The 144179-nt window shown below is 40.8% G+C and overlaps 1 protein-coding gene and 2 long non-coding RNA genes across 14 annotated transcripts; 1 reads left to right on the top strand and 2 right to left on the bottom strand.

The window, feature by feature from the left end:
• Positions 1-26219: 26219 nt before the first annotated feature.
• On the bottom strand, positions 26220-33405 carry LOC145506069 (uncharacterized). The gene is made up of 3 exons (XR_014053525.1): positions 33270-33405; positions 31144-31232; positions 26220-27951 (listed from the first exon to the last, which is right to left on the bottom strand). It is a non-coding gene; the product is annotated as an uncharacterized LOC145506069 (long non-coding RNA).
• Positions 26292-46109, top strand: LOC145506070 (uncharacterized). Its single transcript, XR_014053526.1, has 3 exons — positions 26292-26400; positions 28060-28202; positions 45900-46109. It is a non-coding gene; the product is annotated as an uncharacterized LOC145506070 (long non-coding RNA).
• Positions 33437-114426, bottom strand: LPGAT1 (lysophosphatidylglycerol acyltransferase 1). Of its 12 annotated transcripts, none has more exons than XM_081489729.1 (9): positions 114282-114426; positions 113834-114018; positions 112631-112895; positions 79530-79648; positions 73827-73922; positions 70816-71089; positions 67358-67484; positions 43381-43487; positions 33437-33778 (listed from the first exon to the last, which is right to left on the bottom strand). In XM_081489729.1, exons 3-9 carry the CDS (start codon positions 112866-112868, stop codon positions 33603-33605), a joined length of 1137 nt encoding a protein of 378 aa, XP_081345855.1. In that variant the 5' UTR covers positions 112869-112895; positions 113834-114018; positions 114282-114426; the 3' UTR covers positions 33437-33602. The 12 variants fall into 12 exon arrangements, with proteins under 12 accessions (XP_081345855.1, XP_081345844.1, XP_081345846.1 ...); XM_081489730.1 differs by lacking the exon at positions 33437-33778 and adding an exon at positions 35434-40220; XM_081489718.1 differs by lacking the exon at positions 113834-114018.
• Between the last annotated feature and the right edge of the window lie 29753 nt (positions 114427-144179).

Here is a 144179-nt window from a genome sequence, read left to right on the forward strand (position 1 = left end):
GACCACCAGGGAAGTCCCACCTGGTCTTACTTTTATACTGCCTCTAGCGTATTTTTCTCATAGACTTAAAAGCTGTGTTAACAGATTACCGCTAGCAACTAAAGAAAAGGACCTACTTTTGGAAATTGTACCTGAAATCACAACTGCTACATAGACCTCTGTGTGGGGTTGAAATACGTCCCACCAGAAAAGTTATGCTGGAGTCCTAACCACCAGTACGTCAGAATGTGACCTTACTTGGATATAGAGTCATTGCAGATATAATCAAAGACAAGGTCATTTCAGGGACTTCCTCAGTGGTCCAGTGATTAAGAACCCACCCTGCAATGCAGAGGACGTGGGTTTGATCCTTGGTCAAGGAACTAAGATCCCACATACTGCAGAGCAACCAAACCATGAGCCACAAGTAGAGAGTCCATGCACCACGGTGGAAGATCCTGAATGCTGCAACTAAGACCTGACACAGACAAATAAATGTTTATAAGAGAGAGATAGCTAAGAGGCAACCCATAGGCTGGGAGAACATTTAAAAAGAAAAAAAGACGAGGTCATTTCAGTGGGCTCTAATCCAATATGCCTGGTGTTCTTATTAAACAGGGAAATTTGGAGACAGGTACACAAGGAGAATGCCCATGTGATGCTGCAGGCAGAGAAAGGTCATGCTTCTACAAGCCAAGTCATATCAGAGATGTCTGCAAACCACCAGAAGCCAGGACAGAGGATGGAACAGGTACTTCTCACGGCCCATAGGAAGCCCTGCCCATACCTGGATCTCAGACTTCTGGCCTCCAGACCTGTGGGATGTCAACTTCTGTTGCTTCCTCCATCCAGTGTGTGACATTTGTAAGGGCAGCCCTAGCAGACGAATACACCTCTGTTCAGATGACTGCATGGGCAGGACACCAGGACCCAGCTCTCACACCTGTTGAAAGTATTTCTAGAAAGAAGGTTCGGGGAGCTGAATGTCCATGAACAGAGTCTTTCTTCTGGTTTCTCTTCTCAGGTTCATATTCCAGCTTCTCACCAAGTCACGCTTGGTGCTCTCCAGGGCCTGTCTGTGATTCTCTGCATTTGGTCTTTCGTGTCTTCATCTGATTGTCCATTGTCCACCTGTCTCTTCTTTCAAGACATCTTTCTTGCCCACATCCTGTGTGTAACTGCTGTTCTAGTTGTTTGGCAACAGTGAGAATGAGGTCGACAGGAGGCCTGCCCTCACAACGCTTTCATACAGTCAGAGGACGGGGCGTTAGTGAAACTGCACTGAAGTCAGGGTCAGCTTTGACCGTGGTCAGAGCTGCAATGACAGAAGCAGCAATTAGCTGGGAGGGTCTTGAAGTCCCAGAACCATGACCCTGACCCCCATCTGTTTCCACTAACTGAGGACAAAGATGACTCAGTTATACGTAAGCATCCTCGTAGAGCTCTGAAGGGGCTTGCCAAGGGAAAAGCTGTGCATCTTGGGTACAGACAGGGACGTGAGTTTGTGTCTGCCCCGCCCTTGCACCTTGTTTTTTGGGAGATGTGCTGTCTAGCAGTGCAGTGGCTGGATTTCCCAGGTAAAGACCATGAGATGACAACACCGGGGGTTGAGAGACTCAGGTGGTCTCTGCAGGAGGTCGGCCGTCCTAAGTGGGGTGCTGGGCAGTGCAACTTGAGGGGTCCCTCCTGGGACCATGAGTGCCACCCACCCGTGAGCTTTCGAGAAGTGCAAGTCCAGGCTCCCCACCAGACTCACCGAATCAGGACCTCTGGGGTGGGGGCCTCAGGAGTTGCTGCTGCTCCTGGAAGGCGAGAAACACTGGTTACGGGTACAGTTATGGTTGTTGGGACACACGGAGTCCATTTTGAGAACTGGCTCTCTGCTCTCTGAGGTTTGGTTCTCCTATCTTATAAGGACATAAAGTGAAAGTGTTATTTGCTCAGTTATGTCCAATCCATGGACTGTAGCCCACCAGGCTCCTCTGTCCATGAAATTCTCCAGGCAAGAATATTGGAGTGGGTTCCCATTCTCTTCTCCAGGGGATCTTCCCAACCCAGCGATTAAACTTATGTCTCCCTCATTGCTGGTAGATTCTTTACCATCTGAGCCACCAAGGAAGCCCATATTGCCACAAGGTAATACCTAACTTCCAGTACTGACTTCTAAAGTTATGCAGAGGATTTTAAATAACACATGTAAATGCCTAGGGCCTGGCACACATACAGTAAACATCAGCTAGTTATTCTCTTATTATGATGCTATTCTCCTGTCTGCTTACGGACAGCAGGGCTACCTATCCAAAGCTTTGGAAGTTGTCAAACACAACAGCGTGAGCCGAGGCGTCCTCTCTTGCTCTGGCTCCCTGGCTCGCGCCAGTGCTGTTTGCCACCCAGCAGAACTGGTGAGGATGGTCAGCTCACCGCCTTGAGGCCCCGAGGGTTTATAAGCCAAGAGTTGTCAGAAATCTGGCCGCAACTTGCTCTAGGAAATATGGCCTCGGATAAGGTTACACGCGCACACTGTCCTCACAAGATCGGACGGTGCAAAATCAGTGCCTTGTGCAGGCTGTGGACACTGGGCTGGACACAGAAGGCAGTGGTGATGTCTAGGTGTGGTATCTAGGTGTGTGTGAGGGTGGTGACGTCTAGGTGTGTGTGAGAGGGAAGGAGCCCCAAGGACCCAGGAGGGTGGGAGCACAGTCTTGGTGTTAGTGTTGCCTCTTTCACTTCTTGATTAGTCTCTTTAAGCACCTCTGTTCATCTCCCCAGGGAGCAGGAGGTTGTTTGAAGCTGTAGTAAAGCTCTGTGCTTGAACCAGCTCTGCTACTGCTGGAGGCAGCCGCCCAGAGCAGTTAGGAAATGCTAGGGAGATGTGTGCAGGCACGGAGCTAATTCCCAGGGTGTGTGTTTCCTGAGCCCTGCCCCCAGCCCTCTGCCTGGAAAGCTTAACTGGGTGATTGATGCTGGAGGGGCCCCTCCACGGCCTGAAGACTCCCAGGGTTGGCCACAGGGTGCAACTGGGCAGAGACCGGCCAGCCTCCTCTGGCAGGGGGCGGAGGCAGGACTCACTCACCTCATCAGAGGATGTCCTCAGCTCCAAGAATTCCCTGGGAGGTGATCCTGTCTCCGGACCAATATGTCAAGGTCACCCAGCCCCAGAGGAGGACCCACAGCCCAGTTTGGAGTCCTTGCCTGCTAGGATGAGGCCCCGGAGAGGCCAGAGTGTGGTAGCCTCACCTGCACGCAGGGTGGGCCCCTCCCGTGGGCCCCTCCCTGCTCTGTTCCTGGGTTCCTCTGCAGGGGCTGGCCACCGTAACCCCATCCCAACCCTTGCACAGACAACCAGCAAGCCTCCGTCTGGCCCATTCCCTGGTGTGCTCTCCCGGCCTTCCCCAATGGGGCTCACGAAATGGGGAGAGAAGGCTAACATCCCAGCAAAATATACACCAGGTCAGGGACAAATCAGAGAGAGAGGAAAAAGGTCATCTATTCCTGTCGCCCTCACGTTTAAGTATGTATTTTCTCCCATGATCCTGATTTTTGTTACATAATTTGTATGTCTTTTTGTTATCTGAATTCTTGAAAAACTACCTAAAATTGTTGATGAAAAGGATATTTTTTAGTGGTCGTCTACTCCTTCTCTCGTGGCTTCCCTCGTGGCTCAGACGGAAAAGCGTCTGCCTGCAATGAGGGAGACGCGGGTTCAATCGCTGGGTCGGGAAGATCCCCTGGAGAAGGAAATGGCAACCCACTCCAGTATTCTTGCCTGGGAAATCCCATGGACAGAGAAGCCTGGTAGGTTACTGTCCACGGGGTCGCAAAGAGTTGGACTCGACTCAGCAACTTCACTTTCTTCCTTTCACTCCTCTCAAAGAGGGTAAAATGTGATTATGGGAAGAAAATGCTCCCCAGGGCAGGGCACTGTCCTGTCTATGACACGTGGAGGGGGCTGGGGTCTGGAGGACCTGGTGAACTTGCCACTGTGCCCATTCGGCCCTGTCCCACTCTCCTGCCACCCTCTTCCCCTAGTCCCTGCCCACAGAAGAGGGTCTGATGCTCCTCTGTTCCTCCAGGAGCCCCTGTGCTTTTCTCTCTGTCTTCCTAAAGCCAGAGCATCCCATCGGATCTGAGACCCCCGTATGGACTGGTCACTCCTGCTGGGAGTAAGCCCCAAGCCTGAATCTGCAGCCGCACACATCTGTGTGATGACCTGGAAGGCCTGGGGGCTTCAGGCTTCCTGTGCATCGCTTCTGTTCCTGGTGGTGGTTAGGCACAGTGCTGGACCCGGCGCCCGCCCATTTGGGTGTGGGTCTGCCGCTGACTGTGCGCCCTTGAGCACATCTCCTCATTTATTGTTGGGTTGGTTTTTTTTTTTTTAATATTTATTTACTTGGTGGTACCGGGTCTTCGTTGCGGCATGTGAACTCTCAGTAGAGGCATGTAGGGTCTAGTTCCCTGATCAGGGATCAAACTGGGGCCCCGTTTACTGGGAGCTGGGAGTCTCAGTCCCTGAAGCACCAGGGAAGTCCCTCCCCACTTGTTTCTGTTGTTGTTATTTTAATTGTGGTAAAATACAAATAACTTAAAATTCACCATTTTCACATGGCATTAAGTACCTTTGCATTGTTGCACAAATCACCACCATGCATCTCCAGAATTCTTGTCATCTTGCAAAACTGAACCTCTGTGAAATTCTGTCACAGACTAAAACACAGATGAACCTTGAGGACATTATGCTAGGTGAAGCAAGCCAGTCACAAAAAGACAAATACTGTATGATTCCATTCATATGGGGGCACCTTAGAGACAGACAGTGGAATGGTGGGTGCCAGGGGCTGGGTGGAGGGGGACGTGGGGAGCTGGTGTTTAATGGGTACAGAGCTTCAGTTTTGCAAAAGGCAAAGAGTTTTACAGTTGGATGAACAGCAATATGAATATATTCAACACTACTGAACTGTACATTTTAAAAAATGGCTAAAATGATGAATTTTATGTTGTGTGTAATTTACTACAAAGAAAAAATTTTAAACTAAAACAACAACAAAAATCCCCAACAAAGCTGGAAACTCTGTACCCTCCTCTCACCTCTTTTTGGCTTGATTTCCTCATTTGCAAGCTAGGAATAATCATGCTACCCCTCTGATAGCATTGTCATGAGGATTTGCTGGGTAATATAAATAGTGGGTTTGGGGACTTGGTCCAGTGGTTAAGAATCCGCCTTGCAATGCAGGAGACTCCAGTTCGATCCCTGGTCGGAAAACTAAGATCCCACATACCTCAGGACGACTAAGCCTTCAAGCCACAACTAGAGAGCCTGTAGCCGCAACAAAGGATACTGCATGATGCAACAAAGATCTGATGCAGCCAACTAAATAAATAAATATTAAAAAAAAATTTTTTTTAAGAAAAAAAGCTTTAAAAAATAATTTAAAAAAAATCATACACTTGTGAATCCGGAAAGTATAGACCCCAATTATATTGAGATCTTATTACAGTGAATCCTCGGTCCTGAGCTCCTGAACTGTCCGCCTGACTGTCCCCGCTCCATCACCCTGACTGCAGGACAGCAACTGGGCAGAGTCCCCCCCACTACCTGAAAGATGCAGTTGCAGACAGGCAGCAAAGACCAATGAAGCAAAGAAAGGAGATTACTCCGAGGGGTTTTCCAGCATCTGTCGGACCAAATGTTTTCTGACATTTGTATCAATTCTCAGGGGCTCTCGCTCCAAGGCCTCTAATGACCTTATTTCCCCTAACGTCCCCCCACCCCTCGGCCAGCCCCAGCCCACAGGCAAGCACGGGGGACTCCTGAGGGAGGGGGTAAGCAGTGGGGACCACAGCCTGCAGCCTTTGCATCCACTGTCCAGGGTGTGAGTGTGGATTGGGTGGGCTTCATGGCTGCCTAGGAGTGAGGGCCATGGGACCCCTCAGGGCCTCGGCCCTTCCTGCCGGCCATCCTTAGGTGAGGGACTGCAGCAGTGGTGCTGGAAGCACTGGAGACATCGGTTTTCCTTCTTTCTTGTTTTACAGCTTTTTGAGGCTTACCTGACACACAATAAACCACATCTATTTAAAGTGTGTACCTTGGTAAGTGTGACGCACGTTCCCCATGAAACCATCACCATGAGCTAATGAATATACCCGCCTTCCCCTCCTATTTCTACTCCCTCCTCCACACCTCCCTAAGCCCCTACTTTGGGCAGCCATTGCTCTGCTTTTTCTCGCTATATATTCAGTTCATTTTATAAAATTTTACATAAATGGGATGGTGCATTATGTACATTTTTTGGTCCAGATTCTTTTCACTCAGCTTAACTATTTTGTGCTTCATTCATTGTTGCATGCGTCACTGGTTCATTCCTTTTTATAGCTGTGTAGAAGGCTGTTGTATAAACACCACAGTTTATCTGTCCATCTAACTGCTGATGGGTATTTGTGTACAGGTCTTTGTGTGAATGTGTGCTTTCATTACTTTTGGGTAAATACCCGGGAGTGGACTAGCTGGATCACATCTAGGTACATGTTTACTTAAGAACCATCTCACTGTCTTCTGAAGTGGTTGTACCATTTTTAGATTCCTGCCAGCAGTGGATGAGAATTCCAGTTGCTCTGCATTCTTGCCAGCATTTGGAACTGAAGGTCTTTAATCATAGACATTCTAATAAGTGTGCAGTAGTACCTTGCGGTTTTGATTTCTATTTCCCTAACTAATGATTTTGAGCATCTTTTTGTATGCTTATTTGCCATCTGTGTATCTTCTGTGGTGGAGCATCTATTTGAATTTTTGTCTACTTTTAACACTGGGTTGTTTGTGTTTTTATTACTGAGTTCTGAGAGTTTAAAAAATATATAATTTAAACCTGAGTCTCTCATCGGATGTACGCACGGCACTCTGTGACTCATCTTTTCATTTTCTTGATGGTATCATATGATGAATACAAGACTTTGATTTTAAGAAGTCCAGTTTATCAGTTTTTAATGGATCATGCTTTGCTGTCATGTCTAAAAACTTGCTTAACAGAAAGTCACAAAGGCTTTTTCTTAAGAGTTTTTCCAGATATTTCATAGACTTGGTTTTCTATGTATGTACCATTTTGAGTTAATTTTTATATATGCTAAAAGGTATCAATCCAAGTTTACATATTTGCATATTCATATCCAATGGTCCCAGCACTGTTTGTGGAAAAGACCTTTTTTGCTCCACTGACTTGCCTTTGCACTTTTGCAGAATATCAGTTATGTATTGTATTCTTTGGAATCTAGGACTGCCTAACAAAATACCACAAACCTGATGGCTGAAAACAACAGAAATGGACTCTCTCCCAATTCTAGAAAAGCCAGAAGTCTGACACCAAGGTGTTGGCAGGCAGTACTGTCTCCGGAGGCTCTCGGCCTCTTCCAGCTCCTGACCGCTCCAAACATTCCTTGGTTTGTGGCAACATAACTCCAACCTGTCTTTACCTGGCCCTCTTCCCAGGTATCTCTGTCTTCCCCTCTTCTTATAAGGATACCTGTCATTGGATTTAGGGCCTATCCTTAATCTGGGATGATCTCATCTTAAGATCCTTAACTTAATTACATCTGCACAGACTCTTTTTCCCGATAAGATCACAATCACAAGTCCCAGGTGGACATGGGTCTATCTGGTTACTGTAGCTTTATAAGTTTTGAAATCAAATAGTTTTGTCCTCCAACTTTGTTCTTTTTTCAAAGTCATTTTGGCTGTTCTAGGTTGTTCGCATTTTTCACGTGAATTTTAGAGTCAGCCTGTCAATTTCTATTTAAAAAAAAAAAAGACTAGTGGGATTTGGGGGAGATTGTGTTGAATCTGTTTGGGGAGACTTGACAGCTTAACAACTTTGAGTCTTCCAAACTATAACCAAAGTATATACACTCTTTCTTTAATTTCTCTAAGCAATGTTTTGTAGTTTTCAACATACAGGTCTTTCTCATTTATTGTCATCCCTATTTCATATTTTTTGATGCTATTGAAAAGGGTATTGCTATTTTAATTTCAATTCTAGTTGTTCATTGCCAGTGTATAGAAATCCAGTTGATTTGTGAGTGTTCACTTGGATCTGACAGTCTTACTAGACTCACTTACTAGTTCGAGTGGCTCTTTCATAGAGTCAGTAAGATTTTCTTCATAGATGATCATATCATCTGAGCATGAGAACAGTTTTATTTCTTCCTCTCCAATATGGATTTCTTTTCCTTGCCTTATTAATCGGCTGGAATCTCAAATACATTGTTGGTAAAAGTAGTGAGTGAGTGTGGACATTCTGCTGTGCACCTGATCTTAGAGAGAAAGTATCCAGTCTTTCACTAAGTACTGATGTTAGTTGTAGTAAGGGTGCCCAATTGTCCCAGATTTTGCTGAACTGAGGAATTTGCTGGGATGTACCACTTTTAGTGCTAAAACTGGGATGTGTGTTTGTGTGTGAGTGGTAAGTTGCTTCAGTCGTGTCTGACTCTGCAACTCTATGGACTGTAGCCCTCTAGGCTCCTCTGTCCATGGGATTCTTAAGGCAAGAACATTGGAGTGGGTTGCCATGCCGTCCTTCAGGGGATCTTCCCGACCTGGGGAGCAAATCTACATCTCCTGCGTTGCAGGCGGATTCTTTATCACTGAGCCACCAGGGAAGCCCCAAACTGGGATATCCCCAGATAAACTAGGACAGTCATTCACCTAGTTGTAGGGCCAGTTTCAACTATTTTTGTTTTCTCCTCATCATGGGTTGTATTTTCCTGTTTTCTTTGCTTGCCTGGTAATTTTTTTATTGGATGCCAGACAGCAGGAATTTTACTTTATTGGGTGCTAGGTATTTTTGTATCCTTATAAATGTCCTTGAACTTCTTCCAGGTTGTGGCAGTTTTATCCTTTCAGATCTTTCAAGATTTGTTAGGTGAGATGAAAGCAGTATTTAGACCAGGGCTACTTTCCACTATTGAAGCAAGATCCTTCTGAGTAATATCCCTATAAATTATGTTTTTTTCCAATCTGACTGGTGGGAGTAGGAAGTATTCTCAGCCCTGTGTGAGCTCTGGGGACTCCTCATTTTTTGGGGTGGTTCTTCCTCCGGCTGTGGGTAGTTGCCTCACACATATATGCTAATCAGTACTTTGCTGAAAACTTCGAGTTTTCCAGGGTTCTCTCTGGGCAGCTCTCTCTTCTTGGGTACTCTTTTGCATGTACTATGTAGGAACTGAGGTCTTGAGTCTCCCCATACTCCCAGCTCCTTCTCCTCACTCACAAATGCTGCTGGGCTCTGCCTCAGTTTCCCTTCCCTGCACTGTGGCTTAGACATTCTCTCAAGGCTGTACGCTGGTGCAACTCTCGGGCATCGCTGACCTTTGTTGCCTGATGTCCAGTGTCTTGGAAGCCATCATTTCATATGTCTCACCATCAGGCTAGGAGCTCCCAGTAGGTTCTGTGCTTGCTCTTATCAGCTGGGGCTGCTTGAGCACGGAGACCTGGGCCCCCTCCTTCCTGTGTACCCTTTCTTCAAAGCATGTTCCAACAGATATTAAGCCCATCCCGTTAACTGCATGGTTATTCTCCCCCAAGTACATATCTGCTTTCATGTGACACAAATTAGCTTCAGTCCCTTCAGATTGCCCTTTCTTCCCTTGATTGTTTCCAAGGCCACACATCCTCCAGGAAGCCTTCCTGGGCGGAGTAAGACAGATGACACATCCCCTTGCCGCACCATCTGCCCGTGAGCTAATGAATTCTTTTTCCCTTGTTTACTCGTGTCACAGTGGCTTCTCAGAACTTCCGTCCCCAATCTTGCACAACTTCAGGGGTGCCCTACACTTGCATTCTCCTGGAGTCATGCAACACCCGGTAGTTGCATGGTTGTTGCAAACCGAGGATGGGTTTGCAAGTAAACACTCTATGGGCTTCCTCATTTCTCATCTCCAATCACACCATTGTTCTGCTTGGAATGCTCTTGGAATGCACATTGTCTTGTTGAAATTCTCCTCAAGTCATAACTAAATGCAACCTCACTGAAGCTACCCCAGTTTCCTCAAAGGGTGGTAGTGACTTCCTTTTTTTGTAGAGTTTAATTTTTTTTAATTGGAGTATAATTGCTTTGCAATATTGTGTTAGTTTCTGTGGTACACAACATGAATCAGCTATAGGTAAACATACATCCCCTCTGTTTTTCATTTTATATATCTATTTTTAATTGGAGAATAATTGCTTTACATTGTTTTATTAGTTTCTGCTGTACAATGACGTGAATCAGCCATAAGTATATATATATCCCCTCCCCTTTGAGCCTTCCTCCCACCCACTCCCATTCCACCCCTCTAGGTCATCACAGAGCACTGGGCTGAGCTCCCTGTGCTATATAGCAGCTTCCCACTAGCTATTTTACACCTGGTAGTGTATATATATCAATGTTACTCTCTCAGTTCAGGTTCCACCCTCTCCTTCTCTCTGTGTCCACAAGTCCATTCTCTATGTCTGCATCTCTGTTCCTACCCTACAAATATGTTCATCAGTAGCATTTTTCTAGATTCCACATATATGAGTGGTAGTGACTTCTTTCTCAGCCATGGTCTCACCAGAGTCTGCCTTTGAACACGGCTGGTTGTGTCCGGGCCTTTCTGCCTGACTGGAGTGTGCCTTTCATGAAGACAGAGGCCTTAAATACTCATCTCAGTATTTCTGGCTTTTAACACAGGGCCTGGCCTGGCAGAAGCTCAGTGATTATTTGAGGAGTAAATGATCAGATGAACTGAGGTCCAGTGGAAGCTGCAAAGAACAGACATCCTCAGGTCTTCAGGGAAAGTCTCGGGTGTAGCAAACCAGAGTCCTTCAGGGACTCAAGGCAGACTGGAGCAGAGGGCTGGTTGCGGGTATTAGGATACATGTGTCAGCTCTGGGCAAAGCCAGGGCAGTGGCAAGACTCAGCTCAACGTCCAGCCCACTGTTGATGTCATGACATTGCTGGACACTAAAACCTGGTAGAGGAACACTCAGGGTGTTTGAGAAAGAGGATCCCCACCAAGTACACCTGCACACACTGGGGTGTGCACAGGGACCACTGAGGCAAACAGGAATGACCACATGAGGTCACACCCACGTGGAGATGTGTGGATGTGCACTTGAATGGCCAGGCGTGCAGAGATGCACGCGAGGCTTCCGTGAAGATGCACACACACACAAGCTCGGCAGTTTCTGAGAGCCCACAAAACACAGTGAGTGTGATCACAGTTGTTAATCAGCAGAGAAATGAGAGTCTGGAGCAGATGCTCAGGCTGTCTCCTGATAACCAAAGTCGAAGGATGCTCAGGGGGTTGAATTCCCCACCTTCCTCTTTTCCAGAAAGGAGTCTGGGACTTTAGCAAAAACTTTTCAGCTTTGCCCCAGGAACCACAGGGTTTGATGCTCAACAGCTAGAAACAGCAAGTGTGCGTGTGTGTGTGTGTGTGTCCTCCATCTGTTCAGGAGCTCCCCAAGGGCAGGCAGTGTGCCTTCCATGGTGAGGCCGAGCCTTTCTTGAGGGAAGACCCTCCCTCACCTGGGCCCCTCCTGAGGGAGCAGACATTACCTCCTCCTCCTCACCTTCCCACATGCCCGGGGCCCCGGGGGGAGTGCTTCTAAGCTGGGTTTCTCAGTGACCTGCTGTGCTCTCTGCCCTACAGATCTTGGGAAATCCTGGCTGCCAAGGTCCCAGAGAGCCACCAAGCTTCAGGGTTCAATCACTGCAGATGCAGAGCTCAGAGGCCTGGGCAGTGATGCTGTCCAATCCCAGTTGCTGGGTGCCCAGGGCCAGTTCGCTCAGGTTTCCAGGCAGATCGGAATGGCTAGGGAGTTGTTGAGAACCTGAGGTTTCCTCAATAATTTACATCTCTGCTTCTCCCTGGATGGGATCGCATGGCCCTGGACAAAGTCGGTGAACACTCTGCTGGGGGAACCTGATCTCCTAGGTTGGGTGACAACAACAAGGGGAACAATGTGAGGATTACATTGAACGCTGGCCAGCGCTCCGGAAGATATGGACCCAGTGGGAGGTGGGTGACCTGATAGGGCTGCTTCAGCTCAGCGGTGGCCTGTCACTGGCGGCGGGTGGAGGGTGATTGGAGAAGAGAAAGCTGAATGCTCTGGGAGCCTTAGGAACAAGATGGAGGCTCTATTTTGCCCAACCTCACTAGCCTGTGGGCTGCTGAATGAGGTCACTCTGGCATGGATGCCCCATTTCCCACTGCCTCTGCCACTGAATTGACCCAACTGGAGTCATCACGCCTGTTCTCTGTTTTCCAACTGGCCTTGGGGCTCATGCCCTCTCCATGTGGCACATTTTGGTTGTCCTGAATCTTCACCCCTTTCTCTACACTGGCTCCATTCCCTCAATATATAAACACACTCGGGACTTTGGAATATTTTTTTAATGTTTATTTATTTATTTATTTTGGCTGCACCAGATATTAGTTGCAACACACAGGATCTTCAGTTTTCATTGTGCCATGTGGGACCTAGTTCCCTGACCAGGGATCAAACCTGGGCCCCCTGCACTGGGAGTGCAGAGTCCCAGCCACAGGACCACCAGGGAAGTACTTTGGAATCTTAAAATAAATCCCCCTGCGTCCCTCCAGTCACCAGCCCACTTCTCTCCTTCCCTTCTTGGAGAGACAGAGGGCACCCCACCCTCTTCACTGCCCACTGCCTGCAGTCCACCGGTCTCCACCTGCTAAACTGACACAGAGACCCCCTCCTATGATTTGTAGACCCACAGCTCTCCTGAGCACCTGAATGCTCCACAGATGGACTTTGAACTTGTTATTCATTCATCAAAGGTTTATAAAACACTTTCTCTGTGCCAGACATTGAGCTGTATGGTGAATACAATGAGGATCAAGGAGCTTATGATTTGATGGTAAACAGAGATGTAAAACAACTCTTACGGATTTGATTAGGAAGGGATGCAATTGAAATCTGCCCAGAATGGTATGCATGAGAACCCAGGGAAGTGCACCAAACAGGGAAGGGAGGAGCAACTGGTCACAGTAGGCTTTTCTGGGAGAATTGGGTTGGAACGGAGTTTTAAAGGATGTGTAGGAAGTGGGCAGAAGAAACTGGAATTTTGGTTGCAGGACTCTTTCAATTTTAAGTGACAGGATTAACTTAAGCACACCAGAACTATATAACTGGAAAGACTGACTGGGGGAAAAGCCTTCATATCTGCTGCTCTCACACTCACCTCTGTTGTCTCTCCCTCTGTGTTAGACCCATTCTCTCCTAACCAGTGAGCTTACTCTGTGTTTCAGTGGGTAAAAGGACCATGGCCACACGAAGTTCCAGGCTTATGTCACTTCATTGTGTTGGCTCTTTAAGAAAGAGAAAACTATCCCAGCACCCATATGTAAAATCCCAGAGAAGGGCTCTGATTGGCCCAGATTGGGTCACGTGCCAATCCTGGACCAATCACTGAGGGTTGGGATACTATGCTTAAAGAGGCTTGGATCTCCTGCCCATCCCTGGGGTCAGAGAGCAGGATACTGTGATATTCCATCAGGATCACATAGAGTGAAACAGAGAAAAGCCAAAGGAAAGGATACTGAAAACACAAAAACAACAGACACCCCTAATAGAGAACTTTCTAAACAGAATCACATGTTCAAAACTATACAACAGCCATGGAATGTGTCTGGGGAATTACTAGTAGTTTCAAATAGCTGGATCTGTGGATGAACTTGGTTGAGTGGCAAGAAATAAACCTGGAGAAGAAGAAAAAAATTGGAGAGCCATATGTGCTGAACAAGAGTTTAAATATTTTCTTAAAAGCTGTGGTGAATTTTTGGAAAATATTTTCAGATATTTATATGATAAAATTCTTATATTTGGGGGAAAAATCCTTTTGGTCATAAACCTGTTCTTTTCTTCCCTGTTTCAGTTAATGGCATTCTTATCTTGCCACTTCTATGAGCTGAAATCGGCGGCAGGGGTGGGGGGAACAGGGTTATCACCCTCAGCCAAGTCCTCCTTGGACCCCCTCCCCATTAGCCATTCCTTCCCATTCTATGGCACAGTCTTAGTTCAGGCTTCAAGCCCGAGTCTGTTCTTGCAAGGACACCTATGTGGACTCTGCTAACTTATACCGAGGCACCCATTCTTCCTGGGAGGTTTCTGTGCTGCAGCCCAGGCTGGGTTAGATGGGTTCTCCCTGCTTCCACCCATAGTATACACCCTCCTCACAGCAGCCATCTCTGCATTGTTAACTGTACCATCTGGCTCTGACCATATGCTCTGTGTACACAGACTCTGTGGATGCCTCGGGAGTATGACCTGGTTTTTCATTTCTCATCCCAGCTGCTCTGATGGTGTCCAATACACTATAGACACTGGGTAAATATCTGTTGATTAATGAAAAGACAAGTGAATAAATGAACCTCACCTCCTGCCACTAAGGCAAATTTAAATGCACCCATAACTGGAAAAAAAAAATGTTATAAAGCCTTAGCGAGGTTCTGAAACAAAGGTGTTTTCCTCATCAACTTCCAAAGCTCATGTTCTTTTTTCTCTATCCTCCCAGGTCCTCTTTTCAATTTCTGTCTGTCTATGGAAGCGTGGACAGGGAGTGTTACCTGCCATTCCAGTAAACAAAGAATGTTGCCCACCATCTCAGTTCTACAAAGATCAAGGCATTAGCCACTGCAGCCACTCACCCACGATGCACCCTGAGGGGAATTCAGGGTGGAGAAAAACAGGATGCTGGCCCTGGGTAGATAAGATACATATCTAAGGAATAATTTCAAGTGATCCCAGGTTCTTGCATCTTCCCTACATAGAAACAGCACTAAAATCATTACTTTGACATGTCTGTTCTTTGCAATTAGCAATAATCTTTAGATCTAGATTATTCTATTTTGTTCAACTATATATATATATATATATATATATATATATATATATATTTTTTTTTTTTTTCCCCCAGCAAAAAACACCTTCAATATATGCTGGCTTCTTCCTTATCATTTCAGGGCAGTTCCTCAGAGCTATCAGAGAGACTAGTTTTCCAGGCTATAGTCCTTAGTGTGTCCCCAAATAAAGCTTAACTTACAACTTCTGGGCTGTGCATTTTTCTTCAGTTGACAGAACTTTCTATCTTGTCTAGCCATGCAAACTGAAGTCTGCAATGTATGTGTATATATGTGTGTGTGTGTTTGCATATGTGTAGAGGAAATGCTTTGTAACAAATTCCCCCAACCATTAGTGGCTTAAAATATCACACAAGACTTATTCTCAGAGTGTCTGTGTATCAGGAGTCTGGGTTCAACTGATCCAGGTCCTCTGTTTTGGGGAGTCTCACCCAGTTGTAACCTGGTTTCAAGTGGGGCCTGATCTACTTCCAAGCTCCCTTACACAGTAGTGGCAGAGTTCAGTCCCTTGCTGGCTGTTGGCTGGAGGCCACCCTGGGATCCTTGCCCTGTGGGCTTCTACATCATGGCAGCTTCTTTCATCAAAATCAGCAAAAGACAGACTCAGCAAGATTATCCTTTATAACCTAATCGCAGAAGTGACACTCCACTACTTTTGCTGTGTTCTATTTGTCAGAAGCAAGTTAGTAGGTTTATCTCCCAGTCAAGTGATAGTCATGGGTACCAGGGGATGGAGTCACTGGGGACCATCTTAGAAGTCTGCCTATCACAGAGTGTAGCCATTAAAATCACGAGGCTATTTGAATATCACTTTTGCTCTTTCCTACTGAATCTAAAAAGAGCTCTGTCAACACTTCTGTGCTAACATGTTTATTAAATAAATTTATTTATTTAAATATGAAATACTTTGCCATCTAACATTAAATTCAAAACCAAATATGATTTCTAAGTTTGTTTACTGACCTCCTTATTGTCAACTGAGCTGACTTGTGTTTGGGGGCTAAGATAATAATCAGACTGCTGTGATTGCAGGTAAGAGGGGTTAATACTTTGACTGTAGTAACCGAGCCATGGCAAGAGCCTGGGGACAGCTACAAGACCTCCACTGTCACCGGGTCTCCCTCTGCACACGTGGAGCCTGCATTGTCCCTTGTGGCCACCCATAGCGCTCCAGGCTCCCTCTCCTGGCTTGACCAGTAGATGTGGTCTGCATGTTTACATTGCTATACAAAGCCCTGAGGTATACATCGCTAAGAAGAGGCTCTGCTTTCCTTTGAATCACATGTCCATCTCTGGACCATCGAGGGCAGTCAGCAGTGATGCCCTGGAACTCATTTTGGGGCAGGTGCTGGGCCCCAGGTGAACTCCTGTGCTGGGCGGGCGGGGAGCGCCTGTCAGAGCGCCGTCGTCTCCATGGCACCACATGCCTGAAAAGGCCAAGCCAACTCGGTAGAAGAGGGAGGAGAGCTGGATAGTCAGGATGAAGCTCCTTCTTGCCCTCCCTGTCTGTCTCTCTCACACACATACACACACAGCACTTGTCTAAAGGGAATAACACTTGGGTGCTAGGGCAGGAATTGAAATCTGAGGATCTGTCCCCACCTACTAATTATATGACCACGGGGGGTTCACTTCTCTCTAGACCCTGGCTTCTCAATACCTAAAAAGGGAATTCGAGTACCTGTATCCAGGGGGTGGCTGTGCAGGAAGGTGCAGAGGATTGAACAGTGTCTACCCAAAATTCATGTTTACATAAATCTCAGAATATGACTTTATTACAAGAGTATTTGCAGATATAATTAACTACGTATCCTGAGATGAAATGATACTGGGGTTGGGGGCGGTACATAAATCTAGTGACAGGCGTCCCTGTCAGAAGAGAAGAGGACAGAAAGAGACACAGAGAAAAAGGTCACGAGGAGAGGGAGGCAGAGACTGGAGAGGTGTGTCTATAAACCAAAGGATGCTGAACATCGAGGGAAGCTGCCAGAAGCCAGGAGAGAGGAACGGGGTGGTCTCTCCCTCACTGCCCTCAGAAGGAACCAACCTGGACAGTACCTTGACTTCAGGTTTCTGGCCTCCTGAAGTGTGAGCAAATAAGCATCTATTGTTTTAAGCCACTCAGCTGGTGGGTAATTTGTTATAGCGACCAGAGGAGACAATGTTGTTTGGTCGCTAAGTCATGTCTGGCTCTTTGTGACCCCATGGACTGCAGCACGCCAGGATTCTCTGTCCTCCACTATCTTCCAGAATTTGCTCAAATTCATGTCCATTGAGTTGGGGATGCTATCTAACATCTCATCCTCACCTCCTTCTCCTTTTATCTTCAATCTTTCCCAGCATCAGGGTCTTTTCCAACGAGTTGGTTCTTCACATCAAGTGGCCAAAGTATTGGAGCTTCCACCTCAGTATCAGTCCTTCTAATGAATGTTCAGGGTTGATTTCCTTCAAGATTGACCAGTTTCATCTCCTTACAGTCCAAGGGCATCTCAAGAATCTTCTTCAGCACCACAGTTTGAAAGCATCAATTCTTCAGTGCTCAGCCTTCTTTGTGGTTCAGCTCTCACATTCATACAGAACTCCTGGAGAAAACCATAGCTTTGACTGTATAGACTTGGTCAGCAAAGTGATGTCTCTCTGCTTTTTTATACGTTGTCTAGGTTTGTCATAGCTTTCCTTCCCAAGAGCAAGTGTCTTTTAATTACATGGCTGCAGTCACTGTCTGCAAGGAGAGCCAACCAGTCCATCCTAAACGAGATCAGTCCTGGGTGTTCATTGGAAAGACTGATGTTGAAGCTGAAACTCCAATACTTTGGCCACCTCATGAGAAGAGCTGACTCATTGGAAAAGACCCTGATGCTGGGAAGGATTGGGGGCGGGAGGAGAAGGGGATGACAGAGGATGAGATGGCTGGATGGCATCACCGACTCAATGGACATGGGTTTGGGTAGACTCCGGGAGTTGGTGATGGACAGAGAGGCCTGGCATGCTGCAATTCATGGGGTCGCAAAGAGTCGGACACGACTGAGAGATTGAACTGAACTGAACTGAACTGAACTTTCACCCTCATCAAGAGGCTCTTTAATTCCTCTTCACTTTCTGTCATTAGAGTACTATCTGCATATCTGAAGTTGTTGATATTTTTCCTGCCAATCTTGATTCCAGCTTGCGATTCATCCAGCCCAGCATTTCACATGATGTACTCTGCATGCATAAAAGTTAAATAAGCAGGCTGACAATATTCAGCCTTGTCGTACTCCTCTCCCAATTTTGAACCAGTCAGTTGTTCCGTGTCTGGTTCTAACTGTTGCTTCCTGTCCCACAAACAGGTTTCTTAGGAGACAGGTAAAGTGGTCTGGTACTCTCATCTCTTTGAGAACTTTCCACAGTTTGTTGTGATCCACACAGTCAAAGGCTTTACTGTAGGCAATGAAGTAGACATAGATTTTTTTTGGAATTCGCTTGCTTTCTCCATGATCCAATGGATGTGGGCAATTTGATCTCTGGCTCCTCTTCACGGATCACAGCCTCGTTGTGGTGAAGGGACTTGCATAACTCAATGAAGCTATGAACCGTGCTGTGCAGGGCCACCCAAGACAGATGAGTCATAGTGAAGAGTTCTGACAAAACATGATCCACTGGAGGAGGGAATGAAAACCCACTCCAGTATTCTTCCTGCAAGAACCCCATAAACAGTATGAAAAGGCAAAAAACCATGACATTGGAAGATGAGCCCCCCACATCAGAAGGTGTCCAATATGCTACTGGAGAATAGCAGAGGGCAGTTACTAATAGCTCCAGAAAGAATTAAGTGGCTGGGCCAACGCAGAAATGACGCTCAGTTATGGATGGGTCTGGTGGTGAAAGTAAAGTCCCGTGCTGTAAAGAACAATATTGCATAGAAACCTGGAATGTTAGGTCCATGAATCAAGGTAAATCGGACATGGTCAGGCAGAAGATGGCAAGAGTGAACATTGACATTTTAGGAATCAGTGAACTAAATTAGATGGAAATGGGCAAATTTAATCCAGATGACCATTATATCTACTACTGCGGGCAAGAATCCCTTGGAAGAAATAGAGTAGCCCTCATAGTCAACAAAAGAGTCCTAAATGCAGTACTTGGGTGCAATCTCAAAAAAGACAGAATGATCTTGGTTTGTTTCCAAGGCAAACCCTTCAACATCACAGTAAGACATGTCTATGCCTGAACCACTGATGCCGAAGAAGCTGAAGTTGACAAGTTCTATGAAGACCTACAAGACCTTCTAGACCTAACACACACACACAAAAAAAGATAGGAAGTCAAGAGATACCCAGAATAGTAGGCAAGTTTGGCCTTGGAGTACAAAATGAAGCAGGGCAAAAGCTAACAGAGTTTTGCCAAGAGAACATGCTGGTCATAGCAAGCACCCTTTCCAACAACACAAAAGACATCTATACACATGGACATCATCAGATGGTCAATACTGAATCAGATTGATTATGTTCTTTGCAGCCAAAATGAATAAGCTGTATACAATCAGCAGAAATAAGACCAGGAGCTGACTGTGGCCTAGATCATGAGCTCCTTATTGCAAAATTCAGGCTTAAATTGAAGAAAGTAGAGAAAACCACTAGGCCATTCAGGTATGACCTAAATCAAATCCCTTATGATTATTCAGTGGAGGTGATGAATAGATCCAAGGGATTAGATCTGATAGACAGTGTGCCTGAAGAACTATGGATGGAGGTTCATAACACTGTATAGGAGACAGTGACCAAAACCATGCCAAAGAAAAAGAAATGCAAGAAGACAGAATGGTTGTCTGAGGAGGCTTTACAAATAGCTGAGAAAAGAAGATAAACAAAAGGCAAGGGAGGAAAGGGAAGATATACCCATCTGAATGCAGAGTTCCAGAGAAGAGCAAGGAGAGATGAGAAAGCCTTCCTAAATGAACAATGTGAAGAAATAGAGGAAAGCAATAGAATGGGAAAGACTAGAGATCTCTTTAAGAAAATTGGAGAAATAAAGGGAATGTTTCATGCAAGGATGGGCACAATAAAGAACAGAAATGGTAAGGGCCTAACAGAAGAAGACATTAAGAAGAGGTAGCAAGACTACATAGAGGAACCATGCAAAAAAAGATCATAATGACCCGGATAACCACAATGGTGTACTCACTCACCTAGAGCCAGAAATCCTGGAGTGTGACATCAAGTGTGCCTTAGGAAGCATTACTATGAACAAAGCCAACGGAGGTGACAGAATTCCAGCCGAGCTATTTAAAGTCCTAATAGACAATGCCGTTAAAGTGCCGCACTCATTATGTCAGCAAATTTGGAAAATACGGCAGTGGTCACAGGACTGGAAAAGGTCAGTTTTCATTCCAATCCCAAAGAAGGGCAATGCCAAGAATGTTCAAAACTACCATACAATTGCACCCATTTCACGTACTAGCAAGGTAATGCAAAAAATCCTTCAAATTAGGCTTCAACAGTACATGAACTGAGAACTTGCAGATGTACAAGCTGGGTTGAGAAAAAGCAGAGCAACCAGAGAGGAGACAATATATCAGGTTAATATGAAAAGTGGGAGAAACACACAGCATTACGGGATCGGGAATGCTAATACAACAGGCATTGCCATCACACAGAAACCGATTGAACTCGGGGTTCTTTTGCCTGGTTCTCAGTGCGGTCCAGATCTGTTCATTATGCTGTTGCCACATCCGCAGCCTGGATCTAGCCACTGCCACCTCTCTGTCATCTGTGCAGGCATGACCTGCAACTCTGAAGTCATGCCTGAGCTCAGAGGAGGGAGTTAAATGGACAGCTGTGGACACTGACCGCTGAGTGCTGGCCCGAGTGCTGCCCTGTTCTGAGCACTCCACGAGGGCACTGGGCGCTCAGCACTTTTATGCAGATACAAAGACCAAGCAAGTGGCAGCAGTAAGATCAGACTCCAAGGGTCAGGCCTCAGAGCGTGTGTGGGAAGTGTCTCCCTGCGCTGCCTCGGGCAATAAGGATGACCCCTTCCTGATTGATTGGGCAGAACACAGCTACTCAGAGCCTTGGCTGCCAGCCTGCCCTTCCTCCTCCTCCTATCTCTGCCCCCTCATTCAAGGCATGACAGGCTCGGAAAATCCCCATGTTCTCTCATCTCCCTCCACCTCAGGCCAGTCCTGCCTTTGGTCTCCTCACTGAATGCCCAGCCCCCCAGCAGCAAGGGAAATGAGCTGGTTAGAAATGCGAACAAGCTCTTAGCCTGTTCAGGTTCTTCCTGGCAGGTGGCCTAGGACAAGGCACTGGAGGACTGTCACGGGCGCCAGGCTGCCCTTAGATCCTGCCACTCACCAGGAAGCTTGGTCCTGCCCGCTTCGGCAGAGTGGGCTGTCGGGGGTGCCTCTCACTGTCCCTCTGCCCGGAGCCTCAGAATTTTTCAGGTCCCCTTTCTATCACCCCACAACCATGAGCCCTCGGCGACCTCAACTGTATCCTCACCTCCATAGGCCCTGGCCTCTGGCCAGCCTTTCCCTGCCACCACCCACTTCTGTCTGAATCCTGCAGGGGCTCCCCACACCCACCAGCTGGGGGTGAGCTCGTCCAGTCCCCTCACGTCCAAACGTACCTCTCCAACTCCAACACCCCCAGAGCTTCAGATTCATGTTTTCAGTCACTTGTGTGACATGTCCTGGTTCATAGCCAGGTAATGCTTAAAATCCTTCAAACTAGGCTTCTGAAAGTCAGCCTGAATGTCTGAAGATGTAAATGTCTGAAACATCACATACTGTTATTTTTCGCGGCCCCAGTCATTCCCATCTGAGCAAATGGCACCCCAGTTCATGCAGTCGCTTCAGCTCCCAAACCTAGGCGTCGTCTTAATTCCTCTCTCTCTTTCACTTTCTGTCATTGATTCATCATCCAGTCAGGTTTCACTCTTCCTCCAAAATGTACCCGCAATCTGTCTCCAGTGCCACAACCCCCGAGACCACGCCTGTCTCAGCCTGGACCTGGCAGTCATCACCCAGCTGGCCCTTGCTTCCACCGTGGTCTCTGAGCCGTTCTCCACAACAGCAGCTGGGCATCTTTGAAAACCCAGAAATCAGTTTCATTGCTCCACCGAAAACCCTTTAACGACTTCCACAGGACTCAGAGGAAAAGCCTAAGTCTTTCTGTGTCCTCGGGAGCCCCCCTCTCCCAGGCCCTCCAGCTTCAGGGGCTCTGTGCACCTGGCCCTGTCCCCCACCAGGATCTGAGCACCCGGCTTCCACCCTTGGACCGCTCTGCTCAGGTCTCCCAGCTGGCTGCTCACTTCTCTGCAGATCTCAGCTCCAGTGTCACCTCCTGAAGACACTGCCTTGATCAACACTGCCTTCCAATCACATCAGTCACACTGATCATCTCCCTGTTTGATCTTCCTCAAGCTACTTATCACAGATGAAATGACAATCTTTCTCATTATTGGAGGTAGTTATGCTCTGTATGGGCTTCCCAGGTGGTGCTAGTGGTAAAGAACCCGCCGGCCAAAGCAGAAGATGTAAGAGAGGTGGGTTTGACCCCTGGATTGGGAAGTTCCCCTGGAGAAGGGAATGGCAACCTCCTCCAGTATTCTTGCCTGGGCAATCCCATGGACAGAGGAGCCTGGCGGGCTACAGTCCATGGGTTGGCAAAGAGTCGGACATGACTGAAGTGACTTAGCACACAGAACACATATTCTGTAAATTTTGTCCTGAACAATGGATGAGCAAATATTGAGCCATTGGGGAAACACAGGCTTAGGCACCTGTGAGCCTCTGGCCACAAAATTTTCATCAAGATTTTAACCCTGTTCTTTGCTTGTTTCTGCTTAAAGACAGCTTGCTTAAAATATTCTGTTGATTCATTAACACTGAATTCCCAGCCAACAGCATGCATGCCTGAGGGAAGCTTATGTAACATTCGATTTCTCCTTCGTGGGGGCACTTCCCAGCCTTCTTGCACTTACAAACCCTAGACAGACAACTTCCGTGCTGAACTTGGGGCCATTTTAAAACAGGGAAACCACCAATAGAAATCACAAAAATGTTAAAAAAAAAAAAAAAAAAGTGGCATTAAATAGTCCCCAGAAGGTCACTTGTTTAGAGTATGCAAGCTGAAGCAAGAAGAGTCCTCCTCATCTGGGAATAAGTCCATCTCACTCAGAATTCTCATTCTTGTGCCCAGATAACTCTGAAAGTACTAGGCGTATTGATCTTGGGATTGCAAATACGTTCCAACAAATAGGTGAGCTTGCAAATAAAGCCATCTGAGAAGAAAGAGGCTCAGCCGGACTTCGCTTGGTTGTGTTGTGTTCCTCCTGACCAAAGAGAAGCTCCAGGAGAATTTGTCTGCTTTGTTCACTGCCATGTCCTCAGCTCTTGGCAGACAGAGTGCTTAGCGGGTAGGAAGCACTCAGTACGTATTTGTTGATTGAAAGAAAATTTAGAAGGAAGGAAGGCATGGGGGGGGTTGGAGTGAGGGAAGGGAGGGTCTCCCCTGGGGGTGGTGGAGGAAATTGCCACCTTCTTCATCTGTCCACCTCCCCACCCCACACTGTCAGGTAACACCCTGGTCTCAGTTCCTCAACCCAATATCTGACCCAGAGTTGATGATCACATTCTCTTTTACTCTCCTCTGGACTCTTCTTGGAGGTGAGAGTAAGGAGCCATCCGACTGTTTTAGTGTCTGGAGGCATTTGTGTCTCCCTCTGCTTAGTTCTGATTTCTGTCTCTTGGAGTAGACTTGGAGTGGAAAGCCTACTGGACCAAGAGTCAGAAAACCTGACTTAGGATATCAGACCTACCACCAATTAGCTGTGTGATTTGGGAGGTCACTTCCCTTCCCTGACCTCAGTTTCCTCATGTGTTTTTAAAAAAGGAGGAGGTCATTTGTCCTCTTGTCTTTTGTGACAATCAAATAGCATAAGTGTATATAAAAGTGCAATGGAAACTAGAATGTTCCCTCCAATGACACATACTATCAGTGTTATTTTATCCCTGGTCCTCTAGTCAATGGAATATTAGATTACAAGTGGCTTAAACTGATCCTTGGCTCACACGTCGAGAACTCCAAAATGCAGCAGCTTGACACTGTCCAGGAAGGAATAGGCTTCGTCATCTCTTTTATTTTAATCTAGGACGAAAAATATCTTTCCCCAAAGCTCCCAGTAGACTATCTTTCCCAGATTCTGTCGGCAGGACTGGGTCACACTTGTAAGCTGATTACTGGTGCAGAACAAGATTCTAAACCAACCATGGTTCATCCATGGTGGGTCGGGGGAGGGCCCTTGCAGGGGGAGGAGCCAAGGTCACCTGCCACATTTGCTGCCTCTTCTCCTGGTCCTAAGCACCCCCTCTGGTACTCCACCCCACACCCTCTCCCTTCTGTACCCCCACCCTCTCCTGCACCCCTTCCTGCACCCCCACACCCCCTCTCCCTCCTGTACTCCCACACCCTCTCCTGTACCCCCTCTCCCTCCTGTACCCCCACCCTCTCCTGAACCCCACACCTTCTCCTGCACCCCTTCCTGCACCCCACACCCCTTTCTGCACCCCCTCTCCCTCCTGTACCCCCACACCCTCTTCTGCACCCCTCTCCCTCCTGTACCCCCCACACCCTCTCCTGCACCCCCTCTCCCTCCTGTACTCTCACCCTCTCCTGCACCCCACACCCACTCCTGCCTCCTCCTGCATCCCTTCCTATACTCCCACACCCTCTCCTGCACCCCCTCTCCCTCCTGTACTCTCACCCTCTCCTGCACCCCACACCCACTCCTGCCTCCTCCTGCATCCCTTCCTATACTCCCACACCCTCTTCTGCACCCCCTCTCCCTCTTGTACCCCCCACACCCTCTCCGGCTCCCTCTCCTGCCCCTCCCCACACAGCCCCCAGCCTGTCTCTTGCCTCCTTCCAGGCTCTGCACTGAGGGCCCTGCCATGCTCCTTCTTTCTGGCTCCTGTCACCCCTCCCAAGACTCCTTACCATTTTCTTCTTCCTTTTCTGGGACCCATAGTCCACCCCTTTCCTTTTCTTTGTTCTGACCCACAATACCTTCATACGACAACCATCGCCGTAACAGTGACGACTACCAGTGCCCCTGGCTGGTGAGAGGGGCGACCTTTCTCTTGTGCACCGAGTTTCCCAGGAGATCCAGGAAGCCTTTTAGGATCTCACCCTGCCCCTGAGTCCACCCCAGGCCTGGTGAGTGGTTGTGTGCTATGGAATCAAGTCAGAAAGCCTTTCCTCAGGGGCGATCTCCAATATTTACAGAGCACCTGAACATTGGGTGGGCCGTTTTAATCTAGCCTGACCCTCAGGAGAACCCAGGAGGCAGCCTGGGCAGGCACAATAAGCCCTTTTGTCAGATGCCTCACAAAGGCCCTAGGAAATCAGGGAGGTTGCCCAAGGCCGAGGGGCTCCTGGATCTGGAGAGAGAATTCTTGGCTCTGGCCCTGGACTGTGTGCCCCTTCCATTGCCCCACGACCCCAGACAACTCGCAACCGGCCTGTGTGAGCATCCAGTTTAGATTCCAGACAAACAGGAGTTGGCCAAGAGAACAAGTTCCAAACAACAAAGTCCACTGCGTGTGCCAGGAAGGTCTAAAGCAATGCCAGGCACGAGGGCAGAAACAATGGTCATCGTGTTCCACTCACAGAAAACGCCAGGGGTTCAGAAATTCCACTGCCAGACGCTGCTCCCTTTGGTCTCACGGCAACTCTGGGCAGTGGACGTGGCAGGGCAGGTTGCCGTTGCCCCTGTGGAGACAAAGGCCCCTGACCTCCCCAGCTAGGGGGAAGCTGAGTTGGAAGCCCAGCCTTGAGGGGCCCGACGCGTCCCCTCACAGAGGAATAACGGTCATACACTCTCCCTCTGCTCCCAAGCTCAGGGCTTTGGGCCGGTCAACTTGTCAACCCGCTTTTCAGAACAGTGTGAGAGGCAACCGGAGCCTAGAAAGTGGCTTCGAGGAAATGGAGCCAAGGGAAGAAAGGACTTGGCAAGAGGCTCTGAGCAGGCCCAACTCAGCCACCCTGACTCAGCCTGGACGGCCCCAGGCCAGCAGCCTGGGAGACCCCAGGGGGCAGGAGGGGCCTGGGTGTGGGGGTGAGTCCTTGCCTGGCCTCTGGGGCTCCTTCTCCAGGAAACCCCTGGGGATTAACCCCTCCCCTACATCCTTCAGCAGGGCCTCCGCTAATCTCCACGATGCCATCTGGGGTGTGTCAGCTGCTGGAAAGGTGATGGAGCTGTGTCCTCTCTCCCCCGTTGATGCCTCCACCAGTCCACCCGGAAACATACCCATCCAGGAAACAACAGCTGACCGACCCCACCCCACTGTTCTGCTCTCCGGGTTCTGGGTTCTGGTTCTGTAGTGCGACTGGGCAGAGGGGGAGGGGGGGCCTAAGGCACTGAGGACCCTCACCTGCAGTCAGTGAGGGAGGGGGAGGAAACAAGGCGATGCCCAGGAGAACAAGCCAAATGGTGCTCCGTCCACAGGGAGCCTGTTCACAGGGAAATCTGGTGGCCCCTATTCAGGTGGGTTCCCTGGGGACTCACACTCACACCTCCAGCACATGCCCTGAGTCTTTTGGCTTTTGGCCTTGGGTCTTGGAGGCAGCCCCTCAAATGGTGGGTGACTGCCCACCTCCTGCAGAGCTGCGCTCCCATTGCCTATGGTGGCAGCCTCAGCGACACCCCCAATACTGACTTTTCCTCATCCCTTTTCCTTTCCATGCCCTCTGCTTCCTTACTCATTCCGGAAACCATCTCCCACATAACTACCTGGACCTAAAGCCTTAGCTCAGGCTTTACTTTAGAGGGAACCCGTGCTAAGACATCCCTGGATGCATGGTTATCTCTGCCTGTCTGTCCCCGAGGCCTTGTGCTCCTCCTTGGTGGGTCTGGGTTGGTTTTACTAAGGATGATAAAGGAGAAGAGGCCACAGCCTGGTGATCCATTTCTGTAGCAGTTTCCCCTGCCCACTGTTCCCATCTCTGAGTCACTGCACAGAACCCCTCGGAAAAAGTAAATAAATCCTAGTGGCTACAAGGCCAGACTGCCTGCATCTGAATCCCGGCTCCACTGCTGCTGGTTGGGTGGTCTTGGGCAAGTCAGGCAAGCTCTGTGTCATTTCATACATCTGTGAAACAGTGACAGTAATAGTAGCTACCCACGGGGTCATTATGAAGGTTAGAGGATTGGGCATGTAAAGCGCTTAGAACACTGCCTTGGTGTTTGAGATTTGTCTCCTAACTAAGAGCCCCTTGTGTGGTGCCCTGGAGGAAGGCACAGAGAGGGGACCCTGAAGACCCCAGCGCTGGGTGCTTCCTGGTGGTCCTGGTGGCAAGGCTGCCTTCATAAACTTGTGACCTACCTGTACTTGGTTACATGGTCTGTTGTTGCCATTTTGAAAATCTTTATGTTTTTGAACCAGGGACTCCACGTTTCATTTTGCACTGAGTCTCGCAAACTGTGTAGCTGGGCTTGCCTGGAGGCTTGAGTCTGGGGGAGAGGGTCTCCAAATGATGAGGGCGCGATGAACCCTGTCCTCTGGCCAAGCTGGGCTCATCGATTCTCTCTTCCCTGAGCAGAGCAGAAAACGCAGACACAGTGGCAGCTTTTATCACGGCCGGTGTGGTGTGACCGGCAATGACTCCTTGGGGTCGGGGTGCGGTGGGGACAGGCCTTAGGGGCCAGCTGGTCCAGCCCCACCCAGAGTTGTGATCTCTTGCCCGGCACCCCTGGCACAGGCTCATCCAAGCCTCTTTGTGAATTCTTCTAGTGGCAAGAAAGGACTCGTTTCATTATTGATTCTAAGCGTAACCACCCCTCACTCCTGTTGGTCTTTTAAGGTTCTCCAAATCTTTTCACAAGGACCTGGGCCTCTGGCAGGTTACCAGCTCCTTTGACCCAGGTAAACTGAAATGCAATCAGCATAGCCACTGGATTCTCTCCAACCTTCTTAGGCGATAGTCATTTCCTTAGGCGTGGAGATTGAGGCAATTGTAACTTCCAGATTAACTGGCTTTGCTGCTTCATTCAGCCTTCCCTTCCTTCTATCAGCAATTGGAATCTCACTTCACCTATCTGGAGAGAAGAAAAAAACTCCTTCATTCTTTTTTCCCTTAATTCTTTATATGGTAGTAAATTATTTTTCTCTCTGGGCTGTAGGAAATGTAATGCCTTTTTTTTCAGATGTACTTTACTTTGAGTAACAGCTATGAAAATGGCGTGAGCTAAGCAGACTTTCAATGAACTGAACCTTAAAAAACTGAGCTGAGCTGTTGGACTTCTGTTTAAAACAAAGATGATGGGGGCCCTCCCTGCCGCTCCAGTGGGTAAGAATCTGCCTTCCAATGCAGGGGATGTGGGTTCAATCCCTGGTAGAGGAACTGAGATGCCACATTCCCCAGGGCAACTAAACCCATGCCACAACTAGAGAAGCCCGTGGACCGCCATGAAGACCCAGTACAGGCAAAAAAAAAAAAAGATGATCGAATAAAACAGGACCACAGAAACTCCTTCTGCTATTTCCCAAAGAAATACCATAGAAATTTTAAAACAAAAAAACACAACAGCCCCAAACAGCCAAAGAGTCCATCATACAAGGAAAGTGGGTAGAACACATGTGTCAACAACAGCCAGTCAAAGAAAGAAACAGAAGCTTCCAGAACCAAGTGATGTTTTTCTGGAGGACTTTGCCCTCCACCCCAGACTGGGGAATAGATCCACGGAGAAAATTCTGAGCCTTCACCAGTGCCCTCGGATTCAAAGGGCAGCCGCCTGAGGGAGGGGCAGGGCAAGGAACTTTACACAGTGGGCGGGAAAGGCTGTCCTGGGCCTGCTGTCTGCCCAGTGGGTACAGGGTCGACAGGAAGAGCTGGAGCCCCTGGAGGGGTCACACGGGTAGAAGAAGCCTCACATGCCACCCTGACGGCGAGAACATGCTGATCGCCCAGCTGAACGTGTGGCGGGAGCTCCCTGGAGGCCCTGCTTATTGTTCCTCCCCTGTCCTGTAGACTTTCTGCTCTCCTGCTCCCCCAGCTTATAGTCATGCAAAGGCCTTTACTTTCATTTCCTTCTTGTCTGTGATTTTTGGGATCTTCGTAGCTGTCCTGTACCCACAAACAGCATTCTTCGCCACCCCCACCCGAACCATAAATACCTTTCAAATGAAAAACCCACGGGGCAGGGGCCGCCACTTGAGCTGGTCTCTCTGTGCTAAAATCCCTGCCTGCGGTGACACAAGTGGCCCCAGTGGGGCTGGGGAGGGAGCCTGCCTGTCACTCCTCTCCTTCCTCTTTCAATAAAGGGTAACCCAGTCTGAGTCAACACTTCATCTGACATACCACCTTTCCTCACTATTCAGGTAGGACTCCTATTTATTCCAGTCGCTATTCCTGATCTAAAGTGGAATGGATTCTGCAGGTTGAGTCGTCAACTAGACCACATCTTTGCCTCCAAGGAGAAACTGCTTTATAAATTTCACATTCATGAACTTGCTCAGTCCCTTGCCTTTTTCAGTAGTTCTTTAGGGAAACAAAGCCAAGTTCTCATCATTAGAAGCCAGGCCAAGACTTCTCTGAATAGTGTCGTGCCAGGGCAGGCACTGTGGTGTTGGAGAAGACTCTTGACAGTCCCTTGGACTGCAAGGAGATCAAACCAGTCCATCCTAAAGGAAATCAGTCCTGAAAGTTCATTGGAAAGCCTGATGCTGAAGCTGAAACTCCAGTACTTTGGCCACCTGATGCAAAGAGCTGACTCATTGGAAAAGACGCTGGGAAAGATTGAAGGCAGGAGGAGAAGGGGATGACCAAGGATGAGATGGTTGGATGGCATCACTTACTCAATGGGCGTGAGTTTGAGCAAGCTCTGGGAGGTGGTGATGGACATGGAGGCCTGGTATGCTGCAGGCCATGGGGTCACAAAGAGTTGGACACCACTGAGTGACTGAACTGAACTGAGGGCAGGCATAGGTGTACCTCTGTGAGTCATCACTGGATGGTGGCTTCTAAGTATTTCCAAATCTCCTCTAGGAGACCTAGTCCATCCTCTTATCATTGCCTTTTGTCCTCTTTCTCATGGAATTCTACCTTCAGGCGTTGATGCTCTGAAGAAGTTCTGTGAAGGGCTATCAGGCTGGGAACTCAAAGGCCCTTAGAGCCAGACTGGGCTTTGAAACATCAACTTTCTATCATTTCTCCCCTCCAACCTTCAGCAGAGCCAGGCCTCAAACCCATGCTTGTTATCTCAGCTCTGCCGAAAGTCCCTCTGTACTTCACCATGACACCTCCATCACCACAAGCAACATTTGATTCTAATCTGCCCACTTCCTCTGGTACCCAGATTTCCAAGAATTGAGGGTACCGTACTTAGAACTGGAAGATGAAATGTCAGTTCTCAAGATACAAACCTCAGAATCTTCTGCAACTAGAAAGGGAAAGGTTTTCAGAATTAGTGCAGCTTCCTACATCTTTAGGATGCTGTCAGAGCACGCTTTTGTATTTAGGATCATAGGAATTATACATAGAGAACTGTGGGCTGGTGGGTAGCTTCCAACTACTACAAGTTATATTTCCCTCACTTTTGATAATGAGTTCAAGGTCTTCACCACAAGTGACATCATGTCTCAGAAGCAAAAATAGGTCCCTCTTAGGACTATGTAATGTCTTCTGTCTAGCAGGTCCTATTTCCTCTTTATGCCCTAGCCTCCTCACCTTTCTAATTGGCTCTCTGCCTACAAAGCCTTTACTTGCTGCTGTCTGGAGCCTTAGATAATTAGATAGAGTCTGACTAGGTGAGGTTAGGAGCTTGGCTATGCTGACTGCATTTCAGTTTCCCCGGGACTCTGGAAAATGAGATAGTGGGCATTATAGCCTATGCCATAGTGATAAAATTCCTATACACCAAACCAGCTGTTTGGACCTTAGGCACAGCCAGGTGTAAGAATAATTTACGTCCTCTGCTAAACCTATTTGGGATGGGATAAAACAGCCTCCCTTACTGAGCATTCATACAATGTGCTCCACATACATGATCTCATTTAACACTGAAGAGACCTCTTTTAAACTTTCCCATTTAAAACACAAGCATGAGGTTGAGTGGATAAGAAACTTGTCAAAGGGGTTGCTATTCAAACTCATTGGACGAGTCCTGGGTTCCACCGCTTGTCTGGGGCTCTTACTTGAACAAGCCCTGGAACTCAGAGGCCACCATGATGAAGGGACATTTAGGTACTAGAGCTAGTAAAGAATTTATCACCTGCTTCCAGTTTCATACCTGGAATTCAGAAATGAAAGGAATCATCATGAGACTGAAATCTCTATCCCCTTCAGTTGGAAACAAAGCCATTCTCTTTATGTTGCAGTCTGTATGGCAATAATAAAAACAAAACACATTTCATATCCATATTCAAAAAGATAAAATAACATGGGTTTCCAACTATTTTGTGGTTAATTGTACTTCTGTAACAGCTGAGGGGACCATATCTTATCTTAAAAAGTAATCTTCTAGGGTTTGGGAGCGCTTATGTTTAGTTTGAAATTGGGGAAACTGAAATTATAGAAGGCTTTAGGTCCATCACCCCCTTTAACAAGCATACCTTATCATTTAGATTTAACTCTCATTTACTAAAAACAGAAATCCAACAGAGGCAATCTGCTGTTTTGAGGAAAACATTTGAACGGAAATCAAAAGGCCTGGTTCTAGTCCCCACAATTCTATTAAGCAGTCATTTAATGCTACCAGCAATGGACCAAAATTGTCCCAGAACGAAATCTGCCATCTCAAAAACAAGGTGATTTCTAAAGTTCCAGGAGCTCTGAAATTTTAAGGGCCAATGAGTTATGCATCAATCAGTGCCAAAAGTAATATGAAGATTAATCCCAAACAAAACCTCTATTGTTTTAGATTGGTGTCCCTTTGATTAATGTGATTTGTATGAATGAGTGATGGATCAACAGATCTAATCCTCTTAAAGTATTCGAACTCAAAAAATTTCCAATTATTGAAATTATGGGCAAACTTTTAGAAGGGAGAGAGTTCTTTGAGACCCATGTAGCATTCCTTAATTATTCAAATAGCTGAGGAATTGTTTCACTGTGATAGCTGGTCTTCAAAGATGGCTCCCAAATGAGCCATGCCTCCTGGTATCCATACTCTTTTGTAGGCCCTCCCATACTTCCCTGTGAGTCAGTGGCCAAAGTGACATTGTGCCAGTCCTGGGTCTAAGCCAGAAGAAGTCTTGGTTGCTGCTTTTGGGGGTGCTCCAAGTTGCCATTGCTCTCCCTGCTCCACACAGGACATATCAGAGTTCAACAGATCCAATGCAGGCCCAGATGTCTCATTTCCAATGCCATTCTTTGTCCTTATTAAGATGTGTACATATCAGGGAAAGAGAAAAAGCCCTATTGTGGGCTCTAGATGCCTTGATTAAAAGAGGCTCCTTGTCACCAATATTTTGAATCATCCCTTTGTTTTGGTATCCTGGAGATGCCTAATGGCTGAGAGGCATATCTTTCTTCTGCCAAGAGAGCAGAGTATCTGAAATGGCAGCTGGGATCCTCTAGACTACTCTGGTGCCTCAGACGGTAAAGAAGCTACCTGCAGTGCAGGATACCTGGGTTTGGTCCCTGGACCAGGAAGATCCCCTGGAGAAGGAAATGGCAACCCATCCAGTATTCTTGCCTGAAGAATTCCATGGATGGAGGAGCCTGGTGGGTCACAGAATGACTAACACTACACACTGTGATCCTCTAGATGTGAGCCTGCAGGAATGGCAGCCTGAGGACAGTTCACACAGAAGTTGATTTCTTAAGACCATGTCTGACTACTCCCTGGGGTCCTCATTGATCAGGGGTGTGTGTACCTGTTTGGTGACAGCAGACTTGGCATTTTCTTCCTCTTTTAACACTTCTGGGTTCCTCTTCCTAGTATTTCAACCTCTTCTAATCCCCTCCAAACTCCCCCAACTTATAGGCATCTATTTTCTTTTCCCTTAACTATCCATCAGCTGACCCTGATACTGTTAGGTGTTAACTGGTAAGAACTGAAGATAAAGACCTTTTCAGGCAGTTTGGTGTCAAAAATGAAACAAAGGAATGAATGCAGCAATTGATATTTTAGGGGAGGTGTCCTAGCCATGTGGTCTCTCAGTGACACCACTGAGACAGCTGCTATCATCACAAGGATGGCCCAGAGCTCCCTCTTCAACAGTGAGAACTTTACCACCACCTCTAGAATAAATTGCACACCTGAAAAGCAGAAAGTTTTCCAAGGAGAGGCAACAGAAATTTTCCGGAGGAAAACTCAGGGGGGAGCTTTGTAATATGCCCATGCTTCCCAGCAAAAAGACAAAAACAACCCCAAATGGCTCGTTTCTTCCTTTGTAAAATGGGTTTACTCACCTAATAAAGAGCATTTTGCTGACTAGGAAAGGAGCCTGTCGTATTTCCAGTGGTTAGCCAGCCCTCCTCCCATAGTCCATTCGTGTGTGTTTAAATGTGATCTGGGTAATTGATACTCAGTTTGTTTCTCAAGCCTCTAAAAGTGAAGAACAAGGTTATCCAAGTCCTGAGAAGTAAAAATTTATTGACTTATATCAGCATGTTATGATATGGTCACACCTGCTCATACAGCTGACTTTTTCTTATAGCCAAAAGAGGAAAATTTTTCCTTTTAAAAATACATTTTCTTTTTTCGGCAGGAAGAAACATTTTCTAAAAACAAACATTTTCATATTAAGTGGAAATTAAAAACAATGGCTTTTCTTTTGTTCCCAACTCACGAAGAACAGGGCTGGTCAGCAACAGATCTGAGTTCTTCACACTCGCTTTCAGGGCTCTGCCCTCGGTCTGTTCTTCATCTTCCACAGAAACCACACTGGGGAAAACAACAGCCTCACCAAAACAGCATCCTACATCCAGACAGAACAAGAAGAGGTAGACCAAACTTGAACTGTTTAACTTGTTTGGTAGACTGTGTGAGATATTTAAATACATTTAAAAGTTTTCAGTGGGATCAAACATATTCTCCAAATATCTAAACAATATGTGTTTTCAGTGCTCAAAACAGAATCTTAGAGATGCCTATTATCAATTTACCTAGTTTCGAGAAATGAAAGCAAAGGACCAACTTTAGAAAAATGCAAGCTTCCCATGCACTTGAGGCAAGATTTGCTGTTGTCAAATTCTTCAAATCAAAAGCCCGCTCTGGGGACTCCCCTGGCTGTCCAGTGGTTAAAATTTTACCTTCCAATGTAGAGTGTGAGGGTTCAATCCCTGGTCAGGGAGCTAGGAGATCCCACATGGCTCGTAGCCAAAGAACAATATTGTGACAAATTTGATAAAGATTTTTTAAATGACCCACATTAAAAAAAAAACCTTTAAAATAACTTAAAGAAATAAACAAAAGCATGCTCTGTAGGACTGATATTAATGCTTTCCACCCATTAAGCCCCTGCAAGGGTCAGTAATAGGACCCTTAGTGTTGAGCAGTGAGTTTACTCAACACTAACAGTTAAATTTTAGAACAAGCACAGGACAGTGGTATGCTGGAGACAGCTCCTACTGGCTCACTACAGCTGATTGTTAAATTTTAAAATTTTGCCAGCAGTTGCTAAACAGTTGTTATTAAAATTAAGTTACATAAGCTTACAAAGAGTAATGAAGCCAAATGTGGTTCACTTTAGTGAGGATAATTTGCACAAGGGTAAGAAACAATTTTTTCTGCATGGGGTCGCAGAGTTGGACATGACTGAGCAACTGAACTGAAGAAACACTTTACCAGATCACGTATCAGACTGAATGACAATAAATTTGAGAAATAAGTAATTATGATGTAATTCCATTTTTCAAATCATGGCCGAATTGCAATCATAGATTGGCTACAAGAGTTCAGCAAAAATCAATTAAAGCATCCTGGGAGAATGAACTGGCTATATGGACTTGACAATAAAGTATATTTTATTATTATTTGTTAGCTGTGTTATATCGGGAGAAGGCAATGGCACCCCACTCCAGTACTCTTGCCTGGAAAATCCCATGGACGGAGGAGCCTGGTAGGCTGCAGTCCATGGGGTCGTTAAGAGTCGGACATGACTGAGCGACTTCACTTTCACTTTTCACTTTCATGCACTGGAGAAGGAAATGGCAACCCATTCCAGTGTTCTTGCCTGGAGAATCCCAGGGATGGCGGAGCCTGCTGGGCTGCCATCTATGGGGTCGCACGGGGTCGCACAGAGTCGGACATGACTGAGGTGACTTAGCAGCAGCAGCTGTGTTATATGTCTTTGCTATCAGCAAAATTTTAACAAACATGTACACTTGTATACAGAATTTTTTTTCTAGGAGAGCAGACTATTCAATATTTACCAGTACACCATTGGATGGGGAAAGTGGTGAAGGAGTTGGGGGGAATAGTTTAAAACCAAAGAAGGAAGTACAATGTTTTTTTCTTTTTTTTGGTTTTTCAGTTTGCCCTCAGCATCAATACACATCCACAGATGTTAATGCCTAAATCTCTCCAGCAAAATACAAACACCCCATCCCCACTACTAAGAATTAAAAGCACTTTACTTGAAAAAAATCAACTTTATTTTTTCTAGATTAAAAAAAATAGAACCAGCTATTAATTTTTGTTGGGAAAAATGTTTCTTTTGGTGTTCACATCTAAATTTCTGAAAAGGTGATCTGGTTACTAACATAATCCCAAATGCATCCACAAACCAGATAGATCCACGAGTGACCAGCCCTTTACAAAATTTAATGACAGTTGCCACAGCCTTTACATTCATTCTTATCATACATTACAACATGCAGATAGAAAAAGAAAGACAGGTCAATAAGCTGAAATAAACATTATGGCATCAGGAAAATGAAAATCCACCTGTATAAAATAAATACAACTCTGTAATAACTGTAAAGGAAAGGAAAGCACTTAACACAACAATGGCGATTCAATGTATAACTGTTTCATTACCCAATCATGAAATGAGTTACTGTAAAATGCATAGATCCTTTACATGTAAAGAATTTGTGCATTACAGTCATGTGTTCAACAGTTTTACACAATAAAAATAAAGCCATTCAACATATGTTTGCATATCTTGCAACTAGATTACACTTATATTTTTTTTGCTCTTTTAACTGTTTTAAAAAAATATTAAATGTAAAAATCCTCAAATGGAAATTTTGCAGAAAAACCCTTATTTTATCTTCTGTATGGCTACAGTCATCCTTGCCCAACAGTACAGCACCCTCAGCTTATTCCCAGGGTCCAGTTCCTAACTATTGGGTATCAATGCAAAATGATTGCAATAAAGCACCAACCAGTGACTGCTCCAGAGAACACCTGGCCCCTTTGTGACCCCAAAATGTCCAATTTAGGTGGTTTTGGTCCCAAACATATTAGTCTCTACTGTCTCATAAAATAAACCAGTACACTTGCTGCCCAGGGTGGCTCTGACTTCGCCTTTCATGTTAACAGATGTAAAATTCACAGCACTACATTGCAAGAAAATAAGGCTAACCATTTTTATCCATCCTTTGTAGACTAGAGCTGACGTACTCATAATGATAACTCTGGAGCGAAGTCCTATAGTGTAATGAAGAAAATAACTTCCTATTTAGCAATGTAAATAACATTTTCTTAAATATAAAAAGAATCCAATAAGACTATCCATGATTAACTCTCTACAACTATAACCAGGTCCCAGTAGTTTAGAACAGTCTGTAATGAAGTGATTGTCAGAAACATTACCAAGACAAATCCACAAGACGTGAGTGGCATGAACAAAGAATGAAGAGGCATTGCAACACGGATCCAAATGCTATCAATACTACAGTGACGTTCTGAGGTTTACATTCGGTGATTTAACATTTCATTTTCACAAAAAGGCTAGAAAAAAAATGACAATACCACCAGCTCTTGATTATTCATGGATTTCTTTTCTAGCCCATGGATTATTCAGGCTTTTGTGTTTCCTCTTGCTGAACCTGTCTTTCCAAATCTTTTCACTACTCATGAACAGTCATAAATAGATAGGCAAGAGAAATCCTTTTTTAAAAAACTTAATATGCATCCCTAGAAGAAAAACAGTTTGAGGAGAATAAGGACTCAAACTCCTAAATACAATTAGATTTTTGGTTAACTATGACTTATTCCTGGATTAACTATCCGGTAATCTCTAGTTCTTTCCCCATGGAAAAATTAAGCGTTGGTTGTAATATGAAAGACTACTTAATGACAGATTTGAACTCATAGCTAGCTTAAAAAGGAAAAAATCTACTATTTAGATTCTCAACTAGTTTGCTCACCCAAAATATCATTTTCCGTTCTGTAATTTTTCTTTACCTTCCACTGGCATATAGGTTTCTCCACACTATTTGTATCTTTTAACACCAATGACAGTTTCTGAAGTTATGTGTGAACTGCTGGGGTGGTCACCTCTGGAGTCACTATGCCTGCCCGTGGCCAAGCAATGCTCCATCACTGTGACTCACGGAGATCAAAATCCAGCAGGGAGATCTCAGCCCTCCCTGCTGTGTGAATCCAGGCAGACAGCTAAGACCAGGAAGTGCTGAGATTCTACAAGCTGCTAGCATAGAAACTGGCATAGTTTTATTTTCTTTTCCCTTGACAAAAATGTATACTCTCTAAACATCCTTTGATCTCACTTTGCAAAGAAAATACAGATTAGGACTTTTAATTTGGTTCTGTACAGTGGCATATTGCTGCTTCCCTGGTTGCCATACAAAAACACAGATTCTCTCTACTTCCCTAGTGCAAGCAGGAGAACTCCAGTTACTGATAAGGAAAGCACTATCAATGCTCTCAGACAAACATGTTTTGCCAACAGAAGAGAGAGAACATGTTGATAAGGAATCAAAGAGGGATAGGGCAGACCAAATACACATCTATTTACAACTCACAGATCTATTTTCAAAACTTAACTCTAGAGACTGCTGAAATGACTGCACGTGAAAACAAAAGCATCTTACAGAACAGTCTGCTTGACATGTACATTAAACAATATTATGTTCCTTTGGAGAATAGTGATGGCAAAAAGTGGCCCTAAATCACACTGACGTATGAATTTTTTTTGTTGTTGTTTTTGATGGGAGAACTGGCCACTCTATCTGTGGTTTGCTTAGCAATGATGAAAAAAGGTCTATTGGCTAGGACTATGCATGCCGGACTCTACAGTGAGCTACTTACCCCTCAGCTGGCTGACTTATCTCTCAAGGGAACAATTTCAATTCATCCTGTCTAGTAGTGTTTGCTGGGCCTCAAACAGAAGCATCTTTAAGTTTCTATCCAGCTTCCTATCATCCTTCATACCTTTAATTAATTGAGACCGGCTTTACCTAATTACTGTCAACTGTAAAACACATATAACAAAATGCTCAGATTTCCAAAAAACTGCATCTTATAACAACCACTACCAAACCGAACATATTAACACTGTCTTCTGCATTTCACCAGTAGCCGTCTACTATTTAATGAGGTATTTCAGGTAGTGAAGACTTCTTTCACCTCTGTACTGAATTAACCCTAAAGATGGAGCTGCTGGGGGCTTTTATTTGGTGTTGCTTTGCCTTTCCCACGTAACTGGGAGAAAATTCACATCTTTTCAGTTTTTGTGGTTTTTTTTTTTTTGGTGTATTTAAAAATAGAAAACAATAGTCTTTACTTTTAGTTTCTGGCCTACTTCTCAAAATTGTCATTTGTACGATTAGTGACGACAGGGGAATCAACAATGCTCATCACCGATAAGCACACTGACTAGGGTCTAAATAGTCCTATAGTCCCAAACCAAAACACAACCTCTCTCTCAACACTGGGAGCGCAGGTGACCAGTTGACACCACGCCAGCACTTTCTGAGGAGTGTTTGGTTCTCCTATGAGGTAAATCACGTGAAAATAGTGACACATTGTTAAAAAAAAAAAGGTTTCTAGAAATACGAACTTCACTCTATCCTCTCCAAGATCAACTGGAAGAAACTGGGAAGCCGCTTTGCTGGTCTCTCCTGGTTACGCCACTCTGACACGGGCAGCTCCTTGACGTGCTAAGGGAACAAACGCAGGTTCTGGGGGTGTCGTGTGAGAACGTGTCACCACTGGAAGCGAGTGCCTGGCTCTAGCTCTTATATTCCTTATATTAAATGAGTCTATTTCACCTTAACTTGATCAGTTAAATGCCTTAATTTATTTCAACCATCCCCATATGCATTTGATGCTAAAATGCAAAATGGAAAGAAAACAAAACAAAACAAAAAAGGCTCTGAGCGGGACAGAAGCCTCGGTGCGATGCCCAGTGCAGATGGCGCTGGAAAGCATCAGCGCACAGACCAACACGCAGACAGACAGGCAGCCTCTCAAGAGTTCCGCTCACTGATCATCTTCACGTCTGTTTCCACGCTATAGTGCTAATCCTCTGCTGTAGATGCGTCTGATAAAAGTGCATTTTGTAAAAGACAATTATCGATCTATGATATGCCTTCTATATAAAAAGATAAATCAAGTGAACCCCCCTCCCCGTACAAGGGGAAGCATGAATGCATGTAAACACGGCATTGGACTGAGTTGGTCTTTTGCAAGAACACCTTCTAGTACTGGAATGTGTCACTGGACACTGCTTTGCCCCCCAGGGGCATGCTTGACACTGAACCTCATGGAGCTGTTGAGGACCGGGGCGTCGCTGCAAACAACAGGGAAGCAGTTCTTCGAAGGTGCCAACCAGCTCCCCTTGAGGTTACTGGGAACACAGCCAGAGCTGTGGTGAGGAAGTGAGGGCGTGCCCCAGTGCTGCCTAGGAGAGACGACTAGCTAAGGGGAACGGACGCGGACAGTATTCTGAGCCTGGGCAAGATTATCATGTACATCTGGTGGCAACAGAATTTCTCTCAGAGAGTCTTTTAGGATGATTTGATGATTTCCTCTTCTCCAAATGTGATGTTCGCTTAAATGGGTGGTAGAGTGTATCTTTTTAAAACATGAAAAGTCCTTAAAACATATTAGCAGGTCATTATATTATTGATCCTCATTTTAGTAGAGTTTAAAAATATCCCAAAGGGGGATAAATATTAATCCATCCATTGAATCTCCTTTGCTTGTTTTTTTATATTCTGATTTGCACATGTAAAATAATGCACGCTTATGAAAGTCCAAACTCCTATGGTGACCATGACAAATTCAAGTCAATTCCTAAAACAGGCAATGGTAAAAGTACTGAAAGATGTTGTACCACATATAGCCTGACAAAAATGCAAAAGACTGTATGAGAAATATCCACATATTGCTGAGGGTCATCTCCCTGGAAACAGCTTCCTTATGGCCCTTGGGAGGTGGAAAAGCCCCTAAAAGACAAAATAGAAACATTAATTTGTTTTCTTGTGGTGGGAGGTGTCCTAGAGTAAAAGTTGAACGTTAGTTTAACTAGAGTTTTTTTTGCTGTTGTTGTTTGTTCTTGCTTCTGTGTGTGCTCTTTTGTGCTGGGTCTCCATTGCTGCCTGTGGGCTTTCTCCAGCTGCAGTCAGCCGAAGCTACTCTTCATTGCCACGTGTGGGCTACTCACTGCGATGGCTTCTCTTGTTGCAGAGCACAGGCTCTGGGCTGACAGGATTCGGTAGTTGCGGCTCTCAGGCCCGAGAGTGTTGGCTCAATAGTTGTGGCACATGGGCTTAGCTGCTCCGCCGCATGTGGGATCTTCCTGGACCAGGGATCAAACCCACGTCCCCTGCACTGACAGGCAGATTTTTAACCACTAGACCACCAGGGAAGCCCTGCATTTGTTTTTGTTTTTTTTAAAGCATCTCTGTGATTTCTTCTTGCTCTTAAAAGAGAGATATCATTTGAGATACAGTTTTCAAACCACTGAGCCCTTTCCCACCTCTGAGCATTTGCCTTTTTCTCTGCCTAGAGTGCTCCTCCCTCCACCTCCACGAAAGGCAGGCTCAGGGCATTCTTCCAACATCAGAAAAACACCACTGTCTTGTCTCCCCTTCCCCACCAGTCACTGGTATCTTCGTGTTTATTTCCTTCTTAGCACTTTCCACAGTCTGTATTGATTCCAGTCTACCTTTCCTCTTTTCTACAGACTGGTTTACTTTCTGTCTCCTGCAGGAACATAAACTGCATGAGAGCAGGCACTATGGCTGCCTTGTTTTCCACTGTATCCCTATAGATTTCTACAATGGCCAGGACACAGGATTAAATCAATTAAATAATTTCCAGAGAATTCCCTGGTGGACAAGTGGTTAGGACTCTGCACCCTCTGCCAAAGGCACGGGTTCAACTCCTGGTCAGGGAACTAAGATCCTACAAGCCAAACTTTGTGGCCAAAAAATATTTTCTTTTTCAAAATAGCGTAATTTATACTAATTCTTCTATTTACAAATTAAATGTTTTTGCCACAAAAGGGGTTGTAAATTACCAATATTGTTTAGTCACTAAGTCATGCCCAACTGTTTTGCGCTCCATGGACTGTAGCCCACCAGGCTCCTCTGTCCATTGGATTTCCCAGGCAAAGAGTACTGGAGTAGTTGCCATTTCCTTCTCCAGGGGATCTGTCTGACTCAGGGATTGAACCTGTGTCTTCTGTCTTGGCAGGTGGGTTCTTTACCATTGAGCCACCACGGAAGCCCATAAACTGCTGATACTATTTTTAAAAGGCAACATGGTTTATTCCTTTTTTCAAAAGGAGTATGTCAATAATAAAAAAAATAAAAAGGAGAAACAAAGTAAACAGATGTCTTTAAATTCTTTTCTGGAAAGGAAAGCTAGACCACTTTGGAGCAATATTTCTTAAGGTCATCTTGAAAACACTCTTCAGCATTTCAAATAGTCTTTGTTCTTGAGGATAATCCCGTAGGGTAAGCTGATTCAAGAGAGGATTTGCTTCTCACAAACAATTTACAGAGAACACTTTAAAGTTTCAAGGTCTGTTATGCAAATAGCTTTCTTAAAAAGAGTTTCTATTAATGTTGCTACTATTTAGGCCAAATATTATAAAGAGATTGAGATGAATAAGAAGAAGGATCTTGCTGGCCTTTTAATCACTTGATGCCATCTTATGTTGGGTTGGCCAAAAATGTTTGTTCGGGTTTACATTACATCTTACAGAAAAATCCGAACAAGCTTTTTGGCCTCCCCAATACATCCATTCTGTCTTATTCTGAAAGAAAATCCTGGAGAGCAAGGAATGCAAAAAAAGCAGAGAGGGACATCTTGTTCAACTAGCCTTACTAGGTATTTTAATGGCACGTTAAAATGGAGCAGACGATGTCCTGCTCCTGTCATATTAATATGCATGACTCCAAAGTCCCTGTGTGGGAAAGTTAAGATGAGGAAGGAGTCTTATGGAGGATAAAGTGAAACAATCCTAAATACAAACACAAAAGCCTTAAAGATAATTAACAGTATCAGCCTTTGCTCATAAGTATCGGGAGGCTTCCCTGGTAGCTCAGATGGTAAAGAATCTGCCTGCAATGAAGGAGACCCAGGTTCGATCCCTGGGTCAGGAAGATCCCCTGGAGGAGGAAATGGCAACCCACTCCAGTATTCTTGCCTGGAGAATCCCATGGACAGAGGAGCCCAGTGGGCTATAGTCCATGGGGTTGCAAAGAGTTGGACATGACTGAGCGATTAACATCATGAGTATTAGACCTTTGATAGACTGACTTAATATCTACTTTAATTCTGCCCCCAAAAAGTCTAGATGGGAAGAAAACTGGGCCTCTATTCATCTAAAACCCCATGGCTATCCTCAGACCTGGGACATGTTTCTCTTCATCTTCTTATTCCTGTTGCTCTGGAAACAGGCGTGCAGCATGACTGTCTGTGAAAACCCAGGGTCTGTCTGGGGCTCCAGGCAGGTTAGCTCCTGCTTCCCCAACTTCCTGGTTTCCTCCCTCTCTTCTCCTTCCCTTCTCTGTATTTTTCATCGCATTGCAGTTGTCATAGAAAGTACAGAATATTGAGTACAGAAAAGGGATCTTGGACTAAATAGACCTTTTTCTCCCTAGGAGAAAAATGTAATAAGGTTATATCTATGAAGACTTAAAATGTAAACGTTATCCCTTCAAGTAAAGAAAAGAATAAGCACGTGAAAATGCAGTTAAAAATAACCTAAAATGACTGCATGGTGATGGTTATCAGTCAAACAATCAAGTGCAGGATCAAAACCTGAATGATATTTGCTATTTCATAAAACAGACCATATAATCACAGAGGTATGTCTGCAGTCTTCCACAGATGTGTATTCTCTTGAACTCGATCTGTTTGTACGATATTTTACTTATCATTTGACCGTTCCACACTGGCTGATGAAGTAAGAGCCTGGATAAATTTCACACATTTATTTGTCTTTATAAAAAGTTCTAAGCTGAAATTCTAAAATATGGAAATACTTTGATTCCTTTAGGGTGCCTGAAGAATTGAAAAATGGTTATCTCCCCTAAAATACATCTTTGAAACCATCAGTAACTTCAGGAATACGTGTAATAGGATCCTGTGTACCTGTTTCATAAAAATGCGATAAGAGGTCCTCTTTTTCAATAAAACGCTGATAGAGCCAGTCAGAAAGGTCATCAGTCTCCAGAGGTACATCTTTAGCTGGAAAGATTCTATCAAGAGTAGAAAAAAAGCAAAAACTACTTTAATTCAGAAGTCAAAATCATTCAGAACCACAACTTAGCTTTAGAGTATCTTATATCTACAAAAAATTATTGAGAAATACCTGTCTTCCCATGTTTGTACGTTTAAGTAGGAATGTTTTTTGCAATAAGTGAAGTTTTAGAATGCAGCTTTCTTAGAACACATTTAGAATACTCAAACGCTAAGCCAAATAATGTATCTTAGCAATGCTCCTTTGTTGGGAATATCTATGAACCAGACAGAATCTGTGTTAACTGGTGCCCTTTTGCTAATTATATCACAGATACTGGTTTCATGAGCAGGGCCAGCTCATGACTGAATGTAGTTGTTGGAACATGATTCTGAAGGATTCTGTGACTGTCCTTACTCAACAGGAACTGGACTGGGATGATGAATGACATATATCCACTGCAAGTGAGAACAGAACAGGAGCCTTGAACAAGTGTTTCTTTTCTTGTTTGTTTTCCAATTTTGAGAAGAAGGTGTTCTTGATTTTTTTCTTCATTGAAAGTATAAAGGTGCAGTTTTTAAAGTCTGTAAAATGTTTGTTTGTATGAAACACGCAGCCCCCCCTTTCTCTGCCCTTTGTTTCTCCTTCTTCAGAGGAATGGATTTTTCCCTCTTAATATATAAATAAGTTTCTCCTTTAGTTTTAGGGCTTAGCTACTGATGATCAAAGATGAGGGTTAAGCTCCTTTCTCTTCCTATCCCACCATAGAGGCTCATCCTTCCCATCTTCCCATGCACTCGTATGGTCATTTTAATTATCACAATATTTGATATTTACATTATTATAATCATGTAAGTATATTCAAAGGTAAACCAGGCGGTAAATCAAGGCTATGTTTCCTTTCCTCTCCGATTTCTGTTCTCCCTAGATTGAGCAATTTGCACTGTTTCCTAGGTAGACATAACTAATTCAGCCATAAACTATGGACCAATCAAATCTAAAATCAAATCTCTAGATCAGGTCGACAAACTTTTCCTTAAAGGGCCAGAAAAAAAATATTTAGACTTTGCAGGCTATTATGATCTTTGTCACAACTATTCTACTCTGCTTTGTGTAGTGTACAGGCAGTCACAGACAAGGTATAAATAAATTAGTGTAGTTGTGTTCAAATGCAACTTTATTTAAAAACCAGGCAGTGGGCCAGATGGACTCAGGTCTAGATCTCCTCCCAAGGGATGTATGTGCATTAGACATTCTTTCAATTTCACCTTCATGAGGAGATTTCAGCAAGGTTCTGGATGTGTTGCCTGTTTTCATCCTGCAAAGGCCCTTCACTGTCATCCTGGTGATTCTTTGTATTCCTAAAGTGGATTTAATGCTTTCTATATCTCATGTCTTACTTTTTCTCTATTTACTCTACATTTTGATGGAGTACACCCTCCAGTAGTTTCCTGAGAAAAGGCACTTGAAATCTTGCATTTCTGCCAATGTATTTTTTCCCATCCTCATACCTGGTTGATAATTTGACTAGATATAGGATTTAGAGTTGAAATTCATTTTCTTCCATCTGTCTTTTGTCCTCCTTTCCGAGAGATTTCTTATTTAAATTTCAAACTTTTACTAAGTTTTACTTTTTTTTTTAATCATACTTTTAGTTTCTAAGAGCTCTGAGTGTTCCTTTTCTTACAGAATGCTATCATTGTTACAATATTTCATCTCTATGAGAATCTTATTTCTGTGAGAATTATCATGGGAATTTTAAAACATTCACAGACGTAGAGAAAAGGGTTAATGAACCCTCATGTACTATGAGGATTTCGGAAGCCGTACAGTCTGTTTCTCACATGACCCTCCTATGTTTGTTTCCGTCTCCATCTTTAACAGTGGAGGCTGATCAGATTCCCAGTTATCTGGGGATTCTCTGTTGCTCACGCACATTTACAGATGTGGGACTACACAGATGATTCAAAGTTCTCTGCCTGTGAGTGGAGTTTGTTGACTGTGAGTCACCCTGAGGATTATCTGACTGGGCCATTTAAATTGGTCTTTCCTCTTGAATTCGCCCTTTACTCACAGAAAGATCCTTGAATTTCCTGCTAAGAGAGAGGAAAGGCCTTGTTGCTAGTTTTCTGGCGGCGGAGAGAGGTAAGGGCTGGGAGTCTCAACACTCAGCACACAGACGTCACCTAACCATGCTATTCTCATCTCATTACGGGACCCCTGCCTCAACTGCACCTGGGGTTCCTGAGTCCAGAGAGCCTCTATTTCCCTCTCCAGAGCAGGCCTCCAGTATTTGCCAGGGCAGGGAAAGAACAAGAGCCCAGGAATGGAATTCAGGATGGGGGTTCTGGGGTTCTGGGGATCTCAGTTCTCCTTAAACAGATTTCAACCAGTCTTCCCAAATTACCAACTTTCCACCTCATTTCCACAGGCGCTGATGCTGCCAGCTTCTTGGCTTTTCACAAGAAGGAGTAGACTGCTCAAGTCCACTTTTGTGCCAAAACCCCAGCAAAATACTAGAGAGGTTTTTCAAGGGTAAACTCACAAGGATGGGGTGAACACTGGGAACGACAATAGCAACAAAACTTGGGATGTTGGAAAACAGAGCAGTAAATAAAGTAACAAGATCCTCAGCCAGCTTTACACATATTAGTGTGTGTGTATGTGTATCCTTTATACCATGGAGGCAATAAAAAAGCCAGCTTCAAGCCAGCCATATAAATGTAAAAGGACAGCTGTTACGAGCATTATAAGAATGAATTCTTGACAGAGTTCTTTTAATATCAAAATTTATATAATCAGAGGAGTAGAGACAGAGATAGAAAATTTCAAAAGAGAAAGAGTCCGTGGGCTATTTAAACGAGTTTGTTTTCCCTTCTCTTCAAAGGATAATTTCTATCTTTGAATTATAAGAAACCCTCAAATTAGAAATAATAGTCCAAGAATTCTATTGTCTCTTTCTCCTTTCCCCATTTAAACTAAGAAAGCAGATTCCTATGGGGGAAGTTACCGAAGATACACAAGATCCCAAGAGTGCTTGCGGACTACTTCACCTACAGTGTGCATGGAATCCTGCAGAATGAACCGTTAGACAAACACGTTTCTGTGGAAAAATGCTCTCAGTGTTCACCAGATAATACTAACTTCACATTTTCTCACTCTGCTGTATATCTGCTCATCAGCTACAAAAGGCCTAGCACCCTATCTCAAGTCTGTATCTCCACTTAAAGTGAGTTTTTAAGAGGGAGATAATTAAAAACAAAAGTCAGTTTTGTGAAGTTGTTTTTCCTAACTCCTTTCCTCCCCTAGACTTCCCTGGTGGCTCAGACGGTAAAGCGTCTGCCTACAATGCGGGAGACCGGGGTTCAATACCTGGGTGGGGAAGGTCTCCTGGAGAAGGAAATGGCAATCCACTCCAGTACTCTTGCCTGGAAAATCCCATGGACGGAGGAGCCTGGTAGGCTACAGTCCATGGGGTTGCAAAGAGTAGGAAACGACTGAGCAACTTCACTTCCACTTTTCTTCCCCCTAAGAAGTCCCCTTGGGTACTTGGTTGCATGAAATAGTCATTTATATGTAAGGACTGAATGTCTGTATCAAACTATTTTATAATCTTAATTTGCAGGTAGGAAGAGGAATTAATGCAAATGATGAAAATTTTGCTTTTATCTTTTCTATATTTACACTTGTGATTTCCTTTTCTTACCACGTTGTTAAGACCTCTAGTACAATGTTGAATAGAAGTGGTGATAATGAGCACCCTGCCTTTCATTTTTGACTTCTCAGGGGGAAATATTCAGTAGTTTACCATTTAATATGCTTGCTGTAGATTTCTTTGGTAGATAACATTAATCAGATTAAAGAAATCCCCTTCTATTCTCAATTTGCTAAAAGTTTTCTTTTTTATCGTGAATAAGAGTTGCACTTTTATCAATTTTTTCCATCTGTTGAAATGCTTATATAACTTCCTACTTTATTCTGTTAATGTGATTAATTAAAGGGATTGCTTTTAGATTTTTTTTTATTTGTAGATTTTATTTCTGTATTAGTCACATGCCCTTTATCAGATAAATGTACTGTTAATATCTTCTATTCAGTGGGTTCATTATTGCATATTATAGGGCCTCTTATACAATATTGTAAAAGTGGTGATAAAAAGCATAGTTCTCTTAGTTAGAGAGTTTAAGACTGACATATACACACTACTATACTTAAAGTGGATAATCAACAAGGTCCTACTGTATAGCACAGGGAACTCTGCTCAATGTTACGTGGCAGCCTGGAGGAGAGGGGAGTTTAGGGAAGAATGGATACGTGTAAAACTACAGCTGAGTCCCTTTGCTCTCCACCTGAAACTATCACAATATTGTTAAACGGTTATAGCCCAATACAAAATAAAGAGTTTCTTTTTTATTTTTAAAAAGCACACAAAAATAAACTCAAAATGGATTAAAGATCTAAACGTAAGACCAGAAACAATAAAACTCCTAGAGGAAAACATAGGCAAAAGCATAATTCTTTTATTCCTGATCTCGGAAAGAAATATTTCAGTATATCATCCTTTAATATGGTGTTTTCTGAAGAATTTTGTAGATATCCTTTATCAGAATGAGGAAAGTCCTTTCTATTCTTAAAATCTACAAAGAGTTTCTATCATGAATAGGTATTTATATTTAGTAAGTGATTTTATTTAAAAACCCAAGCTTATTTTGAATGTTTAGCCAAACTTTCATTCCTGAAATAATATGCTCTCAGTACATAATATGATGAATTTAAAATATTTTGCTGGGTTACTCCTATATCCATAATCATGTAAGAGATTTGCCTGTAAATATTCCTTTCTTATAATATCTTTGGTTCAGGTTTTGGTATCCAAGTTATGCTTGCCTCATAAAAGCAGCTAGAAGTATTCCCTCTTTTTGATGCTCTGGAATAACTGCACTTAATATCATTTAATTTTCCTTTTTAATGACTACAGAATCTGAGGTAATGTCCCCTTTTTCGTTCCTGATATTGATAACACTGACCATTTTTCTTGATCAGTCTTGCCAGGAGTTGATCACGTTAATGTTTTCAAAAAATAAAATTTTTTGATGTCATTTTTCTTTCTATTGCATGTTTTCTATTTCAGTAAGTTCTCCCTTATTCCCTGTCTTCTACTATCTTAGGATTGCATTTGCTTCTTTTTTTCTAATTTTTTAAAATAGACATTTAGGTCACTGATTTTTAACTGTCTTCTTTTTTAATAGAAGTGTTCTTTTTGCTTTTCTTTATATTATTATTTTTTGGCTGTGCTGAGTCTTCAATGCTTTGCGCCAGCTTTCTCTAGCTATGGAGAGCAGTGTGCAGGCTTCTCAGGCAGCTTTTCTTGTTGCAGAGTGCAGTCTCTAGGTGCACAGGCTTCAGCAGTTAAAGCACGTGGGCTCTGTAGTTGGGGCTCAAGGGCTCTAAAGTGCAGCCTCAGTAGTTGTGGTGCACAGGCCTAGCTGCTCCGTGGCACCTGGAATCCTCTCACACCAGGGATTGAACCTGTGTCCCCTGCACTGGCAGGCAGATTCCTATCCACTGTGCCACCAGGGAAGTCTCTAATAGAAGTTTTTAAGGCTGTAAATTTTCCTCTAAAATACAGATTAATACAGATTAAGTTGTACCCCATAAATTTTTACAGATCGTATTTTCACAATCATTCTGCTAAAAATATTTTCTACTTTCATTGTGATCTCTTCAAACATGGTAAGCCTTAAATTCCTCTTATTCTCTACCACTTGATGTGAAGATCCAACTCATTGGCAAAGACCCTAATGCTGGGAAAGATCGAAAGCAAAAGAGGAAGAGGGTGGCAGAGGATGATACGATTAGACAGTTTCACCAACTCAATGGACATGAATTTGAGCAAATTCCAGGGGATAGTGAAGGACAGTGAAGCCTGGCATGCTGCAGTCTATGGGGCTGCAAAGAGTCTGACACAATTAGTGACTGAACAATAACAACCACCCTATTGATGAACAGTTTCTCATTTTTTGTTATAGCATTGTGCAAATGTCCATTCATACATGTACATGTATAGGATAAAATTACAAAAGTGAAATTGCCAAGTCAAAGGTTAATTTTGAAAGATGTTGCTATATTATCTTCATAAAGACTATACCAATTTATGTTCCCACTAGCAATTTATGAGAATGCCTCTCAGAGAAAGATTTTTAAACTGGAGAAGAACGAAATCCGAAGGCTCTGATTTAGGTGTAGAAGATGATGAGCAGTGTTTCACAACTCAGTTCAGTTCAGTCACTCAGTTGTATCTTAACTCTTTGTGATCCCATGGACTGTAGCACGCCAGGCTTCTCTGTCCATCACCAACTCTCGGAGCTTGCTCAAACTCATGTCCATCAAGTCGGTGATGCCATCCAACCATCTCATCCTCCGTCGTCCTCCTCTCCTCCTGCCTTCAATCTTTCCCAGCATCAGGGTCTTTTCAAATGAGTCAGTTCTTTGTATCAGGTGGCCAAAGTAAAGTACTGGAGCTTCAGCTTCAGCATCAGTCCTTCCAATGAATATTCAGGACTGATTTCCTTTAGGATGGACTGGTTTGATCTCCTTGCTGTCCAAGGGACTCCCAAGCGTCTTCTCCAACACCACAGTTCAAAAGCATCAATTCTTTGGTGTTTAGCTTTATTTATAGTCCAACTCTCACATCCATACGTGACTACTGGAAAAACCATAGCTTTGACTAGATGGACCTTTGTCGGCAAAGTAATGTCTCTGATTTTTAACATGCTGTCTAGGTTGGTCATAGCTTTTCTTCCAAGGAGCAAGCGTCGTTTAATTTCAGGCATCATCTGCAGTGATTTTGGAGCCCAAGAAAATAAAGTCTGTCACAGTTTCCATTGTTTCCCCATCTATTTGCCATGACATGATGGGACAAGATGCCATGATCTTCGTTTTTTGAATGTTGAGTTTTAAGCCAGCTTTTTCACTCTCCTCTTTCACTCTCATCAAGAGGCTCTTTAGTTCTTCTTCACTTTCTGCCATAAGGGTGGTGTCATCTGCGTATCTGAGGTTATTGATATTTCTCCTGGCAATCCTGATTCAAGTCTATGTTTCATCTAGCCCAGCATTTCCCATGATGCACTTTGCATGTAAGTTAAATAAGCAGGGTGACAATATACAGCCTTGACGTACTTCTTCCCCAATATGGAAGCAGTCTGATTCTAACTGTTGCTTCTTGACCTGCATACAGATTCTCAGGAGGCAAGTAAGGTGGTCTGGTATTCCCATCTCTTTAAGAATTTTCCACAGTTTGTTGTGATCCACACAGTCAAAGGTTTTGGCGTAGTCAATAAAGCAGATGTTTTTCTGAAACTCTCTTGCTTTTTCTATGATCCAATGGATGTTGGCTATTTGATCTCTGGTTCCTCTGCTTTTCACAACTGGGATATGCCAATTTGGAGACACATTCTTAGGAATCCACCTATGAGCTCTCTTTAAGAATACAGATTCTTAAGTCTTCATTTCAATATTAACCTTAATACAAATATTCTGAATCTTACAGAGAAACACATTAGCACTGCCATCTGACTGCAGAGCCTATGTTTACAGTCACTTTAGGGCTTCGCTGGTGGCTCAGAAGGTAAAGAATCTGCCTTCAGTGCAGAAGACCCCAGTTTGATTTCTGGATTGGGAAGATTACCTGGAGAAGGGAACAGCTACCCATTCCAGTATTCTGGCCTGGAGAATTCCACGGACTGTATAGTCCATGGGGTCGCAAAGAGTTGGACACGACTGAGCAACTTTCACTTACTGAATTTGTTAGATCAATTTGTTGAGCACTGACATCTTTTGGAGAGGGGCTTGGCAACCCACTCCAGTATTCTTGCTTGGAGACTCCCATGGACAGAGGAGACTGGCAGGCTGCAGTCCATGGGGTCGCAGAGTCAGACACAACTGAGTGACTGACACCACACTATACTGGCACAATGCAGAACTACTTTAGATGTATAAGGGCCAGAGAAGTTTAACAAGGGCACCCTTAGGAGCAAAACCTATTCTTCCACCTCTTAAAGGTCACCTCTCCCCGTGACTTTTTAATATCCATTAAAATATATGTTTTAAATAAAATAAATGTTTTAAATAAAATAAAACAAGAGGAGTTCTGTTTCTTGAAATGGTAGAGTAGTTCACAGGTAATGGTTATAAATTCTGGACAAAATGCAAAAAGTAATTAGTGGGAGGCACTGGAGAGTGACTAAAAGCAGTCAGACACTGGAGGAGGGTCAACACTTGGCAGACAGGAAAGTAGGTGCGTTTTCCATTATTTACAGCTCTTTACCTCAAAATAGTTCCCAGTTAGTGCCACGCAGAGAATCAAGACTTATATAAGAACATGTCGTCTTACTCACTGAAGAATCAGAGGACAGATATTAGGGCGGCCATAACATTTAAAAAGCGAGGAGTCCCAGACAGAAGTAAGCACTGAGTGGGAGCCATGCCTTCAGAGTCTGCTCCACACTCGAATTTCTGGGTAACTCCCGAACTCTGTACGTATGGGGCAGAAGCCAGCAAAATAAAGCCAGCACAGTGCCAGACACAAGAGAGATGCCCAGAGCTATGCAGGAAATTGAACTACTCAGGAAATTTAATCATTTGTTTCTTTTTGTTTTTTCCAAATTAAATGTCCTTAATATTTGGATTTTTAGGAAACTCAGTCATCCTGATACTAGAGGGATGTTTTGTTTGTTTCTTCCATGGAAGTGTTTTGTTTTGTTTTTTTTTTAATTGAAATAGAGTTGATTCAGGGAATGTTTTAACATTTAAATTTAAAAATCAAAGTTTGTTTTTTAAATGAATGGTATTACAAATTACTGACTTTTTACTTTTAGATAGTTTAATACCGTCTCAACACAGTTTTGTAATATAAGTGGTGCTCTTTAAACTCTTTATTCACCTCTACCACACTGAGTCCAGTCAAATGGTTTGGGGAATTATCTATATTACTTTTAAGCCCCTAAAAATACACTATTTCTGTAAATAAAAAAGCAGGTCTAATCAACCTGAGGATAACTTAGTAAGAGCTATCTTGGAACTAGTATTTAAAACATCTTTATAAGGAGGAAAGTGACATTAACAATAAGGCTGAAAGAGGAGCTTTGGGTTTACCAACTTAACTCACGAAAGACTGTGGTAAGGCTGGTGAAGTATCTATTGCTTTAAATGGGGTGAGTGTCAGGAGTGGGGCCGTGTTTTAACAGAAAATCTACCCTATCATCTGCCTAGAATAGCTTGGACTTTCTCTTCCTTTAAGAGTCAGCCAGGAGGGAAGACCAAATGCTTACTCAAGAGCAGTCTATCGCTATTACTCTGATTGTTTGGTCACCATGGGATTAAAATATTAAAATGACTAATCTCCTAATATGGAAGAGTGTCAAATGCACTGAATACCAGTCCTCTTGGAATCAAATAAAAGGAGTTCTTGTGGGATATAAAGAAATAAATCTTTGCAATAGCAATAGTTATCCAATTGAGAAACAGCTCCTAGTGTTCCAGAAACAAAAATTCTTATTAATAGTAATCCAGAATGTGCTCCTAAATATAGAGTATTCCACCATAAAGCATAGGGTCAGATTTAGGATCACTAGGTAAACTATATTAAAAAAAAAAAAAGTAAAATTATGCTCAGCAGCTGACACCTATATACCTTCTCATTAGAATGTTTGAATTTTCATGTCACAAAGACCCCAAAATGTGAGCTAACAAACAACATGGCTAAACCCTCAATTCAATTATGTCAATGGTATGTTAGGAGCCAATAAGCACTGAAGAAGATAAACTGCTGATGCTTTCTTAAACCAAATAATCTAGCAGAGGGACAAGGAAAGTTAATAATCTAAAATCAGAATATGGTATATGTTATATAAGGATTTTTGGAGAAGGAAATGGCAACCCACTCCAGTATTCTTGCCTGGAGAATTCCATGGACAGAGGAGCCTGGCGGGCTACAGTCCATGGAGTCACAAAGAGTTGGACAGGACTGAGCAACTTTCACTATAAAAGGACTTTAAAGAATTTCTGTTTAAGTTTAAATGAAGGGGTGTGCATGTCTACTTATGACACAGGATACATGGAAAAGGCATCACTTGAGTTGGCTTAAAAGAGTCAGTAAGTTTAAAAAACTTAAATTTTCAAGACAATAATGATAAGCATGTAGTTTTCAAGAGTCAGAGTACTATTAGGTTCGCGGTGAAAAATAATAGACCTATTTTTTCCCTCCTCAGATACCTATTTCCCAGATACAACCTCTTTCAACTTTATTTTGCTGTTCACTTCCACATTGCTCATACAACATGCTAGACTGTCCAATTTAAAATGCATTCATCGACTTCCTAACAGGGAAGACAAGGACTTGGCTCTCTGCTTCCTTTGTTCTCTGTCTTTTTGACTTCCTCCTCCTTTCCTGCAGTTAGTAATTCCTCCTTGGTGCCAACTCTGCCCTTTGTAACTATGCTTATCAGTTTATGTTCTATTTATGTTCTTACATGTCTGTTTACTCTGTCAGACTGTGCTATACTCATCTTTGCATATCCAGTGTATAAACCAGTGCCTGCTCCTCTGTGGAAACTCAAATTTGCTGAAGTGAATTAAATTCAAAGTAACCTGCCAGGGTAACACTTGATGAGGTGCCATCTGTAGACAGCCATCAACAACACAACCACGGTTAACTGACACCACAAGGGCTGGTCTGACAAGAATAGCTCAGAAATACGGAAACCACTTGTCATCAAAAATAGATTTATGGACAAGAACAGATCCTGTCAAACTTAACACATCAGAATATCTCCAAGTACTCAGTTCCCAGAAGTTTTGCTTTGAGTCATTGTCCTTAGGTAAGCTGCTCAGGCCTCATCCTCAACATACTAAGGAATAATATTTATAGTTTCCTCCTGGATCCACTAGAAAAGTTGTTTTTGTTTTTTTTTAAAGCCACTCACCTATCTGAAAAAATATTTCAGCAACTCAGATATGAACTTTTACTCACTTTAGTAGAGGAATAAATCAAGGCTCTATGGTAGCAAACCTGGGGTCATATAGGAGAGAATTCATAGTGACTTTAAGGTTTATATTTAAAGAAAGATAGCATATACTCAGCACCAAGATCACTGCCTCCCTTCACGGTCAGGGACAACTGAGCTGAATAAGAAAAGTAAATACTCTAAAACCAGAATGTGGTTATATAAGGACTTTAAAGAATTTCTGGGTAAGTTTGAGTGAAGGGGTGTACATGTCTACTTAGGACACAGGATACATGGAAAAGGCATCACTTGAGTCCTGCTCCTTGTAACAGTCAAAGCTATAGCAAACCAACATGCCATTAAGGGCATAAACAACGAGATGGCATTGTTTAGACCCCAAGTTTATTCATTATATCTTTTTTGTGTTGTATCCTTTGAGACACAAATGCTACTGAATGAACTGAACTATCCAGTAAGCAAAATATAACACTGGTATATATGCTTACGAGAATCACTATTATGTTTTCCATGGGTCTAATGACTTCTTAATATTTTTGTTAAGACTTTTTTTTTAAGAGTAGTTTAAGGTTCACAGCAAAACTGAAGAGAAGGTACAGAGATTTCTCTGTATCTCTCTAACGACTTTTAAATTTTTTTTTATTTTGAAATAATTTCAGACTCAAAGCAAAGTTACAAAAATACTGCAAAGAATTCATATATATGATTCAATCAGATCCCCCAAATATCATTATTTCTCATATTTATTTTATCATCTTTCCATATATTTTTTTTCCTGATCTATCTATCTTATAGTTTTTCCCCAACTTTTGAGAGTAAGTTACAGATGGTATGTCCCCTAAGATACTTCCATTAACCTTTTTTTAAAATACAAGAATAGTCCTTTATATAACCATACTTCAATGATAAAAATCAGGAAATGAACACTGCTACTATTGTCTAACTTACAATCTACATATTTCATTCAAATTGTGCCATGTCTCACTAATGTCTATAACCAAAAAAGGAAAGAAAAAAAGACAGAAACAAAGGAATAAAGAAACAAGAAAAGAAACAAAGGGGGAAAAAAAAGGTACCATGCTTTAGGAAAAGGAGAATAGCAATGAAATAAAAAAGATAGGGTAAAGTATCAGTATCAATAAAGGGAATATTTAATAGGCAAACATATTGTAGGTAAAAAGTACTGAAATCTGAGCTAGGTTATGGCATTTAGATAAAAAGAGAGAACAGAAACAAACATTTCAGAAGTAACTTTCATAGGAACTGGCAGCTGAATTTGAGAGAGAGGATAAAATTTTAAACTGGAAGAGTTAAAAAACTCCAAAATTTTCATTCTGGGTGAGGGTAGAACTATGTTAACATAAACCCCAACTGGAAAGCCAGGAGAAACAAGTTTGTGTGAAGGAAAATGAGTTCAGTTCTAGACATATTAGGTTTGAAGAAGACAGGGTATCCAGGTGGAGGAAAGAAAGCTAAGTGAGGATTTGGAACTTGGGAGAAAGACTGAGAGCTAGAGGTACACCTACACAGGATCCATTTCTACATACTCTCCTATTATGAACCTCTTTCACAGGAGAAAAAAGAGAAGACTAAAAACAGGATTCTAGAGAAGGTCTATATTTAAGTAATCTGTGTGTGCGTACGTGCGTGTGTATGCGTCTGTGTGTGTATTCCTGTATTAAAAGGAAGGTTAGACAAAAAAAGACCTAGATAGCCTCTCTACTTCGCAGATCCAATTCAATGACTTTAAGTAACTATAAAATATAAATAACAATCAGTGAGAGTTATGCTTAACCATTATTCAATTAAAATTTAAACTCTAAAAATTTTTTTTCAATTTGGAAGCTATAATATTTCCAACAAAACTTCCTTAGAAAACAAAAAGCATTTTTTGAATACCAATAGCAGTAACTATGCTTGACTCTAGAGATATCTGAAAAAGAAAAGATGAGCCCCCAGAGGGCCAAGAAAGGGAGGATAGAGCTTCATTTCCAAAGCTTACTCTCTCCAGATCCATACAATGAAAATAACTGAGCAAATTAGATTTTAGGTTATTAGATTCTTGGTTCTGTGTTAACAGTAAAAAATTTCTTTCATGTATATCTTCTTATAAACATTTGAGAAGAAATTAAGCGTATCTTCTAAGTAGAGGATGGAGATTTTATCTTACTTGAAATGATGATTCACCTCTTTCAAATCTTCAACTTCATTAAAGAAACACAGAATTCAATCCATAATATAGTCAAACCTAAATTCAGACCACTTATTTAATGTCATCAGCATCCTGAATTGTGTCAAACTAAAATGTTTTGTTTTCTTAAAGAAGAAAGAAAAAACTGCTGGGGCAGAAAAGAAAAAATAACTTGGGGGTGGTAAACATCAATAAAAACAGCCAAGCAGAACTAAAAACCTGAAGATTAAATTAATGGGTAACTTTCCATTTTCCAACTGGAAGCTTTGAAAAAATCCAGACTTTTCCAGGGTAAAGCTAGGGCACAAAGGCAAAGCAGTAAAAAACAAGAGATGACAAGAAAAGTAGATAGGAAGAAGAGAATCATTAGATCGGGAAAATAGAGGTGAAATGAGTGATAACTATGGTGATAAAGAAAAGCTCTATAAGAAAAACTAAAGACAGGACAATGTTTCCTTTTGCTAGGAAAAAAAAAAGTCACTTTAAGTTCAAGAGGCAATTTAATGACCTTACTTTCAGATGAGTAATTTGGGGGCTGAGGGTGGTAAACCTCTAAACCTGCATCATTAGTATCTGGTGTGTACCACTTAGGTGTGTATTACTTTAGAGTTACTCACAGTTACTGAGAAAAGTGATCTGAAATCTCAATATGTTGAATAACTGATTTTTAATACATTAATTATATTTTACTTTATTCTAGATTTTATACTAAAAAATTATTACACAAATTTAAGCTGCTTAAACTTACTTTAAAATTATGGGGACTTTAAAATAAAGTCCCCTTTAAAACAAAGGGGACTTTCCTAGTGGTCCAGTGGTTAAGAATCCGCCTTGCAATGCAAGGGATGTAGGTTTGATCCCTAGTCAGGTAACTAAGATCCCACATACCCCAGAGCAACTCAGCTTGTGTGCAGCAACTACTAAGTTCTTGCACTGCAAGTAGAGAATCCATGCACCACGATGAAATATCCTCCATGACACAAGGAAGGTCCTGTGTGCCACAACTAAGACCCAACACAGTCATGTAAAACAAATACATTTTAAAAAATTATGGATAAAGCACTAGAATAAGAAAATCTAGACTATACAATTTGAACATTTCAACATTTTGATTTAAAGGGGTAAAATCTATTCAGTGTTTATTAAATAGCATGCAATTTAAATGTGAACGTATTAAATTATGACTACATGATGAAAATGCTTTTGGTGCAATTACTCAGATGATTATTAAATTCTAAATTCTGTGGGCAATTTCTTTTTCCAATCAATTTTAAAAATTTTATTTATTTTTGGCTATGCTGGGTCTTCTTTGCTGTGCACGGGCTTTCTCTAGTTGCAGCGAGTGGGGGTTCCTCTCCAGTCGTGTTGCACAGGCTTCTCACTGAGGTGGCATCTCCTGTTTCAGAGCAGGGCTCTAGGGCATGTAGGCTTCAGGAGTTGCAGCTTTCCGGCTTTAGGGTGCGGGCTCAGAGGTTGTGGTGTACAAGTTTAGTTGCCCTGCGGCATGCAGATTCCCAGCCACTGAACCACCAGGGAAGTCCTCAAATAATTTTCTAAATTGAAGAATTAATACATTCATATTGTAAAAAACAAACAAACAAAAGGCCTAAAATATTACAAAGATTCACTCCCCAGAGGCAGAGGGGGAGAGGAGAGAGGCAGCAACTACTTTTTTTGGCTCCATGCCAAATATCTAATTAAATAATATGAAGAGAAGTGAAATGAAAGTCGCTCAGTTCAGTTCAGTCGCTCAGTCGTGTCCAACTCTTTGCGACCCCATGAACCGCAGCACGCCGGGCCTCCCTGTCCATCACCAACTCCCAGAGTCCACCCAAACCCATGTCCATCGAGTCGGTGTGTCCAACTCTCTGCGACCCCATAGACGTCCATGGAATTCTCTAGGCCAGAACACTGGAAAGGGTAGCCTTTCCCTTCTCCAGGGGATCTTCCCAACCCAGGGATCAAACCCAGGTCTCCCGCATTGCAGGTGGATTTTTTACCAGCTGAGCCACAGGGGAAGCCCAATTAAATAATAACTAAGGCTTTATTTTACCGGGTTTTAAGATGACTCTCAGTTTCAGAGATGCTAATATGTGAAAAAATATGTATCTTAATGGATGAAATAGGATATATGATGTCTTACTTTTTGTGTTTTTCAGAACGTAATTTGTTTCTAAGAAGTAACACTATTTTCTATCGATGGGCTTCAAATATCCCCTTTAAAACTACCAAATACAGAAAATATTGTTAGAAAATTATCAACCATACACAAGTTCCCAAGTAAATCCAGATTCTCTAATCTTTCCATTGATCTAACCCTGCCCTTAAAGTACACTGCTTTAATTACACTAAGCCTTGACATCTGGTAGGAAGAATTCCTCTGTCCTGTTTACCTTCAAAACTATCTTAGCTATTCATTTGTCTTTATTCTCAAGTGAATTTTAGAACCATCTGTCAAGTTTCCAGAAAAAACATCCTGAATTCTGATCCTAATACTTCTGGATATAATGTAACTACAATTATATTAAATTTATAGATTGGGAGAATTGACATCTCTATACTCTTCAGCCTTCCCCCTATGAACACAATATCTTTTTCCACTTTTTCAGTTTTTTTATGTTCTTCAATGCAGTTTTATATTTTCCTTCATAGAAGCCTTCTACATTTTTTCTTAAGTTTTATTGGTAAATACTTAATAGTCTTCTTGTTTCTCAGATAAGCATCTTTTAAAAAATATCACATTTTCTATGTATTGTCAGGATAATATTAATTTTTCTGTGATGATTTTATATCAAGATTGCTGAACTCTATAAATAGATGGTGAACTCAGTTTCCTGGGTTTTCTACATAGACTAGTGCAATGGGTCAACTTGACTGGGCTAAAGGATGTCCAAATAATGTTTTACATTATTGGTAAATAAACATATGTAAATAAACAAATAAAAAATAATGTTTTACATTACTTGAAATAATGTTTGGTGTGCTATAAGGGTATGCTTTAAGGATGTCACTGGAAGAGATTAGCATTCAAATCAGAAGACTAAGTTAAGATCCGCTTCACCAATGCTGGTGGGCAGCATTTAATCCATTGAGGGCCTGACTAGAACAGAAAAGTGGAAAAAGGGGGAGTCCACTGTCTTTGCTAAGACCTCCTTCTGCTGCTCTAGAATATCAGCACTCCTAGTCCTTAGGCTTTCAGACTTCCTTCCCCACCTTTCTCAGACCTTGGGACTCAGACTGAATTATACCACTGGCTTTCCTGGTTGTCCAGCTTGCAGATACTAGATCATGGGACTTCCTGGCTTCCATAACCAAGAGAGCCAACTGCTGTAATAAATCTATTCTTGATCTCTCTCTATATCCTATTGGTTCTATTTCTCTGAAGAATCTTAACTAATACAACTATCCATCATCCCAACGGGTGATTTATAGCTCATTTGTCAATTAAGTTTGGAACAATTTCAATATCTTTATAGTTAGGGACATAGTAGGGAAAAATCCTTTTTAATGACTCATCAAACAATAAAAAACTATGGAGTTTCTCAATCCATCACTATCAGGGTATCTTAGGCAAATTGATTCTCTTTATATGTTACATGCCAGAAGAGGTCTCAACTCTAAACTGAAGTTTCTGACATTATTGTTTGGGGTTAAAGGGATGGTATAAGGAGGTATCATTTTCTTTCTCAAAGCACTGGATATATTTGTTTGAAAATTTTAAACTAATAACAGCATTCAAAAACTATTTCTGACAATCAGACATTATTTACCTCTTTGACAGAAGTAAGCATCATCACTTACAAAGTATTTCTTGTGAAACAAATTTAACTCTTAATCTGATGAAGTTGTAGTACCTACCCAACAATTTATAGGAAATACAGGGAACAGAGGAATACACAGGATACAATCAGCAAAACAAAAACTGTATAAACTCTATAGGGCAAATGATATGGCATCTCAAAAAATAAGCTACAAGGAAAATAAAAGAGGGAGGAATCTGAACACAAAAGAAACTTGAGATACGTCAACCAATTGCAAGTTAACCGAAGCCAAAGTGTCAAAAAAATAATTTGAGACAATCCAGGAAAATTGATGACTGACTAGATAGTTGGAAATATTAATAAACTATTAATATTTTAGGTATGATAATGTGTACTGTTGTTTACAAAAAGAATTATTACATTTTAGAGAATATACAATAAAACATTTACAAATAAAATGATATAATGTCTGAGACTTCCTTCAGAATAATCCACTGGAACCTGAGAAATAACACAGAGGAAACAGCATTCACTGTAAGTGTAAAACAGGTACATGGGGTTTCATTTCTAGGTTTGAAATTTTCCATAACAAAAAGTTTTGGAGGAAAACACTATTTCTGAAATTATAGCCTCTAAAGCTGATAAAAACTTGTAACTTGTTTTAAGAAGTAAAGGGAAAAAACAGAAAAATCAAAGTGATATAATATTAATCACAAATATTATAATTTATGCATAAAATTAACAAAATATTATACTATTTTAAAATGTTGGTAATTTTTCTGATAAGTAAGTTTTTCTGTAATTTTAATTACACTCTCCAATCTAACATCAGAACTAACAGGCTAAATATATCTATTATAAAAAAATCTAAAACATGGGGTAGGATAAATTATATGTATGTACTGACATTCAGCATGAAAGTGAAAGTGAAGTCACTCAGTCGTGTCTGACTCTTTGCAACCCCATGGACTGCAGCCTACCACGCTCCTCTGTCTATGGGGTTTTCCAGGCAAGAGTACTGGAGTGGGTTGCCATTTCCTTCTCCAGTGGAATCTTCCCAACCCAGGGATCAAACCCGGGTCTCCCTTGAGTTGTAGGCAGATGCTTTACCGTCTGAGCCACAAGGGAATTCAGCATAGTATTATTCAAATCAAGAATGAAACCTGAGAAGTCTATGATCAATAGGGAAATAATTAAATGTATCTAGTAGCCAGGATTTTGGAAAGCCACTAAAAATGTAAAATCTTCATAAGGGTACTTAAAAATATTTATAAAATTTGTAATCTTAACATCTAGAACATGTGCAGTACATGTTTAACATTCATTAAAATGCAATGTGGAATAAAGTAGAATAAAAATAATTTTTATGCATATTACAACTGCAGCTACACTATAAACACACATAAAACAATATTGAAATATGAAAAAAAAAATTTTATGTGAGCATGCTAGGAAAGATTTTTTCCCTCTGTGACGTATTTTCATAGTTACATGCTTTTATTTTTAAAAATAAATTTAATGTTTTACAAAGTACACAACAGAGAGCATCTAATAACATTAAAGAAATCTAATCCTTTAATCCTCTAAATCTAAAATATCATTTTAGTATATCATCAACAAAAATTATTAGTGAGATATTTTATATTCCTTTTTCCTACTAGTCTTTAAAATTCACTGTATATTTTACACATACAGAACATCTCAGATCAGACTAGCTACATTTTAAGTGCTCAACAGCATATGTGGCTAGTGGCTGCTGTAACCGGACAGTCCATGTCTAAATAGCACAAACTTTAGCATTCATACAAGTACTGCATTCTAGAAATGCTTTATTTTCTTTACTGATAAAACTATCCTGAGGTAAATATGTCAGAATGTTAACAATTGTCCATTCTTGCTAGTGAATATATTTTCTTTAAAAATATCCATTAAATAGCACTTTTCTGAATTAATTCCCACCCTCCTACAAACAGAAAATAATTTACTAGCCAAAAGTCTCTAACTGAACACCTTCAAAGTTACCAATGTTCCAATCAAATTAGACATGAAAGTAACACCTCTGCTTTTAGCAATTTATCTTTGCCACTACACTTACGGTTATAACTTAGTTTAAGATTTTTAAAAATATAAGCTATTTCTGCACAACAGAATCATCTTTTCCAACTCACTTTTTCTAATTTGGAGTGAAGCAGACATCTGTATGGACGGGTTACTTTTGCTTTTATCTCTATAACATTCTATCCCTGTAATTAAAATCTAATTCATGTTTAATTCTACTAACTTGAACAAAAGTTTTTTATGCCATAAGAGAATGCTTAAACATTCTTCTCAACAAAGGCAAATCACTAACTTGTGAATTTGTCAGCTCTGATTGTAAACCCAAGTTTCGAGCATGCTGAGTTAGAGATGCTGAATGAACATTAGGACCTGTGAGCAATAGTAACATTGGGTATCGTGGATTCTCTGCTGAGGCTGTATTGTTTGTGATTTATTGTCTTAGCTGGGCTTCCCTGGTGGCTCAGACGGTAAAGAACCTGCCTGCAAAGCAGGAGACCTGGGTTCGATCCCTGGGTTGGGAAGATCCCCTGGAGGAGGGCATGGCAAGCCACTCCAGTATTCTTGCCTGGAGAATCCCCATGGACCGAGGGGCCTGGTGGGCTACAGCCCATGGGGTCACAAAGAGTCGGACACAACTGAGTGACCAAGCACAAGCACATCTTAGCCAGATTTGGGGCGGTGGGGAGGAAGATAGCAGTTCAGGGGCTTTCATTTGGCCTTTTCTATTACAATAGTCGTTATTACATAGGTCAAGGAACTAACATGAGGGTTCCTCCAGGTGCTGAGTATATACAACCTGATTATACATTTAGGTATCAAGGAAACGATTACCAGGTATGCCAGTGCAGACTTTGGACCCACTGTAAGAAAGTCCAGAGCCAGGACTACATATATTACCTGACTTCCAGAATCCCCACTCCAATGATGAGTCTTTGGTGTGCTTTAGTTGGGGAACTTATCATTCCTTCCTCATCACTGTCATGGTAGTTCCATCATAGTTCCTCATGTAATGTGGCATCGGCTTTTCCAAGTGTCTAAACACTGTCTTCGGAGAAGGCAATGGCATCCCACTCCAGTACTCTTGCCTGGAAAATCCCATGGACGGAGGATTTTCCGTCCACGGGGTCACTAAGAGTCAGACACGACTGAGCAACTTCACTTTCATGTTTAATTTTGCTACTAACTGCTAAACAGCAGCACACTGTACCCATTTCTACTTTAACAGGAATAAGCTGTCTTCTGATGTGACTGTAATATGAAGGGGAGGAAAAAGTTGTTCCCCTCAAATGGTTCTCATATTTAAGCCTTAGTTCCTCTTTTAAAGGGGTTTCCCTGGTAGCTCAGATGGTGAAGAGTCTGCCTGCAGTGCAGGGGGACCTGGGTTCGATTCCTGGGTCGGGAAGATTCCCTGAAAAAGGAAATGGCAACCCACTCCGGTATTCTGGCCTGGAAAATCCCATGGACAGAGGAGCCTGGCAGGCTACAGTCCATGGGGTTGCAAAGAGTCAGGCATGACTGAGCGACTTCACTTTTTCTTTCACTTTTCTCTTTTAAAACAACCTTCACTTTTGAAAGAGATCCATAATGCAGTTGTATCCATAGTAACAAAAAATATGTCCCTAGTTACACAATATACAGCACTGGGAAGTAAAGAATAAGACATCTTTTAAAGTAACTTGTGCTTAGTCACTCAATCGTGTCCAACTCTTTGCGACCCCATGGATTGTAGCCCGCCAGACTTCTCTGTGCATGGAATTTTCCAGGCAAGAATACTGGAGTGGGTTGCCATTTCCTTCTCCATTAAAGTAGTTTAGATCCAATCTATGCAGAATGCTAATTAATTAGTACTGGATTTATCGATAACCCATACAAACCTTATATATCTTAGTAATACTTTCTGTAGTTTTTTAAACACTTTAAAAATCAGTGCATCATTTGGTGCTCAAACAATGCATTTATAGCACTGTTATTTACAACCTGTTCTTAGGATAGGATCTAATCAATAACCACGTCACAAATTTTAACTTTCTCATTTATGTGCTATTTTAGGGAAGTATTCTATAGTATATAATAATATGTATACTTAGAGTTCAACTCTTTCAGAAATCCTAAAAATCAACATAAGCCTAAGAAGTAAGAATTGAACTGACAATGTAGAAAACTTCTTTTGGAAGAAAAAACAGTTTATTTCAGAACAGTTAAAATTAGCTATTGCATTCTTCTAATTTTTCTCCCTAAGCATCAGTACAGAAACATAAAATCTAAAAGAACATTCAGCTGCGCATTCTGGTAACTGGATATTCTTTTCCTATTTAAATAAAGACCAAATGTTTTCTAAGCACTTAATTGTACTAACGCTTTATGGCTGAAGTCACTTGGTAGGGAAAATATCTTTCTTGCTCAGAGATCTCCATACACCTGTCACAGTACGTTGCAAAGAGATACAGAAGAGGTAGTGGAATACACTTAGTAGCCTTGGCAATAATTTCCAAGAAGATAAAAGAAATGCATTAAAGAAATTTAAAATGGCCTAACCACTGATTAATGGTAAATAAATGATGGCAATTTTATTATTTCCCAAGTGTACTCTGCTGGTCAGCAATCTAACAGTATAATAATAGAGTGCTCCAGCCATCCAGAGGCACACTGTGCTATTCTCAGCAGGCTCCAAGATGATTGCACAGGAAAGGACAGTTACTACCTTCTATTCAGTTCAGTTCATTCGCTCAGTCATGTCCAACTCTTCCCTGTCCATTACCAACTCCCAGAGCCTACTCAAATTCATGTCCATTGAGTCGATGATGCCATCCAACCATCTCATCCTCTGTCATCCCCTTCTCCTCCCGCCTTCAATCTTTCCCAGCATGAGGGTCTTTTCAAATGAGTCAGTTCTTCACATCAGACTACCTTCCATGAAATCTACTTAAAATACGATAAAAATACTTCATATACACAGAAACCTATAACAAATTTAATACTTATGAATTGTTAAACTTCTCTTTAACCTGTTTGTACTTTCAACTTGGAGTTTCACTTCCCTGGTGGTTAGGATTTGGTGCTTTCAACTTGGAGTTTCTCCTAGCATTATGTTTCATTTAGTCACTACTATCTCCAAATTTGATTTGCTCTAAAACAACTGCATTTTAAGTGGTAGTAGTGAGAAGGCAATGGCACCCCACTCCAGTACTCTTGCCTGGAAAATCCCGTGGACGGAGGAGCCTGGTAGGCTACAGTCCATGGGGTCGCTAAGAGTAGGACACGACTGAGTAACTTCACTTTCACTTTTCACTTTCACGCACTGGAGAAGGAAATGGCACCCCACTCCATATTCTTGCCTGGAGAATCCCAGGGACAGCAGAGCCTGGTGGGCTGCCGTCTATGGGGTCACACAGAGTCAGACATGACTGAAGCAACTTAGCAGCGGCAGCAGCAGCAGCAGTGATCTATTATATTGGCTCTTTGCAAACTTTTCTACTAATTGCATTATTTCTTTTGAAGTAGAGAAATTAAAATACATGCAATACTCTAAGTGGGATCTGATAAATACTGAGCAAAATAGAATAATTCCTTTCTGACTCTCACATGTTGTTGTTGCTGTTGATTAGTTGCTAAGGCATGTTGGACTTGCTAAGTCATGCCCAACACTTTGTGACCCTATGGATTGTAGCCCACCAGGCTCGTCTCTCCACGGGATTTCCCAGGCAAGATACTGGAGTGGGTTGCCACTTTCTCTTTCTGGTGATCTTCCTGACCCAAGGCTCAAACCCTCATCTTCTGCACTGGCAGGCACACTCTTTACCACTGAGTCACCAGGGAAGCCCCACTATCACATGTATTGCTGTTGTTGTCTTAGTTGCCCAGTCATGTCCGACTCTTTGCCAACCTGTGGACTATAGCTCGCCAGGCTCCTCTGTCCCTGGGATTCTCCAGGCCAGAACACTGGCGTGGGCTGCCATTTCCTTCTCCAATCACACGTATACTCTTCTAAATTATCCTGAGGGGTGGGGGGGAACTAGCAAAAGTACTAACTTGTCCAGCTATACCAAATTACCAAAGTGATCATTTAGATTAAATTCTCTAAGAATGGGTGTTGCTTTATCTTTAAAAAGTCAGTTGAGATGAAGAAGAAAAACATTTTCTATGTCATGTGAAGCAAAACTGGCTTGTACTAATTTGGGGCTAACTGCAGAAAAAGAATACATTCATGAATAGACTTTTAAATCTACCTATAAGTACACCAACATTAAGCAAAATTATCATTTTTCAGTGAACTTCATAGTTTCCAAACTACCTTCTATCTGTGTGCATCTATTCTCCACTTTAAGAAGTCAATGCTATTTAGTTTTTCTTACCAATCTCCTCACATTAAAAGAGAAAGAGATCTAACCTCATTATTTGTATTATTCACATCTGTATATATATGATTTCTAATGCTGCATTTTAAATCTGTTATTCTAATTGGAAACATTTCACTCTTGTTTAAAAATTTTAAAATATAACCAAACAACTAGAGAGTCTGAACAGAAACCAATTCTTCTGAGAACAATAAACAAACAAACAAAATAGAAAACCAGGGTTACCCATGTATGTTTCCATTTACTTTAATTTCAATCGTGTTATTCCTGACAGGACAAATCTAGAATATGCAATAAACAGACTGTTTGAATTAAGAAAGCTAGGGGTTAAAATAAAGCCAAAATCCCCCCAACAGCCAAACAAAACACCAATCTTTCTTTTCCTATCCCCCAGGGTGTCCTGGTGGCCTAGAATAATACATGAGGTGATTTAGTCAACCTATGGCTGATAGAGACAGTACTTTATGTTGGATTTATGCTGAGGACTAATGCGGGATTCTTACCTGTAATGTACATGTGTAACTGCTGGTTTCCTATATCCAAGGATCCAGGTTTGAATATCTATGGGTTCAGCTTTGGGATAAGCTATGGTTGTATCTATTATCCACTGGAGGCCTTTTGATTTGCTGTCTGAGAACAATATAAAATTGGATCAATTTTTATATTATTTGCATCAAATAACATAAAAAAAAACTAACTTACAGCAAGCATAGAAGTATAAAGCATCTTGAAAACGTCAGAAGCTAAAGTATCACATCACAAAAGTGAAAAGCAGACCTCAAAACAACAAAAAAATTCCATTCACTAAATATAACAGAAGATAATACAAACACTAAGATTTGTGATACTTCGAAGACATTAACAAATGTTGGAATAAGGCAGTAAAATTAAGCATTTTATTGACACACTCTGATCTTCAGTTGCTGCTTTTGTTCAAAACCAACAACAAAAAACCCTTCCCATTATGGCAAGAGTTATAGAAAAATAAAGGAATAAACCTGTCCATCCTTTGGTAGGAACAACAGGTGGTAACCCCTGCTGTGAGAGGGGCCGGGGAAATTCTGCTTACTTCAGTCCTCTGCACTGTTTCTGTTGCCAGCTCAGGGTACAAAGCTGAGCAAGAATTGAGGAGAATCCTCACAGAGAATACTAATAGCTAGACGTTAAAGTGTAAAGGTCTATCCTTTGTTTGAAGTAATTAAAGGATCTTTAAAACAATAAAACTTACTTCAAACATAAGGCCAAATGTACAGAAGGAATCAACAATATTTTACTTAAAATGTCAAATAATTAAAAACTGGCCTAAAATTCTTTTAAAATTTTAGATAACATTCTAAAGGGGAAAAAATACTCATATAAGAAATAAATTTTAAAAATTTAAGTTTTAAACAATATATTGCTGAAGGAATAGTGTATGTAAGAGAGACATTTTAACAAGCTACCCATGACATACATGCTGAAATGTTTGGGGCTAAAGTGATGACTGCAACTTACCTTGAGCTGCATTAAAAAAAAAAAAACAAAAAACCAAGATGGACTAATAGACAGATAGAAGGATGGAGAGACATGTGATAAAACAAATACAGTAAAGTGTTAGCTGTAAAATCTAGTTGATCAGCTCAGTAACTACAAAATTCTTTTAATTTTTATGTGTGTTTAAAAATTTTTATAATAAAATGGTTGGGAAAAATCACCAGAGTTCAGTTTAATATTGATTAAATCATACAATAAATGAAAATACTAATCCTTTTAAAGTTAGATACAACGTTCTTTTTACATGTTTATGGACCATATATTAAAACCGACATGAAGCCATGGTTTGTGTTTATATAGAATAAAATACTAAATAGTGAATCTGAACACTAAAAAAATAAAATAAAATACAAATACCAAAACATAGAGAAGCAAAGGTAAAATATAAGTAAAACTAGTTTTGGGTATACAGCTTTATAGAATTTCTTATGGGACTTTTCCTAAACTGCTAGAATAAAAAAAATTTTTTTTTCTTGACAGGTAAGAAGTGGATTTATTTAGAGAGATACACATCCCATAGACAGAATGTGATCCGTCTCAGAAGGCGAGGGCGGCCTTTGGAGAAACACTCCACAGAGTGTGGGCCATCTCAGAAGGTGAGAGGCCTAAAAATTTCAACTAAGGTAAGATAAGTAATAAACAATTTCACTTGGGTTATAAACAGAGACTGTTTTTCTCAAAAAGGAAAAAAAACAAAACATTTTTCTTCCCTTGTGTGTAATCAATATGATAAATACCCATTCCTTTGGGATCTAGACCACTACAGAATATTGACTGGGTAAAACTATTTAAAAACAGCAGCTTTTATTAGTGCAATTAATCCTGTTTGGAAGACCTTTGCCTTCAAGCTTTGGCTTGGCTGACATTGCCACAGTCTCTCTGCACCTGTGAAGCTATTCCGAACCTTCCTTTTCTATTAAAAGATTCTTTCAATTAGTCTTTTTAATAGATGATGAAAGATCAAGAGAGCTGACTGCCAGGCAGCTGTTTGGAAAAAACAAATAAAAGAACTCAGCACAATCTCATGGCATTATTTTTATATCTGGTCCTTACTGTCATCTAAAATAACACATATTTCTGAGGGTCCATCATTTTCATTTTTATTTTACCTAAAGACTATTAAAAGAAATAGCAAAATGCTACTAAGGAAACAGCCCTAGTCAGTTTCTTTCAGCTTTTTGATTTATAATTTATCAGCAAACTTTCATAGTGTCTTAGAGAAAATTGTTCAAAAGAGCCTTCACATTGTTGGCACAAATGGAAGCTGCAGATCTGCACACCTCACCAGACTATCTGCAAGAGAGCTGCATCTTTGAGGATGGTTTACTTTTTCTTGGCCATAAAAGTAATACATATTATTTTTTTTAATTCAGAAAAGTATTAAGAAATGGGGAAAAATTATCCATAATGTTATAACTCAGAGATGCAATCACTAATATTCTGGAATCTTTCCTTTCACAAATTTTCTACTGCCTTATTATTTACATATTTGAGCTCATATTGTTTACACAAGAGTTGTATGTTCCTCCTACTCCATTAATATTATAGAGCAGAAGCATTTTCTAAGCCCATAGACATCATTTGTAATGGCTGTGTTGTGTTCTGTCACATGGATATTTAATAATTACTTATCTGTTCTCTCTTCTGGCTATTTCCAATTTCCTGCCATTGGAAATGATGCTGTGATAAACTACTGTGCCAGTATTTCATATCATTCCATTTTGATAAGTATTATATGCAGTGGAGTAACTAATCAACATTTTAAGATTTTCAATAAATACTGCCCAATTGTATTGAACTCATTCTCTGTATTAAAAACAACAACAAAAATCTTTCTAAATTTGATAAATGCAAAATATATATAATTACAATTTCATTTGCATAGTTTTTCAAATTAGTCATTTCTATTCCTACGTCTTTTAATATAGTAATTCCACTTATAGGAATTTATACTACTTACATGCTTCACAAATCTGAAAAGATATTTACAGGGATGGCAACTGAAGCAGTGGGAATGGCCAGGAGTAAGGTATACAGGAAGGGAAAGACACCTTTGACCTTATACATTCCTATACTATTTTAATAAATTACTGTAAGCATGGACTACTTTGTAAACAGAAACATTAAAAAGTTATATTTTCAGGACTTCCCTGGCAGTCCAGTGGTTAAGGATGTGCCTTCCAATGCAGGGGATGAAGGTTCAATTCCAGGTTGGGGAACTAAGATGCCACATGTGAGCCATGAGCTGAAACTAAAACCCAACATAGCCAAACAAATAAATATTTTTTAAATTATATTTTCATCTTCTTCCTCAGTATTATTTCTATACAACAAAATTATAAATATAAAAAATAACAATGTTATCTTCTGGAACTCCCCAAAAGCCTCTAATTCCAAGAAAAGAAAAAAATGCTAAAAACCATCATACCTAATTCCTTAGTGTCTCCTCCTGCTGGACTTCCATTTTCCTGTCGTGCTACAAGTGCACGCAAAATAATTTTTGTCGCCCCAACCCTTGGCAAAGTGACATGTGTAAGAAATGGCAAGTTATTTTTCTTGGCAAATGACTGACTGGTTTCTCGCCTCTTCCTGAGGAAGCCCCCTTCTGGAAACAGAACAATCCATTTTCGATCTCTGCTCCTGTAATTATTTTCTAGGTGCTTCTTAAGAAGAAGAAGCTGTTGGTCACGATGAGATTTTCCCTAGAGGGTAGACACATGTATAATAAGTATAGGCATGTTTGAAATTTAAAGACCATAAATGCTAGAAATTACTGCTTCCAGAGTAAATCCCAAACACAGGCTAGAATAGTGACTTCCCCCTGCACCCTACTTCCCTTTTTGACCACAGTGGCAAAAGGAAGTTATTAGCACTTACATAAATAAACCCTTCTCTCTGAAGAAACAAATTGCTCTAATTGCCCCTGAAAGTTTATTCACGCATCAGTAGTGAGTATTTACTGAGTATCTACTACTTACTTGCCAGGCACGTCTTAGAGACAGAGAAGTAAGACACCCTCATGGAGGGTTCATACAACTGGTGATAAGTGTTAGGAAGAAGAGTAAGAGGCTAGAGAAATGCAACAGGGTTGGGGGAAGCAACTTCAGGAAGGTGAACTATAAGCAAAGAGCTGATAATGTGAGGGAATAAGCCATGTGAACATGAGTGGCAGAGAACTCAAGGTGATGAGGACAAAAGAGACAAAGGGCCCTGAGGTGGGAGTAACCTCAGCATTTCGGAGAGCATGACAAGGTCAGTGTGGCTGAGAACTGCAGAGAGGTGGAGAACATATGAGAAAGGCCTTGAGTTTGGTGAGTAGTAATTTGGGATGAGGTGTCATTAAACAGTTTTCAAAAAGGGAGAGTCATGATCTTATTTACATTAAATATCTTCTGGCTCCAGTGACAAAAAGACTGCAGGAAATAAGTTAGGAGACTGCTGTAGAGCCTGGACAGGGGAGTTTGATGAGATTCAACTACGGGATATAGATGAGAGGTGCATACATTCAGGAAAAAAGTCTGAATGCTAACAGGATGTTCTGATGGACTGGGTCTCAGCTGTGAGGGAAAGTAAGGAAAGAGGACAACTTGGATACTGAAAAAAAGAATTCAGAAGCATTTTCAGGAAAGCCCCAAACTCATGACTAAATATTAGAAAGGTTCTTCCTTTCAGTATGATCAATTTGCTAGTAATTTTCCAGCCAACAAAATTACAGAAGCTTCCCCAAATAATTTGTATGCTTTCAGTCTTTAAATTATTCCAAATGCAAAACAAGTAACAATTTTCTTAGCTGATTTATGGAATTGATTATGATTAAACTTTATTTATTAAGTTCCCAAGACTACATGTAAAATATTTTTAATATCCTTGGAAATATTTTATTAAAAATGTCTAGTAGCAAAGTCCCAAGAGATTTTCTTTAATATTAATATTTTTTTCCTCTCTCTCTTACCCTCAAGTTATAGATTTTAATTACTATCTAACAGGGACAATATTTTTGCTCTTTAGAAGTGAATTTGTAAGTCTCTCCAATAATCTGAAATATAGTCTTAAGTATGCAAAACAACACTGTAATAAAAAAGGAAATGTTTTGGAGTGCATTATTTTCTACTTTCAACTCCTCAAAGTTCACTGATAATTTAGTTTAATTTAGCCTCTTCTTGAGGCCTAAGGATCATCATGATAACAAGGTCAACTGTTACAATACTATAAATTCAATAATTTCCTCAGACTTCTAAGCAATTCATCCAGCTTTCCTCTGGACTCCACCCAGACTGCTTCAGTTGTCAGTTCTGCTGTCTTCCCCTCCAGCAATACTAAGATGTTAGGTTAGTTTCTTCATTAAGTTGTTCTGATCACTTATAAGTTGATCTGCTTATTTTGTTTCAGTCTTATTGTGGCCAATCCCCATTTCCAGTTCTTCCTGAGGTTCCAAGCCTGCTTTTCCCCTCATCTTTCTGCCCAGAAAAACCAAGGGCCTTCCCAGAAGGAACGAAGCAATTATACAGAAAGTGAAAAACAAAATGTTTTGTACATAAAACTGTCTGGAGCAAAGTTTATGTGTTTTGGGATACCTATTTTCATAGAGCTCAGAAGTTTTTCTACAGTCTTCCAGCTTATTTCTGAATTTGCAGTTCTCAGAAGAGGTTTAATTAGATTCACCAGCAATTCATTAAATAAATTACTATGTACAAGGTACTGCATCATCCAAGGTGAAGTTGCTAAATATATAAACAGTAGATTAGTGTGGCATTACCATACATAAAAACTCTTGATATCATATTTCAGTTATCCATTTTTGAGAAAATAAAGCATGTGACTCTAAGTAGCATATCAGGGAAACACTATTTCGATAAGTGAGTAGTTTTTTTTCCTACTAAACTATTGCTTATGATTGGGATCCATTCCCAATCCATCTTCTTCCATCAAACTCATACTCATTTTTAAATTTATGCCATGTATTATCTTCTCCTCTAAGGTTTTTCTGGATTTACAGAAATCTGATGTACTCACTTTTCATATTATGAATTCACAAAATATTTTCTCTTATTTATTTAATTATTTAATATTCTCCCTACTGGTAATCTTATTTAACAATCTCACAATTGCTAATTTAGATATCTTCTGTATCATGTAACAGTGACTCGTAAATAAAATTAACAGTGATCTCAGAAGAGCTGAGAATGTGGCAGGTGCTTGAAAACTGCTGAGAAGGGAAGAGGGAGGGTAGAGATGAAAATATTTGCATTTTTAATACTTATGCATACTCAAATTTAGACTGAAATAATTCAAATTATGTTTTAGGGAACAGATTCCCAGCTCCCTGAGATAACCAGAAGAGGCTCTACCTATTATAATTAGTTTTGTGATGTCTCTTTTTACACTAAAGAATCAGACTGATCAAGACTCTCACTGTGGAAAAAAATGCTCATTAGTTACCTGTCTTATAAAGAAGTCTCCATGAATTAGAGAAACAATTCCAAAGTTTGTGTATTTAAAAATATGATCCATCAACCACATCATCTGAGCAACAACCTAAAATATTTAAAAGCAAAAAATAATTAAATATTGGATAGAAAAAATACTGAGTATAGTCTAGCCAGTATCTAAATTTTAAGCATAATCATCCAACCATACTTTTCATTAACCTAAATATTTAAAATCTAATGCTATTTCTAAAAATAAAGTGCTACATGAAAAATTACAGGTCTTGATTCCAAGTCTTAGATTCTTAAATTGCAGGTATATACATCACTGGGTAACAGATAAAAGTGAATTAACTTAAATTTGAACTTAATGATTTCCAATTTGTTCTATGTAAACAACATCACTGGTAATTCTTACATAACTGGTAAAGTTATTCTGAAACAATACAATATGCCTAAGTTATCAAATGAAGGCTATGAGTTTAATTAATAATCACTAAGGTTTTATAAGAGCTTCCCTAATAGCTCAGATGGTAAAGAATCTGCCTGCAATGCAGGAGATCTGGGTTTGATCCCTGGCTCAGGAAGATCCCCTGGAGGAGGAAATGGCAACCCACTCCAGTATCCTTGCCTGAAGAATCCCATGGACAGAGGAGCCCGGTGGACTACAGTCCATGGGGTTGCAAAGTCAGATATGACTGAGCGATTAAAATCTTTATTAAGGCTTTATAAAAGTCTTAATATTTTTGTAACATCTTTTTCAGGGCTTTATAAAATGTGACTTTACCTTAATGGTTAAAATATTAAAAGTCAAAAAATATAAATATATAAATACAAAAATATAAAAGTGTTCAACAAAAAGAACACTAAACAATTCATTTACTCAATAAATACAGTATAAATTTTTAAAAATTAATTCAGTAGTGATTTATTCTATTATGATTTATTCTATTAATAGAAGTGCTACATTCTATTATGAAGTGTATTTGTTAGTTTATACATAGCCATACTCTTTACCAGCATAAAAATACTGTTTCTTAAACACAAAATATTATCCATTGCTGATAAGAGTTAATACTCTATCAGGAGCAGAAGACTTTATTCCAAGCAAATTTCAAAATTAAAAGTAAGTGTAAACAGGATCTAGTTAATGAATTGGTTAATTGTTCTCCCCTGCTGAGATAATAGCATCCCTTGTTATAAGCCTTAAATAAATAAAGCGAAAACTATAGCCTCAATCATGAATGCAACAGAGCTCTACTTCGGTTCCTACAGAAATAACAAACATAAATTCCATCTCTAAGCACAAAATTGTATGAACTAACATGTAAGGAAGAAATGAAGCATTGACACCCATGTGCTGCGTTTACAAAAACATTATAAAACCCCGCAAATAATATAATACTTGAGCTTCTGCTTTAATTTTTCAGCATTACTAAATAATTCAGTTGCATGACTTCTATTCCACCAGTTTTACCACATAAAATTACTTAAAAAAAAATAAAGATACATCCCCAGCGAAAAGACTGGTTTTCAAATCAATTAATACAGAATAAAATAATTACCAACATCTCATGTTTAATCTTGTTTTGCTTTGTAATGATGATTACTTTGTGTAAATAAATTGAGATCTGAACTAAATGGAATTTGCTGAAAAGTCTTCCAAGAAACAAAACAAAAAGCAAATGGATTCAACCTGTAAAATCTTGGAGCTTTATACACAGTATGAAGTGTGGCTGCAAATTATTGATCTCTGGGTTTAACATACTAACACTAAAGTAACTAGCTTTTATGTTTAATCTTACATTTATAGTGGATTTACCTCCTCAGTTAGAAAGTAACCTAAAACAAATTCAACAAGACAGTCAAGGTGTCTTCTAAGGTTTGTATGGATAATTCTGTCTTAACTTATTTTAGCAGAAATATTACAAGTCAATAAATATATATTACATGTCTAATAGAGTTCTATTAGTAGAAATGAAAATTCTTAGTTTTATCATCAACTGCCACGAAAGGGCAAGACCCCTCACTTCAGAGACATTTTTTAAAAAGGTACTAGACAGAGGATGAGATAGTTGGATGGCATTACCGACTCGATGAACATGAGTTTGGGTAAACTCCAGGAGTTGGTGATGCACAGGGAGGCCTGGTGTGCTGCGATTCATGGGGTCACAAAGAGTTGGACACGACTGAGTGACTGAACTGAACTGAGAATGTTTAGAAAATATAACTAATCCTTTGACTCATATTCCTGAAAAAAAGAAGTCAGTAAACATAAGCCGCCTGAGTCAACTCAGTCGACATTTCACAGTTTGTCTGTCAGAACACTGTTAGGTATTTCCAAGGGGCAAAATTCAGTTCAGTTCAGTCGTTCAGTCGTGTCCGACTCTTTGCGACCCTATGGACTGCAGCACGCCAGGCTTCCCTGTCCATCACCAACTCCCGGAGTTTATTCAAACTCATGTCCACTGAGTCGGTGATGCCATCCAACCATCTCATCCTCTGTTGTCCCCTTCTATTCCCACCTTCAATCTTTCCCAGCATCAGGGGCTTTTCAGATGAGTCAGCTCTTCACATCAGGTGGCCAACGTATTGGAGTTTCAGCTTCAGCATCAGTCCTTCCAAAGAGTATTCAGGACTTATTTCTCTTAGGATGGACTGGTTGGGTTCCTTGCAGTCCAAGGGACTCTCAAAGAGTCTTCTCCAACACCACAGTTCAAAAGCATCCATTCTTTGGCGCTCAGCTTTCTTTATAATCCAACTCTCACATCCATACATGACTACTGGAAAAACCATAGCCTTGACTAGACGGACCTTTGTTGGCAAAGTAATGTTTCTGGTTTTTAATATGCTGTCTAGGTTGGTCATAACTTTTCTCCCAAGGAGTAAGCGTCTTTTAATTTCATGGCGGCAGTCACCATCTGCAGTGATTTTGGAGCCCCCAAAAATAAAGTCTGCCACTGTTTCCACTGTTTCTCCATCTATTTGCCATGAAGTGATGGGACCGGATGCCATGATCTTTGTTTTCTGAATGTTGAGCTTTAAGCCAACTTTTTCACTCTCCTCTTTCACTTTCATCAAGAGTCTCTTTAGTTCTTCTTCACTTTCTGCCATAAGGGTGGTGTCATCTACATATTTGAGGTTATTGATATTTCTCCCGGCAATCTTGATTCCAGCTTGTGCTTCATCCTCTACATTAATTATCCTTTACCCATAAGCATGGATTTTCTACATATTCAAACACCTGGAGAGGCTTTCATAAATGGCTCCATTCTTTATATCATTCAGAAATGTTAGTAAAGTCAATGGTTCTCCAGTTTAGAAATCTGGAAGGACAATCTTGGCTGTCACCATAGTTAGAGAGTTCTACTAGCCTGCAGTAGGTTGCAGCTGGGTAAGGAAAACAATTCCAGCAGGACAGTTGAGAACAACAGTGCTGTCCTACCAAAATGCAAGCAGGGCCCCTACTCCACAAAGGAATAATGACAGGCACCACAGGAATTCCTGAATTCAAAAAGCTATGTTACACTTATATCACCGTTAAACTAATAATTTTAAGTGTTACTTGCTCAGTCGTGTCCAACTCTTTGCAACCCACTGGGTTCCTCTGTCCATGGGATTCTCCAGGCAAGAATACTGGAGTGGGTTGCCATTTCCTTCTCCAGGGGATCTTCCCCACCCAGGGATCGAACCCGGGTCTCCTGCATTGCAGACAGATTGTTCACCATCTGAGCCACCAGGGAAGCCCTAGTGGGCCAGTTTTAAACTGACATTAGTTTTTTCTCTTTGAAAGTGCCTATGGAGTATGCAATTAATCAAGTAAACATTTCTACTTGTGAGTATAAATTAATATTGCACTACACTTACTAGGCAGGAGGTAGAGATCATAATGTTCTACCTTTTATTTCTCAACTACTCCTTTACAAAACAAGATAAAAATTCTTTGAAATTTCACATTGTTTAGCAATATCAGATGGTAAAAAATATTTAGTATAACTAATTTAAAAATGGGAATAACTCTGGACAGAAAAATGAGAAGACCAACTAACTGAAATCTTTTTACAAAAGCAAACAAATAAACCAAAATTTCTTTTGTCCACAATATTGTTGAATCTCAGATTATCTATATTCTGACTAATACAGTCATCATTTCTGCCAAACTGAAGTTAAGAGTAACAAAGTCAGGATATTTATACTTATCATTTTAAGCACTTTTTGAGATTCAAAAACCAATAGAAGACATCATAGGCCCTCAGAAAAATCAATATAAATGTAAGTATCTTATCAGTAAGAATAAACATGTTCTCCTTGATATAAAGCCAAATAGGTTCTTTTTTTTTTTGGCCACACTTCACGGCATGTGGGATCTTAGTTCCCCAACCAGGGATCAAACCTATGCCCCTTGCAGTAGAAGCAGAGCCTTAACCACTGGACCACCAAAGAAGTCCAAAAATAAATTAGTTTTTACAAAATTTTAACATCAGTAATTTAGGGGACAGGTGACATAAATGCAAATATACCTATACAGTGATATTATTTTAACAATTCTGAATATAAGAAATGATTGAATTTATTTTACATTCTAGCAAAATAATGCCTTTGCTTCTCAGATAAACAACAAAAACAGATTTCATAATAAGCAAACATTTTCCATTTACTCTCACCTCATTTTCTGACCCTTGACCTGCTGAATCAAACTCTGAGGATCTAAACACACCAGGTGCATTCTTGCCTTGGGGTTTTGGCTATGATTATTTCACCAAGGAAGAGGCCCTTGCTTCACTACTCTGCCTGAGTTCTACTCCACCCTTCCAGGTCAAGTTTATGTCTTCCCCTCTCCACAAAGTTTTGTATATCCACCAAGTACATGGTGAGCTTACCTTCCACTGAATACTTCTCATTTTGTAATTAAGTATTGTTTGCTATTCCCTCTCTCCACCTATCACTACCTTATCAGTTTCTTTAAGAGGACATCTTCTTATAGGATGATGTTCTTCCATATTTATAGTTGGTGACCATGAACATGAAACACTGATAAAATACCTATTGGTTTCTTCATTATTAGGCCCAATATTAACTCCATTAATTCTATACACTTTCTATTTATATACTTTTCTATGAACATAACCTCTTTACCTTCTCCTAAGGTGTTAATTCTTTTAATATTAAGGATTGACTTTTACATCCTCCCATTTTATAGATATATTTTAGTTATCAATACAAGCAACGTGAAATCAACAGTTCAAACACAGCCTTAGAACAATGAATAAAATGGATGCAGCATCTTTCCTTTCAATTTGCTTTCTAAGTGAAATTCAAAACAATATCTACCTTACTTTCTTATGGCTAAAAATCCCCAAGATCACCCAATTCCCCAACCAATTTTATTCTTCTGTCTTAAGCAAACTGTTTTTTGTGGTTGTATTTCTCAAACTGGCAATCCACCACTCACCTCAAGACAGCCTCATGTTGAACCATATTAACTTTGCTTTCATTCCAGTTCTTTAAAAAAAAACAAAGCTTCATGGAGGTATAATCTGCATTATCCCAGTTGGTTTTCTTTAAGTCTATAAATTCCTCTTAGAGTGATTTAGAATTATATACACAGTATATTTTTTTTTCAAGATTTTACATTCCCAGCTATAGTGAGATACTCAACTGACCCTTTGCCAACCCCTCTTCCCCACAGTCTGTCTCTGCCTTCAGGATAGCTTACCAGTCCTTTGTCCTGGAGGCACATCATCAGAGTGCACACATCTCCTGTTGCCTGATGGTTCACCAACATGACTGCTTCATCTTCTGAAATTGTTTTAATATCTTCCCCCCACTCCATCACTGTAAGGACAAAAAGTTTCAAAGCTGTCATTTTAAAGATTTACCTATTTCCAGAAATCTCATGTTAGAAAGACTGGTGCACATTAAAACTTCTGAAAGTTTATTTCCTAAGTATATTTCCTATAAAAATCAGGATGTTCATATTTTAGAGAGACCCAAAATATCCATGAAAATGTAAAACGGCCATACCTTTGATTTAGAAATTCTATTTAAGAGTTTATCCTACAGAAACATTTGTCCAAATGGGAAAAAATATGCCTAAAGGATAGTTGGTTCACCAACAGGGGAATGGATAATTTTAATACAATGAAAGAGTATAAATCCATTAAAAGAATGGAAGATATCTCTATACACTAACCTCAAAGGACTTTATTGCAGCATCGTTATAAGAGCAAAGATGAAAGCAACTAAAAAGATAGAGTAGCTCAAATTCATAGAAGTTTCTAAAATGGTGGTTGACAGGGAAAATTGGGGAGCTCACTAGTTAAATAAATTATAATATATCCATGCAATAGAATATTATGCAATCATAGCATCTGTACACTAATATGAAATGATACTGGCTGAAGCTCCAATACTTTGGGCACCTGATGTGAACAACTTACTCATTAGAAAAGACCCTGATGCTAGGAAAGATTGAAGGCAGGAGGAGATGGGGATGACAGAGGATGCGATGTTTGGATGGCATCACCAACTCGATAGACATGAGTTTGAGCAAGCTCCAGGAGTTGGTGATTGACAGGGAACCCTGGTATGCTACAGTCCATGGGGTCGAAAAGAGTCAGACATGACAGAACAGCTGAACTGAACTGATGAAATGACATACTGTAAGTAATAAAGGCAAAGTGCAGAACACTGTGTGAAAGATGCCACCAGTTGGGTTTTCAAAAAAGACAGAGAATATATTTACTAAGTGAAAACTTCCCATATTACACCTCTGTTAACAATCCTTCAATGAACACACACATGCACACCCTACTCTTTCATTAACTCATTCTTCACTCAATAAAGCAGCATCAGGCACCGTGGATATAAAATAAATAAGAACAAAGTATTATTCTAATAGCAGTTAAAACACAAGAAAAGTCTAACTCGATTCTATAAATATTGGGCTATTAAGAGGTAATGTGGAAAGCCTTCTGGCTCCACATTGATGTTTTATAACCAAATATTCCTTTAAAGCAATTTCTGCTACATGAATGGAAAATACTAGATACTCAGGCCTATGACGCAGAAAAGCCTACATGTAAATACAACTGCAAATAAAAATAAGCTTTCTACATTAAATGTATCTTACCGTTTGTTAGATATAAAGTAGATAAATCCAGTGTGTTGGTTTCAAATCTCAAAATATAAATTGAATTTAGAACTCTCTGTTTTGGCTTAAATTGTGTACCTTCAAATTTACATCAGTCCAAAATCTGTGAATGTGACCTTATTTGGAAACAGGGGCTTTGTGGATGTAATCAAGTTAAGATGAGGTCAGAGTGGATTAGGGTGGGCTCTAAACCTATATCCAATATGACTGGTGTCCTTATAAAATGAGGGAAATTTGGACAGAGATACACAAGGAGAATGTCATGTGATGACGGAGACAGAAACTGGAGTGATGCGTCTACAAGCCAAGGACTGCAGACAACCACCAAAAGTGAGCAAGAGGCAAGGGAGGATCCTTCCCACTGGAGCTGTCAGACAGATCATCCCTGCCAACACTTCAGTTTCCAGACTTCGAAGCCTGAACTATGAGATAATGAATTCCTGTTGTTTTAAGTCCCCCAGTTTGTGGCACTTTGTTGTGGAAGCCCTCTAAAACTAATATATCCCACCCTCCTCAACTCTCCTCATTTCGCTTTTCCATTATATTCCCTCCAAATAATAGTTTTTTTCTAACTATAAGAAAAGAACAACAACGCTGTACTTTAAACACCCAGAAGATTATATAGAAATCTAATATTATATATTATAAATGGTTCTCAATGTTCATTTCTACAAATAGTTTAAGGGTATAATCATTAAGAGTTAACCCAATACATATTTTATCTCTCTGCCACAACTTAGCTAAAATTACCTTTCAAACTAAATGTCAATTTATTATACTAAGATTTACACAAATACTAAATCAGACAAGGGAAGGTAGCTGGATCAAGTTTTAAAAAATTATCCTGGTGTAGCAATAAAGTCATGCTATATTTTATAATAAGCTGAATTTTATTCAACAATAAATTTCACTTCTAGTATCTATGGGATTCTTCTTTTACCAATACTTTCACCATACCATTATGTACTTCAAAGATCACTGTTAGAAAGTTATATGACTAACAAAATCAAGATTAAAAAATGCTTTCAGAGAAAAAACATTTATTTTATGTATGAAATAGCCATGTTCCTCAAATCATAGTCTGCTATCCAAACCAGTAAGTATAATAATGGACCCAGTATCTTAACCAAGGAATAGAATTATTCTCATGTTAAAGAACAGAAACTATGGATGACTGCCAGTTCTTACATTCTACTTGATTAGAAGAACAAAAATATTTTAACATACTGTTCTGTGAAGTGAATTCTCAAAAAAGAACTGGGTCAGGTCCACTATTTCCAAAGGGAATAAAACACAACTGGGTAAAAACTGGAAGAAAAGTCCCCTAGTTATAACTGAATTTTAAAAAATTCTTATTAAAAACCAAAGCCAAAGATTATCACCTACTACACAAACACATACACACATATTAATAAATCTCCCCAAAAGTTATAGACTAGAATTGATCAGGACAGTTCACATCTCAAAAAGAAAATAAAAACAACAATTAAACCATCACAAATTCCTTAAAAACAGTGCTGCTAAAGCTGTTATATTGATCCACAGAACAGAATTAATGTGGAGAAGAAAGGTTGCTTTACATACAATCATAATAACACAATCATAATCATAGCTCGCTTTTCAAAATTCAAAAAAAAAATATCGGCAAGCTGACGACACAAACTATTTTATGATTCTGTACCCCAGTATTTTAACTTAAGAAACATAATGATATCATTATGCTATTCAAACTTATTGTGAAATGAACGAGATATAATTGATAGAATCACAGACATCCTGGGTAATTAGATTACCCAACAGTTGAAGTTCCCTTTGAAATCACTATTAACTGAGTCATACAACTATTGTGTCACTCACATAAGGTCAGGTATTCTAATATGAATGGTAAAGATTAGACAGAAAAAAAAAAAAAAACACATGAAAGAATCTCATGAAACTCCAGAACTATGGCTTTCAGTAGCCCAGAGTGGAGGCAGACTGGACTGGACTTGTCCAAAGTCAGGGGTTAGCAGAGGAAGACGAAAAAGGAGAGAGGACATCACGGGTGGCTATGAGAAAGCAGCTTACAGTACTGATTAACGGGAAGGAGACAGGAGGGGAGGAAGCAAGTAAGGGAGTGATTCACTAAAAGCAAACAGAGGGAGGGCTATTACAATAGAGTTACTTGAAGCCTCTCCCTATGCCCACCTTTACCCATCCTATTCAAACCTCCACAAATAGGGCCCAGACATTTTGAAAAAGCCCCCAGGAGAATGTAATGTATGCCTATAAATAAGAATCACTGGAATTTATGCACCAATGTTTTTAAGAATACTGAACCTATTGGGAAGCTGTGGTCAGCGCCCCTTTTTGGCACTTTAAGAGGTTTTGAGGTGGCAAGGCTCAAGGTTTAGCTTTTGGAAGGGTTGCTTAACTAAATGAATAATAGTAGCATATATTATTAGATAGATATACAATTAAATAATAGTAATATTAATAGCTATCATTTATAGAATGTTTACTATGTGTCAGGCATTAATAATTAGTAATCTTCATAAAAATCCCAAAGGTATAGACATTATTATCCACAATTTACAATTGAAGAAAATGAGATACAAAAGGTTAAGCAATATCTTCAAAGTTACATGGTTAGGAAGTAGAGGAACTGGGATTCAAAACCACTGTATTGTGCTGTCACTGCGGGTGTCTTACGGCATCGAGGAACCTTGCGGAGAGGAACAAATGGGCACACTGCCCACACAGCCCCTGACATTGCCTATGATCATACCAGGAAATGGGGTGGACGTGCCAAGTTAGTGGTTAGGTCCACTAACCTTATTTGTCCTCAACAACAAATAAGGTTGGTGGACAGCAACAATAAGGAGTGGAACAGAAGCCAAGAATCAAGTGTTTTTTGCATGACAGTTGAACAATAACCCAGACTAAAGAGGCAGAGGATACCTAAGAAAAAAGAATCAACATTGCTTTTGGGCCTGGATGCTGTCATCTTAAATTTAATATGCTCAATACAGAAACAGTTCTTTACCCTAGTCTTCTCCATCTCAACAAAGGACCTCATCATTCACCCAGTCAACTCAAGACAAAACCTAAGGCCACCTTTGATTCCCTCCTTTCCTCAATTCTCCGCATTTAATCTAAGTCCTTTGAGCTCTACCTCCAAGACACATCCTGCAACCTCTACGTTGCTCCTTCTTTACTATCTCTACTCTAGGCCAAGCTGTCGACACCTCTTTCATGGACTTCTAAAGTGACCTCGTAACGAGACCTCTCACTTCTACGTTAGCCACCTGCTTAAAATAAAATTTTAAAATTGTTTATAATTTCAAATACCAATATAATCTGAATCACCACTGGCAAGACTGGAAAGAGAAAGAGCAGGAAAGTCAGAGATAACTGATTATTAACTCTAACTGGTTTACCTCAAATCTAGACAGATTTGTTTTACCTCAAACCTAAAGATTTGCTTTACCTCAAACCTAGACAGTTTCTCAAAGGTAAGATATGTATCTCGGAAGAAGCAATTCTACCTGCGGTCACCAGCACCACAAAACTTTCAGCACAGCTGGTCAACATCCTCCGTTACAACCCCAAAGACCCTACACATGTTCAAACATCCTACTCCCACCTCTATCCCATTAAAACCACTAAGAGAGTTCAAAATGACTGAGGTCAATATGACCCTGTAATAAAATCAGTTAAATAACAAATGAGAACAGTGCAGACAACACGAGGACTAAGTGAACACGTGCTTATTAAAAACAAAGATCAAGCCCTGTGACACCCAGCTTTTACTCACTCACCCCCCGGATATGGCAGCAAGGAGACTGCTAGAGTCTTCTCTGGGATCTGATCAGCTCATGAGAAAAGATACAAAAATACTGACATTTAGGATTCTCCAGTGAAGTATTCAAATCATTATCTTACAATGAGGCTTAGTGTGGACAAGCCTCAGCCACTAGCAGGGCTGCCAATCAACTTTATAGTCCTCTACTCTTAAAGAAGAACACATCGTCATGTATTACCAGGTAACCAGACAAAGCCCTTAATGTGAAAGAAAATAAAGCAAATAGTCTATTAAAGAAATTGATTTCATAGTCAAAACCCTTCCAAAAAATAATTCTTCTGGGCCAGACGATTTCACTAGCAAATTCCACTATTCTTTTTAAAAAGAAACAACATCAATTCTATACCATCTCTTCCAGAAAATAGAAAAGAAGGGAAAGATTACTCTTACACCAAAACCAGAAAAAGACAACAACAAAAAACCTTATAGACTCACATCCATTAAAATTCTCAAAAAATAGAAGGAAGTGGACTCCAATAATACACACTGCAATCAAGTAAGGTTTATCATCACAAGAACTGAAGGTAATAATTCAACATATTAACAGTCTAAGGAAGAAAAACCTCACAATTATATTCCAACAGTCTGAAGGTCTGTATCCCTCTAAAATTCATATCTTAAAGTCCCAACCCTCCAAGGTGATGGTATTAGTAGACAAGGACTTTGGAAAGTGACTGGGTCATAAGGGTTGAGGCCTCATGAATGGGATTAGTGGGCTTATAAGAGACCCCACAGAGCTATCCAGCTCATTCTACCAAGTGAGGGCACAGTGAAAAGGCTATGAACCATGAAGAGAGCCTTTACCAGATGGTGACTGTGCTGGCACCTTGATTTTGGACTTCTAAGCCTCCTGTATTATAAGCAATAAATTTCTGTTGTTCATAACCCACCCAGCCTGTGACACTTTGTTACAGCAGTCCAAAAGACCAAGACACATTTGAATTAATACCAAAAGAGCACTTAAATTTCAATATCCATTCATGATAAAAACTCTCAGTAAACTAAGAACAGAAAGGAATTTTCTCAGTGTGATAAAGTGTATCTACACAAAACCAATAGTTAACATATTATTTGGTATTAATTATATATGAGTGTTTCTCCCTAAGATTGAGAGCAAGGCAAGGATGCCCAATCTCACCTGTCTTATTTAACATTATTCCAGAAGTCTTAGCCAGTTCAGTAACAGGAGAAAAAAGAAAGAAAAAGGAGAAACAATGAAAAAGAAATGAAAGCCATGCAGATTGAAAAGGAAGAGATAATTCTGCCCAGATTCACAAATGGCATGACTATCTCTGTAGAATTTATAAAAAGCTCCTATTATTAATAAATATGGAGAAGGAAATGGCAACCCACTCCAGTATTCTTGTCTGGAGAATCGCATGGACAGAGGAATCTGGTGGTCTACAGTTCATGGGATCGCACAGAGTCGGACATGACTGAAGCGACTTAGCACATTAATAAATGAGTTTAGAAAAGTTGAAGGATACAAACTCAACAATAAGTATCATATTTTTATATTAGGAATGAATGATAGGAAGTTTTAAAAATTAAATCCCATTTACAACAGATCAAAATATATACTTAGGTATATAAATCTAAAACACATGGACAGGATCTGTATGCTTCCAACTACAAATTGTTGATGAAAGAAATCAAATAAGGCCAAAATGAAATGAAAGATCCAACACAGTAAAGATATCAATTCTCCCACAAATTGATCTACAAATAAAACACAATTCTTATAAAAATCCCAATAAGAATTTTTGCAGATACAGACAACTGGATTCTAAAACTTATAAAGACCAACAAACCAGAATAACCAAAATAACTTTGAAAAGGAAAAATAAAGTAAAAATAAATTTTACTTACTTACTATAAAGCTACACTAATCAAATGGCATGGTACTGATAAAGGATCAGACACACAGATCAACAGATCAGAAGAGAGTCTCCAGAAGTAGATCACACAAATAAGTCTAAATGATTTTTGACAAAGCTGCAAAGTCAATCCAATGGAGAAAGAAGAGTCTTTTCAACAAACCATGTTAGAAAAATATGAAACCTAAACCCATACCTTACTACAATTAACTCAAAATGGATCACAGAGTTAAATGTGAAACTTGGAACTTCAAAACTTCTAGAAGAAAATTTAGGGGGAAATCTCCATGACCTGGAGTTAGGCAAAGTGTTCTTAGACTTGATAAGAGAAACATAATTCATAAAAGAAAAAATCAGTAAACTGGACTTATTGAAATTTAAACCTTTTGCTCAGGAAAAGACACTGTTAAGAGAATGACAAGACTGGGTGAAAATGGAAGCAATCACAACAAAGTATTTGTGTCTTTGTATCCAGAATGTTTACAGAACTTCCAAAACTCAAGAGTAAGATAACAAATCACTCAATTAAAAACTAGGCGAAAAATTTGGACACCTCACCAAAAAAGATAGAAGGATGACAAACAACCTTATGAAAAGATGTTCAACATCATTAGCCATTAGGGAAATACAAATTAAAGCCATGAAGAGCTGAGAACTTCAGATTCTTTACCATTTGAGCCACAAGGAAGGCCCATACACTTACCAGAATTATTAAAATTAAACATACTGATAATACCAAATTTTGATAAGGATGCAGAAAAACTGGAACTTACATACACTGCTGATGGGAATGAAAAATATATAGCCACTCTGGAAACAGTTTGGCAGTTTCTTCTGAAATTAAAAATACACTTACTATCTGACCTAGGAAACCCACTCCTGGGTATTTACCCTAAAGCAGGGGTTAGCGAACTTTTTCTGTAAAAAGTCAGCTATCACATATTCTAAGCTTTGAGGGCCACATATGGTCTCTGTTGCATATTCTTTTTTTTTTTTTTTTAAACAAACCTTTACAAATATAAAAGGCATTCTTAGCTCATAGTGCCATACAAAAACAGGCAACAGGAAAATTTGGGCATAATTTGTTGACTCCTACCCCTAAAGAAATGAAAACTTATGTCACTACAGAAAACTCTACATGAATGTTTACACCAGCTATATTCATAATTGCTAAATACTAGAAACAACCCAAATGTCCTTCAGTAGCTGAATGGATATCAACTATGATACATCCATAAAATGGAATACGACTTAGCAGCAAAAAAAGGACATTCTAATGATACATGCCACAACTTGGACAACTTTAAAAGGCAAGCTGAGTGAAAGAAGTGAGTCTCAAAAAAGTTACATAATGCATGATTCTATTTTATGACAGTCTCAAAAAGACAAAATTATGGTGAAAGAAAACAGACCAGGAATTGCCTCTCAAAAGGTTACATAATGCATGATTCTATTTTATGACATTCTCAAAAAGACAAAATTACAGTGAAAGAGAACAGATCAGGGATTGCCAGGGGTTACAGGTAGGGGGAGGATGTGATTACCAAGGATAGAGATCATTGCAGCATGGCAGAACTACAGATGATTTTTTACTCTGTTGTTTTTCTCCCTTGTAAAAATAATTTTGTTTTCTCCAAGTGTTTAGCATTTGACTTATGACTTTTGTAATTCAGGAAGGTTTTTTGCTCCAGATCAAAGTATTAATGGAAGATGTTACTAATGGATTGCACTCTTTTTGTTTCTTAAATGTTCATTTTCTCACATTCACTATATAAAAACCTCTCCCCTTGAGGAGTCTGCTTCAAATGTATTTTGTTAAATCACTGAGAGTTGAAGTAGCTAAGACTTTATATTAAGTTTCTTTTTATAGAATGCTCCAATAAAAGTACTTCACTCTATGCAAAATCCTCAACTTTTTCAAAGTTTTGTTTTCTCAACCTTTTTGAATAGCTTCTTGCTTCTTTCATTTACTTGTAAGATGACAAACAGAACACTACACTAAATCCAAAGATTTGGATTTAAATCAAAAGTACTTTAATTTGATTCCCTTGGGAAAGTGTAAGCAATGTGATTAAGTAGTGTCTGCCTTAGTGTACTAAAATGAGCATTTAGAAGAAGGGAAATTCTAACTTCTCCTAAAGGTTGAGGATTACACCAAACTGCTAGGAAATAAGTAGGCAATGTAGATATCCTTCTGCTTTGCTACTAGAGCTCTAAATAGCTTTAGAATCAGACCATCACTTATGGGAAGAGTTTTGATTTTAATGAAGTTTACAGCTTGAAAGGAACATAGAGGTATTTGAAGCAAGTTCCTTACTTCACAGATACTTTTTCAAATACAAGCAGCAGCACTCTATGGCTACCCCTTTACTGACTGAATTAGTTGCAGAGAAAAAACATGCAAATGATAAGGATAACTAATTTACAACTGCTCTTGCTTACTATCCCCTAAAGCACTTACTGATGTATTCATTCATTCAATTAGTTTTATTTTTTTCATAGATAAACAGGATTCTGCCACTGTGGGGGACGTACACATATACAGTTCAGTTCAGTTACTCAGTCGTGTCCAACTCTTTGTGACCCCATGGATTGCAGTGCACCAGGCCTCCCTGTCCATCACCAACTCCCAGAGTTTATTCACACTCATGTCCATTGAGCCGGTGATGCCATCCAACCATCTCATCCTCTGTTGTCCCCTTCTCCTCCCACCTTCAATCTTTCCCAGCATCAGGTGGCCAACGTATTGGAGTTTCAGCTTCAACATCAGTCCTTCCAATGAATATTCAAGACTGATTTCTTTTAGGATGGACTGGTTGGATTCCTTGCAGTCCAAGGGACTCTCAAGAGTCTTCTCCAACACCACAGTTCAAAAGCATCCATTCTTTGGCACTCAGCTTTCTTTATAGTCCAACTCTCACATCCATACATGACTACTGGAAAAACCATAGCCTTGACTAGACAGACCTTTGTTGGCAAAGTAATGTCTCTGCTTTTTGATATGGTGTCTAGGTTGGTCATAGCTTTTCTTCCAAGGAGCAAGCAACTTTTAATTTCATGGCGGCAGTCACCATCTGCAGTGATTTTGTAGCCCCCCAAAATAAAGTCTCTCACTGTTTCCATTGTTTCCCCATTTATTTTCCATGAAGTGATGGGACCAGATGCCACGATCTTAGCTTTCTGAATGTTGAACTTGAAGCCAACTTTTTCACTCTCCTCTTTTACTTTCATCAAGAGACTCTTTAGTTCTTTTTCACTTTCTGCCATAAGGGCGGTGTCATCTGCATATCTGAGTTTATTGATATTTCTCTTGGCAATCTTGATTTCAGCTTGTGCTTCATCCAGCCCAGTGGTTCTCATGATGTACTCTACATATACAGGGATTCTATCAAAAAGTAATTCACTCATTAAATTCAATTACATGAGCTTAGCAAGAAAACTAGGAGAGAAAAAAGGTAAAGGTTGAGAGAAGATAGAGTAAGGATGGGAAGAAGTAAAAGACTGAGACAGAGAACATTTTAAATAGTACAAGCAATTCTGCCTGCCTTTCCAGTCCTCAGGTGTATGCCCTGGGGGAAGCCTGAGACTGAAATTGTGAATCCGCTGTGCCTCCTCAATTCAGCTCTCATGTGCAGGTCATCATGATAGCAGCCCACTGAGCAAGATGATTTTGGTTTTTTAAAAAATTGATTTTCTTCCATAAAAAACTTAAGCAAACTTTTTAATTGATGTAACATGATCCCTGCCCTCAAGAAGTTTGTTCACTTAATAGCAATAAAAGATAAATTAGGGAATAATGCATGACACATGAAAATATGTACAAGAGGCAAGGAAAGAAGAAATCTTTGGGGGATAAAACATGAATGGAAGAGACACCAAAGACATGAGGGAAATGGTCTTGAACAGACAGTTGCTATTGGGAAGTCTGGAAAATGGGGTTGCATCTGTAAATAAAAGGTCAGATTACAGAGGTACTTTTAGAAGTCAGATACAGAATTGAGACCAAGAAATACAAAATTCCTTTTTTTGTCACCAGGCAGGTGACAAAATTGAGGGCAGTGGGCTTCCTATATGACAGAAGGGAGCAGTGGTATTGTGTTCAAAACAGTGTGCATGCCTCACCACCTCCAAGAGTTCCAGTTCTAAACTGTTTCTGATATCCGGAAATGTGGACCCAGGTTACCAGACCCTCCAACAACAGTAATTGGACATTTGAGAGTTTTTATGAAATTTAAATAGAGAGAAGATTAACAATGGTGGAAGACTCCTGGATTAGCAGTAATAGAATGTAAGCAAACAGATGACTGGCTTTCGGTAGAAAGGACATTCTGCAATGTAACAGGAGGAATAAAGGAAAGGAATACCAAAAGATGTGGCCAAAGAGGCAGGTTTGGGCCAGGCTAGTAGACATCAGAGCTCTGCACGCTATCTCACAAACCACAGAAAGCCTGTAAGAAAGGAACTGACAAAATGTGGGATGGAGGGGAGAGATGTAGGACTGCAGGGACGAGGGAGAGTCGCTATCTGTTAAGTGGGGGATTTTTTTTTTTTTAAGATGAGAATGTCTTTAGTATTTTTATATCCTGGAAGACTAAAACACAAATAGAAGGAGATAGTAATCAACAAGGTGAACAAGAGAGATAGGGAAACAGCTTTGGATAAGGGATGATCTATTGATGGTTGAGGGTGCAAAGCAGTTGGGAAGCAGGACAGAGAAAGGGGGAGAGTCTCCAGAGCACAATTCCAGGGCACCAACCAAACCCACAGCAAAGAGGCAATGAGTGGAATTCAAAACTGACGTGGGAAAGAGAACTGCTCACAAAAGCATCATGAACGTAGACATCCTAAGTGGAACTGAGCTAGGCAAAATTGGGGATGCCCCTCAAAACGGAGGAGCAGAAAGCAAATACAAGCATTCACACCAGCTAACTGCCCAAGAGGCCTGAAGCAAAGAAGTTCATAGTTGGAGCTATTAATAACATAGCCCCTGGTTTGAGGTTTGACCATATTCCTAAGTGTTGAAATCCAGGATACTAAAAGAAGAAAGTACTAAGAATATAATTAAATGAGAAACTACACATTAGTAAAAATTTCCTGTTTTAAAGGGCTTTCATTCCTATTCTCTCAATTGCCACAGCAGCACTAAACACACACAAGCCATGTATCAGCCTTATTAAAGCTAAGACTCAGAGAAGATACTGTAAAAGGTAATGCTATAAGGAAGCACTATAAATCTGACTGAAATCTAACTCTTTGTCCCTAAAACCAAAGCATAGACAGCCCCTGTTTAACAAAATTATTAACCATTCAACTAAAAGGGAAGTATGCTGTTTTCAACGTATAATGAAAATAGAATGGACTTTAGAGTAGACTCTCATTCAAAGACCAGCTCTATCCCTTGCTAGCTCTATCACCCACATTAAGCAAGTTACTTAGCTTCCAGAAGTCTTCCTTTTCTCATTTATGTAATGGGGTTGATACTACTTCCTTCTCAGGACTGTTTTCAGTCTTTAATAAGAAGCCACATGTAAGCACTCGGTAAATAGCCTGGAATATCAGGTACTCAGCTAAGGTAAGTTTCTCTCCTCACTGGAAGCATTACTGACAGAATTAAGTAAAAAAGATTGCGAAAAGTTTGTATTTTAACAATAAATCTTACTAGAGGATAAATAGTTCCTAAAGGAATCAAAGAAACTTAACTCAAAAAGCATACTATAAATTGAAGAAACTAAGTCACAAGAAGAAAACATCGTCATTTTGAGATTCATATTAACAGGAGATGAATGTAACTTGACACAGAGGAGAGAATAAATAGACTAGAATACACTAAAGGTGTAAAGTTCTTCTCACCAAGCATGGAGTGCAAACCCGGAGTCTGCGGGTCAATGTGAAAGTGAAAGTGAAAGTGAATTAACTCAGTCGTGTCCCACTCTTTGCAACCCCATGGACTGTGGCCTACCAGGCTCCTCCGTTCATGGATTTTCCAGGCAAGAGTATTGGAGTGGATTGCCATTTCCTTCTCCAGGGGATCTTCCTGACCCAGGGATCGAACCCAGTTCTCCTGCATTGTAGGCAGACGTTTTACCATCTGAGCCAATAAATGGACTTAAAAGAGTTGTGAAGCCCTTGAAACTGTCTGTAAAACTATGAGTATGTGCAAAAGTGTTGTGGTAAGCCAAAAAATGTTCCCCTACACCCACTCCACAAGATAACCATGTCAAGTTTCTGGAACCTGTGAATGTTATCTTATATGGTAGAAGATGTGATTCAGTTAAGGCTCTTGAGAAGAGGAGCTAATTCCGGATTACCCAGGTGGGCCCTCAGCCAATGACAAACATTCTTCCAAGAGACACACAGAGGACAGACACAGAGAAGAGAGGGTGGCCACATGACCCTGGAGACGGAGCTTGGAGTGATAGGCCACAAGCCCAGGCATGCTGACAGCTACCAGAAGAGGCAGACAATCTCCCCCTAGAGCCTCTGTGGGGAGCTGAACTTCAGGACTCCAGAAATGTGACAAGAAATCATTTCTGTTGTTTTAAACGCTTCTGTGCTCATTTGTTATGCAACCACATGAAATTAATACAGGTGCAGTTTTCTGAGGGGAGAGCCCAGAGCTTTCATCAGACTCTAAAAGAGGTTCTTATGAACCCCACAAGGTAAAAGAACTACTATTGTAGAGGATTAAACAAAATTCTCCATAAACAAAGGAACTAGAATATTTTTAAAACCTGCAGAACAAGTAGTTACTTGGATAGGGTCCCATAGTTAGTAAATATTGAGGTAAGAAAATAAAATAACAAGCTGTCCTTTGATATCTAACCCAATATTCATTTCACTGTCTCTTGGGGTTCAGCCCTATGAATGCATTAACATCAGTCCCCAACATTTTTAGCACCAGGGACTGGTTTCGTGAAAGACAATTTCTCCACAAAGAGAGAGGAGGGGTGGTATGGTTTTGGGATGATTCAAATGCATTACGTTTATTGTACACTTTATTTCTATAATTATTACATCAGTTCCACCTCAAATCATCAGGCATTAGAACCCAGAGGTTGGGGACCCCTGCATTAAAAGGCAGTGATTCCTAAACAATTGAATGACCTGTTAAAAATATAGGTTCTCAAGCTCCATTTCAATATGATCTGACTCTCCAGGGTAGAGAAATTCATATACATACAAAGCTTCTCTGATAATACAGATGTGCAGATTAATTTGGGAATTATCATTATAAAGCAGGGATCAATAAACTTTTTCTCTAAAAGGTCAGATAGTAAAACTTTTAGGCTGTGTGGGCCAAGAGTCAGAATAGAGTAAATTATATAGGTACTTACATAACAAATTTGCTTTACAACAAAATTCTACAAATCTTTATTGACAAAATTGAAAATATAAAAATAATAGAATACAACTTTTTGTGATTTTGGTCTACTAAAGAGAAGAACAAAATTCTTTTCTTGTGAGAAGTAAGATTTCAGTGAATTGGGGTTCAAAGTTAGTGTTTCCTATCATCAGATCAATTGCAAACCATCATCTGTAAAAAAACCTCTTGAGCTAGAGAGAACTTACGAAACAAACAGCTGGATTTGGCTTAAAGGCTGTAGCTTGAGAATTTCTGCAGAAAGGTATAAGGAAGAAGAAAGAACCATAGTCCCTGCCCTGAACTAACTGACAAGCTAGTTAAAGAGATGGGAACAGCAAAGGTAAAAACAACGGTGAAAAAATATGAACCAGAATTCTGGTTGTGGAGCAGTGAGTCTTAACTGTTTCAAGTGTGAAACAGTTTTTAACGTCACAAAACATGACAAGACCTGGGCCTGGCAATACAGACCCTCCGAGCACAGAGAAATGAGACGCGAAATCTGGGTAGGACTCCCCTGGATGTCCAGTGGGTACGACTCAGTGCTTCCAGTGCTGGGGGCGTGGGTTCGATCCCTGGTCAGGGAACTTGAAGACCCCACATGCCGCACAGTTGCAGTGCGTGATCACGGAAATCTGAGCATTTCACCAACACTTGTCTTACTGCCCTACCTTAGTAACCTAATAAAATTTTTGACTTTATATCTTATAAGATTTACCCCCTGACACTAATAGATTGTTTCTCAAAGTGAGTGGTATAGCATTCTAAAATTGAGTGAAAAAAATGTGGCAGACATCTATGCTAGTAGTTCTCTTAGCACTGAATGAAAAGATTGGTAACAAAAAGCAATTGTAAAGTCTATAATGCTTTTAAGGGATTTCTTATTTAAAAAAAAACCCAGCAGCTACATATATTTGAAAAATATTAACATGTACTTATAAGACCCATTATTTATTCAACCATAGATGGCATTTAATATATTTTTGGATTCTCGAACCCCTGAGAGAACTCTGAAGCACTGCAAGAACTTTCAGTCCAAAGGTTTGTAACAACAGTTGCAGAGTAGATGTCAAAGAGGTTCAGAAAGAAGGAAACAGCAGAAACTGGAGCAGTAGGAAAGGATGTCATAGGCTTAGATAAGGAGATATACTTTCAAAGAAACTGAAGAACAGATCTTAGGGACAGAAAAAACATCAATGAGAAAATGCAGAGGGGCCAAGGGAGAGAAGCCCTACTGAATAAGAGCTTGGAACAGGATCAAACCATGGCAGCTCTGCCTTGCTACCTGCCTGTGTCACCAGAGGCAGTATTTAAGTGCTTTCCATGTTTTATTGTATCACGGAGCTCTGATAAGCCTTGTCTCATTCAATCTTAGAATAGTTTCCTAAGTACTTGAGCTGTGTAAGTAAATGATTCTGGTTTCATCAAGTATAACCCTAAGTGGGTCAAAAGCTAGAGTTTTAAATCTTAAAAAAAAAAAAAAAAAAATTAAAAGCCTTCCCTTGACCCAATTTCTCTCCTGCAACTATCACCCTCTATTCTTCAGAGCCACGTTTTTGGAAAATCATACATACATGTTTCCATTTTATTTCCTCCATTCATCATTCACCTCCAACTCATTCCAAGCTAGGTCCACTCCTACCTCAATGAAGGTGCTCTTGCCAAACAGATGAAAGGATGAATCAGCTCTTCTCTTACAAAAGGGACACTCTGAGCAGCTCTCCTGGAGAGCCCCCGCCCTGGAACACTGCTGGCCTCTGACACACACTCGTAGCGCAGGCATGCCTTCTACTTCTCTAGCTGCTCCCTCACAGGCTCTACTACCCTCCCTTCCCCAACCTCCAGCATTCCTGAGTCTGGCCCTGGTCTCCCATCACTCAGCACTTACAATCTCCCTAAGTGAACCCATTCATCTCCATGGCTTTAAGTACCATTGTTAATTTCCCAATTGATCTTTCTAGTTCATATTTCTCTTCTGAATTCTAAACTGCATATCCATGTATCTACTTCAGAACTTTTCTTAGATGCTTCCCACTCAGCCTGTGCTCAATTTTTCATCTTTCTTCTCAACACTGCTCCTTCTTCTGGGCTTCCCTATGAACACAGCGTCTGACACCAGAAACCTCACAGTCAACCCCATCACCTGTCCATGAATTCTGTCCTCCATGTCCAACCTCTCAGCAAGTCCCAATAATTTCCTCCCATTAAAATCCTCGAATTAGATCACTTCTTTCCATCTCCAATACCATCACCCCTGGACCAAGCAACTACCACCTCACCTCACCTGGGGAAGCTGAGAATCTTCCAAAGAGTATTGCCTGCATACTCTCACCTCTCTCTAATCCATTTTCACAAAACAGGCAGAGTTTTGTGGAAATGGATTAGAGAGCCTGATTTCCATCATTCCCTTGCTTAAAATCGTTGCATTATTTCCTCTTATAATAAATTTCAAAATTCTCAGTAAGCACACCACAAGGCCTCAGTGGACTTGGCCTCATCATCTCACCTCCACCACCGCCGCTCCTCCCCTCCTCATTCACTCCCTGCATCCCACCTGCTCTTCCCTTCGTTCCTCAAACACAACAAACTCTTTGCATCCTCTGCACACGCAGCCCTCCCCCGGCACCACCTGGTCCACACACACTTGAAGTCTCAGTCTCAATGTCACTTTCTCAAGGAGGCCATTTCTCCCTGACACCATCATCTCCAGAATAGGCCCTCTGTTACCTACTCTCACAGCCCCATACTTGTTCTCTGCAGCCCTTTTCACACTTGGGGTTTCATGGTTCTCATGCAACTCCTTCTGTCTCCCATGTGAAAAAGTCAACTGTAGAAGAACAGGAGCTGTTCTGTTTTGTCACTGTTTTATTTCCAACACCAGCACAATGTCTGACAGAAAAGACCCTCAAATATTTGGTATCAGAATAGGTGATGAAATGCATCAGAAAAGTTAAACATAAATTTGCTTTGAAGCATTTCATAATTTACAAATGTGAAACTTAGTTAATATTTTAGCTAGACTATGGCTTAAGCTACTAACAATAAATTATTTTTATTTATTGCTTAAAGCATAAGAACTATATTGAGCCAAGTTTGAGCATCCTCAAATGTGTCTCTAAAATTATTCCATAACTTAGCTTTTATTCATTTATTCACACCTTTCCCCCAAAGGTAAACATAATTGTTTTCCTAGGCATTAATGTAACAATAATAATAATGATAATATTATTATTATTTATAGAGTACCAAATGTCAAGCTATTCACTTCACATTTAAACTTCACAAGAGATAAATATTATCAATACAATCTCCATTAATAAAGATGGTGAAACTGAAGCTCAGAGAAGTTAAGTTCAAAGTTATACAACTAGCAATGAGTCGTGGCAGAACTCAAACTCATACTAACTCAAAAGTCAATGTTTCTCCCTAATACCTCATGGTATCTCCAATAACATACATATTTAGAAATAATTATTAACTGTAATAGGATACTACAACTGTATACAAGTTTTAAAAGGTTATTTCAGCTTTAAAATGATTGCCTAACTCAGTCTCTCATTGACGAAAACTCAGATCATCAGCTCCTTATTGCAAAATTCAGGTTTAAATTGATGAACATAGGGAAAAACCACAAAGCCATTTAGGTATGACCTAAATCAAATCCTTTATGATTATACAGTGGAGGTGATGAGTAGATTCAAGGGATTAGATCTGGTAGACAGAATATCTGAAGAACTATGGTCAGGGGTCTGTAACACTGCATAGGAGGCAGTGATCAAAACCATCTCAAAGGAAAAAAAATGCAAGAAGGCAAAGTAGTTGTCTTAGGAGGCCTTACAAATAGCTGAGGAAAGAAGAGAAGCAAAAGGCAAGGGAGAAAGGGAAAGATATACCCAACTGAATGTAGAATTCCAGAGAATAGCAAGGAGAGATAAGAAGGCCTTCTTCAGTGAATAGTGCAAAGAAATAGAGGAAAACAACAGAATGGGAAAGACTAGAGATCTCTTCAAGAAAATTAGAGCTATCAAGGGAGTATGGGAGCATTTCATGCAAGGATGGGCACAATAAAGGACAGAAACGGTAAGGACCCAACAGAAGCAGAAGAGATTAAGAAGAGGTGGCAAGAATACACAGTAGAACTGTACAAAATAAAAAGTCTTAATGACCTGGATAACCATGATGGTGTGGTCACTACCTAGAGCCAGACATCCTGGAGTATAAAGTGAAGTGGGCCTTAGGAAGCATTAATATGAACAAAGCTAGTGGAGGTGATGGAATTCCAGCTGAGCTATTTCAAATCCTAAAAGATGATGCTGTGAAAGTCCTGCACCCAATATGCCAGCAAATTTGGAAAACTCAGCAGTGGCCGTAAGAATGGAAAAGGTCAGTTTTCACTCTGATCCCAAAGAAGTGAAGTGAAGTGAAGTGAAAGTAGCTCAGTCGTGTCCAACTCTTTGCAACCCCATGGACTACTGTCCATGGAATTCTCCAGGCCAGAATACTGGATGGGGTAGCCTTTCCCTTCTCCAGGGGATATTCCCAACCCAGGGATCGAACGCAGGTCTCCTGCATTGTAGGCAGATTCTTTACCAGCTGAGCCACAAGGGAAGCCCAAGAATACTGGAGTGGGTAGCCTATCCCTTCCCCAGTGGATCTTCTCAACCCAGGAATCGAACAGGGGTGTCCTGCATTGCAGGCGGATTCTTTATCAACTGAGCTATGAGGGAAGATCCCAAAGAAAGACAAAGCCAAAGAATGTTCAAACTACTGTACAACTGCGCTCATTTCACATGCTAGCAAGGAAAAGCTCAAAATCCTACAAGCTAGACTTCAGCAGTACATGAACTGAGAACTTCTGGATATATGAGCTGTGTTTAGAAAAGGCAGAAGAACCAGAGATCAAATTGCCAACATCCACTGGATCACAGAGAAAGCAAGGGAATTCCAGAAAAACATCTATTTTTGTTTCATTGACTAATGCCTTTGACTGTGTGGATCACAACAAACTATGGAAAATTCTGAAAGAGACAGGAATACCAGACCGCCTTACTTGTCTCCTGAGAAATCTGTATGCAGGTCAAGAAGCAACAGTTAAAACCAAACATGGAACAATGGACTGGTTCAAAATTGGGAAAGGAGTACATCAAGGCTATATGTTGTCACCTTGCTTATTTAACTTATACGCAGAGTACCTCATGCAAAATGCCAAGTTGGATGAATCACAAGATGGAATCAAGATTGGCAGGAGAAATCTCAATAACCTCAGAAATACAGATGATGCCACGCTAATGGCGTAAAGTGAAGAGGAACTAAAGAGACTCTTCTTGAGGGTAAAAGAGGAGAGTGAAAAAACTGGCTTAAAACTTAACATCCAGAAAACTAAGATCATGGCATCTGGTCCCATCACTTCATGGCAAATAGGAGACAAAGTGGAAGCAGTGACAGATTTTATTCTCCTGAATTTCAAAATCACTGTGGATGGTGACTGCAGCCATGAAATCAAAAGATGCTTGCTCCTTGAAAGGAAAGTTATGACAAATCTAGACAGTATATTAAAAAGTAGAGATATTACTTTGCCCACAAAGGTCTGTATAGACAAAGCTATGGTTTTTCCAGTTGTCATCTATGGATGTGAGAGATGGACCATAAAGAAGGCTGAGTGTCAAAGAATTGATGCTTTTGAAAGGTGGTGCTGGAGAAGACTCTTGAGAGTCCCCTGGACAACAAGGAGATCAAACCAGTCAATCCTAAAGGAATTCAACCCTGAATATTCATTGGAAGGACTGATGCTTAGGCTGAAGCGCTAATACTCTGGCCACCTGCTGTGAAGAGCCGACTCACTGGAAAAGACCCTGATGCTGGGCAGCATTGAGGGCAGGTGGAGAAGGAGGTGACAGAGGATGAGATGGTTGGATGACATCACTTTCTCAATGGACATGAGTTGGAGCAAACTCTGGGAGACGGCGAAGGACAGGAAAGCCTGGCGTGCTGCAGTCCAGGGGGTCACAAAGAGTCACACATGACTTAGTGACTGAACAACAACAATCCCACCCATTAAAAAACAGACTGCAACTCATTCCAAATGACACCCTTTTTCCTGATCCATATAATCCATTTTATACATCCATTTTTAACATCAATTTAGCTTCTAGTTAATTTTCTTCTCTGCAATGACTTTAATTAACTTTAAAAAGTAGAACCATCACATTGGGGAAAATGTGCATACTGAAGACTGTTTTTTGGAAAATTTTTGTAAAAGCATTTTGGACACACAGTTCATAGCAAACTCAAAATCATCCATCAAACTAGAAACTATGCCAAAAATCCTTTGGGTAGAAATTAATCTAAATCACACTCTTTAGCACAGTATTATATAAATCAATAACTTTGCTAACTGGCAGTAGGCAATAAGCATTTGACTGATCAATTACACAAGATATTTCTACAATGAAGACTCTACTTTCTTGACAGAGCAAACAGAAAAGAAGTATTGTTAATTCTAATCACATTATATCTAAGACAATGCCTAGTGAAATATGTAACTTGTTAGTGTTTCCTCAACACAGGTAAAAATGGGTGATTTAACCCAATTATAAATATTAATTCTTGAAAAACACGGTATTCAGTAAATACTTTTAAATCCAAAACAACTTCAGGATTTCTGATTAGTGAACTAGCATGATAACTGAAGTCATTATATGTAACAAAATGGATTACGAATTTTTAAAGTATTGAAATACAGCAAAATATACGTAAAACGTAAAACTTAGCACAAAACTACAGTAATAAAGAAAAGTGTGGCACTGGCACAAGGACAGAACTGAGAGCCCAGAAATAAACCCATATGGCCAACTGGATACTCAACAATGGTGCCAAGATCATTCAATATGGAAAGGACAGTCTTTCCAACAAACAATGCTGGAACAACTAGATATCCTTCACATGCAAAAGAATGAATCCCTATCTTATACCATCTAGAAAAATTAACTCAAAATGGATCAAAAACTTAAGTATAAAATCTAAACTCTTAAAACATAGGACTTCCCTGGCAGTCCAGAGGTTAAGACTCTATGCTTCCAGTGAAGAGGACACGGGTTTGATCCCTGGTTGGGGAACTAAGATCTTGCATGCCACACAGAGGGACAAAAAAAATAAAACGAGGGAAAAAAAAACACACCCATAGGTGTAAACCTTCATGACCTTGGATTAGGCAGTGGTTCCTTAGATGACACCAAAAATACAAGTAACCAATGAAAAAACAGATACAGTGTAGTATATAAAACACAGAAAAACCTTACAACTCAATACTAAGAAGACAAATAATTCAATTTAAAAATGCGCAAAGCATTTGAACAGACATGTCTCCAAAGAAATACAACTGGCTTTAGCATATCAAAAGATGCTCAACACCATTAGTCATTAGGAACATGCAAATCTAAACCACAATGAGCTATTACTTCACATCCACTAGCATGGCCCAACTAAAATAACAAAAACAAAAACCCGGATAACAGAAAGTATTAGTGAAGATATGGAGAAACTGGAACTCTTCTACCTTGCTGGTAGGAATGCACAACGCCACAGCTGCTGTGGAAAATAGTCTGGCATTTCCTCAAAAAGTTAAACACAGAATTATCCTATGACCCAGCAATTGGACTCCTAGGGCGAAGAGAACTGAAATCATATATTCATCCCAAAACTCATACATGAATGTTTCTGTAAGCATTATTTACAATAGCCAACATGTGGAAACAACCCAAACATTCATCAACTGATGAATATATAAATGAAATGTGATCTGTCTACACAATGGAGTATTATTCAGACATACAAAGGAATAAAGTCCTAACACATTATAATATGGACGAACCTAGAAAACACTATGCTATGTGAAAGAAGCCAGACACATAAGACTACACATTGTATGATTTCACTTGTATTAAAGTCCAGAATAGGCAAACCCATACAGACAGAATAGAGATCAGTGATTGCCAGGACTTGAAGGGAGGAGGAAATGGAGAGTGAGGACTAAATGGCTTGGGGCTTCTTTTGGGGGTGATGAAATGTCTTAGGATTAGTCAGTGCTCATGGCTGTACAATCTTGTGGCTTTAGTAAAAACCACTAAATTGTACATTCAAATATAGCAAAATTTATGGTATTTGAGTTCTATCTCAATTCTTATATATTTATATACACATATATATTCTTATCCTATGGTGACTGAACAACAACAACAAAAGCTATATTGATTATAGTTTAGTCTTTGGATGATTCAGAAGCATCCTGATGTGTTTAAATTTACAGATGTTTTATCCCTTAAAAGTGTCAAACAATGCATACTCCTAAACAGCACATGCAAAACATGTTTATATACTTGACTCACAAGTATATAAATCTACTTTATATACTTGTGAGTATATATACTTTATATACTTTAAGAAACCAAGTAATAAAGAATTCTGGGGAAAGGGTGTTACTAGCAAAACTTGATCAGATATACCAAACTTAAGAAAAAGTATAATCTTATAACTAAAATTTATGCATGCTTTTTATAACACTATTTTAAAATTATCTACACTATAAAGAAACAAATCAACTAGACTTGCTCTGTTTTTCATATTCAAATATGAAAAGCAAAAAGAAATTACCAATTTTTAATCATCTAGGTTTTCCTTGACTATGTTCAAAAGAAGAAATGAGACATTCTATGAGACCAATTACTGAATGCACAAATAACAGGAAACATTTCATTAGACGAGTAATGTGGGACATGAAACTTGAAAAACCTGTGACCAGTTCTTACTAATGGCATTTCATTTTGCAGTTTTCATCACATGCCTCTGTTGCATAAAATCAGAGCCTGAGGTCACTAACCAACTTTCCGTTTTAATGATACAACTGATTAGGATACAGGCATTGTTAAAGGCCATAAATGCAAAACTATCAGATTCCCAGCAGAAATAGACTAGTAATTGTTACTTGAGTATTTTTAAATGAATATCATTTAAGCCTCTAGGGTCCAGGCAGTAATGTAAGTGAGCAAAGCAGGTCCAGAGGAGGACAAGGAAGGGGTGGGATCTTGGGTAAACAGGAGAGCACAGGACCATCTAAAGGAGACAGCCATCACTCAACTCCAGCAAACTGCTGCCAGACGTGAGGCCCCAACAGAGTCAGACTTCTCATTTCTCAAGAGATGGAAACCTTAGTTTCATCTTTCATGTTTCGGGAAAACCCCCTAATTTTGAAATGTTGCCAACTAATTAAAAAAATTGAAAAACTGCAAAGATCAAATAAAGTCCCACTGGCTGCTGAATATGGCCACTAGTTTGCAAACTCTGAAAAGAAACTCTTGAAACTAGTTCATAACAGATAAACTATAAATATGGTCTTCCCTGGCTTCAGATTGCAAAAAATCTGCCTGCAACGCAGGAGACCTGGGTTTGATCCCTGGGTTGGGAAGATCCCCTGGAGAAGGGAATGGCTACCCACTCCAGTATTCTTGCCTGGAGAATTCCATGGACAGAAGAGCTTGGCGGGTTACAATCCATGGGGTTGCAAAGAGTCGGACATGACCGAGTGACTAACATTTTCAAACTATAAATATACTATATTTAATACAGATAATATACTTTTTATATAACCTATATATATATTATATATACTTAATATATTTAATATTATAATATACTATAAATATGTTTATCAAAGTTTTGTAGCACTAGTCACCTTTAAAGTTTTCAAAGTGGTCAATAGACTAGATCCTAGAGTATAGTATTAATGTTACATTTCATTCATATTCCTTACTCAGTATCAAAGATAAGTCACTTCTTCCATTCATTTTAGTGACATTTTCTTTCTGTAGTCAAGTGGAAACAGAGTATTTATCTTCTATATACTCCAGTGATAAGTATTTCAAGAAACAAAACAGTTTGAGAACCAAAATCCAAAACAGTTTAGGAGAGGGGAAAAAAATGGGGAGGCTATGTCTTGCTTTTGGACAGAAAGAAAGGAACTTAAATATGTAGCAAAACTGGTCTCCATTTTGTAATAATCAACTAGTGGTACATTTAAATGGACACAGAGTTGCCTGCATTATAATTATATAGCTGAATAAAAATCTTACATTGTACTTTCTGGCACGAACACTGTAGAGTTATAGGTGTGACTCTTCCTAGAAAATATACATAGCAACAAGGAGAAAGAGAAAAAGAAAACCTCACAAAACTCTTTTCCTGGAAATATAGGAGAAAAATAAAAATATAAAAATTTCACAATATATGAGATCTGGCTGAGATCAAACCAAGCTAACCTAAGACAGAATCTACACTGGAAGCGGAGAGCAGAGACGGACAGAATGTGTGGCATGTGATGAAGAGGGCTCCAAAATGGCAGATCTCAGAAAGCAATGCAAAAATGCACATCCTTAAGAAAAGGGATTTACGCTGGCATGCTGTAGTGGCAAAAAGCCTCCTGGGCTTAGTCTGGTTTGGAGAGACAGAGGATTTGTGGCACCACAGAGAACACAACCAGGCTTCATATGTTAAAAAAAAAAGAAAAACTACCTCTGAAATCTGGAAATCTGCTGTGGTCACACCCATACCTCCTACAAATATCTGAATAGGGAAAATCCAATTCACTAAATCACAGGAAACAAAAGGGAAACTGGCACAGCAATGACTTGGAGATACTGTAAGAAAAACAGTAGAAATGAGCAGCATAACATACCAACTGTCAAAGAATACTGCTAGAGAAACATTACAACAGAGAAAATAAAAACTGTAACCACATACTCTTGCACGAAATTCAGAAATTAATTAATGAAGTCACTCCAATATGAAGATGATCACAAAGCATAAATATAGTAAGAACCCAAGGAAGAACTGACTAGACAACAGGAACAAAAGAAGCATGAACTAGCGGAACTCGAGGAAGAAACAGGAGGATAAACAAAAGCATCACAGACATGGAGAAACTGAAAGGAGAACACAGAAAAGGGACGCTGCAGAAGACACAGTGAGAGACATTAAAGGTAGAAACAAATGAAAAAGGGTTTAAGAGGATTAGAGGAAAATAACAAACAGAAAAGACGCACAAGGGGAGATCCAACAGACATATAATTAGGGTCGCCAAGAAAGAAAACAAAAATAATCAAACAAAACAAACATTTAAAGATGTAATTAAAGAAAACTTTCCTGAAATACAAACAGATCTGAGTCTACATACTAAAAGAGCACACATGTGCCAATGTATTCTACGTCAGCATATCCTAGTAAAATTACTAAACATTAGAGACAGAATCCATTAGGCCAATAGGCAAAAAGATCAAATCGTTAATAATGGGAAAAAATTCAAGTTGGCTTCACACATCTACACAGCAACTTTTAATACCAGAAGACATTGTATAAACCTGTAAGATGCTCAAGGAAATAAAGAGTGAGCCAAGGACTTTATTATCTGCTAAGCCATCCTAAATGTAAAGCAATAAAAAGAAGTTCTGAAAACGTTGTTAGAATAATATTCCCTTTTGTTTTCATGATTCATTACTGAGAAACTACCAGATGACAAACTTTAACCAACTAGGAAAAACTTCTGCAAAAGTATCTGGGTGAGCATTACACATATTTAACTGAAAAATTAAGACTAAAACAGAAAGAGATAAAGGTGACAGAACACAAACACTACAGGCTATAATAATGTATAAATTCAAATAACAAAAATTGGGTGATGGGAGAAGGAAGTATAATAAGCTAACTCATTACCTTGATCGGAGAAGGCAATGGCAACCCACTCCAGTACTCTTGCCTGGAAAATCCCATGGACGGAGGAGCCTGGTAGGCTGCAGTCCATGGGGTCGCTAAGAGTCAGACACGACTGAGCGACTTCACTTTCACTTTTCCCTTTCATGCATTGGAGAAGGAAATGGCAACCCACTCCAGTGTTCTTGCCTGGAGAATCCCAGGGACGGGGGAGCCTGGTGGGCTGCCGTCTATGGGGTCACACAGAGTTGGACACAACTGAAGTGACTTAGCAGCAGCAGCAGCATTACCTTGATGTTAACAGCTGGGAGTCAACAGATAGCCTTAAAGCTTACAAATCAAGTAGCAGAGCTAAAAGCATACATAACAGTGCAAATGTAAATACAATAGTGAATAAATACTATTCACTATTGACTAAAATTGAGTGATAAGAGAAAGGAGAAGAGAGAAGAGAATATTTTAAAAAACTTTTACCTTTTTTCATAGAAGAAAACTAACAGTTACTGTGAACTGTAATATAAAAATATCATATAAAGCAACTAATAAGACAAAAACACAAACCTCAAAAGAACAAGAAAGCAAGGGAAGACTACACAGTGAAAGACTTAACATTTATATATTTTACAACAGAAAATATAAAATATAATGACAGACCCCAGAAAAAAAGTCTGACATATCAATAAATGTAAATGGATTCAACTCATGTTGAAAGAGATTTTCAAATTGACTCATAGAGCAAAACCTATCTTCATGCTGATTGAAAGATACAGGTAAATCAAGGTAATTTAAACGGTTAGAAAACAAAAGGATGGGCAAAGATATACAAGGCAAATGTAAACAAAAAGAAAGTAGGAATTTTTTGATTTCAGCTCTTTTTGATTCCAGAATCTGAGGTCTTATCTTCTACAAGAACTGCAAATAATGTTTCATGTGCTTCTGTAACAATGTATGTATAGGGTATGTGTACATGATTAAATATAACATATATATATCTTAAAACTATATAATAATTACTCAACTATATACAAATATACAATCTTTGAAATAAGACTAGATATCAAATTGCCAAGTTAATGGTATATAAAAATTTTCCACATAAAAATCAATACACTTTACTGAGCACTCCTCACTTGTATTTACGTCAAGATCAGCTGTTGATCTAATATCATTGCAATACCTGCTCATCCTGATGACAATCTACTGTTAAGCACTCAAAAACTAAAATTTCGGTTGAGTTGTTCTCAATTTATTTATTAAAAATAATTCTGTTGAAGCAACAATTTTTTTAACCTCTTGCAGAAATCCACAGCCATGAGATTGCTTTCAGGAGTTAAAAATCTGTAGTTTCAGAGATTTCCGGCCTCAGAAACAAAAGTATGGGTAGTAAAAAAATAAAGAAACATTCTAAAAATACAATATAAAGGTCAATAATGGCTCTATAAATACAAAAATACACTTGTGGCAGCATCAACTCGGTTAATGCATAAGAGGAAGTAACTGTGAAATCTCTGTGTTTCAATTTCAACATCAATAACAAAAGGAGAGGATAATAATAGTACCAACTTGATAAGACTGCTGTGAGCATTAAATGACTGAAACTCGTCAAACACTGCTTAGCTTACATTGCAATAAATGTTAGCTAATATTATCATCATAGAGATGCAAATTTCAAACTGATGCATTATTCAAATCTTTTAAATTTATTATAATTACTGATGATAGAATTAGCCCCACAGACAAATATTTCCCTATAAAAAAAAGAATGTAAAGTTGCTCCTATCCTAAATTCCCTATTTCCTCTCTGCTACCACCTACCTCCGGGGCAAGATCAGCAGCCCTTCCTCTTTCATCCTGTGGCACATCTCCATTAAGCCTTACACCAGGATGTGTTCATTGTTAGTGGCACTGTCTTTCCCACCAAAGCTGCTGTAAACAACTTAAAGTCATAATTTATGTCTTATGCACCTGTTCACACACAAACTAGAAGCTCAATTAAGGTGTGTTAAATTAACGACTGTGGTATTGTAGTCGGTATGTGGGTATGTGTGCATGTGTATGAAAAACATGATCCAGTTCAGGGTTTATATTCTGTGGATTGCAATGATATTGATAACAGACTGAGCTGCCTTAGCTGCCTACCTTCCTGAAAGGTCTGATATCAAAATTAGGAAGGTAGGCAGTGGACTTCCCTGGCAGTCCAGTGATTAAGATGCCATGCTTCCAAGGGGGGAATGGGAGGTCAGCTGGGACTAAGAATGAAAGAAGGGATTCATTGAAAAAAAAAAACCAAAAACTTAGAACACTTATAGAGCACCCTGTGAGCATCAGGCAATGAACTGGGTTCTAGGTGTATAAAGAACACTGCTGCTGCTGCTGCTGCGTCGCTTCAGTTGTGTCCGACTCTGTGCGACCCCAAAGATGGCAGCCCACCAGGCTCCCCCGTCCCAGGGATTCTCCAGGCAAGAACACTGGAGTGGGTTGCCATTTCCTTCTCCAGTGCATGAAAGGGAAAAGTGAAAGTGGAGTCGCTCAGTCGCGTCTGACTCTTTGCGACCCCATGGACTGCAGCCTACCAGGCTCCTCCGTCCATGGGATTTTCCAGGCAAGAGTACTGGAGTGGGGTGCCATTTCCTTCTACATCTCTGTCTATAGGAAGCTCACAGCCACCCGGCACAGAGCAGGTAAGGCTCTCCCTCCTACTAGTTAGGTAGAGATGTTAAAGTTAAAGCTAGATCAAGACAGCTGACTCCCAAGATTCTAAATTTCAGTTCTCTTTCCACCAGAAGAATGTCTTTCAAATGCTGACAGGGCTTACAGCAAAAAAAAAAAAATAATAATAATAAATGAAATCTGTAGCACTGCGACCCACTCCAGTATTCTTGCCTGGAGAATCCCATAGACAGAGGAGCCTGGCGGGCTACAGTCCATGGGGTCACAAAGAGTCGGACATGACTGAGTGACCACCCACCCAGTACAAATACACATACTTCTGATCTTTTCTATTTCACGTTTTTTTTTTTTTTCTAATGTTTGTCCTGACACGTTAAATAGGTTTATGGCTCAAAGGTGGAAAAATACTACGCTAGATTAAAACTCTTAAATGTCAGGCAGACAAAATTCATAATAATTAATTTCCTCACACAATGAATATCCCAGCAAAAAAACGTAAAACACTATCAAATAATCAAATACCCAACAAAGACTAACATGGAGCCATGACAGCTGTCCCCTGGAGAGTGGGAGGAAGCTAAACCTAATCCCCATCAGCCATCCAAGTAAATACCCAATCCAAGGGAAATAAGGATTGCGAAGCAAAGACAGCTTGGTGCTAAGTCCCCTGGCACCTCTCTCTCTTCCAGCCAGACTGTGGCCCAAAAGACTCCCCTCATCCTGTATAAGAAATTCTGGAGCTTCTACTTACAGTGAATATTTTTAAAGGATTTTGTGCAAGAGGCTTTAATTAGATGTGTTTGGATGGAGAACAATGTATTTATAAAAAGAAGTGAATGAAAATCATAATAATCTATTTTAAATAAACACATATTATTTTAAAGAAATATCTCACTGAGATTTGCCAATCTTCACTTAAACTGAAGACGAGGGAGTGTGCTGATTTATCCTGGCTCTGAATAAAGCAGGTAGATGTGAATCATTAAGGAGTAGGGCTTTTGGTTTGCTCTTGAAATAAGAGAGCAAGGCAGTACACAACTTTCCCTCAACCTGAGAAGCATGGACAGCACTTGCCATTGAAGGAAATGTGATCACAACAATCATCACTACCTAGTAGCAAACTAGAGATGAAGAAACCCCAGCATCCTCAGAGTTCTTTCAAGAAATGTGTTCCCCTGAACAGAAAACGTAAAATCAGAAATGGGCAGAGAGACCAGAAAATCCTTTTCCCTCTTCTGGGTCCACAGATAGCACTCCAGATCTGAGAACACAAATCAAGTACAAGAACATCCAGTTAAGTTCTTAGACTTAACTAGTCTCACCATTCTCCACCTAAGAAGTGTGTTTGAGTTTAAAGGACTCATTTTTTTGTGATATTTGCCTCAAATTAAAGGACAGTGTTATAAAACTTAAATAAATCTTCCTGTCTTCCCCCAAAGAAATCTGTTTAGAATTATGTTGAGAAAAACATTCTTTTATAAAGATAAAATGCACTTTTTCTAAGAAATAGGAAAAAGTCACACCTACTATTTATCAGCTCTATTCAATAGAACTTCCTGTGATGATGGAAATGTTCTATTATCTCCACTGTATACTACAGTAGCCGCTAGCCACCTAGTACTGAGCACTTGAAATGTGGTTGGTGTGAATGAAAAACTGAGTTTTAAATTTATTTCATTTTAATTAATTTAAACAGTCAAATATGGCTGGCAGCTACTACTATATGGGGCAGTGTAGATTATATAATCAACATAAGTCTTCAGCAGCAAAGCTGAGTAGTTCACTTACATTAGACTGAATGTCACAACTTGAAAATTTGATATTCTATACCCATATTCAATTTTGAGTTTCCTAGTTAATAGCTCATTAACATTTAAAGTTTCCTTAGAAGTGGTCTTTCAACAAAGTGGCAATTTTTATTCTAAAACATAAACATACTAGATACACTGAGCAGCATTGCTTGGCAATGCTCAATTTTCCATTGTGTGAACCTTAAAAACAGGGAAAGGGGAAGGGGAAAAAAAAACTCAGGCCCACTCTCTCCTTGATACAAAGGTAAGAAATGAAACATATAATCCACACAAAGCCCAACACAACCTCTTTATGGCTATATCTACTCATCAACCCCTGCTTATGTTTGCTTCTTTAGACCTAGTTGTGGCTTTCAACAAAAGTCATTCCTACATTTGTTTGACCTCATCTGCGTTCTGTTATGACCAGACCCTTGAGAAGTAGTCTACCTATAGGAAGACCATTTAAAAGGCACATACTAAGATATTCTATATTTAAATGAGACAAACCAATCAAATGGTCAAAAAGCAGTACCTTGAAGGAGAGCAGATGCTTCAGAGAGATTAAAATATGCAGAGCATGCCAAGACCACCTTCCAAGCAGGTGGCCAAAGAAACTGTGTGGTTTTATAGGCAGCAAGGAAGAGACACTCCAAGAAAATATGCTTAAAAATATACTGTAGCCTTGCTGTAGCCACAGCATAATTAACTTTAACTTCGGTCAGCACCACTGCACTCCTTAATCTCAAGGTCAATGCCAAATTATTTTTTTCCAGCTTCTCATCATGCTAACATACATAAATATTCCACAAACACACACACAGGCACAAATATTTCAGTAATTTCATTCTTTTTAAGTAGAATGAACTTCTAGAACTTTTATCTAGAAATACTATGAGCTCATTTAAAACAAGCAAACTTAAGTATACAGTGCAAAGAACAAACCACTAGTACCGCACAGCATGTTGGGGGAAGCTCAGACTCTATAGAGTAAAGCAATTCTATGATAGCAGTGCAGCACAGGTAAAAATTCAGCACCATAGACAAAACTTCACTTTTACTTCATTTTCTTTTCTCTCCTGCTACTGCTGCTACCACCAGGTCCCCCCAAAGAGAACCAGAAGTTCACCTACCGGTATCTAAAGACCACTGGAATCTCAACAAGACACATAACAAAGAAGCAATGCGTATATACGATCCCCCGGGGCTTCCGGTCTTGCAGGATAATAAATGGCATTGCCACAAGGAGAAAAGGCTTCATCTGGGGCAACTAAGAGCACGCTAACCTAGCAAGAGACCGTCAGACTCCATAAAAGCTGTGTGCTGTCAGTGCCCTTGTGTGTGTACACAAAATCTGCAGATGTTGCCTGGGCAGGAAAGAGGGAGACAGAAAATTTTAAGTGGGGATCTGTGGTGCTGTTCGACCCTAAAAGTACCCTGCTCACTCTTCCAAGATATAAGCTACAGACTCCACTGACCACAGCATCTGTGGCACTATCTCTAAGGAGCTTATCAGTTATAAAATTCTATGATAAAGCCTCAATGTCCAAGACAAGTGCCAGAAACCTCAATGCTTTTTTCGTTATCCTTCTTTTTAGAGGGGAAATGTCAAATAAACATAATAGTATACAATTTTCACAACCAGGCCACAAGTTCTCAAAGCATGTAAGGCTTATAAGCAGAAAATAAACATTATTTTTCATTCAGTTCTTTAAAAGTTCGCTTTAGAATAGCATTACTCTTGTAGAAATAAAAATCTATTAAAAGACACTGAAGATATATTAGCTTAACAGGGATAAAACTTAATTTCTTACATTTAATATTCTAATATAGAATTATCAGATAAGATATAGATTCTAGTAAACAAAGGAAACATACAAAGCAGAAAAAAAGCCACCCTTTGCTTGGCTTCAAATGTGAACACAAGTACAATACACATTAAATGAAAAAACTTTTATTAAACTATCTTAGCACAAATAGGGCTCAGTACTTGTTCTTAATGCCCAATGATTATGAGCTAAACATCTTACCTCTTCATTTAATAACCCCTGAAGTCCTATAAAACTCACTCCTACTCCTCTAGGACAGCTTACACTGATGGATTTTAGTACATGTCAATCATTAAAAGCCATTATTTAAGGAATTTATCAATATATAATTATGAAATTATACTTCTGAAAATATCATCCTTTCTAAATTAGAATTCTTAAAAAAAAACTCAATAGAATTGTTCTCTGTGTTTACAATAGTCAAAGCATCTTCCACTTGAAGTGTAATATACATTTTTTTTTAAAACATGGCTCCTGATTTAAGGCAAACATTACACATTTTCAAATATGCATTTTAAAAACTGCTCATGCTCTTACCTGTATATCCAGCATACCATCCCCAAGAAGCCACCATTCCTAAAAGCCATTTGTACATCATTCCTTCAATGTACCAGAACCGCTTGCTGTCCAGCAGTCGAAGGGGCAGAAGCACGATTATATAGCAGAGGTAGGATGGAATCGCAACCAGGTTGTTGGCAACCATGAAGGCAAACCTCATCAGGGCTTTCACCAAGATCCAGCCCAGCCACGGAGCTTCTTCCAAAGTCACAGCCATTCTCACATCGAAGTCTGTCCTGTCTTTCTGAGGTGAAAAGAAAATTCATTTAAAAAGGAAAACGGAGTGAACACATCTAGACAGTCATTAATAGAGAAATCACCTCCAGCACCAAAACAAATGAAAAAACAAAACAAAACAAAACAAAAAAAATCGAGGATCTAAGCTTTCCCCTCCGCTGTAGCACCTCAGCGATCCGTCCGGGAAATTCCAGAGGGGGACGGACAGCTAGTGGAGGAGGAGCCCCACAAGGTCAAGGGAGCAGTTCACGGAGGCACAGGCTATGTCATAATATATTTAGCAAATGATAACACTGTTCCCACCAACTCCTCAGCGGCCGGCCCGCAACCGCGTCTCACTGCAGTCTTCGGCTGGACTTTGAGGAAGAAACAACACAGCGACCTGCCTCACACGCCTTCGGCAGCTCCCTAACTGACAGGAGTGAAGACAAGACTGAGGCGGGCACCTCTCGATCCAGATCTCCCAGGCACTGCGCCCTGGGGACCCTCACCACCACCCTTCTGCACTGATTCATCCTTTAAAACGGTCTCTCGCATTAGCAAAAAAAAAAAAAAAAAGAGTGACGCTAAAATGGTTCATTTGCGGCAAATCAGGTCTGGCGTTCCTTTTTTCTTAGGTGTGTGGGGGAGGGTGGGGGAAAAGGAGGGGGACCAGAAAAGCGGGCAAAAGGGTGAGCGGCTGAGAGGAAGAAAGTGGGCGATAATAAGGCGAAAAGGAGGAAGAACGGGAGTAGGGGGAGGGGAGCGGCGGCGGCGACAGAAGGCGCAGAGCCCGGGATGACGAGCCCCGTCCGCGGCCGGAGCGCAGGGGAGCCGGGGTTGATGAAAGAAGCGGGGAAGAGGCGACCGCGGCGCTTCAGTAAGGGGGGCGGCTGGGGCCGGCCGCGGGGTCCTAATTGTGGGAGGGATAGCGGCCGGCGGTCTCGGCCCGTGCGCCGGGCTCACCTCAGCTGGCGCGGGCGGCGGGCGGTAGAGCGCGGGGACCAGCGGGGCCGGGGGTCGGCGGCCCGGGGCGCGGCGGCGGCGGCGGGTGTCCTCGGCCGAGGGGTCGCGGTCATGGACGCGGCGGCGGCGGCGGCCGAGGTGCGGCGCGAGCGGGCGCGAGGGCGCCCTACTCCCCTCGCGGCTGCCTGCGGACAGAGGGGACGGCGGGGACTCAGAGGCCGGACCTGTCACCGGGGCGGGTCCCAGGGAGGCGGGCGGATGCCCCGCGCCCCCGCCTCCTCCTTGGGGCCTACCGCGCCCTCGTCCCTCATGCCGCCGCCGCCGCCTCCTCCCCGGGCCACGCGACGACGACACCCGTTCCCCGCCTCCCCCCACACACCCAACAGCGCCTCCCCGGGGCCCAGCCTGCGGCAGCCGCGGGGCCTGCGCCCGCCGAGCCCGGACTCACCTCGGGCCGGCCCGGCCCCGGCCGGGGCTGCGGGAGCCAGAGGAGCCGGAAGACTGCATGGCCGGCGGAAGGAGGAGCGGCGCAGCCCGCACCCGGCCCCCGGCGGCGCCGAGACTCGGTCCCCGGGGCCCGGCCGCGTTTCGCCGGGGCTGGCGGGGAGGGGCGGGTGGGGAGGAAGCGGCGGGAGTCGGCACTGCTGCAGAGCCGCCCCCAGAGCGCCCTCTAATGAAGGCGCGGCGGCCGTCGTTCGCCCGCCCGCTCGCGCCGCCGCCGCAGCCGGCGCCGGGGATCCCGCTGTCCGTGGGTCGAGGCCCTTGGGGCCCGCCCGGTCCCTAGGCCGGGACCTGGCTCAGCCCGGGACCTAGGAAGAGGGCCGCTCGGAAAGATCTAGCGACGAACTCCAGCCCTTCCACCACACGAGAGTGATTTGGTCCAGATTTACAGCCGCTTTTCTGCCGAAACAGCGGTTTTTCATTGTGAGGGCTCTCTCTTCTTGACAAACCGGATCACTGCCCGATCACTAAGAAACTGTCTCCTCAAAGACTGAGTGCCCTCTTTTCTTTCCTAATGAAACCCAGCTGCTCTCACGGCTTTTCTTCTGACTCTCTACAGAGAATTAAGGTCTAGAGTTTAAAATCAATTCATGTTAAGTGCCAGAACTCTTGTTCCTGGAAAGCACATGGAACATTAATGACAGTTCCAATGTCCCATCCATCCTCCTGCCCCCTACACCCCCCACCCCCAAAGAATCCAGTGGGAATGAGTGGTCTACACAGAGACACTAAAATTTGGTTAGTCGAGGAGGGAAAAGCAGGTGGGCAGTGACTGTCATTAAGTGAGTGCTCAAAAATTCGTGTCCATAGGTACCCCTGGACAGGGCTGGGTCATTCCCAAGATATTGTAGTTGCATTCTGTTTCAAAGGCTGGACCACCAGAAGAAAAATAGAAAGGGCCCAACAACCTTCCCACCTACACATTTTCATATGGCCTACTGCTGCTGCTGCTCCTAAGTCGCTTCAGTCGTGTTCGACTCTGTGCGACCCCACAGATGGCAGCCCACCAGGCTCCTCTGTCCCTGGGATTCTCCAGGCAAGAATACTGGAGTGGGTTGCCATTTCCTTCTCCACATACTAATTTTCAGTATTAAAAAAAAAAAAGTATAAAATCTTGTTATATCTCTCAATCACATTTGTAAATTGAGGGGGGGTGGGGCACTTTTTTTTTCCTGCTCCTGGTGAACTGCCGTATTTAAATCAGAATGCTACTTACTCTTCCTACAAAATGTTTATCACTGTGTTTGCTTTGGACTCTCAATGGCCTCTCTCTTTCTCTCAGCCCTTCAGCTCCTCTTTGGCTCACAGGTGAAGGAAAGAAAATTCACCTTAGGGACATATGAAAGAATATTTCCTATTCCCTTGGGTGATGAGAAAATATGAAAGCACAGAGCCTGGCTGGAATAGTTGATTAGATTTCTTTCCATTTATTATCAATTTGTTTTTATTTATAGATGTTGTTTATTTCACCAATATTATATTCTAACTGGACAGGGCATAAAAAGGCACAGGCCATGTCAGATATAAGTTCAAGTGATGAATAGCAATAGACAAGTTAAATATGACCTTTCTATTCTTTGTATCAATGTTTCCTTTGAGAATTTAGGTGCCAAGGTAATAGCATCTTAAAATAAATCTCATGAGAAAAATAATATATGTACTGTTTATTGATTGTTTAAAATATATCATAGTATTATTAAGTGGCTAAGATAGGTGAGACACATATTCTTCTGAGAATCAAGAGTAAACTCCCCTAAGATTCCATAAGGTCCATCTCATTCAGCATTCCCCACATACTGGCAAATGCTGGCTGACACCTGGGAAGACATAACCCACAATGTGATCTGTACCTGGTTCCTGCATTACAGAGCATCTGCCAGGGCTCCAGATACACCAGCACTTGCTGAGATGTAATTAGTATCAAGCAGTCATGCCAGAAAAGGGCCAGAGGTTGGGCAGGACCTTGCACAGCAGGTGTCAAACTTTAGTGCAGAAACATCACTTATGGTGCCTACCAAAAAGATTCTTGAACCTCATATCAGAAAAATTTTCATACTCTAAGTTCAGAGGAGCTGGAGAACCTGCTTTAAAAAAAAGAAAAACAAAACCATAGATGGTTCTAATGCAGGCAGAGTAGGCAGATCTTGCTTTAAGAAATTCTGACTGAGAAGTATCCTGAGATAATCACCTTTTCTTGACCTTTCATGATTTTAAATAATTCAATCATATCTGTTCTCATCTGTACTAGTTTGCTAGGGCTGCGATACAAAATATCACAGACTGGGGAGCTTAAACAACAGAAATTTATTTCTAGCACTTGTAGAGGCTGGAAATCACAGATCAAGGTGTTGGCAGGGTTTGTTTCTTCTGAAGCCTCTCGCCTTGGCTTGTGGATGACCATCTTCTTGTGTATTACCATAGTTGTCTGTCTGTGCGTGCAGGTGTCCGGCATCTGTCTTGTGTCCCAGTCTCTTCTTTCAAGGACACCAGTCGTTATACTAGTCATGTTGGATTAGCAACCCCCCAATGACCCCATTTAATTTAATTACCTCTTTAAAGCCCTGTCTCCAAATACAGCCAGGTTCAGAAGTACTGAAGGTTATGACTTCAATATATGAATTTTAGGGCGACAAGATTCACCCATAACATCTTCCTTCTACTCTCTGGTGGTGGTGGTTTAGTCACTAAGTCATGTCTGACTCCTGCAACCCCATGGACTGTAGCCTGCCAGGCTCCTCTGTCCATGGGATTCTCCAGGCAAGAATACTGGAGTGGGTTGCCATTTCCTTCTCCAGGGGATCTCCCTGACCCAGGAATCGAACTTATGTCTCCTGCATTGCAGACAGGTTCTTTACAGTAGCTTTATGGGAGGGATGTGGAAACCCTAACCTTCATTATTTCAGCTGGTCCCCTCTTGACTGATTCCAACTTCATTAGACTTCTCTTGAAGCTAAGTATATAGAACAAGACATGGTGTTCCAGGTGTAGATATGCCCTGTTTTATTGCCCAGGGTGGTTGAGAGGGCTTATCTTTTTCACATTTTTGACCGCAGCAGTGTGTTTAGCTTCCAGACAATTCAGTACCTACAATGGCTAATTTGGGCTGGCTTCTTCAGGGAACAATTTCAGATGATGCTTATATTTATTTCTTGTATTTCATATTTCATTTAAGATATATGTTTTGTATTCTCTTGAAAAGTGAAGTGTTAGTCACTCAGTTGTGTCTGACTCTTTGCAACCCCATGGACTGTAGCCCACCAGGCTCCTCTATCCATGGGATTCTTCAGGCAAGAATACTGGAGTGGGTTGCCATTTCCTCCTCCAGGGGATCTTCCCAAACCAGGAATCAAGCCCGGGTCTGTATTCTCTTACCCTACATATAATACCTCCCTCTGGCCTACATTTTTTCCTCCGCCATCTTTCAACTTACTGAGGCAGCCTCCTGAGATGTTTCTATAGGTTATTTCCACAATACCACAGGCAGACAGATGTGTAAAGGCTCTGAACAACTGTAACAAGAAGATTGGGATGACCAGTTCTTCAGGACAGAAGATCTGTAGAAAGCAGGGAACTTCTTCAGAGATTAACTAGCCTCCAGTCCCCTCTCCAACTACCTTAGAGCTGGCTTTATCAAAACACAAACATAAATTGAGAATTTTGCAACCTTTCTATGTAGTACAGACCAATAGGGAAAGAAGGCAAACATAGAGACCCCACCCTATAGCCACAGGAGTTATAGTTTCAGTTTCAAAGCTCACATTTGAACCACAAGAGGATGGTCCTTTGAAAGAGAAATATGACTTCTTACATTTCCAGGAGTCTCCAGACATTTTAAAACAATTTAACCATGACACCCAAGAAGGTTTAATTCCATCCATCTGGTCCACATGCACACAGCAAATTAGGTTATAACCAAGGAGGGGCTCCCTTGGGCTGAAGAATCCTTCTGGGCCCTCTCTTTTTCCTGGTGGCAATTAAAAAAACATTTCAGCTACCTGTGCCAGTTTCTGCACTAAAGCTCCACTGAACAATTTCTCTCTAGGGTAAACCCAACCAGCAGTTTCATAAACTTTCAATGACTTGACAAAGGCCCCCACATCACTAGACACAGTTGCAACCTAGAAATTAGCCCCTAAGACAGTCATGCATTCTGAGCGTTGTCAGATTTAACTTCAGACAAAAAGGGAGATACATACATATCTTGAAAAGGAAAGTGAAGCTTGAAAGGGTTAGTCACTCAGTGGTGTCTGACTCTTTGGGACCCCATGGACTGTAGCCTGACAGGCTGCTCTGTCCATGGGATTTCCCAGGCAAGAATAGGAGTGGGTTGCCATGCCCTTTTCCGGAGGATCTTCCCAATCCAGGGATCAGAGCTGGGTCTCCTGCATTGCAGGCAGATTCTTTACCATCTGAGCTACCAGAGAAGCCTGGCACATATATATCTAAATATATATAAATATGAAATATACCATATATAATTTTTCTTCTATATTAGTATCCATAATCATTTTACATGAAGTATGTTAGGGCTTGTAACCTTAACATTTTTTAGATAAGACTTGACAGCAGCCTTATTTAAGCCATTTCAGCAGCTGTTTTTATTAACCAGATTGACTTTAAACAATACTGTGAAGTAAACAATTCTTTCTTCCTTCCTATGTCCCTCTCCTCTTCGACTAATTTCCTTTTCCCCTCTAGATACTGAAATGGTCCCTAGTTTCCAAGGGGCACTGAAGACCCCATATAAGACCCCCACCCCCAACAGACCACACTCTAAGCTAGAACCGGTTTTCTCAGCTATCCAACATTGCATTTCAGCCCTGTCTTTCTTGCCTAGTGGGGTAAACTAATCCCTGCTGAGTTGCTAATGGCTGAAACCCACATTCCCTCTTTCTAAAGTCTTAACATTTTATAAAGGACTTCCTTAAAAGCATTTCTATTGGTAGATTCCCAGGTACTGTAGTGGAGAAGTATTCCTATAAGATATTTTGGAGAGTCTATTTCAGCAAGTCCCTTTGCTGACAGAAGCTACAAAACCATGTAGTACCCATAAGAATAAGACAGATACAGATTTAAAATTGGCTTTTCCTAACATAAGAACTGAAGTAACTTGATATTCATGATTATGTTACAGTAGTAATAATATTTGACATTTATTAATCACTTTCAACACTGCCAGCCCTGTTCTCAGTGCTTGCTTTCCAGGCATCAACTCATTCATTCTTCACAAAGACCTCATAAGGACCATATTGTCACCCACATTTTCAGTTCAGTTCAGTCGCTCATTCGTGTCCAACTCTTTGAGATCCCATGGACTGCAACATGCCAGGCCTCCCTGTCCATCACCAACTCCCAGAGTTTGCTCAAACTCATGTCCATTGAGTCGGTGATGCCGTCCAACCATCTCATCCTCTGTTGTCCCCTTCTCCTCCTGCTTTCAATCATTCCAGCCTCAGGGTCTTTTCAAATGAGTCAGTTCTTCACATCAGGTGGCCAAAGTATTGGAGTTTCAGCTTCAACATCAGTCCTTCCAGTAATATTCAGGACTGATTTCCTTTAGGATGGACTGGTTGGATCTCCTTGCTGGCCAAGGGCGAGTCTCCACCAACACCACAGTTCAAAAGCATCAATTCTTTGGCACTCAGCTTTCTTTACAGTCCAACTCTCACATCCATACATGACTACTAGAAAAACCATAGCTTTGACTAGAAGGACCTTTGTTGGCAAAATAATGTCTCTGCTTTTTAATATGCTGTCTAGGTTGGTCGTAACTTTTCTTCCAAGGAGCAAGCGTCTTTTAATTTCATGGTTGCAGTCACCATCTGCAGGGATTTTGGAGCCCCCCAAAATAAAGTCGGCCACTGTTTCCACTATTTCCCCATCTATTTGCCATGAAGTGATCGGACCAGATGCCATGATCTTTGTTTTCTGAATGTTGAGTTTTAAGCCAACTTTTTCACTCTCCTCTTTCACTTTCATCAAGAGGCTCTTTAGTTCTTCTTCACTTTCTGCCATAAGGGTGCTATCATCTATATATCTGAGGTTATTGTTATTTCTCCCAGCAATCTTGATTCCAGCTTGTGCTTCATCTAGTCCAGCATTTCTCATGATGTACTCTGCATATAAGTTAAATAAGCAGGGTGACAATATACAGCCTTGACGTACACCTTTCCCGATTTGGAACCAGTCTGTTGTTCCGTGTCCAGTTCTAACTGTTGCTTCTTGACATGGATACAGATTTCTTAGGAGGCAGGTCAGGTGGTCTGGTATTCTCATCTCTTTAAGAATTTTCCAGTTTGTTGTGATCCACACAGTCAAAGGCTTTGGCATAGTCAATAAAGCAGAAGTAGATGTTTTTCTGGAACTCTCTTGCTTTTTCGATGATCCAGCAGATGTTGGCAATTTGATTTATGGTTCCTCTGCCTTTTCTAAATCCAGCTTGAACATCTGGAAGTTCACAGTTCAAGTACTGTTGAAGCCTGGCTTGGAGAATTTTCAGCATTACTTTGCTAGCATGTGAGATGAGTGCAACTGTACCATAGTTTTAGCATTCTTTGGCATTGCCTTTCTTTGGGATTGGAATGAAAACTGACCTTTTCTAGTACCGTGGCCACTGCTGAGTTTTCCAAATTTGCATATTGGAAATTGCGGCATATTGAGTGCAGGACTTTCACAGAATCATCTTTTGGGATTTGGAATAGCTCAACTGGAATTCCATCATTAGCTTTGTTTGTAGTGATGCCTCCTAAGGCCCGCTTGACTTTGCATTCCAGGATGTCTGGCTCTAGGTGAGTGATCACACCATCATGATTATCTGGGTCGTGAAGATATTTTTTGTATCTATGTATTCTTGCTACCTCTTCTTAATAGCTTCTGCTTCTGTTAGGTCCATACCATTTCTGTCCTTTATTGTGCCCATCTTAGCATGAAATATTCCCTTGGTATCTCTAATTTTCTTGAAGAGATCTCTAGTCTTTCCCATTCTATTGTTTTCCTCTATTTCTTTGCATTGATCAGTGAGGAAGGCTTTCTTATCTCTCCTTGCTGTTCTTTGGAACTTTGCATTCAAATGGGTATATCTTTCCTTTTCTCCTTTGCCTTTCACTTCTCTTCTTTTCATAGCTCTTTGTAAGGCCTACTCAGATAACCATTTTCCCTTTTTGCATTTCTTTTTCTTGGAGATGGTTTTGATCATTGCCTCCTGTACAATGTCACGCTGGAGCAGCTGTGAGGAGATACCCCATGGCCAAGGGCAGAGAAGCCCGAGCAAGATGGTAGGTGCTGGAGTGGTGGCTGCGCGGCACTGGAGTGACTTTGAGGAGATACCCCATGTCCAAGACCAAAGGAGAAGCCCCAGCAAGATGGTAGGAGGGGTGAAATCGCATTTAGAATCAAACCCCATACCCGCCAGAGACACTCAGAGGGCTCAAACAAACCTTGTGCACACCAGGACTCAGAGATCCCACAGAGACTGAGACAGAACTGTGTTTGAGTGTCTCCTGAGGAGGTACAGGTCAGCAGTGGCCTGCTGCAGGGGCAGGGGCTCTGGGTGCAGCAGACTTAGGTATGGCACAAGCCCTCTTGGAGGAGGTCACCATTAATCCCACCATAGAGCCACCAGAACTTACACAGGACTGGGGAAACAGACTCTTGGAGGGCACAAACAGAACCTTGTATACACCAGGACCCAGGAGAAAGGAGCAGTGACCCCACAAGAGACTGACCCAGACTTGCCCATGAGTGTCCAGGAGTCTCCAGCAGAGGCATGGGTTGGCTGTGGCCTGCTGCAGAGTTGGGGACACTGAGTGTAGCAGTGCGTGTACAAGACCTTTTGAAGGAGGTCACCATTATCTTCATTACCTCCACCATAGTTTGGCCTCAGGTCAAATGACAGGGAGGGACACAGCTCTGCCCATCAACAGAAAATTGGATTAAAGATTTACTGAGCATGCCCCCCCCACATCAGAACAAGACCCAATTTCCCCCTCAGTCAGTCTCTCCCATCAGGAAACTTCCATAAGCCTCTTATCCTTCTCCATCAGAGGGCAGACAGAATGAAAACCACAATCACAGAAAATGAACCAATCTGATCACATGGACCACAGCCTTGTCTAACTCAATGAAACTATGAGCCATGCTGTGTAGGGCCACCCAAGATGGATGGGTCATGGTGGAGAGTTCTGACAAAACGTGGTCCACTGGAGAAGGGAATGGCAAACCACTTCAGTATTCTTGCCTTGGGAACCCCATGAACACCCACATTTTACAGGTGGGGAAATTAAGCATTCGGTCCCAGGTCACTTAGTAAGTGGCGGGGCTGCAACTCAATTCCTAGTTCTCAGACTCCATTGCCTGGACCACACACTACAGTGCCTCTCTAGGAGAGGCTGGTAGAAAAGTTGTTGTCCACCAAGAGTGTGAGAGAAAGAGAGAGATTGGCAGGAAGTTTCAGAAGATGCTACTCTTCTCCAGCCTCATCTCTTATCATTCCCTTCTCACACCTTCCCTTTCCTCATAGTGTGGCCACACCAAAGCGCTCACCATCTTGAAAGAACGCAGTGTGCAACTTCACGCACACAAACTCTTACATTTTTTTGTTAGTTTGCTTGTTTGTTTATGCTTTTCCCTTCTCTGAGTCTTTCTGATCCTGTTCATCCATTGTGGTCCAGCTAAAATATCAAAGGATCCATGACCCTGCCCCCACTCCCAGAATTCATTCTCCCTCTGTGTACATTCTTATATCCCAATGCTTATCATATTGTAACAGGCTAGGATATTTTATATTTTAGGTTGTCTGTTGAGAGTAGAGGTTCCATGTCACCTGTCTCATTATTTTTTTTCCAGCGTTTAGCTTAGTGTCTTATATTTTGTAGGAAAAAAATTTTGAAATCAATGTTTATTTAATTTATTCAGACTGAATCATTTCATTTTTTTAGGTTGACAGAATATCTTGAATGGTGACACCATCATCATCCTCACCCAAACCATAGTCAGAAGAAATAAATGTTGCTAATACTTCATCTTAAGATGTGTTTCACCTTTTAAAAATGATTGTTTCAGTGACTAGAAGCACCTCAGATGAATCACTAATTGTACAAAATAATATTGCCCCTTTTAATATTAATATCGTCCTCCATTCTCAAGCTGACCCCTACTCCCAATTGATCCTGGATGATGTGGTTGTAGTATTTTTCTTAAAGTGAAAGTGAAAGTCGCTCAGCCATGTCTGACTCTATGGGACCCCATGAACTAAACAATCCATGGGATTCTCCAGGCCAGAATACTGGAGTGGGTAGCCTTTCTCTTCCCCAGGGGATCTTCCCAACCCAGGGGTCAAACCCAGGTCTCCCACATTGCAGGTGGATTCTTTACCAGCTGAGCCACAAGGGAAGCCCATTTTTCTTAAAGTTCCATTTTTAACATCTTATTTTCCTGCTCAAGTTTTGCCATTGTTTTTCCATGTCCTAGCAAACCAAGGGTGAATGTCTCTGTCTGGTTTACTTCAGGACCTTAGCATCCAATTCCTCACTCGTTATCCTGGAGTCTATCAACCAATGGCCATGCACACTGCTGTGTCTCAATGGGGTTCCCGCAGCAGAGCCTGGCACTTAGGGTAGCAGACTGATGACCTCCATTTTCAATGAGGTCTGTGAAATCAAAGACTGGGAAACACTGTCAAATTCTAATTCAGTTCTCATTTACTTCCTGAACAGCCTCCTCTCCCTTTAAACAAACACATTCCATACCTTTGCTTTGGCTGTTCCCCTACCTGGAATGCCGTCCTTCTTTCTCTCTGACCATCTTTTTACAACCACTGGAAGCCCATCTTCTTGTCCAGAGTCCCTTGGCACTCCAGAGTCCCTCCTCTGGATAACTACTGCATTGAGAGAGAGCAAACACAGTTTTGACTTCCTGATTTGCTCTCACACATCCCTTCTGTGTGCTTGTTGAGGTGAATAGCCACAACTAACTGCCGGGTTCTGAGCCTGCAGTACAAGGCAATCTAACATATAAACTGAACACATTGAGAAATTCCAGGTCCACAGTTTCATGGTACCCCACTCAAACTGCCGAAGTCCCATCTCCTCCTTCTCACTTCTTTATCTGCTGGTCCTTCAGCAGCTTGATACTTTCAATCACCCTTCAATCACTTTCAATCACCTTCCACGCTCCATCCCCCAGTTTAAAGCTCAGTCTTACTTCACATTCTAGCCCCTCAAAAAAGTTAGGTCTTTTCAGGGCCATAGATTCCCCTTCATTTCCAGACAAAACTGTTGTCCATAAATTCCAGCTTGGCAGTTTCCCTAGACTGTGTCCACAAAATTTCCCAGCCCTGACTTCTTTCTGGAAAGAGTAGCCTGACTAACTGCTTTGAACTCATTTTTTCTCCCTTTTCCTCTGCCCTCATTTTTATCCTCAGGAGACCCTATGGAATCTCATATCTCAAGCTTTTTTTCACAATTCCCTGTCCTACCACTGTCAACAGACTCTTAACTTGGCTGGAAGGTTTTAATTCCCAAGTATCCTGTGTTTCTGGGTTTCCCCACAAATTAAAAACAAAACAAAACAAGAAAGCAGTGCAGCATCTTTGTTCTGGGGTCGGGATGGGGACACTCAGTGACGTTTGATAAGGAAGAGGAATTCCCCTTTTCCTGTGGAAAAGGGACACAGGATGATTCCACTTATGAACAGAGGAAAGAAGGTGTGACGAAGTTACATGGCTTGTTCATCCCAGAGTGTATCCCAGACAGAACTGCTATGGTCCTAAGGTGACAAGTACCTCCTGGTTTACCTAGAACTTTCATCATTTTAGCACTCAAAGCCCCACAGCCCAGGAAACTACTCAGTCTTGGCAAAGAGTTGTTGATCTTCTATGGCATCCTGGGTCCCCGTGCAGCCCCTAAGCCAGGTTGCAGAGGTCCAGCTTCCCCATGCAACCCACCTTTCTTCTGCCATACCTGCTCCTGGGCAACTTGATACATTAGAAGTCAACAAGCCATTCAGGGTTGATAGCGTGTTTAGTGTTTCCTCTAATGTGTATCACCTGTCCTTTGTCTAGGTTAAATTTCCCCTCTTACCCAAGCTTTCAGCAATGCAGCTTGGCTCTTTCCAAAGTTTTCAATAGCTTAAATCACAGGAGGTTTGAGCAGAAATTTCCACCCTGCTCCTTTTCAAACTGTGTATTTAAGGTTGATTTGTCATCTTGGGGACTGAGCCTATTACCTGAGACTCTATTGTAATGAAAATCATGCCATTTTGCATTTCCCCAGGGCCATATGGTCAACAAGGTGCTCTCCCTGTGTCTCTCTCTGTCTCTCTGTCTCTCTCTCTCACACACATACACACACACCTTGCTGGGTGTTACCAATAACCCCCTGAGGTAGGCAGGTACCTACTGGTTGAAAGAAGTAAGAAGAGTAAAGCAAGAATTTCCTTACAAGTGGTTTTCTTTTGAAATGTCTTCAAGAAACAGTTTATAAAACATGCTTTCAAAGCCTTTGTTTCTTTTAATTTCTGTCTTCAAAGCATAAACTGAAGTGGAGATCTAAATTATTAGGAATCAGCCGCTGGTAACCACACCGCCTGAAGAAATCCCAGAGTGGGGCTGGGGGGATCCCAACTCCTCCCTCCCAGCCAGCCCAGGCCCCGGAGCGAGAGAGGGTCCCACTCAGGAAGGGCCCACCCTCCATCACCCCACATTCTGGCAGGCCCTGCCTCCCTACCTCCTCTCACCCAGAATATTATTTCTATGGGGAAATGCCCATGCGCATTCTCTTAAAATAGAACCTGATTGTAAATTGGGAACCATCAACAGAGTCCCTCATCCCTTGGTTTACTATTATAAGGTCTTCTAGGCACAAGCTCCTGTTTCAAGTACTGTGAAGTAAACAAGGCTACGGGCGAGACTTCCCTGCTGATGCAGAGGTTGAGAATCTGCCTTCCAATGCAGGGACACGAGTTCCCTGTCAGGGAGGGATCTAAGATCCCACATGCTGCCGGGCCCCTAAACCGGGGTTCCCACAACTACTGGGCTAACACACTCTAGAGCCAGCGCTCCGCAGCTAGGGAAAGCCCTCACCCTGCGGTGAAGACCCAGGAGAGCAAAAGAAAAACAGAAACCAAGGAAACCACAACAAGGCTATGGGCAAAAGGGTGAGGCTAAAACGCTGCCTCTTAAAGTGTGGGACTTTTAAAGTTTGGAGCCTTTCAAGGTGTCGTAGTTCTACAGTTTAAGCTCTTACATGAGGTTTTGGTAGCGTTTCAGCACTCCACGTCATGTTGAATTAAATGACTTTCTTTCAAAAACATACCTGCTCTATTTCAGTGTTTTTAAATGTGCCTAATCATAAGAATCATCTGCAGTTCTTTTCAATTTGAGACTTTATATAATCATCTCCTGGAGAGTCTGTTAAAATGCAGATTCCTGGGGCTCCTTCCTGAGATTTGGATTCAGGGGGTCTGGGGCAGGGCCTAGGGATCTTCAGGTGATCTGAGGCAGGTGCTCTGAAGAGCGCTATAGCCTTGCTATTTCCTGTGTGGGCTGCCAACGTTGGTGTCACCTGGGATGGATTAGAAATGCAAAATCTCAGGCAGCACCCTGGTGTTCTGAAGCAGGATCTGCATTTTAATAAAATCCCCAGGTGGCTTGTGTGTACATAAGGTCTGATAAGCAGTGCCCTACAATACAACTAACACTATCACATCAACCCAAAATCTGAAAGCAAGTGAGAGCTATCAATGAATCTGGAACAAGCGTTCTTTTCCATGGGGGCCTTTAATGTGTACTCAACAAATATTCATTGGATGGGTATGTTTTCATGGAAGAGGGACCATGGAAGTCTCATTGTGCAAACTACCTTGCATTAACACAATCCTGAATAAGCCAGAAGTCTAGATAAGGGTTAAGAGTATACAAACACGATCATTTTATATATTTGGGGAAGCCCCCATTAACCAACAGGTATTTACTTATTAGGTGTTTTCCAGTGCCCAGAATTTTGCTTCTCCCATTCTATTTGAGAGAAAGAAAGATAATACAGGGAAGACTTAAAGAAGATAGTGAAATGCCTCGATACTGTGTATGTGGGCATTCGATGTTGGCAACTGGAGTTCTAAGAAAGCGGAAGCATACTGACTGGAGGAATCAGTGGAGCCTCTATGGAAGAGGAGGTGAGCAGGTTGGTAAAGTGTGGTAGGTGTTATGGAAGCTGACAGGAGGCCTTCCCAAGAAGGAGAGAGAGCAAAGAGAGGAAAACTTAAAATGAGCTTCACTTGTCTGGGAGACAGAGAAATAAATAGTCCTATTGTGGCAAAAGTTTAAGGGAAATGAAAGAACAGAAAACAAAAAGGTTATGTAGGATGAAACTAAGGGCTTCTTCCCAGGTGGCACTAGTGGTAAAGAACCCAACTGCCAATGCAGGAGACACAAGAGACACATGTTCGATCCTTGGGTCGGGAATATCCCCTGGAGGAGAGCATGGCAACCTACTCCAGTATTCTTGCCTGGAGAATCCCATAGACAGAGGAGCCTGGTGAGCTACAGTCCATAGGATCACAGAGAGTCAGACACAACTGAAGTGACAGTATATTGTATTATTAGGATGAAACTAAATTGTAGATGTATGAAGGTCAGAAGTAGAATTGCTACAGCATGTGTTTGGACAATGCTTATTTTTCCCAATCCATTCTCTCTTTCTTCTTGATAAGAAGATTTTAAAAAAATTATGGTATGGTTGACTAAGGGCTTCCCTGGTGGCTCAGAGGTAAAGAACCCACCTGCCAATGCAGGAGATGTGGGTTCAATTCCTGGGTCAAAGATCCCTTGAAGAAATAGCAACTCACTCCAGTTTTCTTGCCTGGGAAATCCCATGGACAAAGGAGCTTTGTGGGCTACAGTCCATGGGGTCACAAAAGAGTAGGAAACAACTGAGCAGCTAAACAATAACAATAGATGACTAAGGGGATTTTTTTAGGTTGGTTTCATAGCCAACCAAGACATAGACTATATTTCCCAGCCTCCTTTACAGAGCAGTGTGATCATATGACTGTCTTTTGTCCAGTGAGATATAAACAGAAGAGTTTGTGTCAGCTGTGACCTAAGTACTTTTAAAGGATGGGGGCACACCCTTTCTGACATCTTCCACTTTCCTGGTAACTAAAGAGGGATGAGGATAATTGGAGCTCAAGTAATCATTTTGGACAAGAAAGTGAAATTCACAAGCTAACATGAATAAACAGGGACACAGGAGGAGTCTAGCAAAGATCAGACCATGCTAACCCCTGGCTGCTTTCCTCTGGTCTCTTTAATATGAGAAAGATGTGACTTTATATCTTCCTTAAGTCACTAACATTATATTTTGGCTTTTCTGTCATGCACAGACCAACCTAATTCAAATTCATAAAACATGTAATTGAAAGCCCAAAATGCAAGCATTTATGCATCAGGCACCATCCTTGTTCCAGGTCACCAACCCTCTGACCCTAATAGATTATTACCTAATCTCTCTAAGCCTTTGTCTTCTCACACATAAAATAGGGAAAACATTCCTCAAGGGTGGTTGTGAGGAGCAAATTAGATTAACTATATAAAGTACCTAGTGCAGAGCTGGTGTATAGCACACTCTTAATAAGTGTACTCTTTCTAATTATATACAGGGACATAGCAACAGATCACTATGGGACACAGTGGCTGTGGAAATTCAGAGGATGTCTGTATCTAGAAGATTCGTATGGCAGTAGTGGACTTCATGTTTGAAAGGTGGATAGACTAAAAGTAGGAAAATGCTTCAGAAGTCTCAAGTCTACCCTATGGCATTAACAGTAGAAAAGAAACAGATATTTAATGAGCCCTTTTTCTGTCCCAGGCACATTCTAGGAGTAAAATTACAATGAAAAACAAAAACACACATCTTCTTAACACTCACAGAGTTTACAGCCCAGGAGTCAAACATTAAACTATAATGATTAATCGTATGACCGTGTTAGTACTATGGAGGAAAGAAACAGAATGTTCTGAGAGCTTGTGTTAGAGACACTTAGAGTGACGTAGGATTCCACTGAGATATGAAGGATGAACCTGACTTAACTCAGTGAAAGGAACAGAAGGTGCAGCCCCTGCAGGGAATTGAAAGGCAAAGGCCCTGAGATGGAAACGAGCAGGATAAGTTCTCATAAATAAGATAAAACCAGTGTACCTGAAGTGGAGAGCCCACAGGGGAGCCTAGTATGAGAGCAGCTGGAGAGGAAGGCAAGAGACAGGTCCTGCAGGGCCTGGGAGACCATCATAAAGGGTTCTGTCCTAAAGAAGGTTGGCTGCTGGCGATCCCAGGATGACAAACCACACCAATTTGTCTGGGACTGAGGGATATGAGACTTTCAGTGCTAAAACTAGCACATTTCTGGGCAAACCAAGGGATTGGTCACCTTAGTGATCCAATTTTTTTCTAAAGACCACAAGTCTGGCTGCCATGTGGAAAACCAAGTGTAGGAGTTCAGGAATGGAGTTAGGATAATTGTCAGGACATGGTGAGAGGTTGGAAATGCTATTTCCAAGACCACATGAATTAATTCAAATATAACAATGGTATCTGGACTCCCAATCCTACATAGGAACTACTTTGATTGTATTCGTCCAAGCACTGAAATACTAGGCTAGACCCAAGAGGACATCACCTTAGCCAAAGTACACACTATCTGGTCTAAACCCTGATTTCAAGAATTATGGCTAATTAGCCTGCTACCTTTAGGCAAAGATCATTTAAATCACATTAGACCAAAGTGTTCCCCAAGGAAAACAATCTTGTTTGTTTTTTTTTTTAAATAGCTCAACAATTACACCTAACTGCAAATGAAACCAGGAATTCTTTCACCTCCTCTGAAATACTTTTCCTCCTGCTAGAAAGTGGTACAGTAGTTACCAGGAGCTATTGATCTAGGTTTTATTGGTATGAGAACTGTGTTTTTGATAGTATTTCCAAAGAATCATTTGCTTCTGTCTTGTTTCTTAACTCATGTTTCTAAACTGTTGCGGAAATTTTTTAAATTTTTTATTGGAACACAGCTCCTCCTACCCTATCATATATTGTGTCTGTAGTTGCTTTCATGCTACAATGCAGAGTTAAGTGGTTGTTTTTTATTATTTATTTATTTATTTACTTTTCACCACACCATGTGGCTTTCAGGATCTTAGTTTCCTGTCTGGGATTAAACCCCAGCTCCTGGCATTGGAAGCTGAGTCCTAACCACTAGACCACCAGGGAATTCCCAGGGAATTATTATTATTGTTAATTATTATTATATAATTCCCAGACAATTATTATAATTGTCATTGTAGTTTAATGATAATTTTAATTCTTTGCAAAATGTTCTACCTTTTTAGTAGGAATAGCAAACAGTATGTATAACTTAATTACTGCCTCTTTTTTGCACCGTAAAACTAATCAATGGCTTAGGAAATGAAAGATTAGGATTCTGAGCCAAGCAAACAATGATGAAAAAAGCTTGATGTTGTAGAATCAAAGTTTGCACTTAAACATAGATTTTTTTCCATTTATATTTAATCTAAAGTTTCTAAAAACCTGCAAGAACTTTTTGGTGTTTTACACCTATAATGTATATAAATATTTTCTTTGCAAAGTAACAATTATCATATCTTAATATTATTAAATTATACTCTATGGGGCTTCCCAGATGGTCCAGTGGTAAAGAATCTGCCTGCCCAAGCAGGATACTCAAGAGACAAGGATTCAATTCCTAGGTCAGGAAGATCCGCTGGAGGAGGCAATGGCAACCCACTCCTGAATTCTTGCCTGGAAAATTCCATGGACAGAGGAGCCTGGCAGGCTACAGTCATAATTAAATTATACTCTATAAGAGGCCAATTATTTTACTCGGCAATATTTAGCACTTTTAACTTAAATTAATTTCAGTATAAAAACATTGAAAATAATGTTAATAAAATAATTCTGAAAATCTTATAGTGGTAACCAGGATGAGTTTGGATGATCAGGGGTGCAAATGCATGTGTGGCAATCTCTCTATCTATGACCATATATCTGTAAAGCTGTTTTATAAATACATGTGTGTGTGTATATATATATATATATATATATATATATATATATATTATTGCCATCCTAGTAGGTGTGAAGTGGTACCTCATTGTAGTTTTGATTCACATTTTTCTGACAGTTAATGATGTTGAGTATCTTTTCATGTGCTTATTGGCCATTTGTAAATTTTCTTTAGAGAAATAACTATTCAGATGCTTTGTCCTTTTTTAATTGTGTTATTTATCTTTTTACTTTTAAGTTGTGAAAGTAATTTATATATTCTAAATACAAGTAGTGTATCAGATATGTGAGTTACAAATATTTTATTTCATTTTGTGGGTTTCCTTTTTCCTTTTATTTTTTTGCAGGATCTTAGTTCCCAAACTAAGGATTGAACCTGGGCCTTGGCAGTGAAAGTGCCAAGTCCTAGTTGCCAGACCACCAGGGAATTCCCTCTTTTTACTTTCTTCATAATGGATTACAAACATTTTTTAATTTGATGATATCTAATTTTTCTTTTGTATGTTGTGCTTTTGGTGTCATATCTAAGAAACCATTGCTTAATCCAAGATCACAAAGACTTATACCTTTGTTTTGTGCTAAGAGTTTAATTTTAGGTGCTAAATTTTTACTTAATTTTTGTGTGGGGTAAAGGTCCAACTTAATTCCTTTACATGTAGCTATTCAGTTGTCCCAGGCTATTCTTTCTCCATTGGATGGTCATGGACCCCTGTCAAATCAATTGACCTTAAATGTGAGTCTGTACTTCTGGACTCTCAGTTCTGTCCATTGATCCATATGTCTCTACTTATGCCAGTACTGTGCTGTATTATTTACTATAGCTTTTTAGTAAAGTTTGAAATTGGGAATTGTAAATATATCATCTTTGCTCTTTTTTTTTTTTTCAACATTGTTTTGGCTATTCTGGGTCCTATGAATTTTCGTATCAGCATGTTGATTTCTGCAAAGAAGCCAGCTAAGGTTTTGATAAGGATTGTGCTGCATCTGTCGGAGAAGGCCATGGCACCCCACTCCAGTACTCTTGCCTGGAGAATCCCATGGACGGAGGAGCCTGGTAGGCTACAGTCCATGGGGTTGCTAAGAGTCGGACACGACTGAGCGACTTCACTTTCACTTTTCCCTTTCATGCACTGGAGAAGGAAATGGCACCCCACTCCAGTGTTCTTGCCTGGAGAATCCCAGGGACGGCGGAGCCTGGTGGGCTGCCGTCTGTGGGGTCGCACAGAGTTGGACACGACTGAAGCGACTTGGCAGCAGCAGCAGTGCTGCATCTGTAGAGCCCTGGGAAGTATTGCCACCTAAACTATATTGTCTGTTTATTTGTTTAGGTCTGTTTTCATTCCTTGAACAACATTTTGTAGTTTTCAGAGAACAGATTTTGCATTTCTCATATTAAATTTATTCCTAATTATTTTATTCCTCTTGATAATGTTGTAAATAGAATTGATTTCCTGATTTCATTCTCAGATTTTTCATTGCAATTATATAGAAAATTATTTTTGTATTTAATTGTATCCTACAACCTTAGTTGTTAATTGGAATGGAAGCCTGTGCACTGCACATAGGGAGTAGCCCTCACTCACCACAACTAGAGAAAAACCTACCCACCAGTGGAGACCCAGCACAACCAAAAATACAAAAAAGGAAGAATGATTAATGAAAACTCCCAGGCTCTACCCAGATTTCTGACTCAGTGGCAGGGCTCATGAATCTGCATCAATAGCAAGTAGTGTACTCCAGTATATTGAGTACACTTCTGATTCAAGTGATCCATGGGCCCTTTTTAAAATGAAGTTTTATTTTGATATAATTTCAAATTTAAAGAGAAATTGTAAGAAGAGCACCAAGATTCATCAGTGTTTGATAGTTTGTTCCATTTGTTTCACCAATCTCTCTTTTATCTATTTGCCCCTCTATATAAAATTTTTTTCTAAATCCTTTGAGTAGGTTGTGCTAAGTGTCTATCAATAGATGAATAGATAAAGGTGTGGTGTATATACACAAAGAAATATTACTCAGTCATTAACAAGAATGAAATAATGCCATTTGTAGCAACATGGATAGACTTAGAGATTACCATACTAAATGAAGTCAGAGAAAGACAAATATCATATGAGGTCAGTTATATGTGGAATCTAAAAAATGATACAATTGAACATATTTACAAGACAGAAATAGACTCATGGACATAGAAAACAAACTTATGGTTACCAAAGGGGAGAGGCTGGGAAGGGATAATTTATGAATTTGGGATTAAAATATACACACCACTGTGTATAAAGTATATAACCAAGAAGGATCTGCTGTATAGCATTGAAAACTGTATTTAGTATCTTGTAATAACCTATAATGGAAGAGACTATAACTGAAACATTTTGCTGTACACCTGAAAGTAACAGCATTGTAAGTCAACTATATTTTAATAAAAAATTTTTAAAAGAGTAGGTTTCATATTATGCCCCTTTACTCCTTAAAAATTTAGTCTGTATTTTTAAGAATAAAAGATATTTACCCTACATGAACATTGTTCAGTTATCAAATTTGGAAAGTTTAACCTTGATGAAATATTTTTACCTGATACATAACCCATATTCCAATTTTATCAATTGCCTCAATGCCTTTTGTAACAACTTTTCTTCACCTAAAGAGGATCCAATTCAAGGATCACACATTGCATTTAGTATAACATCCCTTTGTCTCTAGTCTGGAGCAGTGCCCCAGCCTATCCTTGTTTTAGTCACATTGACATTTTTCGTAGAATACAAACCAATTATTTTATAGAACATTTCTTATTATGGGTCTGGCTAATGTTTTCTAATGATTAGATTTGAGTTATGCATTTCTGGCGAGAATCTTCCATAATTGATATGTCCTTTTCAGAATATTCCCTCTGGAGACACATGATATCCATTTGCTGCTTATTGATGACATGGTACACACTATGAAAATACTTGATTACTTTGAGAAATATTTGTCTAGCCACTTGCTGTTCTAAAAGACCTTAGGACCTAGAGTGGACAAAAAGAGAAACAAGACCGTTACTTTTCTGATTTTTCTGATTGTTAGGTAAGAGGCTTATCTATCTATTACCTTGGTACTTCAGAAGAAGATCATATATTTACCACAGCTGCTATTTACATTCAAACCTACAAGACATCTTCATGCTTCACTTATACAACTCCCCACCTCCAACCCATTTCATTCTTGGTAACTCTGGATCATGACTTTTATTTTGTTGTTAATACAGGTAACTATGTGATTCATCATATGACATAACTAGACCCATCCACGCTACTGATGGTAGTTTGAGACTAGTAAAGACAATTTAAGTAATTTCTTGTGTCACACATTTTACAATGAAATATCAACCTCATTTTCAATGGTGTGCTAGAAAGTACTAGCTTATTCTTCCTTTATCTCTAAAACACACCTATCAATGAACTATGAACAATGAAAGATGAACTTTCCAGGTCAGTAGGTGCCCAATATGCTACTGGATATCAGTGGAGAAATAACTCCAGAAAGAATGAAGGGATGGAGACAAAGCAAAAACAACACCCAGTTGTGGATGTGACTGGTGATAGAAGCAAGGTCCAATGCTGTAAAGAGCAATATTGCATAGGAACCTGGAATGTTAGGTCCATGAATCAAGGCAAATTGGAAGTGGTCAAACAGGAGATGGCAAGAGTGAACATCAATATTCAAGGCATCAGCAAACTAAAATGGACTAGAATGGGTGAATTTAACTCAGATGACCATTATATCTACTACTGTGGGCAGGAATCCCTTAGAAGAAATGGAGTAGCCATCATAGTCAAAGAGTCCGAAATGCAGTACTTGGATGCAGTCTCAAAAACGACAGAATTATCTCTTCATTTCCAAGGCAAGCCATTCAATATCACGGTAATCCAAGTCTATACCCTGACAAGTAATGCTGAAGAAGGTGAATTTGAATGGTTCTATGAAGACCTACAAGACCTTCTACAGCTAAAACCCAAAAAAGATGTCCTTTTCATTATAGGGGGCTGGAATGCAAACGTAGGACGTCAAGAAACACCTGGAGTAACAGCCAAATTTGGCCTTGGAGTACAGAATGAAGCAGGGCAAAGGCTAATAGAGTTTTGCCAAGAGAACGCACTGGTCATAGCAAACACCCTCTTCCAACAACACAAGAGAAGACTCTACACATGGACATCAACAGATGGCCAACACCGAAATCATATTGATTATATTCTTTGCAGCCAAAGATGGAGAAGCTCTATACAGTCAGCAAAAACAAGACCGGGAGCGGACTATGGCTCAGATCATGAACTCCTTATTGCCAAATTCAGACTTAAATTGAAGAAAGTAGGGAAAACCACTAGACCATTCAGGTATGACCTAAATCAAATCCCTTATGATTATACAGTGGATGTGAGAAATAGATTTAAGAGACTAGATCTGATAGACAGAATGCCTGATGAACTATGGACGGAGGTTCATGACATTGTACAGGAGACAGGGATCAAGACCATCCCCAAGGAAAAGAAGTGCAAAAAGGCAAAATGGCTGTCTGAGGAGGCCTTAAAAATATTTGTGAAAAGAAGAGAAGCAAAAAGCAAAGGAGAAAAGGAAAGATATAAGCATGTGAATGCAGAGTTCCAGAGAATAGCAAGGAGAGATTAGAAAGCTTTCCTCAGTGATCAATGCAAAGAAGTAGAAGAAAACAATAGAATGGGAAAGACTAGAGATCTCTTCAAGAAAATTAGAGATAGAGAGGGAATATGTCATGCTAAGATGGGCACAATAAAGGACAGAAATAAAGGACCTAACAGAAGCAGAAGATATTAAGAAGAGGTGGCAAGAATACACAGAAGAACTGTACAAAAAAGATCTTCATAATCCAGATAATCACGATGGTGTGATCACTCACCTCGAGCCAGACATCCTGGAATGTGAAGTCAAGTGGGCCTTAGGAAGCATCACTATGAACAAAGCTAGTGGAGGTGATGGAATTCCAACTGAGCTATTTCAAATCCTAAAAGATGATGCTGTGAAAGTCCTGCACTCAGTATGTCAGCAAATTTGGAAAACTCAGCAGTGGCCACAGGACTGGAGAAGGTCAATTTTCATTCCAATCCCAAAGACAGGCAATGCCAAAGAATGCTCAAACTACCGCACAATTGCATCATCTCACATGGTAGTAAAGTAACGCTCAAAATTCTCCAAGCCAGGCTTCAGCAATACGTGAACCGTGAACTTCCAGATGTTCAAGCTGGTTTTAGAAAAGGCAGAGGAACCAGAGATCAAATTGCCAACACCCGCTGGATCATCGAAAAAGCAAGAGAGTTTCAGAAAAACATCTATTTCTGCTTTATTGACTATGCCAAAGCCTTTGACTGCGTGCATCACAATAAACTGTGGAAAATTCTGAAAGAGATGGGCATACCAGATCACCTGACCTGCCTCTTGAGAAACCTGTATGCAGGTCAGGAAGCAACAGTTAGAACTGGACATGGAACAACAGACTGCTTCCAAATTGGGAAATAAGTATGTTAAGGCTGTATATTGTCACCCTGCTTATTTAACTTATATGCAGAGTACATCATGAGAAATGCTGGGCTAGAAGAAGCACAAGCTGGAATCAAGATTGCTGGGAGAAATATCAATAACCTCAGATATGCAAATGAAACCACCCTTATGGCAGAGAGTGAAGAAGAACTAAAGAGCCTCTTGATGAAGGTGAAAGAGGAGAGTGAAATAGTTGGCTTAAAGCTCAACGTTCAGAAAACTAAGATCATGGCATCTTGTCCCATCACTTCATGGGAAATAGATGGGGAAACAGTGGAAACAGTGGCTGACTTTATTTTTCTGGGCTCCAAAATCCCTGCAGATGGTGACTGCAACCATGAAATTAAAAGACGCTCCTTGGAAGAAAAGTTATGACCAACCTAGACAGCATATTAAAAAGCAGAGACATTATTTTGCCAACAAAGGTCCTTCTAGTCAAAGCTATGGTTTTTCCAGTAGTCATGTATGGATGTGAGAGTTGGACTATAAAGAAAGCTGAGTGCCAAAGAATTGATGCTTTTGAACTGTGGTGTTGGAGGAGACTTGCCCTTGGACAGCAAGGAGATCCAACCAGTCCATCCTAAAGGAGATCAGTCCTGGGTGTTCATTGGAAGGACTGATGTTGAAGCTGAAACTCCAATACTTTGGCCACCTCATGCGAAGAGCTGACTCATTTGAAAAGGCCCTGATGCTGGGAAAGATTGAAGGCAGGAGGAGAAGGGGACGACAGAGGATGAGATGGTTAGATGGCATCATCGACTCAATGGACATGGGTTTGGGTAGACTCCGGCAGTTGGTGATGGACAGGGAGGCCTGGCGTGCTGCAGTTCAAGGGGTTGCAAAGAATCAGACATGACTGAGCGACTGAACTGAACTGAACTAACCAATGAACTATAACTAATGTTTTACCTTATTACTACATTTCCATGAAAAATCTCTAACATGCCATCTCACTGTATTAACACCTACTTCATCATTGACTATATAATTCTCCTGGCATTCCTCCATGCATGCATTCTTTCTACAAATAGTTTGAAAACTAAAAAATAATATGATTTATCTCTTAAGGAAGCTAGTATTTATTGGATATCAGCTTTATGTCAGCTACTACTACATATATTACCTCACAACAATCAGAGAGGAATGTTTTTCTTACCAATATTTTACAGACAAAGAAACTGAATTAAATAACTTAATTGACACCAAACCACTAACATGTGATAGATCTTAGATTTAGTCCTACAGTTGACTAAATATTCTTTTCAAGGGTGCTACCTATAAAATTGCAATGGTAAACATAGAGCAAACCAAATTAAGTTAACAGATTTCAGAAAGGCTCTCACAATTGAAAGTGCAACTTCAGGTCAAATGAAAGAATTACTTTACAAAATGTGTAGGAAACTTGAGGAACTTTTACTTCCTCGTGGCCCTTTAGGAGAAAACCAGAAGCTTCATGATAGATTCCTTTAAAAACTTAGACAATACAGTTGAAGTTCCTTTCTTCTCTCCTTGTCCCACCCACCCTCCTTCCTTTCCATTTGTTAGTATTATTTTTTTTATTTTGCGTAAAATAATGTGAGGAAAAATATTAATGCAAAAGCAACAAGCTATATGTAATATTGAGCAACTTAGTATTGTCACTAAATATGTCTTCAAGTTCTAGCATTTCTAACAAACATTTGTCTAATGCATCATGTTTAAATATACATTTCAAATATATTTATTTTAATGACAGCATAATATGAATATGCCAAATGATATAAATTTTTACAAGTTATTTATGTATCCTAATGAAAAACATTCAGGTTCATAATAGGTTATTAGGGAAGTTAAGATTGATTAGAAAATGCCTCCAGGTGCCATTTGTTTATTTTTGTTTTTATTTCCATTATTCTGGGAGATGGATCGAAAAAAGATGTTGCTGTGATTTATGTCAAGGAGTGTTCTGCCTACTTAAACTTGAAAGCTTTTGCACAGCAAAGGAAACAATAAATAAAATGAGAAGACAACACACAGATTAGGAGAAGATATTTGCACATGATGTGACAAATAAGGGATTAGTCTCCAAAATTTACAAGCAGCTTATGACATTTAACAACATCAAAACAAACAGCCCACTCAAAAAAAATAGGCAGAAGATCTGAATAGACATTTCTCCAAAGAGGACCTACAAATGGCCAATAGGCACATGAAAAGATGTTCAACATCGCTAGTTATTAGAGCAATGAAAATCAAAACTACAATAAGATATCACCTCATACTGGTCAGAATGGCAATTGTCAAAAAATTTGCAAACAACAAATGCTGGAGAGGATGTAAGACAAGGGAATGCTCTTACACTTTTGGTGGGAATGTAAATTGGTACAGCCACTATGGAGAACAATATGGAGTTTTCTCTAAAAAACTAAAAATAGAACTACCATATGACCCTGCAATCCCACTCCTGCACATATACCTGGAGAAAAACATAATCTGAAAGGATACATGCAACCCAATGTTCATTGCAGCACTATTTACAATAGTCAAGACATGGAAGCAACCTAAATGTCCATTACCAGAAAGTGAAGTTGCTCAGTTGTGTCTGACTCTTTGCGACCCCATGGACTATAGCCTGCCACGCTCCTCTGTCCATGAGATTTTCCAGGCAAGGATATTGGAGAGGGTTGCCATGCCCTCCTTCAGGCGATCTTCCTAACTCAGGGATTGAACCTGTGTCTCTTACGTTGCCTGAATTAGCAGGTGAGTTCTTTACCACTAGCGCCACCAGACCCCATGGACTGTAACTCGCCAGGTTCCTATGTCCATGAAATTCTTTCCAGGCAAGAATACTGGAGTGGGAAGATCCTTCTCCAGGGGATATTCCTGACCCAGGGATCAAACCTGGGTCTCCCTGATTGTAGGCAGATTCTTTACCATCTGATCCACCAGGGAAGCCCTAATCAGCTATGTGTTCTTGCTTAATCACTCAGTCATGTCCAACTCTTTGAGACCTCCATGGAACGTAGCTGCCAGGCTCTTCCGTCAGGGGGATTCTCCAGGCAAGAATACTGGAGTGGGTTGCTGTTCCCTCCTCCAGGGGATTTTCCTGAGCCAGGGATTGAACACAGGTCTCCTGCATTGCAGGTGGATTTTTTACCCTCTGAGCTACAAGGGAAGCCCTACCTCAATACAAAATAAAAAGTTAAAGTTTGGGAGAAAAATAGAAAATTCCTTTAACTTTTGAGATTAGCAATATTAATACAGTCCTCAAGTCAGAAGACAAAGGATGCCTGGAGTTGGCATTTGGTGTTAGGAAGAACCTTTGGCTTGAGTTTTAAGATCTTAAAGGTGTCTCAAATTAGACACTATTTCAAAAATAGCTATGTATTAAGAAAAAGAGAAAAATGTTGAAGTGAATGGTATGTTAAAGACTAATATTATATATTTTCTTACATGTACATACTATCTTTTTCGTTTATTTAATTATTAACAAACTTTATTTTTTAGAGCAAGTTTAAATTTCCAGCAAAATTGAGCAGAAAGTACAGAGAGTTCCCATATAACCCTTGTCCTACACATACCCAGTCTTTCACCCAGTCTTTCTTTAATCATGAATTAGTGTTGAATTTTGTGAAATATTTTTTCTGCATCTATTCACATGTTCATATGATTTTTGTTTTTTGAATGGCTGATGTGATATATTAATTGATTTTCAAATGTTGATCCATCCTTGCCTACCAAGGATGAATCTGTCTCAGTCATGATGCATAAATCTTTTTGTACACTGTTGGATTCAATTTGTTGATGAGTTTTGCATCTATGTTCGTGGCAGATATTGGTCTACAGTTTTCTTGTACTATCTTTGACTTGTTTTTATATTAAAGTAATGCTGGCCTCATAGAATGAGTTTAGAAGTATTTCATTGACTTCTATCTGTTGGAATAAATTGCAAAGAATTGGTATAATTTCTTCTTTAAATGTTGGATAAAATTCCCCAATGATCTCATCTGGGGCTGGTGCTTTCTGTTTTAGAAAGTCGTTAATGATTGATTCAATTTCTCTAATAGTCGTAGGCCTATTCACATGGTCCATTTCTTTCTGTGTGAGTTTTGGCAGATGGTCTTTAAAGGAATTGCTTCATTTCATCCAGGATGAGATGGCTGGATGGCATTGGACTCAATGGACATGAGTTTGAGCAAACTCTGGGAGGCAGCCAAAGACAGGGAAGGCTGGCGTGCTGCAGTCCATGGGGTTACAAAGAGTTAGACATGAGTGAGCGACTGAAGAACAAGCCCCTAGCACTTAGCCTAAATCAGCCATTCCCAACCTTTTTTGGCACGAGGGACCAGTTTCACGGAAGACAATTTTTCCATGGAGTGGGGGAAGGGGGGTGATTTTGGGATGATTGAAGCACATTATATTCATGGTACATTTTATTTCTATTCTTACATCAGCTCCACCTCAGATCAACAGGCATTAGATCCGAGAGGTTGGGCATCCCTGATCTGGACATTAGAGAGCTCTATGTTCTCTTTGGACATCTGAAGAACATCATCTGGGGATTGGAACTGACCACTGAAGGCAAATCTGAGAACTATTGATCAGCGACAGGCCCAGCTCCCTGTGTTTCTGCTGGATCCAGGCCTGGCTGGTTGGCCCCAGAGAGTATACAATCATTAAAGGTGACTCTAGAGCCCCTACCCAGAAGGACTCCAAGAAAATGTTTTTTGTCTGCTGTCCACTCTGGGATGGGAGGTAGTTCAGTTTAATTGATGAAACATGGGAGAGGAACAAGGGAGCTCCGGGCACAGAACCATGCCCTCTCAGTAAGGACTTGGAGCATCTCTCTTGGGTTTGTGATTCTAATGCAGGATCAGAAGCAGAGGCCGATGGGAAGGACTCCCCTGGAGGGTGCCACCACCAGGTGTGGGGCTTATTCTACCTCAGAGGTTAGAAGAGAACAGAGCAGGCTTGGGGGAATGTAGCATGTTGGACATTTATTCTTGATTCTTTGCTTCATGTGAGCTCTCTGGAAGAGACCTGATATTTGTGAGCACATCAGGCAGTTACCTCACAACGCTCTCCAGGCAGCTGCCTCTAAATTCATTCTTTCTCCAAGAGGATAGCTTTTACTTTCTCAGCAGAGGCAAGTGTCTCTAATGAAATGTTAGCAATACCTAGGGGCTGGGGGAGAGCTTAGTACATTAGCTTACCTGACCATCTCCTCGGGGGCAGAGCTATCCATAGGGAGAGATACAATATATAATGGTCTGAGGTGGACTGATGAGTAAAAGTGAGAACACACCTGAGACTCTGAGCCAAGATGAGACTCTGATTCGCAATTTTGCTCCAGGCTCACTCTGTAACCTTATGTAGCCCCCCTCCCATTCCCTTCTGTGGTAGTTTGAATTAGGTCCACTCATCCTTTGACCCTCCACCCTTCAACTGGTGATGGGAACTTGATCCTCCTTTTCTCGATTAGGAGCCAGTTACTGACTCCTACTAATAGACAGAATGTGGCAGAAGGAACTGAGTTACTTCTGAGAGAGTCATGTGACTTTCATTTGGCCACTCTGTCTTGGATGACTGGCTCTGGGGGAAGACAGCTGCCATGTCATGAGGTCCATGTGGCATGGGATGGAGACCTCCTGCCAATGGTGTGTGAGTTCAGCCATCTTAGAAGTGGGTCCTCCAACCCCAGTCAAGCCTTAAAATGACTGCCACCCCTGCCAACTTCCTGACTGCAACTTCATGGGATCCCTTGAGCAGAACTATCAACTGTTAAGCTGCTTTTGAAATCCTGACCTAAAGAAACTGAGATGATACACATTTGTTGTTTTAAACCACTAAATTTTGTGGTCATTCGTTATGCAGCAATAGGCAACTATTAAAGTTCCAGTGGATCTCAATCAGCTGTTTCAGGCCAATAAAACTCAATGGCTCTTAGCATGGAAGCACCCAGGAAACAAAGGTTATTAAGACTAATCTCTATTTTATGGGCTTCCCTAGTGGCTCAGATGGTAAAGAATCTGCCTGCAACGCAGGAGACCCGGGTTTGATCCCTGGGTCAGGAAGATCCCTTGAAGGAAACTGTATTTTATAGGTAGGGAAATGAGGCCAGATCTGGAATAGGACTAAAGTGCTTGTTTTATTTAATTTTGCTTACTTGAATAATGCTTTTAAACTTCAGCATATAAAGTCATATGTTGGAATACACAAATTCATGCAAAGCACTGGGTGGAAAGTAGTACACTTTCTCCATCTACTCTGATCCCAGAAAGGTGGCTTTTAGGCTCACTGGTCTTGACACCCACACTTGAAAAAGAAGTGAACAATCTGGCTTGAACAACAGCAAAATTTTGGAAATGAAAGGCACTGTCTTAGTTAAAGTGCCATCTAGACACAGAATCCTGGGGTGACTTTGGGCTGTTTTTTTTCTGGACCAAAGAAGGATTGCTCAGTCAGGGAAGTCAGCTAGTGGGGCAGTCAGTGAACAGATCTGAAAGGCCTTTGCAGGCATTTTCTAAAATCCTGTGGATTTTCTAAGATCCGTGTGGACAAAGCGTATCACCTGCCATTTTAGTAAACAAAGGATGTTGCACCCTAAAGCCGTCACCCATTGCAGTGCTCCTGACAATGTATCCATGGGGATTCAAGATGGAGAAAAACAGGATACTGGCCCTAAAATAGTTTAGGTGCATACTGAAGGAATGATTTCAGTCAGCCCAAACTCTAGCATCTTCCCAAACATGGAAAATCACTAAAATCATTAATTTGAGATATGTTTTGTGATTAGCAGTAATCAACTCATATATACCCTGGCTCCTCCATTACCTCTTTGGATTACCTCAGAGCTGAAAGGCTGTCTCCCAGGCTTAAGTCCTCAGAATAAAACATAATGCTCAATTTTCATGTTGTGCTGCTGCTTCTTTTTTTTTTTTTTTCAGTTGACATCTGCTTACCTAACCTTATTTGGCTCATGATAATTTTGGCTAAATGCTTGTCAGTGGTGGTGCTGTAATTGGGGCTGCATTTCTACTGTAAGGTGTCCCAGTTACTGCTCCCAGCAAGAGGCTGTAAGGCTTTGGACCCAGGCCCCCAGGGAGATTGGCATTTCACTCCTCTAACGGCTTCTGCTCTGCTCGATTAACCTTGTGCTCCTCTGTGTTACAACTGCCCTTCCTAACCCCCCGAGGGATGCCAGCAGACGCTTGTTTGAACTGGATTATAGATTACACAGATCC

This window comes from Giraffa tippelskirchi, chromosome 5 (assembly GCF_054371585.1).
Source record: "Giraffa tippelskirchi isolate mGirTip1 chromosome 5, T2T-mGirTip1v1.2.pri, whole genome shotgun sequence".
NCBI lineage: Eukaryota > Metazoa > Chordata > Mammalia > Artiodactyla > Giraffidae > Giraffa > Giraffa tippelskirchi.

Excerpts from the sequence above, each read along its gene's own strand:
- LPGAT1 (XM_081489718.1), bottom strand. The coding sequence starts at position 112,868 with ATGGCTGTGACTTTGGAAGAAGCTCCGTGGCTGGGCTGGATCTTGGTG. Across the intron at positions 73,923-79,529 it reads GCCTCCAGGACAAAGGACTG|GTTGTTGCTCAGATGATGTG; the intron begins GTAAGCTATCCT and ends TAAATATTTTAG. Across the intron at positions 43,488-67,357 it reads GTTACACATGTACATTACAG|AATCTTTCCAGCTAAAGATG; the intron begins GTAAGAATCCCG and ends TACTCTTGATAG.